Source organism: Paralichthys olivaceus, chromosome 23 (assembly GCF_024713975.1).
Source record: "Paralichthys olivaceus isolate ysfri-2021 chromosome 23, ASM2471397v2, whole genome shotgun sequence".
NCBI lineage: Eukaryota > Metazoa > Chordata > Actinopteri > Pleuronectiformes > Paralichthyidae > Paralichthys > Paralichthys olivaceus.
In genome coordinates this window covers 3489968-3611863 of record NC_091115.1, presented here as the reverse complement: position 1 = coordinate 3611863, position 121896 = coordinate 3489968, and the positions used below count along the sequence as shown (strand labels likewise).

The 121896-nt window shown below is 44.2% G+C and overlaps 2 protein-coding genes across 8 annotated transcripts; both read left to right on the top strand.

The window, feature by feature from the left end:
• Window positions 1-425: 425 nt before the first annotated feature.
• On the top strand, window positions 426-42774 carry ppp1r12a (protein phosphatase 1, regulatory subunit 12A). Of its 5 annotated transcripts, XM_069519454.1 has the most exons (27): window positions 426-871; window positions 17699-17829; window positions 20357-20475; window positions 24111-24270; window positions 25045-25189; window positions 25280-25354; window positions 25526-25620; window positions 25799-25956; window positions 26164-26285; window positions 28544-28768; window positions 29092-29183; window positions 29458-29571; window positions 30296-30448; window positions 30991-31155; window positions 31562-31723; window positions 32989-33079; window positions 33425-33604; window positions 33692-33845; window positions 35265-35386; window positions 35567-35632; window positions 37089-37105; window positions 37195-37312; window positions 37408-37512; window positions 37632-37679; window positions 38777-38827; window positions 39650-39898; window positions 40921-41102. In XM_069519454.1, the coding sequence occupies exons 1-26, from the start codon at window positions 635-637 to the stop codon at window positions 39785-39787; spliced, it is 3243 nt and encodes a 1080-aa protein (XP_069375555.1). In that variant the 5' UTR covers window positions 426-634; the 3' UTR covers window positions 39788-39898; window positions 40921-41102. The 5 variants fall into 5 exon arrangements, with proteins under 5 accessions (XP_069375555.1, XP_019961026.2, XP_069375556.1 ...); XM_020105467.2 differs by lacking the exon at window positions 39650-39898 and having other exon boundaries at window positions 40921-42774; XM_069519455.1 differs by lacking the exon at window positions 30296-30448.
• Window positions 42775-48407: 5633 nt separating this feature from the next.
• Window positions 48408-92308, top strand: pawr (PRKC, apoptosis, WT1, regulator). 3 transcript variants are annotated; one of them, XM_069519459.1, is made up of 7 exons: window positions 48408-48601; window positions 48829-49532; window positions 78149-78274; window positions 83435-83469; window positions 86859-86985; window positions 88339-88443; window positions 90632-92308. In XM_069519459.1, exons 2-7 carry the CDS (start codon window positions 48960-48962, stop codon window positions 90716-90718), a joined length of 1053 nt encoding a protein of 350 aa, XP_069375560.1. In that variant the 5' UTR covers window positions 48408-48601; window positions 48829-48959; the 3' UTR covers window positions 90719-92308. The 3 variants fall into 3 exon arrangements, with proteins under 3 accessions (XP_069375560.1, XP_069375558.1, XP_069375561.1); XM_069519457.1 differs by having other exon boundaries at window positions 48432-48601; window positions 48832-49532; XM_069519460.1 differs by having other exon boundaries at window positions 48553-48739; window positions 48832-49532.
• Window positions 92309-121896: the final 29588 nt, after the last annotated feature.

The following is a 121896-nucleotide window of genomic DNA, read 5'->3' as shown; positions in this document are numbered from 1 at the left end:
ATAACTGAATATATGTGCACATAGATGATGTTGACATTGGACGATAGAGAGATTTGACAGAACAACTTTAAAAAAAGTTGGTAAAACTATTATTATTATAATCATTACAATTGTTGCTGTAATTATCACGATGATTTTTGTTGTTGTTGTTGTGACTATTAATGTTATCATTGAACTGTGGGTGAACCATGACCCGCATGTGCCCTGCAGTCTGTACACAGTTTAAAAAAACAAGAGTGTATAAATAGAAAGTTTCCACTTCACATGGAACAGACTGAGGACGCACATGAGTTTACTGTCCGCTCTTGTGTACTCGGTAGTATTGTGTGTACTCTGTAGTATTGCGTGTACTCGGGGATTATCACACCGCTCACTTTCATAATCTGATGATGATGACGTTATACTGCAGCTCCTGAGCGCCACTTCTCGCGAGACTACGGAAACAACCAGACGTCCTCTCTCTCTCCCCCCGTCTGTGTGTCTCTGTGTCTCTCCCTCCCTCCCTCTCCCTCTCTCGCTCTCTCTCTCTCTCCCTCCAGCCCTCCCTTCCCACGCCCCAGTGCGCTGTGGGACAGTGCTGCTATAAAGTATATCCTCTCCCGGAGAAAGATAAGAAGCCCGAGACAGGAGGGGGATGAAGATGGCGGACGCCAAGCAGAAGAGGAGCGAGCAGCTGAAGCGGTGGCTGGGCTCGGAAACGGACCAGGAGCCGCCGGAGCTGAAGAAGAAGAAGACGAAGGTGAAGTTCGACGATGGCGCCGTGTTCCTGGCCGCCTGCTCCAGCGGCGACACCGAGGAGGTGCTGCGAATGCTCGACCGGGGCGCCGACATCAACTACGCCAACGTAGACGGTCTCACCGCCCTCCACCAGGTTTGTGTCGGCCTCTCGTAGGTGTTCCGACAGCCGCGACGCTAATGTCGGCTCGCCGCTAGCTCGCCCCGGGGAACACCTGTCAAATGGAAGCCGTTCTCATCCCGTTGTTTACCTACCGAGCTCAGCCGTCCCCCCCGTTCGACGCGGAGTCGGGCTGGACGCTCCAGCTTCCTGGCGGCGGGACGTTGGGAAACTGTGCTAACTGTGCATGCAGCTTTCGGAGCGATGTTCCCCGCAGGCAGCGGAGTTAAAAGCTACTTCCAGCAAGTCCACATCCCCAGGTCCACGGGTGCAGTCTAATTGCTGCACTTCAGCTTTGTAGCGTTGACATCGTGTATAACGCCGAAGTTAAACGACCCCTCTTGTGTTTGTTATGATTCTGTGGTGTTGTCGGATAAAAGTCATCCCATGTGCAGTGATCGAGTCGCTCCAGCGGCCGAACGTACGTGTTGTCATTGATTGAAACGCTGTCCAGGCTCAATGAGCCCCGCAACAATGGCTAATACCTGGCGAGCAGTTTTGTTGATAAACCCCGCACCGCGACCGTGGCTACTCTCTGGAGAGGAAGCGGAGGCTAGCTTAGCTTCACTCGGCTACGGCGTTATCGTCTCAAGGCCTTGGCCGCATACACATCACTTTCGCTCGGCTGTCACGGTGTTGACATCTGTGTTTTGGAGAAGTGGTTAAAGTGGAGTAAAGTGGCAACCGGGCGTAAATCGCACAGGCTCGATGCTGCACGAGCAAAAAATGTACTCTTAACGCTACGTTAGCAGGCTAGGCTAATTGTCGCTAGCTGTCTAGCTGGAGTTAATTCATTCGTGAGCTCGCAGGAGAGACGACGTCAGCCGACAACTTGTGGAGTCGTCTTTTCGCTCGTCGTGGTTTTTTTTTTTGGTGTCGTCGGACCGAACTAGAATCGAGGCGAAGGCTTTTGCTGGCTCGCCCGGTGTGTTAGCGACGCTAAGCTAACTGTTTGCCCGCTAACCACGGCTAGCTACGTTTACTAGTCTGTGTACTTTCAAAGCCAAATAATGAAAATGGCAGCCAGTGTTGACTGAGCTCAGACAGTCACTTCACACGCTGCCGTAATGTGCGAGGCTAATGTCTGAGTTACACGGTGGGTGAAACGTGACGTTAGCTCGATGGTGGAGCCACAGAGAGGAGAGTTGGATTCAGTGATGTCTTCTGCACCCACTGTAGATTAGTGATATCTGTCATTGTAATCTGTGAACATGTCACTGTAGTTTATTGACTTATCGATATCGTCTATAGCCTGACTCATTTTGTGTTGTGCTCCAGGTGTGACCTCACCTCTGTCAATCATTGTGAAAGATTAGAACACCGATGATCAGGATTCATTTTCTGATTCAAACTTCTTATGTTATTGCATCTGGTGACATTTCATTTCAACACCAGAGTGTGTCAACACTGTGTATAATCTGCACTGCTGTACGTCAAGCACAGTGTTTTCCTCATTAATGCAGTCTGAATGTTCATTTGTTAGGTCTTGACACTAAACTTTTAAAAGAGACATTTTCATTTGAATAGATTTGTACCCAGGACTTTGCAGATTTGTGTATGAACTTAAATCTCCTAGGATTTAATACTAACGGATTTCCAGTTCCAGTTATAACTTGTGGTAATTCATATTTTATCGTTCCCATTAGTTTGAATAGTGTTTCAATGCTTTTAGGGTGAACCGATTCTCAAATTAAACGTTTAGTGCAAGCATAGATCTCCGGTGATGTCACCTCATTACTCATGCCCTCATGTCTAGTCTTATGAGCCTGTCTTGTAGTATATTACACCACCTTGTTTCAAGGTATGTTTGCTGTCCAGGACCTACTCGCACTCCAGTAAAAGTTTTAAAAACAAGTTTTCGAGGAAAGGTAATACGCTTTGAATTCATTTTGATTTGTCCGTGGGTTTATTGGTTGTGTTGTTAAATCAGCCCTTCTTTTTGCAAAGTCGATTAAATCAGGAATTAGCATGCCCCTCTACCTCACCCCCACCAACGTGCAAGCTCATTGGGTGGAAACGTTGCCTTTTTTTGGGCTGATGTACAGGGACGAGCTAGAGTGAGGAAAGAATTTGCAGTGCTGCTCTCCAGACCTGACCATCTCTGGATGAGAGGCTGTTGTGAGTGTGTGTTGCAGATGAGCAGGTGATCCCTGGTTATGGGGTCTTTGTAAAAGAAGTTGAGGGATGCGATATAGATGTGTTTTAAAGTGCTTATCCTAGAATTGCATCACACTTTTACTTTGAGAAACTAACTTTTGAGCATGTGTTTCTTTATAGCATGATCAATGAGTCTAATCACAGGTAATTTTGACAGTTGAATTTGGTTTTGTTGTGACATGTGTTGTGTTGTTACATGAGGGCCCACTTCTCACTGGGTGCAGCGATATCACTCGCCATCGCTGGTGACCAGTGCAGGGTTATAAATACCTCCAGCACAAGTTCTCCTAACTGGGTTTCAGGAGATGATACTAAGTTTGGATATGACTCAGAGTCTGTAGCTCTGCTTTGTAGTGCGCTCCTGGCAGTCACACATTTAGGGGGTTTTGTGTCTCTGTGTGAGTCACAGACCTTCTGTCACTTTAAAGGATGAAATGTTACTGAAGGACCCGTAAACATGATCCCTGTTGTTGTCTCCGTCATAGCAAAGCCCACAGATTCCCTTGTGTGTATGAGCGTTGTTAGGCCTGAGGTTTGAAGAATTAACCAGTCGTGTTATGTGACATCTCTGGTTTTTTGTTACATGCTAGAACAGTAGTAAGACTTTAAGATATCTTTCGTAGTTTAAAAGCCACATTTAATTTTGTGATGTTATCGACCAGGACAGACGGGTTCACCCAAACACAGACTGCATGAGCTCAGCTGCACGGCAGCGAGGATGCACAAGTGCACAAAGGGTCCAGTCGAGTAGACAAGTGGAGATTCCAGATCCCATCAGGCTAAACTTGTCTCAGAGCGTGGCATTCCAAGTCCTGTCGTCCTAGCCCGTGCATTCTTCAGATGACAGTCGCTGGAAACCATGGCAAAGCGAGAGGAGAGCAGACATTCCTCAGCTGTCACCTAAACCCCTCCCCTCAAGTCATTCTCTCTCTGGCTTGCCTCTCCCTGCACTGTGCCAAAGCAAGGCCCAGCTGACTGTTGCCCACTGAGCTCCATCAAGGCAATTAGTGTGGAGGTAACCCGGGCTTGTCGCTTCACACAAGAAAATCTCCACGCTGACCTACACCTGAACTTTTTCCTTTAGTATTCAAGACCCTCACTGATCCCTAGGACCAAGGTGACAGGGCTCAGCTTAGCATGTCAGTGTTGGTTCTTACAATGCCTGTGCTCTGTTGACATTACACACCCTCATTATGGCCCTGAAGTCTATGAACATTATCTTGCACGGTCTCCATGACAACGACTCAGGGAAGGTTGCTAGTCACTTGTGTTGGTGGATTTGCATGTACTGAGTGGGAGTTGCATAACACACTGAGCAGAGAGAGGGAGCGAGAGAGTGAGTCTTTGGCAGCACTTGGCAGTTTGAAATGAGAATCAACTTCATGAGTCTTGTAATGGAACAATTACTGAGCATGTGGTGGAAGATGGCGAGGTGGCTGTGTTTCTCTTCATCCAGACCAGCATCAGTCATATTAACACATTACATAATTGCTGTGGATCTCACTTCTGCCCTGACCATGAGACTCTCAGCGGTGCTTGTGACCGGCCTGTGAAAGGAGCAAAAAAGAAACTTCCCCATCTTCCTGACAGAGGCATCGCGGCATCCTCTTACAGACCCCAACCTCTCCGTCTTTCTGCCCGAGGGAGAAAGTCCCGACATCTCATGTAGAGAGGCCCCTTGGCTGAGACAGGCGAAACATGTGTGCATCACATTGCATTACACAGCCTCGCTGTAACGCTCACCTGTTCTGCTTGTCTACACAATAGAGAGATAGGTACAGACTGAGCAAGCCATGAATACGAATGTTGCAACGATTCTTGAGATGTAGTTATAAAACCCTTTACATTAACCATAAACTTTATTATGAATTATTATAAATATAATAAACATTTAATATCTGTACGTGTCCCCAAATGTAAACGCTGATACCGATATATCTCTGAAAGGCTCATATGCAGCAGATCTCTGTCAGCAGAGGACATTTGTTCCATTGTTGTATCATTTACAATAGAATTGTGAGTATAAAAAAAGTATTTGTGTACTCTGAATGGCCTGTTCTTTAGACATGGCTGTATTGGCTGCAAGGGCTGATATGTGTGACTATTGTAGTACAGTTCATGGTACAAGGGTAGTTTGGTGTACAGCCAGTATGTCCATTTCTTTTGTGGAATTGATGCTCTTAACTGCTGCTTCTATGATGCAACCAGCTGAAGAGTTGTCAGTGGGGAGACGGGTAGATAGGCTTCACAGTTGACATGGCGATGGTAACCTGCATTTAAAAAGACACAAAATTATGTTAACTCCAGTATTTAGTCTGTAACACGACCTTGGTGCCCATACTCTCTTTCAATATATGTGGGTTTCGTAAGCGGTCTGTTTTCACATCACTTTTCTAGCAAATGGCTACACATAGCTTCCCGGCTCCTTTGTTACAGTTTAAGGTTGTCTTACTGTAGCAGCTAGTCATTCATGCATTTCTAACATTTTGCAGAATACATTAAGGTGCAATTTAATAATTCATAGACTGGAATCTAGACTGTCTAGATTTTATTGTTCTTTGTCTAGCTTGACTAGTGCCAATTCTCCGTGAAAGTGGTTAGTTATTATTGTGCTTTTATATTATACTGTGGCTAAAATTTAGAATTACTGCTTGCTGCATGAGTTATGATTTTGTACTGTGGCCAGTGACATATCTTTGTTTGATATTTAGAAACCCGACCACATTCTGACATTAATCATAGCTTAATTTGCTTGTATTCTTATTTATCTTTCTGTTGCCATTACTCACAATGTTGATGAAGGATCAGCGTTGCAGTCCTGATGGTGCAGTAGTGGAAAAACTGCATCTTGATAGTATTAACCACATGACACAGAACAGGCCCTGCTGAAGGAAACTGTAACCCATCATCACATACAGTATCATCTGTTTGAGTTCCAACGGATGATCAGAGCAACTTTATGAAGACGAGAATGGATCAGCATGGATTAAAGTCAGCCTAACCTTCACACATCAGCAGAAAGGCGTATCACCGCTTTTCCATTAAAAAAAATCAATCAGCTGATTTGTGTGGGGTGGCTGACCAGTGCTGAAGCTGTTAATATGTGTTAAACTTTACATTACAAGCACGGGTAGGTGTCATGTCCCCTTTTGAGGGTAGTAGCCTCTTACGTAGACTTATAGATCATCATACGCGTTGCTGAATTCTATTCTGCAGTGAATCACCGTAACGCTTTTGTAACCTTGGCGCGCTCGAGTGTTAATTTTAGAGTCAGAGCCCTAGAACATGTATATTTCACCTGCGTATAATTGGCATGTCTCTCCTTGTCAAGCTGGCCTCACTCACTGCTTCATTCAGCCTCCCTATCAACCCCATAATCAACAGCAGGAAGTCCTTGTGGTGTTTGCGCGCCAATGCTTTGCAACATGCCAAGTCATCTGCTGATTGTGACACGTCGGTGTTGTTTCCCTGAGCTGTGTTTGAAGAAACCATGAAAATAGAGAGACATGGACTAAATGGGTTGGAAGAAAGAGAACATTTACAAAAGTGTATCTGCCTGGTAAAATTGGTTTCCGATTGAAATCATATTTACAGTGTTATCTGAGATGGTATTGAACCATAAACTGATCAAGAAAAATGAGTATGAAACATTCACAGCAGCTGAATATATCATGTCCGGACTCATGGATACTTTTAAATCAAATTTGTCCTCAGGGAAAGAGGGTGCATGTTTCTATCTCGGCGTTCCTTGTGAATTCATACATTAAATTTGATGCTTTAAAGAAAATATTTCTGTACAGATTCCCTCTGATTCCAGGCTGGATGGATTCTTTGAACCCCACCTCTATTTATGACATTACTGTGATAACGCATTGATGAAATGCCACAGGCATCCCCACCAGAGGACGTGGAACAGCAAGGAGGGTTCACTGAACTATTTCAGATGAGCGTTGCTGCAGGTTGGAACTGGTTCACGTGGGGTCGTAAGGAGAATTCCTCAGTAGAGTAAACCTGCTGCCACGTACATGAGTGTGCTGGCTAAATGGCAGAGCTACAAACACGGACTTGACCTTGCTCAAAAAGCCCATTTCATGTGGCAAACAAACTTTTTTCATGAGTCTTGAGTTTTTGAATATTTCCCCTTGAATTAGTAAAATGAGAAGTTGGTTTTAAACCAGAGGCCTTCGTGTGTAATCGCCTCCTTTTATGTGTTTTGATGATGTCAGCTTGTGCTCCCTTGCATCAGGTTGTAGCTATGTCTCTGCTTCAGAAGCTAAGAATATATAACTTTAGATAAACTGGTGAACCGTCCTGCCGTGTGTCGTAACAGAATAGTGATCATCACTGGCTTTTTTTTCCTCTGCCTTCACTCTTCCGAGCTGTGCATAGTGTTGAGCTGCTGTGAAATGTTTGTGGGATGACTTCAGCTTGTTTTGTTTTTTTTCTTCTTCTTCTTCCACCCTGTAGTGCATAGTGTCTTTTACATAAGCCAGGTCTTCTTGAAGCCGTCCCACTGTTGTTTGCTTGGCGGCAGTCACATGCTTCACCCTTAGTGTTTTTTATGAGCTGTTTTTGAACTGAAACCACCTGGACGAGCAGAGACTGTGGATTCCACATTGTCTTACAGAGACAGCGAGTACAATTAAAGCTGAGGGTGAGGTTGCATTCTTTCCATTTACCCTCAAAATGGCTTCATCAAATCAAAATCAAATTTTTATTTAGCCCATATTCACAAATTACAATTGGTCTCATAGTGCTTAACAAGGTGTGACATCCTCATTAACCCTCAACAACAATTGGGCCGTTACACAATTTCCAGTTTTATTCTCAAGTTAAGAGGTGGAGAATATGATTTTCTTACATCTGGGGGAAGTTGTTCCTCCTGGCCCACAAATACAAGCTGATAAAAGCTATTATCAGCCGATCTGATAATAAGCTAATACATTTATTGTTCTTCCTTTACAATTGATTAGCATTGCTTTTTGTTTTCTTCTGATCCATGAGTGGCCATGAGACTAAATTAGCCTGTTTCACTGTGATGCTAACCCATTAGTGTTCTTGTGAGTAAGTGGCTGCAAATAATACTCCACCTGCAGATAAATAACTGTGTCAGTAAAAGGGTCTGGACCATGACAGTCTGAGTACTTTGGCTCGCTGTTAAAATGGACTGCATGAGAAAGTATGTTCTGTGTCTTAGCCAGGAGCTGTTCATGTTTTAAATAAACAGATTAAATATTGTTGCATGCCAAATGTCCCTCATTGGACTGTAAAAGGGATTCATCTAATGATTAGTGAAGCAAGATAATTAGTCCTGCACTGATGTCAGTGTTTATACTAAATATTCTCAACAAATGTTAAATTTAAGCATCAAATAATAGACTAAACTAGAGATGGTGCTCAAAGAAAATGCTATTATTCATGAAAAAAGGTTGAAAAAATCGTACAATTATAGCAATAAGATTAATTGCAAAATAAGACACAACGTCACTTAGTCATCCCAGTGTCCTCAGAGACAATATTCCATGTTTTATGGAGCATGAAAGTCAGGTCACTGAGTCCAATCAAGCTGATATGTCAGGAGACTGTTGAATGAATAATTAATGAACCACAACAACTACTGTATAGACAACAAGATAATGTCCTCGAAATTTACAGGCACAGATTGTTTCATTGTTATTTTACATGCATACATACACATATAAAAAGAAATGATCACATGCAAAACTATTCCATCTAGAAATTGACATGAAAAAAAATCTTAAATTATTCTGGTTTTCATTAAATGATTTCACTATCAATTTAAATGAACTAATAATGTACAAAGTTGGTGCACGTTGTTTATTCATCCTTCAGGCACTGGCTTCATGTGACTTAATTTTAAGCAGTTGATATTGTTCACGTGCAGGACACCTTTGTCTTACTCAGCTTGTTTGTAAGGACAGTATTAAAAGGTTACCCATGAACTTCAAGCCAAACGTTGATATTGTTGCTCGTCTTTCCTTTACCGAGGTGGATCTGGTAGGAGGGATCAGGGTGTTGGAGATTTCAGGCCAAAGAGGAACAGGAAGTGGCTGTTTATTTTTCTCATTTCCTCTTTGAGGCTCCACTAGTGAGCCTGCTTCTTCCACTCCCTCTGCTGTTATCACTAATGTAAGCCTGACATAGACACATGTACACACGTAAGCAAATATGTACAGTTATCTGCACTGGCTCACCAAGCGAAAACACATGCATTCTTGTTTTTTACAGGAGGCCTGTTGAAGTTGTTCCTCCTATAGAGATGACTGGTCTATATTGCATCACTATATAATTTAAAGTATTTCTGGATAAAGCTTTACTTGTAGTTGAAAGTCTTGATGTAGATTTAAAAATTCTGTTTACGTTTTTTGCAGAATAGATGGAAACTGCAATTTTCTAAACCTAATGTTCACAGGTTTATTTTTCTGTACACAGAGTCTGTTTTGGTGTTTGCGTGACAGCGTCATAGTGTGATTTTACTGAGTGTTACTCTGGTAACGATCCATATTTGTGCTTGTAATGGCTTTAAATTGGTGGAATGGCTGCAGGGCAGAGCCTGGCATCCACACTATCCATTTAACCTCGTGGGTTCGGAGCCTGTTGCTATGAACAGTGACATAATGCCAGTACACTGGAAAGAGAGGAGGGGGCTGTACTGTGGACCGGGCTCAATGCCTCTTTAGTTGACTGTCAGTGACTGCTGCTGACTGAGCTATCTTCTGTCCTCTGTATAGTAGCCTCCACATAAGGCTTCTATTATATGGAAATATCAACAGAGGTTGTATTCTGCCATCTCTCCATGGCTATCTGACCTCTCTTGCCCCCCCCAGTTGGTGCCTCCCTCTCGCCTTTGGACCCCTCACATGGAAACAAACTTGGCTCTCCAGTGGAGCTATTGTTTTGGCTGCTGAGCGAAAAGCCCAAGTGAAACATACAGTTACAATCTCGCCGGCATTTTTCCCCCCTCTTCCTCAATCCTGGTCTTCTTTTTCCATGGGAATCCCAAGGCCTTATATGGTCGTCCTCAGTAGCAGCAGAGGCTACAGTACTGAAGGCAAAGTGTGTGTGTGTGTGTGTGTGTGTATGTGTGTGTATGTATGTGTGTCTGTGTGTGTGTGTTCTGGTTACAGCTCCCAACAGGGCTCATCTAGTGGAGGGACCCAGCTGGTCGCCCTGCAGCGTTCTAACCCTCCCCCTCGTACCCTCTGGCCTCCTGAACCCTGCCAATAGCACAGAAGCGGTGCGCTCTTTGTCTCAGGCGTAAACACAAACACACTCACACAAAAATGTACAACACCTTACAGAATGGACCTTCTCACACATAGTCCTCCTTTCAAGTACAGTTTTACTAATCATCTTGTAAGTACTCCATTTTCTCGTTTACTGCATTTTTAAATTTTATTTTCACTTTTTCACCTCATCTCTCTCTGCGTCTGGGCGAATCTGTCTAAGAACCACACACACGCAAACACAGATACATAACACACTTACATGCAGGCGGTAAGAAGGAATTCCTTTTGTGGAAGTTGCTGCGCGCCTCTGAGCCGATGACGTAGCCCCGTGAGGAGTGGCCAGAGCGCTGATGCCTGAAGCCCCAAGGCTAGGAGTATTACTTATCTGGGAATTTCTCCACTGGTATGCTAGTCCAGGGCCTCACTGCTCACTGGTTAGGTGGTTGCAGAGAGAAGTTGTACTACTGGAGGGGGAGGGAGAAAAGTAAGGCAAAAGAGAGGGCCAGTTCTGAGCGGCTACGTCGTCCATACTGTTCCTTTACATGAGAGAAAACTGGTCTTTCCCTGTGAGGCAAAATAAATAACACGTCCTGTGTTATGAAGCTTTATTTTGAATGCCTTAAGTTAAGCACCAGTGGATATACCTAGAGAGAAGAGAACTCCTGATGAGAGAAACCACATGCCACTATACAAAGATAATGTGTCTGCTTTCCGTCATTCAGCCGCCTCGCCACAGAAATTAAAACAGAGTCACTCCTCCTACATCACACCTCACTGCAGACGTCTCACTGAAAGCACAAGATGATCGTGAGGGATGGAAAAAATTATCAGTTCGTTTTAATGGCTGTGTTTAACAGAGAAACTGGGAGTGATATCACCGCTCTTCTCTAAACACCATGTTTTTGTAAAGGGGTGCACAGTGTCTTGTTGGTGCTTTGATCGGAGCCAAAGTCCTGATCACAATCGAAGTGAGAGTGAGTCAAGCCTTGAGCGGGTTGGGGAGATTTGAACAGCTGTTCCAAAGCAAAACAGTTCCTCTCTTCACTGTGATAATCTCTGAGTTTGTTGCTGTTGTAGTTTTACATCTAGTGACTGAAGCATAATCCCCACACACCTCTTCATTAGAAAGTTTGGTTGTCTTAATGGAAACTGTTGTCGGCGAGGTCTGTGGATTATCAAGAGGAATCTGGACTTTGTTTCTGAAAAGACGTGTCGCTGTTGAGTTGAGAATATTACTCAATACTTTGGGTCTGCTCAGAAGAAATTCCTTCTGCCGCAGTTGGCAAATAAAGACTAAACCTAAACTATGTGCATACCTAGATGCTTCATAGGGTTAAATGTGCCAAGATAAGATGTTGAGAAAAGGGTTGATAACAATACAGATTGAGAGGGGCAACAATGAATAAGAATTTATAGAGTTATAGATATATTTGATAAAGTAGGCAAATTGGAAAATGTGTGTATTAAAGTATATAATTCCAGGATGTAGCTGCTGTGCCCATCGGGATGATTGTCGGCCATCAGTGTCCATCAGTGCAAAGCTCTATCACTTATCTTTCAGTTCTAAAGGAGCATGCAGAGACTCATTTGCAGAGATGGCATGAGATCATTGTTGGCTCGTATTGTGCTAAATGTTTATGTCTGCTGTGGATCATGTAGAAAACTGTGTTTGAAGCGTTGGCACATATTGAACATGTCACACCTAACAGATACTGTGCCTCTAATACAGGAGACACAAGCTTGCTGTCATTCACTGTGTGTATGCAGTAAGGCCATCATTTGAATGTAGAATAGCTGTAACCTTGCCAGCTACCTGTGTCACTGGGTTCTTGGCAGTGAAAAGTTCCAGCAGTAGTTTCCTGCACAGTGCTTGAGTTGGCCATCTGAGGGTGATACTAAAGGAAGTCAAGGAGGGGAGGGGTCTTCAAGTGTCTCCTTGATGTGGAGTACTTCTAAATTAAGCTTGGAGCTCCTCTGCATGATGGCCCACTAGATAATACACCTACTCTTGGTAGACACACAGTAGCTCCTCCTCAGTGAAGATTGCTTTATAAAGTGTTTCCTCTGGGTTTTCAGACGCGTTTCTGTAATTGTCTTTATTTATAGGTTGACTTGAATTGATGGCAGTTTGTGCAAGAGGTTGTCTAAGAAAATGGCTACCTGTGGCTGCAAATAATTTCTGTCACCTAGTCATATCCTGTTCCTGCAATGATTTAAAGTCTGTTCTGCAGATGTGATGAAAACAAAGTGCTCTACAGTCTGAATATATCCCCCTAACTTCTTCTTGTGTTTTGAATGACAATATTAAATAATTAGGATGTAGTATTAGTGGTCCCATTGTGTCTTTCAGCCATAAAAGGTCATGAGAATCGCTGCAATAACAGCAAAAGTCCTGAATGCAAGATGATAAAAAAAATAAAGATGGCATCTTGAGATGCCCCTTTCAAGATGACTTTTCTGATGTCATCTCCCAGTGGTTTACTTTTTGCGCTGCCTTCAGGGACTGTCCGAGAAACCCCTGTGTGCTTTAAAATTAAGTCTTTTCTCTGTTTATTTATGTTTCTTTCAAAGGCCCGACAAGGCCTGAACCCATGTTCTCTTTTTGGCTTTGTTGTCATGGTGACTGACTGGCCTCTTTTCTTATGTGCACGTCATGGGCGCATATTTGGACTGCTCCGAGAATGGCTTATCGCATCGTCTTTGCCGGGCTTGAAGTCCTCCTTATTATTTCAGGATTAGACCGATGCATATGATGGACTCTGTATTCTTTCTATTTTAATCTGTGGATTTATCAATTATATGGCCAGTTTTTTAGTCTTTTTGCATCGTGTTTCCTTCAGGTGCACCGCATTGACTTTGGCTGACCGAGGTGACAGGGTTTTTTTTCCTGCTCTTTCATAAAGTGCCACCTGCATCGCGAGAGTCCACCAGTTAACACAGAGGACACATGTTGTCATTTAGAGCGAATGGTCTAATATTTGGACATGGTAGGAGCAGCAATGTGTTGTAAAACAAGATGCACAGCTCACATTATAAATTAAGTTCTGCCAAAGCACTACAGAGATTACATGTGAATCATCTCATGTAAAATTTATTTTAATTCCCAGAGTTTGTTCCCTTTTAATCTCAGTGGAATACTGACACTTTTCACTTCCCACGATGAAAATATTTAATACTTTTTGTCAGAGTGGACCTTTGACTACCACCGACCTTTATTTGATTAATTTCCAATCAGAGATTCATACTTTTACTGGTTTTCTTGCTGATCACATTACGCAAAACCTAATGGATAAATAGTTGTTTTTATAATCTAGGTGCACAATGGACATCAAACTCTATTGACCAATCAAATAGAGCACCCTGTGTCCATTGATTACATTAGTACTTGATTTTATTTCTGTAAAGCCAACTTCCCAGAAGCCTCAGTTTCCATTAGTGAGTACATTTGATCTAAATCTGCAGCTAGGCCACATCCTGTTGTCCTGACCAGCAAACTGTTTGTCTGTGGGTATTACTCTCCATATCCCTCCTGTTGTGGCAGTCCTTGCATCGGTTATCTGTAAAATACCAGTGTGAATTTAAAATTCTACTATTTGTTTATATAGACTTGGCTGATCTTCTTTAGACCTACAGATTTTTAATGCTCACATGTAGTTCAAACTGAGTCTGTGTCATTATTCTGTCAATGTCCATTATTCATATATTTTGTGATGCAAGGTGAATTATAAATCAAGAAAGGTTATTTTTTAAATTTCTGTAATGCAGATTGATAACCATGACCAGGACCTGCCCTGTGTGTGTGTGTATGTGAGAGTGTATTGCCTGCAGTTCAACCTACAATGCAAAACATACTGCAAACCACATGTCTGTAAATTATAACATAGTTGGAATGCTGCTTAGTTACTCTTTTACCCACCTGCAACATACAGGTCATGGGTCACACACCTCGCGTGAGTAGCCTATATGGCATAGCTTGGTTTCATACTGTTGCACACGTGTTATCATGTTATCATATATGTTGGGCACGTTTGTGTTGCACTGATTTCCATCTCTTACCAAACGAGCAGTGGCTAAATGATGATTAAGTCGTCTTTGGTTGTCGCTGTCCAATCGATCGGTGCTGAAAAGCAAATGCACCGATGAATCATATTCGAGAACTAGACCAAAAACTGTGTGTGCTGTTGTGAACCCTGATTATTTAATAACATGTTATCCCCTCCTGTTTATTCATCTGGAAGCTGCAAGCGGAGGCGTCTGACACCACCGCTCTGTTCAGCCCGTCTTATTGCTTATCAAACATCACCTATACATACATAATCATTGGTTGTTTATGGCCGCTTGGAAAATTTACTGCTTAGACATTTCGCCCATCCCTATTGTGTGGTGCCATCCATATTTTTGCCTCGATGTTTGACAAGGCCCTCCTTTCTTCTCCCCTTCTCAGACACACTTGACAAACAGGTTTGAATGGCAACTTCTCTGCTTGAGCGTGAGTCACTACATATCTGAGCGTCTCTGTGAGCACATCTCAGGTCCTATAAGTCATTTGGGTGCTGATTGTGATGTGTTAGACAGGATTAAGCCCACAATGTTTCCTTATATAACTTCAATTAACATCTCTCCCTTCCATGCACTGTCTGACTCACTCGCTCTGCCTGCTGCTGGCAGATATCAGATATGCTGTCTTGTTAGATTTGTATGAGCCATGGCGGTAAATGCTTCTCTATCCATTATTTTCTATTGGCCAATAAGTGATCCAACCCATGTTCTCAGAAGAGAACATCAAGGTTGCTATGATAACCTCTCCTGACTCTTCTTCTTTCTCCTGTCTCTCTGGCCACTGCACTCTCCATACTCTTGATTCAGCCTCTGACTCTGGCACCTGTCAGCCACAAACAATTACAGCCATTAAGAGATTACCTGTGTTGGGCTCCAGTAGCTGCTGGGAGGAGCCAGTGGAGGAAGGCTGGTGACGGATCTGAGGAGGGAGGTCACATCCCAGCACTGCGTCACCTTGAGGGGCTTTTGAGGAGATAATAAGTGTTTAGGGGGAGGATTTAGATGAGCGGCGGAACACTCCAGCTTTGTTACAAATAAGAAAACTATCAGGGCAGTTTGTAAAAAGGTCTCTGACGCCATGTAGATCCCAAAGAACAGCAAAAGCCAACTGATTTGGTGCTACATGTTTTTTCATACCACCTACATCTTCGGTTTCAGTTTATACTCTTATTACGAGACCTGACCGTCGACACACAAACACGTTATGTGGCTAAATGTGAAGTCAATAAAGTGCATTTGTGATTTGAAAAATTTGATCATTACTCCACATATATATTTAATTTCAACTGACTAATCATTTAAATCGGCTCCAGTTTCTTCATATGTTTTTAATGCACATCAGCCGATAGCTGCTTTGCCATGGTGATGTTAGCTTGTGGTCTTTCGCACAGCTTGCTTCCACTCATTTCCTTTGTTGTTATGTCGACTGCATTATAATGACTCTCTGGAGGATTTGAACAGCAACATGGGAACTCATAAATGTGTGTGAAAAACAAGCATCTGTTCTCAAAGGTAGTGTTGAAGGGATTTCTGTTAATATATTGATTAGAAATGTGAGCTGCCTGGTACATCTGAATAAATCTGGCTTCACCAAGTCTGTTAATTATCTTGATTTTTAACGGCATTTATTTCAGGCCTATCGTTGTTGTTATTGCCAAATTCCGAATTGGGGGATCACAAGCAACATAGCCACATTACTTTCACATGAAGATGGCGTCCAACTAATAGTGAGGGTGACCTTTTAATGAGAGCAGCAGAGTGCTGCACTTTTTACATAACGTTGGCTTTTCAAAAACGTGAACAGGTGAACCCTGTCTATTAAAAAAAAAAAAAAAAATCCATGTGCACCTGAAGAACCCCCTGTCAGACATAACCAGATCACATAACATCTCACACACACACAGACCATCAGATAAGCCCGGTGAGGCGCTCTTCATCTCTGACCATGTACGGCGTTGTAAACGGCCCAAATTTGGACAAGGATTCCAGCCAGATAGTCGTGTGCCCCGAACGTGAGGCCGCTGTGTAATCATGTGTATCTGTTTCCCTTGTCAACGCTTTTGTTGTCATAGCAACCCAAAAAGAGAGAGAGAGAGCGAGGCAGTCGAGGCACGGTGTGCAGAGATGTGGGCAATTGGTAGGAGTCAAGTCTGGTTTAATAATTGGTCACTGGAAGTTGTCGTGGTCATCTCTATCAGTCACTGTAATGACCGTCCTTCAGTGGATGTGTGATCTCACAGATTGTGTTTAAGATGCTAAATGTGCTGTTTTCCACTTGTGAACTTATACTTAGCCAGACATGCATCCTATGTGAAATTTGAGAAATCCCACAAATATACTAAAATGTATTTATTGTTCAGATTTTTTTTAACAGAAAGAAAATACTACCAAATCATAATAAGCAACATTTTACTGCTTAAATGCTTTGTTAACGTTCTGCAGCACTATTAAACACCCACCTAAATTCTGCTTCATACTTCCCTAAAAGCAAAATCACAACCTCTACCACTTCATGAGTTAGAGTATCCTAAATCAGATCTCTCCCACTTGAGGTTTCTGTTTATTTTTGTGTGTGTGTGTCACTTTTTTATTGTCACTGCCTCATCACTCCTACACACTTTGGTTTTAGAATTGTAAGAACGTTTAAAGAAACACGATTACAGTGCATTTTCCTAACATGCAGGTATGTTTCCTCCCACACTCAATATCATCCCTGTAGCCCCATGTCCATAACCAACAGACTGACTTTAGATCTGTAGCATGACACCCACTCTAGCAAAGTCCTTCGTCAGTAGCATTGATTCAATAGGACAAACTCTGGGTGCTAAGTGAGCTGGCACGAAAAACAGTTTCACTCTCTTGTTCGACCACAGACGTGATTTTAATCGGGTGATTCGTTAGTGTAAAGAGTGACTGTACCGAGTGTGTGTGCATTTGTGGTTTGATTCATCACACTAGAGAATATATTTGGCTGATGTACAAAACTGACTTTTCAAGTAAAAGCAGTGTTTGTAACTGGGTATAACTTGTCTTGCCTTTTTCATAGAGCGACATATATGCACTCGATGCCTCCATCAGCAGTACTACACTATGTGGTATTTCAGGCACCCCTGCTATGTGCGCCGGCTGCCAAAATTCCCCAGTAATTCTGGTCGCATGTGGCAATGTAGTATCAGATGCGGTGCAATTCTCTTCCTGTGCTATTTGTAACCATGGCATAGCCCATCGCACTCTCATATGTGCTTTGACACAAATATGCACATAGGGTGGGTCATGCTTTTTGCTTTTTTGCTTCTTTACAGTGGTCTTACTCCTCTTCCCTCTCCCTGTCTCTCAGGCATGCATAGATGACAACGTAGACATGGTGACATTCCTGGTGGAGCATGGAGCCAGCATCAACCAGCCCGACAACGAGGGCTGGATCCCCCTCCACGCTGCAGCGTCCTGCGGATACCTAGACATAGCAGAGTAAGTAGAGTAAGAAGACGATTTCTGCAACCTTACATCCTGTTCAGTATCTACGATGTGTTTAACCGCAGCACTCCTCAATAAACCTTTGTATCTGCGACCATTGGAAGTTCTCTTGCCTTCCTTTAGTTGGCTGCATTTGTGATTTATTTTTCATTTTTATTGTAATGAGATAACATTACTCTGATCACCCTTGTAATAAATATGACTCATACAGATATATCAGATGATATATATTTAAAAAAAAGTTGGCAATGATTCCTTAGATGTCGTTATCAAACCCCATGACACAGAAATGTAGTTGAGGCTTAATATTTGACTTTTAAACAAACATTGTCAGTTATCAAGGCAGATACTGCTTTGTCTGTGAATGACTCTTAACCATTTAGGATCTACCAGAAATACCCATGCTGTTCTTGGCGAGCTTGCCAGACTTAAGAGAAATCATTTTAATCATCAGTAGCACACAGTTCTCATCGCATTTGTGCACGAGCGGCAGCCCATCTGATAGCTCAGACACACATTGTTGGTGATGTAATCAAATATGGAGAGATCAGGGTCAGCCACTGTATCTGGAATCGAGCTCTACAGTTGCACTCTAGTATTTTCTTGCCCTTAGTCCTTTTCAGGTAAGGAGGCTGTTCATAGGGCACAGAACACAACGCAGAGATGTTATCAGAGGATATATAAACAGGCCTGAAGGGGGTGAAGGAGTTCGGTTGTGCTCATTGTTCAGCATATTGGGAGTGTGCTGTGACCTGCTTTACCTCTGTGTTGCGTTACAGGAACCTGGGTGCAGATCTCTCCCCTCTATTGGTGTTTGCCTAAAATGTTACAAGTGTAACTGGCTGGAGAAAGATAAACATGCTCATGTTCAGAATTTTCTCCCAGATACATTTCTTCTGGTAGTTAAATTGTAATTTGATAGCTAGTATTGAACTAGAATGACACTTACTAGAACGCTAACCTCTGCCAAGGCCCAACAGGCCCTTACATTCAAGCTGAACCAAATTGCACACTATCATCATCATTTCCTTAATTATGCCTGATTGATTTCATGAAGACCTGTGAATTAGTCCCTGGGAAGTCTGTAATCTGAAACCGCTCCAATAATTATCTGATCCTTCCCCTGACCCATATCTCATTGTTCTACCAAGTTTTGTTGAAATACATTTGTTTTCGCGTAATCCTGCTAACTATCAAACAAACAGATAAAAACATAACCTCCTTGGCAGAGGTAAGAGATTAAACATCAGCTACTTCATTTAAACACGTCTTTCAGAAGTGTTAACTTTTCAGATTCCACCGGTCTGCGTTCAGTCGGCCTCATGAACACAGCATCAGCGCTGGGCTAGTATTACAGAAGACAAGAAGTTTGTTGTTGTCACACAGAGAATGAAAAGGTCAAGTGGCTGGTCTGGTATGAGTGACTAATGGAGACACCATGTCACAGAGAAACCCAGCAACCTGATGTGGGTGGTGAGCCCTCGGCCGTCCCATTTTAGTCCCAGCATCCTCATTCACACAGTAATGGGAACAGTGAGACGGGACTGTATTTGTGTGCCCCCCGGTGTCACCACAGCCAGCGAATAGTAGGGTTTGGTTAGAAAGCCCACAGTGGGATTCCAGACCACAAAGTCATCTAACCCAGTAAAGCAGACCCGTAATGGGCAAAATAGAAAGTCCAATCAAGAATCTGAAACACATCTGCAGCCCGTCACTTGCCATTTGGAAGGGAAGTCATGAGGACCGAGCACGTTTCAAGTGGTGTGTCGGCTTAATGAGAAGGATGTGAGTCTCACCACAGCTTTAATTAGAAGTAGCTGGAGTAAAGATGGTGTATGGTTAAAAAGGTCTTGAATCAATGCTTTAAAGTGTTCAATCACTGAGGAGCCGTGGAAACTGTCTGCAGCGATGCTCATTTTGGTTGTTTATAGAGGTTTTTATGGTTTAACTAATGATCTTTCATTCTTTCAGATGACACGCCTGTAAAGGGCCATGCAGACAAATGTTCAGAGCTGTGATCTCTTTTTAAAATTGAATCAACTATTAAAAGATAAAGCTCTGTGTTTAAATTCCTAGATATCTTACCCTTTTAAGAATCTCTAAAAACAGATTCTACATGTCAATATGCAGAATCTGTTGACGAAGAACAAAATTCATAGAAACTTAAACAGCAATGTACAAGGCGACAGCAATTATTAAAACATTTTGTCATTGTAATTAATGTAATCAACATAATCTGTAAATAATAGTTATTTGGCCTGAAGACATTCCTAAAAGGTAACTGGTTAAACAGGAGCTGCAGAATGTGTCATTGTGTCAATATTGGCAGTGGATCAAGAGCAACGTTGTGAAGCTCCTGTTCGTCAACTGTTTCCTCATCAGATAAAGGAAGTGACACATTGCATGTTTCCCCTTTTAACTATGTCAAAAACATGTAGCCTAAAACCTTCAGGACAATGGTAACGCTTTGATTTCTGCCTTTCTCTAGTTTAAATGTTTTTTTTGTTGTTATTTATTGCAGGTATCTGATTAGCCAGGGTGCCAACGTAGGAGTTGTGAATAGTGAGGGCGAGACACCTCTGGACATCGCTGAAGAGGAGGCGATGGAGGAGCTCCTGCAGAATGAGATCAACCGACAAGGTGCAGTACTGACACAGACATTTTGACCTCTGAACTCCAGTCTACACTATATCACCCTGAAATGCAGCATAATAGTCCTTGTTCACAGCAGCCATTCTGAAATGAAGTCACTGGTTAACTTATGGTTCTTATCTATTTAGGTACAGAGCTTTGATTCATGTGTTAACCTATTATTTCATGTCAAAATGGCTGCTGTGAAAAAGTTCTTTAGTCTCAGGTGAATTGCTAACACAGAAAATCTAGTCAGGGTGAACAGATTGAAATAATATGAAAGACGCAAGGTTTTTGGTTGATGCCAGTATTTGTAAGCTTCAGTTGAATATTTGTACAAGTGTTTTTATGTAATCCCTGTTAATCTCATCATATCCAGAAACATCCTGACCTCATAAGCATGTTACAAACAGCAAGGTTGGTCGGAGCCCTCTGTGTGTTTCATGCATGTATGAGTAGGTTGTCAAATAGGATCCGAATTCTCATTGAGTGTCATTCACCTGCTGTTTTCCACTTGCGCGCTTGAAGAACGTGCGTTACATAACATAGAGAAGGGATCCAGCTGTGTTGTGAGCACTCGTGATGATTCCTAAACTGAAAAGTCGGGCCTTTCTATTTTTGGCCAGGGCATTCTTTAGATGATGAAGGGCCCTCCCCCTCTGGTGAGAGGCCAAGCACAGACCTGTTTAATGGCCCCGGGCCAGAGAGATGCTCCTCGGCTCATATTCACCAAGAAAGAGTTTGCTGGCCTGTGCATCACTGTGGCACATATCACCATTTCCTTAATTCAGAAATCATACATAGCTTCGGTCATTGACATATTTTGACCTTGTCCACAGGGTCAGAAAATGCTGCGCCACCATCTAATAAGTAATGTCTTTAACTGCATTGTATCCTGAGCAACCTTTAGAAAATATCTTGTTTGTAAACCTTCACGTCTCTTCGACAGTCCCAGTAAACTCCAGGTCTTTGAAAGCACATGAAATCTAGTGATAATTACACCCAGTGAGCTGTTTACATGTTATGCTCCTTGGCAGTGTTATATAACAGCGGAGAGACTCGTTTTGTGCCCACACCGAATTTCAAGCATCTCCTCCAGCGGCACCTGTCAGCTTTGATTTGCTGATGCGTGATGGATGGATGCGTTGCCTGGTTCAGAGCATCCAACCGCTGCCTCAACTTAGATCCATCACTGCCAGATGCAAATCGAAACGTGTATCGTCATTTAACATGCTCATAGACTTCACAAAGCCATACTGCTGAGTTTGTAGGTATTTTGTTTTCAAGTGTGAGACTCACTGCTTTTGGAGACTGAATTTGGCCCGAGGACGGCTGCAGACAATCCACAGCTCAGTTCTATATGCTGGAGTTAGCAGGAGGCAGCATTATGCAACAAGCTGTTGTGTAACGCTCCTGTATGTTTGTAATGTGATTTTCTCCCCTCAAAGAGACACCAGTCATGGGGTTAAACCTGTTACCAAGTGGCCGTGGTTTGCCCTTGGCAGAAACAACCTCTAGATCTGCTCCTTGACCCTGATTGGGTCAAGTGACTGGCCGGCCCTGCCGCCCTCCTCTCCTTCTCCTTCAGCTGCTGCATGAATGCTCCGCTCTGTGCTTGTAATTGACTGAAGGTGGACAAATGTTTCTAACTCGCACATTGTCCCTGTTAGCTTGGGATGGGGGTTATCTGGATTGGATTTATTTTACTAATGTTTATATTTGATTTATTTTCATCTATTTTAAGGCCCTTTTCTGCATTTACTTTATTTTCTGCTGAAGACCCAGTGCTTTGGTCGGCTTCATTTCCATAGATATTTAATTTATCCTTTGCCAGACACACTGTGGGTATATTGTCTGTAGGGTGAAGCAGAAGGCAGGTCCTTGTTTGGTCTATTGGATTTTCTCTTGATCTTAATGCTCAGGCAGAAGATGTGCTGTTCTCCTGTAAAAAGTCAACTTTGACCCACTGCCAACTCTTCCACTCGGCTCTTGTTCTGTAGTCCTACTTAAAGGCCATTAGGCTCCCTGCTTTTTATAGACACACTGTAGGCTACGTCCCAAGAGATCACGGGACGTTGCCCTATGTGGCCAGCTCCTATTCCCTATATTAACTGCACTGCCCTAATGACGTTTACGACGTTTTTCTACCACAGTGATGCAGTTTTTCTAACTTGTGACATAGAAACGTAATTGAAGCTTGATATTTTACAGTTTAACCTCAAACTTTATTTAAAAAAATAGGACACAAATGCAATTCTATATATAGAAATTGAATGAATTAATATAATAATAATAATGATAATAATATATTTTAGATAAAATAGAAATACACATCTTTTCTGCATAGTTGATTCTGTAAAGCATAGATTTAACTAGTTCCTGCTTTGGTGACCAGGCAGCCACAGTGAGACGTACGTCCAGTCACTGCTCAAGAGTCACTGAGAAAAGTAACTTGAAATCCAGTCAAACATAAACTCAGACACTGAGTCATCTTATTCCCATTTGGTTTCACTTTCTTAGACTCAAACTCACAAATCCTCTTAATGAGCAACATGCCTGGTCTCAAACAAGCCAGAATACTATTGTGTCCTGGCTCAGTGGAAGCCTGTGTTGCACGTGTTAGAAAGTAGATGGATTTTATGTTTTTTTTACGATGACATTTAAGGCTCATGAGCCAATGAGACAAAACCAAATGATCAGGTGTCTCAGTCACTCGTTACTAACAGATTTAATCCTTGTGCTCAACTTGTTACTTAAGTTGGAATTCTCCTTTGCCTGCGCTTTTTCTCGAGCCAGCCTCACTGACGCAGATATCCTCTTTCTTTAGTTAAAAAACTCGGATGGGAATCTCTCTCATCAAACTTTTTAAGGTGTCAGGAGAATTATGATGTATTCTCAAGAGTAGAACAAAAAAAAAAAACCATAAGGTCAGCTGAAGTTTTGGCTTCTACCCCGGTGCAACTCTCTTCACTGTTTATGTAGCTCTACACAGTTAACGCTCAGCTGACCGGTCGACTCGTGCACCAGTGCACTTCAGACCGTCTCGTGTACCAACCAGGTGTCAGCGAGAAGGCTCAGGCATGACTTCACCGCTGCCTTGCATGCTGTATATAGCTCAGACATATTGACCCACTAAACAGGCTCAGGCCTGTACATTTGCAGCCATTATTTCATTGTCAAATATTAGTCTAAAACCGTATGCCAGAGAAGATCAAGAGCTTTACAACAGCCGCTAGTGTTTAGAGATGTCGGCAGAATAATGTCACATCTACTTCTCCTCTGTCCATCCAATAAATAGCATCAAGGCCCAGCTTAATAAAACCACAGAGGTGAATGAGTTGCGTCTTATGTAATAACCAGAACCCAGAGGCTCGTCATAGCTGTCATTACTGACGCATTACCGTAGCAGGACTTAAATGTGTGATGATTTATCTCATGACTATGTGTTGAAGTATTTTCACCTCTCTATTGCGGTCCATAGTCTCTGACTAATGCCATGTATTCCAAACATTCACATGCCTCACTGTGGACGTTAGACAAATAAATATCTTGCTGTTATTGTTGTTGTTCGTCTACTGTCGGCTCGGCATTACAGCCAGGATGCTTGGATGTCATTTTTAACTCTCTTCCTCTGGTCCCATTAGGGTTGGATATTGAGGCGGCCCGGAAAGAGGAGGAGCGGATCATGCTAAAGGACGCCCGGCAGTGGCTCAACAGTGGCCAAATTCAGGACATCCGGCACGCCAAGTCTGGAGGAACGGCACTTCATGTAGCTGCTGCGAAGGGATACGTCGAGGTTTTAAAGTAAGCAGTGGTTCTGATTTCACAGGTAGCAAACATGAGTGTTTTCTTACCCCCCCCCCCCCCACCTGTTGAAGCAAAACTGCACGGATGACACATTTATAGGTTGTTACATAAAGCCCGGCCTGTAAGTCACATTATACAAATACTGTTTATAGTCAGTACAGCTGTGAGGCCTAGCGTTAGGAATTTCTTCGCTATCCTGGTCTCTGCATCTCCTCAGTCCAACATTGGCTCGTTAGTACAGTTTCACTGCTTGAGGATGGAAGCTGCAGCCACCTGTCCATCTGGTCTGGGAAGTCAGCCAGCACACTCTTCTGCCATAGATAACTCTGAGATATGAAGATGTGTAGTGGCTACCACACACAAGACAGGGATCTTAAGGTTTTCCCCATCAAAGGGTTTAACGATTGCCAACCTCACTGAGTTATGTTTAGAGTTAGGAGGGTTTTTGCTGGGTTTTAAAAAAATAGTCACTAAGCAGAGCACTTGAATTGTAAGTATTTATGGGAATCTGACATTCCCCTATATCTCTACCGTACTTGACATATGTCTTAAATTTCATTCATTATTCTAAATTTTAACTTGTTGAAACCTGCAAAAAACCCTGGGTAGCCTGTATCTGATAATCTATAAATGTGACCCGAGGTAACGATACTGACGCACATCTAAAATCCTGCATCCTGGCAGCACCTTGAAAGATGAGCGAAGAGAATTTGCTAAATCTAACAAAAACTATTTTTGTTTTGCCTTCCCTCTCCCTCCTTCACTGTGGAGGCTTTTAATCCAAACAGGGTATGATGTAAATATTAAGGACTATGACGGCTGGACTCCTCTACATGCAGCTGCACACTGGGGCAAAGAGGAGGCTTGTAGGATACTGGTGGAGAATCTATGTGACATGGACCTCATTAATAAAATGGTGAGAAATTTGAATCAAACTCTCATGAGAACTCTCACAATAAAGGCTGAGCGAAACATGTTTTAGAAAAGTTTTATTTCTTTCCCTCAGGGCCAGACACCTTTTGATGTAGCCGACGAAGATGTTCTGGGATATTTAGAAGAACTACAAAAGAAACAAAATCAAGTGAGTCAGTGTGGCCGGTCAGTTTGTACAGATTCTTATCAACCCAAAGATACTTATCAGCAGTTTAATAAGTGGAAGCATTTTACTGACCTCTGTAAAATTATCGTGAAAGCCTGAGAAAACAGATTGTGTCCGTTGTTTTCTCACTGATTTTTGTTTTCTTTGTTCCAGCTGATGAGCGAGAAGAAAGATGTTAAGATCAAATCTCCTTTGATTGAAATGACAACCACTGGGGATAACAACCAATCACTGAAACCACTCAAGAGGTAAAGAGCTTGATGGGGAAAAAGTAATCAATGTGTTCAACTAAAGGATTATTAACCAGGGTCACAGGTGCCTGAGGGGCAACAGGCAAAACAGTTTTTTTTTCATGGGTACAGGCGTGGGTACATCACCGATGCTGAACTTATTTTCTAAACTTGGTTTAAAATCTTTGTGTTGCAGCAGAGAAACGCTGCTTCTGGAGCCAGAAAAGAGCGCCCCACGCATCGAGACCTTAGAACCGGAGAAGGTGGATGAAGAGGTGGAGGGGAAGAAGGACGAATCAAGCTGCTCCAGTGAGGAAGAGGAGGAGGAAGATTCCGAGTCGGAGACAGAAGCAGGTATTGTGTGTGTCTTATTTTAGACTTGCTGCGTGGTTTCACCAAATCAGGTCCAAACTATTTGCTAGTTGTCAGTCATAGAATTTGGCTCATGTCAAAAATGAGCAAACTGTGCATTTCTAGCAGTTAAACATCAATACACACAATCTTAATTTTCTAGAATTCTTTTATTGATCCTCCCGCCCTTTTTCTCTCTGACTCCTGAAGACAAGAGCAAGCCTTCAGCATCGGTGAGCAACAGCACAACGCCAATCCCAGCCAGCATCACCGTGTCATCTCCGACAAGCCCGACCAACCAGGTGACAACCCCCACTTCACCGGTGAAGAAGGTACGACCTGGTGGTGTTTGTCATCCTACCCTTCACAGATGCACAGCTGCCTCAGTACTGGCATTACTACAAAAACAGCCCAACCCAGATTTAAATCAAATTAGCCAACACTTGGATGGTTTTAAAAGGACTTGGAGGTAAATAAGTGCTGATGTAATCATGTCACCGCTCTAAGTAGGGACTGCACCTCCTCTGTTACATGAAGCCTCCACTACTGAGGAGGGTCGGGGCCTCGTTACGTACGTAAATCAACAAAATTCACAGTCTATTTGAGTTTTCTCCCCTTTGAACACAAACCTAATTTCACAGCCGGATGAAGATCCTGGAGGGGCTGCATAGAAAAGTTTGCAGTTCATACTCCAGGCCATCGAACAATCATTTTTAGGTAGTAATTTGTTCTTCGTGTTGCGGTACAGTGAGCACACAGATAATAAGTGAATGTCACAGAGAGAAGTTGTCGCTGGTGTTTGACAAACATGGTAGCACGTTGGGGATTAGTGACCAGTTCTTGATGTTAACAGTATAAGACTGTTAGGGCACCAGGAGGCTTCAGTGTTCTGTACAGAGTCATACATTGGTTGATAGGAACAAAGGTAGATTTCTCCTCTTTTGAGTCTGCTTCCCTCTGCTGGAGAAATCCAGCAAAGCATATAAACTGAGTGACACTGGTAAATTTCAATAAGGCTACTTCCCTCACTTTCTGGTGTTTTGCACGGCTGCAGAAAATGTAGGATAATTTGAAAACTCATAATATGAATTCATTAATAATTTAAAGTGTTGTTTGAAAACAACCTCCTTGTAAATGTCTTGGCTTCTGAAGGAGTGAATAACATGAAATAAAAAAACATTTCATAGTTTAAAAAATTGGCTTTGATTTTAAATCATTGCCTTTTTCCCCAAAAGCTCAAACAAAGCCGTCAAACTCGATGAACCTAGTAGATAAGACGCACAGATCTCATCCGGTTCTAAAGGGAGAAGCGTGTCGCACCCTCTCTGAAAGCTGTATAAACGCACATGTTGCATCCGGTCTAAATTTGTTAAATAGGAGAGTCTATTTTACAGTCTTCTATCTTTTTCTGAGCTCACACTCTGTAGTCGGTATCTCAAGACTTTATATCCGTTTCTTTTTTCTGCTTCTTTTCTGGAAATGACCTTTTTGTTTCCAGTCCTTCTCTGAAGTCTAGTGCTCACACATCACAATGTCTTCTGTCTAACAAGAATGAGCGAAACATTAACAATGTCCAGTTTTGACACTACCAGATGTTTGTTCGATCTGACCCTGACTCAAAACAGTAATGGTAGTCCCCCCCCCCCCCCTGGTTTGGCAGTAAGCATTGTGCAGTGTGACTAGGCCTTAAAAAAAAAAATCTTTCCTTGCCATAAAGTGTGTTTTCTTTTGCTTCTGTCTTATTCTGGCTTTTTTCTTTGTCTCATCCTGTCATCCTCCCTGCCCTCCCTCCCTCCCTCTCTCTGCATCTCTTCTCATGCCGGGCTCTTGTTGGTTGGCTTTAGTCTGATTATATTACTCCCCTCATGCCTGTGGCGGAGCCAGGCTGTCCTGCATTGTGGCGTCAAGGCTTGCGCAAAACTGGCATTTCTCTAGTGCCCAAAAAACCTATGGTGAGGCATTGGTGTGCACCAGAGTTGTTCTCTCATCCTACACACACCTGTGCACTGACAACGTACTTACCACCCTCCTAACCGCCCCTCGGCCTGATCCAGTTTATGAACAAGCGAATCTCGCTATCGCCGACGTCTCACTCATCATCCCAACATTGTGTTTTCACTTGTAACGCACCGTCCTAATCGTGCTTTCACATTGTGTCTGTGGCTCTGTGTTTAATAAAGTGGTTTGTCATTGTCTGATGCGTATTTAAAATGAAATTTGTGGACAGACCTTATGTGAAAACTATAAATTGGAACAAGAAGCCTTTACCATCCTTTGTTTAAGATTCAGTTATCGTCTTTTGAGGATAGCATGTGCTCAGGAGTACTTGTATAGTGCAGCTGTGGGTTTAGTCAGGTGTATTTTTTAATCTGGATGTGATTGTTCATAACTGGCATGTCCTTCCCTTAAAAATGTCTCCTCATTAAAACCTAAAAATTGCAGCCTTTTTAAAATCCAAACAGGTTTTTTTTACTACTGTTTTGACCTAATCAGCTTTTGTGTTAATCACTAAAAATAAAAATTTTAACACCTTCGTAATTGTAAATGGGTACGTCAATTTACTCAACCACTGCCCCGTTCTCCCTTTCAGGTCACTCAGCCTGCTGGAAAGATCTCAGCTAAAGTGGAAGAGGAGAGGAAGGACGAGTCTCCGGCTTCTTGGCGTTTGGGCTTGAGGAAGACCGGCAGTTACGGGGCACTAGCGGAGATCACGGCCACCAAGGAGGCTCAGAGGGAGAAGGACACAACCGGGGTGATGCGCTCGGCCTCGAGCCCTCGTCTCACCTCATCTCTGGACAACAAGGACAAAGAGAAGGTCAACAGTCGCTCACACAACCACAAATCAGAGGGTGTTGGGTATCAAGGACGTATTACACAAAAACATTGTGCTCATTTAAAGTTGAAATTCAGGCACTATCCTTTTAATCTCCTTTTACTGAGTACTTAGCCACAACATGTTTGTGAAAAGAAAGAATGAATTTTTTAATGAAATGCTGAGCTTTTCTCAGAGCTCATATAAAACTGAAATGGCAGCTGAGATTGTTTTCAGTATCATATGAAGTAAATCAATTCTTTTGGTGAGATCTCCTCTGTAAACAGTCACACAAACACAGGTCCTGTCTCATCCTGTGCCCACAGGAAAAGGACAAAGTAACACGGCTTGCCTACGTGGCCCCGACCATCCCCAGGAGACTGGCCAGTACTTCAGACATCGACGAGAAGGAAAACAGGTGAGACCCTGGGGCCAAGTGGATCTGTGATGACATGCATTTAGCATGAGCGGCTCCTGCTGCCCACTGCTGTGTATTGCAGGGAAAAGGCCAAAATGCTCTGCATGGTGTGTGCAGCCTGAGGCAACTGCTTCTAGTTATGTTGAACAATTCATTAGAAGAGATAGAGACGTTATAAATGGGTCTAAAGGGGAAAGAGAAGACGCACATATCCAGTATATTTATCAGTATCTGTTTGTGGAACCCTGGGGTACTATTGTAGCTTATTCCCCAGGGACTCGACTGCCCTGATTCGTAGCGGCTCCTACACCCGACAACGCTGGGATGACGACCTAAAGAACAGCGAAGGGAGCGCCTCCACCAACCGATCCTCCAGCTACCAGCGCAGGTTAGCCTCCGCTGCCAAACTTCCATCCGTTATCTCGTCATCAGATCTCTGCCTCATCTGATCTGATGTGTCGATCCACTAAAACCGCTGAGTAGAAAAAAGTGATAGTCATGTATTAATCATCTACAGTACATTTTTATTTCTTGCATTATGTCATTAGAGGTCTGTTTGTACTTGCTACATGCACAGCAGCCGCAGCAGCTACTGAAGAAGCCGTGCAAATCAGCCCAGCACCTTGTTTCTGTCACTGCCACCACGTTTGTTGCATGACTGTACCTGTCCTGTCAGGTTGCTGTGTCATAGAGTTTAAAGGCATTTTTTAGGCATTTTAACAATCTGACTCCAAGGTACATCAAAATTCCCTGTAGTGTTCATGGCACAACACCTAGACGTGGACTAATGCTGCATTCATGTCATGTTGAAAAATCATGGATATGAGCCACGTAATTAAATTAAGAGTTTAAAAGCTATTTCTCCAAGTTCCTGGACTCTGATGTTATCAGTCGAGATAACATTGAAATAAAAATAATCTACAATATAAGGCATCGTTAAGGTCCTTCTAATCAATCTACACTTCCCTGCTAGTCCCACATGACATGAATGCACCAATAGTGTGTCAAAGCTAGTCTTCAATATGTATGTTTCTTGTATCTGTGGGTGTGTGTGTGTGTGCGCCTCCACCGCTAACATGCCTCTCTCGCCCACCCACCTGCCACTCCGCCAGCACTTCCCATACGCTAGCGCTAGGGCGGAGCGGCAGCACGCGGGACGTGCCAGCCAAGTCTTCGTCCACCTCCAGCTTGGACCCTAACACCTGTAATACTAAACCCTGGCAGCCACCCTCCTCCCACTACCAGTCTTACAGCATTTACCGCAGGTACTCCAGCCGCACCGGGACACCACCGTCTCTCCACACTCACCTGTCCTCTCTGTCTGTGTGTCTCTGCTCTGCTGAAGTGCCCATCCTTTTGTTTTTGTGCATCTGGATTGATCAAATGAATCCTGTGGTAATACATATTCAGACGTAGCCTCAGGATGAAAATGTGGTCTTAAGTCTGCAAAACCTGAATACAGATGTAAGGACAGTTTGATCTTTACAGCAATGACATTCCCCCTTGAAATCAATTGACAGTAACGTTAGAATAACCCATTTCTCCTGCAATAACCTTAGGCTTTGATTTGAAATGCAGTTTTTACGAGTTTTATCTTGATATTTTTACCGCCAATTAGTGTAGAAGTTTTTTGCAAGACAATCCAAAACAAATAAAAAAGGCCAAAAGACTGATTAATTATTTTAGCTCTCGCCATCAGTGCTAGCAGCATCCAAAGTTATGTCCGTGATCAACATGGTATCCGTTCACAAAGAGCTACTCGAACCGAGCTTTGTCTCACTACTAAAATGTTTTTTAAATCCTCCAGTGGCTCTTTTAGCAGAAGACACGAGGACTTGAGCTCCTCGACTACATCCTCCTCCACGACCACCACCACCTCCTCATCTGTTACCTCGCCCACGGGCCATCGCGGCTTATTCCCCAGCCTGGGCTCCTACTCCACACGCACTGGCTCCACCAGTCTCACCAGCAGGTACACGAACAATGAACAATAAAAAACTGCAACTGGTACTATCAATTAAGATACAGCTGCAAAATCAGAACCAGTAGAGCCCCGACCAATATGGATTTTCAGGGTTCATATTGGCAAACGGAAATGCTGAACTAGATAGTAAAAGGTTTAGCACCTTTTAAGTTTAACAAGCCTGCTACAATTCTTTGACAGCATAATTCACTATTAATACTCCTGTAAATTGTTGCTCTTGCAAAGTATTTCTCAAGGTGATTAAAAGGTATTTCTATAGAATTACACTTACATTGTTACAAGCATTCGCACAATTTTACTTGAAAACACTAGAGTCACAAATTAAATTTCATAACAGTGGTTGAAATCTGTCAGATGAAGTAAGTTTCTGTAAAAGATGCTGGTGTGTGAACAGGTACTGGTCAGAGGAGAGTGCAGAGAGGGAGAAGGAGAAGGAGTCGGCTGCAGTCATCCCCACTATTAACACTGGCTCTACTACGACCGCCACGTCTACCACTACAGCCATATCTACCACTACCACCACCGCTGGCACTGTCACTGGCCCAGAAAGACGCAGGTAACGCACATTTTCCCCGGTATGCTAATGTTCTTTATATATAGATATTTCCATTTATGTTGATTTGTCATATCTCTTCCATCTTTTTTTGCTGAAAAACTATTTAATTTAATTGTTTCTCTCACAATATTTGAAATGATTATGGACTCACACTTTATTATTAAGATAAAGCAAAGCGAGAATCTCTGCTGGATCATCATTAAATTTATGTTTTTGATAATAAACCTGTTAAATTAGTATATGAAATTGACAATAACCTAATATGATGAGTTTAATGCATAGAAGTTTTAGTTTTTTGTGTCGTTCCTTATGTGTATTGCCGATGCCATTTTTAAGTGTTTTTTTTTTTTTTTACTTACTATAGTTTTTTACTATTATTTACTCGAGCTCAGATAATAAATATGCATCACCCTAAAAAGCCACCATCACTCAAACAGTAATCAGGATGAGTTCCTTCTGTTTTTTCCCTCCCCACACTGTGTTCAAAGCAGCTCTCTCTCTCTCTCTCTCTCTCTCTCACACACATACACTCAAACACAGTGTTTGCCCGTGTCTGTCTGTGGGAGAGTGGGTCACAGAAAGCATGCGTTTGTGTGTGCGTGAGTTGGAGTGGGGTCGAGTTTGTGTCTTCCTGTTGCACTGCTGAAAGAAGCCACCTGTCATGGTGGGAGTGGAGCTGTTTGACAGCCCGCTCTGCTCCGGCGACTTCTCCTTATAAGGAAGCTGCACATTTTTTCTTCAAGGCCAAGGCTCCGCAATGAATTATGAAGTTCATTGTTCTGTATGGCCAACAGAGACGACATGATTCAGACTGAGCAAAAGAGTTGGAATTTTTATTTTTTCAAAACACATCACAGAAAAGCCTCCTGCCTGACACAAGTAACCTGGAGCTGAACAGTGTATCTGAAGCTGCTGAATACAACAGTCTAAAATCCTCATTCTGCTGCATTAACGAGGGAGGAGATTGTGTTTTTCTAGAGCAGTCATCCCTCTCATCACAAGCCACCTTAAGCTGCCACATGACCATACATTGATGATAATTACCAAACATAAGCCACATTTCCCCCAGAATTAGGAACAAGGACCAAAGTCTAAATCGAGTTCCTTGAATAAAGTTCCAGGGACTAAAACTTGTGGGTACTTTTGGTTAAAACGTGGCTGTATTTATTAAAAGAGATGTTTCCCTATCCCAACAGTCATTGCTAGAGCTTAATATTTTGCACTTGTGTTTAAATAATTAACCGTGTGTGTTTTTTGTGTGTCAGGTCCTACCTGACGCCAGTGCGAGACGAGGAGTCAGAGTCTCAGAGGAAAGCTCGCTCCAGACAGGCCCGACAGTCGAGAAGGTCCACTCAGGTTAGTTTCCCTTTTTCATCTTTAATATGTTGATGCCTTATTTACCTCATGCACCAAGAAGTCACTCTGTTACCTGGCTCTGGCTTAAATTATGATTTTATAGTCCTGGACTGTTTAAGTAAAAGTTGTTGAGCTGGTTGAGACTGTTCTCTCTATGTACTTTGGCACCTCTTAACCTCGTTTCACAAGCTGACAGGATTTCAGCTCAGCTAATACAACAGAAAAATTCGACATCACAAAGTCTCAGTGTTGACTCTTAACTGCAGAGACTGTGGATATAACATTTTTAAAAATCATCCAAGCAACACATTCCAAACCTAAACCTTGTACTTTTTTCTCTTCCAGGGTGTGACTCTGACCGACCTGCAAGAGGCTGAGAAAACAATCGGCCGGAGTCGTACCCCAAAGACCCGTGAGGAGGAGAGGGAGGAGAGAGAGAAGCAGGACAAGGAGAAGCAAGAAGAGAAGAAGGAGACTGAGACCAAGGAGGATGATTACAGGTCAAAGTACCGCAGCTATGAAGAGGTACATTTCTCCTTTTGTCATCACAGTAATTCACACCTTGAATATTTGACTCTTACCTTCTTTCCCTCTGTCCTCTCTCCCTTCCAGCGTTACCGGCCTTCATCCTCCTCCTCGGCCATATCCACAGTCAGCACTGCCTCCACCCCATCCTACTCTAGTAGCTCCAGTGCCCTTAACAGGCCCAACAGTCTGACAGGGATCACCTCCTCCTATAGCTGCTCCTCCAGAGATACAGAAAAAGGTCAGTGAAAGAAGGAGTAATTTATAACTGCTCAGTTGTTCTGTCTGCAGTAGGTCATAGATAAGTGAACCTCGATAAACCTCGTCTAAGAAGTTACAAAGACCAGTGGCTCTTTCAACATTAATCTCTCCAATCTACTTCTTCCTCTGTCTGGAAAATGTCCTATAAATCGAGCCAGGACGTTTTCTGGAGTTTGCCATAGTTTGAACCACAGTGCTTTCAAGAAAAGTTCCTGAAAATGTCCTGAGCAACTTAGTCATTTGCCTTTTTCACATACACCCCCCTCTAGATATTTTCAGGAAAATGTCTGGAGTTCAGTGCAGGTGAAGTAAAAATCCATCTTTAGCTCCCTTTACCATCACTACCCTGAAACCGATGCATCTAATATGAAGTTATACAGGATTAGCATGTGGCTGTGTCGTGGCTCTTCCACCTGGTATCCGTCGCCACAGGTCCACATTCACGCTGGCAAGACGCCCGACGCTTATTATGAGCTCTCAGACAGAAAGGGATTGTGTTGCCTTTTAAATTAAGTAGCTCATCTCCTAATGAATAAATCCATGAAACATCCCTGGGAAAATAGACGGCAGCTTTAGTCTGTTCGACTGAAGGAAACACTGAGCGCTTTGTTCTCCCCTGACCAAAGCCTTTTTTTTTTCTCTTTTCTTTCTCTGAACTTCAGCCAAGTCCAGTTGTTGTCCTGGCGGTGCTTTGTGCAGCCTCAGTTAACCTGGACCTTCCCATCTTCCAGTTCAAATTTATTATTGGAATTAGTTCATGGACGTCTTCGCTGTTGATGTCAAAATAATAAGGGGCAAGAATGTTCAGGGCGCAGATAATTTAGAGATGTACAAAAGGAACATTTCCACCGCTTTCACTCACATGCACATCAGACTGCTGAAAGGTTAATTTTGCTGCTTTAACTTTATTATCATGCACTAGTGCAGTGTCAGTTCTAAACCTGTCAAAACCTGGCTGGTTTTGCAGTTTTCTTTCTGAAAAAGTAAAAGTGACCTGCAGTAATTGAGCCAAGGGAAATAATGACCTCCTGCTGGACTCAGCTGCCGCACAAACTATTCATCGGTTTATTCAAAGTCCTGTAAATCTCAGCTCAGTATCCGATCGGAGCTACTGTAGAATCATTGGACCTGGGAGTGAATGCAGTTAGATCTTCTCACATTGCAGATGAAAACCAGATGTTATTGTGTTGTTTGACCTGTTAATAGGCAGCTTTACGTTGATAAGTCCGAGCCGTCACTGCTACAGAGAACTGCCTGTGTATCCAAAGCTGATTAAAGTTTGACTCTTGTCCCAATCTCACCAAATGTTTTGGCCCTTATCAATACACATGCCAAGTGTGAAGCAGATAACATTATTGGTTCTTGGAATTTATATGTTGTCTTTCCTGTCGATGCACAGAAGCAGACAAAAGGGAAGAGGAGAAGGAGGGAGAGGACAAGTCTCAGCCCCGCTCCATACGGGATCGCAGGCGGCCCCGCGAAAAGAGACGCTCCACTGGGGTCTCCTTCTGGACCCAGGATGTAAGAGACTCACACACAGTGATAGAAGTTTTGTTTGGTATTCATTGCGTTACTCTTCATGAGGTACAGCAGCTCATAACATTTGCTTAACCCCGACTCTTCCTCTTTGATCATTTGGATTTCAAGAGCTGAAAACTTTCTTTAACCCACGTGTCTGTTTTTTTTTTTTTTTAATTTCAGGGTGATGATAATGACCCTGACCAGCAGTCCGACTCAGAGGAGGGCAGCACCAAGGGAGAGCCACAGGTAACTCAACACACACTCAAAGACGGGGCAGAAAGTACATGAATCAGACTGAAGTAGGAGCCTGACCGGAAAATCTAACTTTTCTTGTCCGTTTGATCCTTCGTTTATTTTCTATTCCGCTCCTTCCTCGTGTCTTCTCTCATGTGGTCGAGGCCGAGCAGGTCCACCAGTCTTTGATATTTCCCTCTCTGCCCTGTGCAGCTATGATTTTCTCCCCCTCCCTCTTACATCTCTCTCTCTCTCACAAAGTGCGGCCTTTAAATTTTTATAGTTTCCTTCTTCCGGCGATTGTCTGGTTTACCGGGGTGAACTTGCAGACCAGAAGTAGTCCCTAGCCAGAGATCATTAGGTTTTCAAAACATGCAGACACACAGGGAGGAGGAAGTCTGGGACAAGTCTGGGCTCACTGAGATGGGGGAGCGTTTTTAATATGAAACGTGGAGATTAGATTTGTGTATTGACATGAACATAATATTGAAATAATAACCAGTTAAATGAAGTCTTGTTGTCCTTGGATGGACGAGCATGGGACAGAATGCACAATACTGTGTGGACATATTGCTGTACCCGACTGAAGGGGTGTGTCAGGCAGACATTAGACCACCAGACGTCTCTTACAGTCAGACAGTTTAGAGGGTGGCACTGCAACAGAGTACTGAATAGGAAACAAGCGATTACTGTATCTTGCTTAAAGATGTAAAAGCTTTCCAGAAAAGCTTTGAGCGGCTTCCTGTCTCGTCCAGCAAGTAAAAAAATAAAAAATACTCCGAGCAGACTGGGCTTTATCCAGAGCACAGAAAATGTCTCCTTTACATTCTTAATGTCGCCTGAAATGTTGGTTTGTTGAATATTGTTGGACACAAGAGAGATTAAAGACATGGATTAAAACAGATTAGAAGATTTTCATTGTGTTTAATACATCTCCAGTCCGTCTGTGGAAATGACCAAGATGGATGTTGATCTGATCTTTGTCCTGCGAGGCTCTCTGGACTGCTCCACTCAGATTGTAGCGTTGTGTTTCCTCTGCAACCGCCGTCCGCCTCAGGAAGCCGATTGCAATTTCAAAATAGCTGGAAGCCCGGGCCCCTCCGACCTGACCTCCCTATCTGATGTCTGGCCCAGGTTCTCAGGGCCGACGTGGCGACCGCTGCACAGGCACAGCGGGCGCAGAGACGCCTCAAGGCACGGCAGCTGTTGGAGGATCAGCGTTTGTGTGTCTGCATGTAGAGCAGCTTGTTGCAGGTGTGGGAGTGAAGGTCAGGTGCTGAGAGTTTGAAGTGGGCAGTCTTTGTTTGTGTGAGTTCTACATTAATGTGATTCACAGTTTGACTTTGTCCTCCAGTCCACGCTCCACACTGAATAGATGTTTTTTATTCCAGATTTAGCAGCTTCGTTTTATTTATTTTTTATTTTCCATGGACATTAACTCTCACTTTGGTTTGTTGTTTCCCTACAGAGTGACAGATTGTCCAGGTATGTTTCACCCCCTTCATATTATGTTCCCTAATCATCAGTTCTGTGTTTCTGTGTTGGTCATAAACAAGTGTTGTTACTTGTTTCAGGAATGAGAGCACTTCATCCTTAGATCGCAACGACACTCTTTTTAGCCGCAGCTACGGCGAGAGTCGAAGGCCGTACTCGAGCCGACTGGACAGAGACGACACCACTGACTATAAAAAGGTTGGAAATTGTTGAAATCCTTTTTTCCCGGCTCTAATTATGATTTCATGTGATTGTTACACTCGTTGACGGTCTGTTCGTGTCTCCGTCTGCAGCTCTACGAGCAGATCTTAGCTGAGAACGAGAAGTTGAAGGCCCAGTTACGTGACACAGACCTGGAGCTGGCAGACTTGAAGCTACAACTAGAGAAGGCCACACAGGTGAGATGAAGTCACGCTGCCTCGGCTGATCAGTCAGAACGATGACTGTGTGCAACTTGGTGCAGATCCAAACAAAAAGGTTTCTTATTCATGTATGTGTGTGTGTTTTCTCATTGCAGAGGCAGGAACGCTATGCTGACCGATCACAGCTTGAGATGGAGAAAAGGGTAATGACAGAACTACTTTAAACTCCCAAATGTCCTTCTTTGTTTATTAACACTATGAAATTTACAGAAAATAAAATGAATATAACTTCTGTCTTTCTCAAGTTTGTCTCAAACTTAAAGTAGAAGTGAGAATTTGCTTGGATTAATAAAAAAAAAATAAAAATAAGTAACACTGCGCCAATGGGTTTATGTCTGAAGGTAACAAGCAGGCCCCAATTTCATCTGGGTGGTGGTATGATCTTACCCTGAGTTTTTAAGTATCAGTCTTCTCTTTGCTGCTGGCTGTTGTCTCACACGTGCCCTGGTAGCCGGGGTCAAAGGGACCTCCCTCCGTCCTCGCCGCCCAGAACACGCCACCTTCTCTCTCTCTCACCTGTTTCTTTGAACCTCAGAGGCAGCGTGTGGTCACCACTTCTCAAGACTGCTTAGTTTGTGTGTTTGTGTGGAATTTGTGCAGGAAGTAGAACATTTTTCACGTTGGTAAATTTGTATTGAAAGAACCTGTGCATGTTGTGTCCATGCTTTTTGTTCTTTTTTTTGTTTGTGTCACTCATCGGTCATCATGCTGGCGTCTTCAGCTGCAGTTGTGTAACTTTTACATCACAACCCTCTGGATTTAAGAACTTCATCCACTGTTTTAAAGCTAACGCTGCAAACAAACGCCACATTTGACATCATCACTCATGTGTCATCTGCCTTTTGTAAAACAGGAATGTTCTTTTTTTTATTTAAAACCAAAAAAAAAAAAGACATTCTGACGTCCCCGTCGATGAGTCATTTCATCAACTTATCATCAACACAACCTCTAAACATCCATCCCCATGGTTTTTTTTTTTTTTTTTTGACTCATTTACAAATCATACGTGTACACGATGTGCACGTCACTGAATCTGTTAGTCTGAACTGGCTGTTGCTCGCAGACGCCTCACAAGTGTGTGCTATCGCTATCTCCTCACCCCCCCCCACACACACCTCTTTATTTAACGCAGTGTGTAGAGCCTGCACTCATGATTGTGTGTGTGTGTGTGTGTGTGTGTTTTACTTTTGGTTGTGATGTTGTGAGTTTGAGTGTTGACCTGCTGTTCTTCGCCCCACAGGAAAGAAGAGCTCTAGAAAGGAAGATTTCTGAGATGGAGGAGGAACTTAAGGTACCGCCACACACACACACACACACACACACACACACACACACACACACACACACACACACACACACACTGTTTGGTTTCTGCAGCGAAAAGATGTCAGGAAACAGTTTTGACTCCTTACTTAAATTCATGGCAGCAAAACAAGTAACCATCAATTACAAACTCCTAAATCAACTATAATAGACGCAACATGACCAGTACAACTGAGCGGTCTTCATAAAGAACGTGTATCTAACTCTGAGTATGTAAATGTCTTGTCCTTGGATGCACTATAACCTCCTGTCAAGTATAATTTTCTTCAGAGACACAGAAAAAACACACTCCGTGCGTTCTTGCTGCTAAATGTGCATCTCTTAATCTGTGCGGGGCTCGTCTCAGGTCAGATGCTGTAATCTGTGTGGGCACATCATTTAAGCTCTTCATCGGAGACGCCCAATTAAATGTTCCTTTTCTGGAAAACTGATTTAAGGAGTGTTCCTCCATGGCTCTGATAACCAAGTGTGTTTATTTTTAGGTGGTAGGCAGCTGGCTGATCTTATCACTGTCATTTTCTATCTGCAGACATGGTGCAGAGCCGAGAAGCTCTTCATCATTCCTTCGGTTTCCAAAATCTGTCCCCATTTTCTAACAATCTTCCTCTTCTGTTCCCCCTTTCTCCTCCTCTTCTCTATTAATTTACTTTGTCCCGTCTTTCGTTAATCCCTTGTCTTTAATTTGTCTCCTGTACACCACCTCTCCCCCCCCGTCACTCTCACTCTCTCCTTCCATCCTTCTCTTTGTTCTCCTGTGTTGTGGTTGTTACTCCCTCCCTCCCTCCTGCAGAACCTCCCCCAGGTAAAGCAGGTTCAGGCCCTGCGGCAGATTAAGGAGCGGCTGCAGGCTGAAAACCGGGCCCTGGCCCGCGTGGTGGCAAAGCTCTCGCAGTCCGCCTGCAGCCAGCTGCCCAGCGTCGACCTCTAAGCCACGTCCACCACCTTCTCCTCCTCCCTTCTCCTTCCTCCTCACCTTTTCTCCTTCCCAACCCCATTCTTCTCATGCTCCATTTGCGCTCTGCCCCGCACCCATAGACAGGCAGGTGCCCAGCCGCCCAACCACCACTGGTTTTGTAAACTCCCCTTTCCACTCCCTCTGCCTCCCCAGAGCTTTTTGGTTTTCAGATTGGGGAGCGTGTCTTTTGTTTTTTGTTTTTTTTGGGTTGCGTCCGGACACTCTCCTTTTACAGCACATGACTGTCAGGTGTTTTTAAAAACATCAAAAACGGATAAATCACGAGCGGAGAAGAAGCTCAGGTGAGTATCGTTTGGCCGACAAGCGTCTAAATTTACTCCAAATGTAGAGAATTCAAACACGTCTTCATGTGCAGTGAAGGAAAGTGTCCTCTCTGTAGTTTTCTAGATGTGACGCTTCCTTCAGAGGGAGCTCCGTCCTTCAGTTTGGCTTGTTCTGGCTTCTTTGCATGAAGTTGCATCGTTTTTTTTGGCCCAAATCTTCAGAGACTGAAGCTTTTTCTTTTACCGCATCTGTACTCCTCAAATTTCTAATGATTTCTATCGATTATATTTTAGACGGTTGCATGGAGCATAAAGTTTTGATACTGAGGAACACGATGGGATATTTAAAAGAGAAAAAAAAAAAGCAGACGATGGATATTTATCAAGAGACAATGAACGTTTATTAACAGACTGAAATTTGCTGCTGCTCGGCTCAGTGGGAAACTTTAAAATAATCAGCTTCTGTATAGATACATTTTAATTGTGCTGTGTATTTCTGAGCAGCCTCCGAGGTTCTGCATGGCTTTCTCAGGAACTTTGGCCTGCGGTGTGACGCCCCTTTTACTTTTCTCTCTGGAACGATTGAGAAAAAAAAAGACATAAGGAACAAAAAAAAAAAAAACATGCGAGATGCTGTGTGACTCCAAACATTTGCTTCTACACAAGCTGCAATTAACAGTTTGTCAAACCGGCTCGACCGGTTTAACGACACGTGTGTCTGTCGAGACTCGTCTAAGCCTCGTTCTCTCTCTCTCTCTCTCTCTCTCTCTCTCTGTCTCTCTCTGTCTCTTCCTCTCCCTGTTTCCTTTTCTTCCCTTTCAGATGCTTCCGGACTTGAAAGCAGACAACCAGCGACTAAAGGACGAGAACGGAGCGCTCATTCGAGTCATTAGCAAGCTTTCCAAGTAGAACAGATCCTACACCCCCCCGCCCCGTCTTCTGCACCCCCTATAGTCCCCCATGGCAGTGACTAATGGAATTGCACATTTAGATATTAATTGCAACAGACATCAGAGACGAGACTCCTATTTTTTTTTTCTTTTTTCTTTTTCTCCTCCCAACTGTTTATCTCCCTTTTGCTCCTTCACCACCACCACCACCATCGCAGCATCCATCCATCCATCCATCTATCCATCCATCCACCTCCTCGGCTGTTCATCCACCTGAGCGTGCGGCTGCTGTCCTGATAGAACCACCGGGTTTACAGAGCAAAAGGAAGACGGGTTGCGTGAGCAGCATGTAAACGCATCGTGTGGGCGGGGAAGCCTGAAAACTATTTAACCAATAAAGCCTTAGATGTACATAAAGAGAAAAAGAAAAAACACTCGATCTCTTCTCTCCTCTCTCGGCTATCACTGAAGAACAGATATTATCCAACACCTGATTTTATTTGTGCCACAATCTTTATTTCATGTAATGTTTTTTGTTTCCTCTTCCTGTGTAAGTGTTGTGTGCTGTGCAGTTTCCTTCTTCACCCCCTCAAAGTGCCACTTCTGCTCCACATCATCCTCGTGGCTCCTCTTCCTCCTGTTTTTTCTTCTTCTTCCTCCTCCTCCTCCTCCCTTCACACACAGATCACCGACACACACACACCTTCCCCTGATTTTTTTTTTTTCTTTGTACCTCTGTGTGTCTTCCTCCAAGAGGGAAAAAATTTTGAATTCTCGCTTTAGCGAACGAGGCGGACCTGGTGGAATTTAAGCTTTCACTGTATGTGCAATATGCATTTCTTTTTTTTATTTTTATTTTTAATGCTTTAATGATGAGTCCATCACAAGTAGGATTTTTCACTCTTCCACCGCTTCCATCGCTCACCCTCCTCCCCCCCGTTTTTTTTTTTTTTTTTTTTTTAAGTTTGTAGTGTAGTCGGTTTATACTCTGTATTTCTCACTTTTGTTTTAGCAGGTACTGAGTGATGCTGTATATACCTGTATGTATTTGTTTGAGACCAGCACATGGCATGCATTTATGGTTCCCGTCTGTTACTATTAAAAAGTCTACAAATTCCAGAGGACAAACAGTTGTGTTTTAATTATTTTTTCTTTTTTATAGCCTGGAGTCATTGGATACAGTGCAGTAGAGCGGCAGTGTTCAGTGCTTCTTCATTTTCCAGTTTAAAAATAAGTGTTCACAAAATTGTGAGATTAAAGAAAAAAATAATCGCTTCACTACATTTCACTTTCATTGTATTCAGTAACTTGGAAGAGTGCTGTTAATTTTGTTTCCGAGGTTTCTTTTTTTTTTTTTTTTTTTTTTTAAGCTGTAGTATTATAGCCAAGGTGTTGTCACTAAAAAAAGAAAAAGAGAATATCTTAGGTATCGCTAACCCAATCCTTTTTACAATGTCTACATGCACTGTCAATGCCATGTGAGGGTTCTTGATGTCAGGTTCAAGCAAAATCGCCACCATCAAATATTCCATGCATCTGAAAACATTTTATGCATTTCAGTGGCCTTTTAAGGATATTTTAGTAAAATAAGTAAAAAAGAAAAAGTCACTGCAGATGGACTGATGACCATCTACTCTGGTTAAGACTTTTTAGTTTTTTCTTTTTCTTTATTTTTTTTTTTCCCATCATCTTGTAAAATAGGTGTGTGGCTTAATACATGCAAGCTGTGCTGTGACTACCAACCACTGAAGAGTTCATTAAAAATAAACTTGTACATTGTAAAGTTCCAGCGTCTCGTTATTTTTCTCCTTCCTGTGTGACGTATCTGCCGTTGCTTTGTTCTGATGAAAGTGGTTCATCTGTTTCTTATTTACTCCAGTTCACCCAAATGTAAGAAGACTGCTGCCTGCCCAGGCAGATGATTTGGTTTTGAAATTAAATCTAACATTTATTCTGTTTACTCTTATCTGCTCAAGAGAAGTACGCTTAACATAGTTAATGATAAATAAACAGCTGTATTCACACCAAACTGTAAACGCTCATTAATACTTTTTAAAAGTGAAGATTATTATTTGAAACTGTTGCTAACTGCCTCTGTCCCTAAAGAAACGTTTAAATATAAATAATAGAATTTTTGCTCAGCATTTTTTTGTTTGTGTGAGAAACAAACTTTAATTGAATTTTCTGCTCTGAATATTACAGATTAAGTTAATTGTACTCAGTTGATTATAAAAAAATAAGTTACAATAATTAATCCTACTGTCACATTAGGTTAGACTTGTTTGAATGAGTGTTTGTTGTAAACTTATAACCAGTTGTGTTTGACTCTATGAGCTCAGATTTATATATTTACAAATCTATAATATGTTTATAATGTGGCCTGAGCATGGGTAGCTATTCTTCATCATACCAGTAGGTGGTGCTCATCTTCGCAGACTCCCAGTCTGGTCACCATCATTCTACTGTGTTAAACACAAATATTCATAATAGAATATTAGACTGAGAAGAAGAAGACATGTAGAGGTTCTGTGTGAGTCTTCATTCATTCTGTTTATCAGCTGCACTGAGTTTCTCCCTCTCTTGACTCTCAGCCTCTGAACCTCTCCACTTGCAGGAGTCTCCTGACATGAAGACTGAAGTTGTGCTTCCTCCCTCCTCCTCCTCGCTCTCCTGCTCCTCCTCTCTTTACTCTAATCCCTGACGGACTCACAGCAGATAAACTGCAGCCAAGAGTTAGATAACACAAGATCATAAAGAGCCGGGAAAAACATTTTGCAGCGAACTTCCACCAGCTCGACTCCGGCAGATTCCTCCTTCACGTGATTTATACCACAGTGAGAGTCGAGCTCGTTTCTCTGCACGCCCTTGTTTTGGCCTGAAGATCCAACTGGGTGTGACTTTCTCTGTTGGTCTAAGAAGATGAGCTCTGTTCATGGAGATAAAGCTGCAGGGATAAACTCTGAAAATCTGCTCTAATTGCCCAGAGTCATGCAAAAGTGTCAGTCTGCTGTGTTGTTCAGTGACTCAGCAGGTCTGGTCTTCGTCTTACTCGAGCGTCTCCGGCAGAACGTCTTCATCAGGACGCCGGATCATCAGGGGGAGAAGACGCTGGAGACAGATTCCTGCATGACCCCCGTGTACTTACAGCTGAAAGTAACAAATGGGTTGAATTACTTTTCATTTCTCAAAGTTAGTTTCTGTGAGAAGACTCAGCTCTTCATCATTGTTTCCCTTCTGATGTCTAACCTGCCGTTTGATTTCACATTTGAAGACCTTCTCTTCCAATCTGTGTGAACGAGGAGTGATTTTCAACTTCGGAGAACCTTGAACCACGATATTCACCTGCTCGTGTCTGTGTGAGCGAAGGTTTACACAAAGAAAGTCGGGTTGAGCCTGAAACCAGAAGAGTGGAGGCCGTGATGGCGGCAGATTCATGGAATGAGATGTACAACAATCCCATATAGCTATAATACTCAGGTGTCTTCATAGTTCAGTGAAGAATAAAAGAAAAAAAACACTGATTCAGCTTTGAAATCTCTCGATCAGTTTTAATTCTCGGCAGGAGAAACCTTGAAACACGTCACGACTGTGTCTGTGGCTCCAGCAGCTCCACCACTGGATGACATGCTGTGCTTCTCTGGGTTGGAAATCATCCATAAAGAAGGAATTAGATCTGCTGTCGCTCACACTCATCCTCTCGACTCATTTCATTTCCACCGAGGCCCCAATCTCCGTCTCTTCTGTGCCGTAAAGTGCAGCAACCAAAACAAACCTCCGAGACTTAGACACACTGGATGAGCTAAACCCCTGCGAGCGGCAGCAGGGGTTCCTCCACGATGACAAATGGAGGCGTCTGCGATGAAGTGACGGCTCGGGTCTGTCGCTGAGACAAAGAGGAACACGCTCCCAGAGGAAAATGCGATTCAACGCAGAGCGTGGATTTGCTGTGGATGCATCAGTAGAGGAGGATTTAGAGACGTCTGTCGCTCTGTGGTATCAACAGCTTCATTCAGAGGAGACGGCCTTCATGTTCGGCCGAGCTCCTCTCAGACAGTTTCCTGAGAGTGCAAATGTCCGAGTCAGTTGCTTCGAACATTTTCCAGAACGGCTGCTGCCAGCTTCTTTGTGAAATGTCCAGAAATGATCGAGCAAACCACTGACAAGTTTAAATCGACTCAAGAGCAGTTTCTTTCTCTGGGCCATTAGAACTCTTCATTCATAAAAGTGTTTATTACTCTGGTGTTTTCTGGTTTGTGTCTTTTGTTGAATTAGTTTTTATATAAATGAATTTGCAAAGATGTATTGTTGTCTGTTTTCTAATGACGATAAAGGTTTTTCTATTCTGTTCTATAGTCGAGTGTGTTTCCCTGCTACTGTGTCGACCGTGTGTTGATTCTGTGGTAAACATTACCCCCCCCCCCTCACAGACGGCTGCTCTGTGAAACAAGAATCTGTCTCGACAAGTCACGAAGTCTTGAATTGAGTCTCAGAGACACAATCACTGATCTAAATGTCAACAGTGTCACCCCACCCTGAACATTCAGGTTCTAAAGCTGCCATCGCTCATTTCTTTGAATACAGGGACACACTCAAGACGACGAGTGAATCTGAAACTCAGATTCTACCCATTGATTCAAATGTAAGTGGGATTTATTGTCTTTCTTAAGAAAAGAGTGAGAAAACATCCTCCATTAAGTTGCTTTCGTTGCCGTTTCATGAGTTAAACCAAGAACCTCAGGAGATTCTTTAACTAAGTCCCCCACCATCACCTGCTCATCATCGGTGGACGGCGTCCTGCGGAGGACAGTGTGTCACACAGGGGACGTAAACGCTGCTGCTGGCTGTGCAGAAAATATTTTCACATCATCTGCAACACTTGTTTCAAAAGCAGCTTTGTCAACCCCTGATAATTTCCTGACGACCTCACAGGGAACTGACACTCGCTCTTTCTCAGTCTCATAGGAAATGAGTCGCCTGAAACTCTCTGTTGTCCCTCAGTTCAACTTCCTGCCCCCCGAAGACCACGTCGCTGGACGGGTCGAATCCAGGATCATCAGAGGAAAGAGTGGATCATCAGGGGAAGTGAAGAAGACACTGTTCGTTATCTCCGTCCTCCATATCGAGCCTTTGAGCAGAGTGACTCTAATACCCCTCAAAGTCTGATTGACAGTTTTGCCTGTATAGACTGTAGAAAAAGACGACTCCACTTCCTCCCGTTGAACAGAAATGAAGCCAAAACATCCTGGATACTGGACACGGACGTCCCCTTACATCCCCTGTGGGACAATAAAGTCTATTTGATTTGATTCCATTTGATTTGGAGCCAGAATCTGAACAGTCGTGATCCCGGTGAAAACCAAACTTATCAGAAACACGACTTTGACAGTTTGGTCCATGTCCCATCTGCTTACACGGAGGAGACGGGGTTTATGACGTGCACTCCAGCCAGCCACCAGAGGGCGATCATGTCGTCCACATTTGCCGTTCTCGGACAAATCCGACATCTGGGCAGCTCACAGGAGAAACCTGAGTTGAATACCGACTCCTGGATGAACGGCTTCCTGGGGGAGTGAGTTTATAAAGACCTGAGCAGCTTCTGACTGAAACATCCAATAAATAAAAACCTGTGAATGCATGAGAGGCTGTAAACACTGTGACGTGATGTGTTCAATATTCAATTCTGGTTTCTGTAAAGCTCCTTTCAATGTCTAGAAACTTATCATGGATTATAAATCAGCTTTTATGTTCACTCATTACAAATATATATTTTCAGAGAGGCTGCAGGAATCTAAAACATTCTGAGTGAGTCTAGACGCACTTGTTTTGGGAGTTTACATCCCCGGAGTGTTTGATGGGATTTATATTCACCAGCTGCTCTGTAGCGTTTGTGTTGGCAGGACAGCGACAGGCTCATGCCCCTTAATTCTTTCTTTTCTGAGTCTCTGTTCTCAAACAGCAGACAGAAATATGCTAAAAATGCAGCACTGTGACCTGAGCCCGCAGATCAGAGTTTATTTTTAGGACAGGCGTCTAACTCCCCTTCTGCTCCACCCAAACTTTTCTCATTATCTGCAGCGGGACTGGCACAAGCAGAGATAATGGCCGAATGCCTGCTCGCCTCGTCACTAATGGGACTTTGGAATTTCAGCTCTAACATGGTCACGTAACATTAATATGTTTTGACATTTATGTACCGATGATAAACCTCAGTCCGCGTGAACACGACTCCAACACGAGGCTCAATCCTCCGGCACTCTGAGGTCACGCTGACATCAGTTAATCAACCTGAAAGTATTTACCTGCAATTCAACTTCTTAACTTTTAGATGTGTAAGTCTCTCCACCAGTGAATGCCTAGTGGCTGGAGACATTATGTTTTCACAAAGTTCAGCTGGACTCAAAGATGAAGTGATTAGATTCCAGAGGTCAAAGGTCAAAGGTATTCGCCAACAGTACTTTTCTGCCACGAAATAAACAAATAACCAGGTGATCTGAGGAACTGATCTGAAATCAGACCTTTTTTAAAATGTCTGTACCACCGGATGTGTAGTTTCAAAAGGCCCCGGACTGTGAAAGTCTCTCACCACTGGAAAATAAAAATAAACCTGTCAGCGTTCTTATATTTTCCTCGACTGGAATCAAATGCATCCATCGGCACAAAGAGACGAGCGAGGAGGATCTCGTCTGGAGCAGGTTGGCTGAGTCATGCAGACGCCTGAGGGAGTTGGTCTGTGGGATCTGCGTGGGAGAGTTGAACCGACAACCCAAACGCTCTCCATCTGAAATGCTGCGCTGCCACTGTGTGATTATTAAAGGACTGTTCATATAGAGCCACACACACACACACACACACACACACACACACACACACACTTCTCATTCTCAGTGTAAAACCAGGTGTCGGTTTGGAACCTTTTATTCCAAGGGTGTGAAAACGAAAATGAAAATGACGTATTTCCACATGAACTTCCTTTATGAGAAAGATCACTGTCATGTTCTGTATTTCTAAAGGACACTGTGGTTATTATACACCTCTGTTTATTTTTGTTTGGTGTTTTTATGTCTGTAATATGATAATACTTTCATCTAATATGTTCATTCGTGTCACATTCTCGTCATATATATATATATTTGCCTTTCATTTTAAAGCACACTGAGTCTCGGCTGGTCATAAGAAATGTGATTTATAAATAAATAGATTGTTTTACTGTGTACTTTGTGGTGTTTCACTGTAAAAACACAACGAATGGTGAAGATAGAAATGACGGAAAAACCACTGAATATCAGAAAACGATATTAAAAACTAAAAGTATGATCCCAGTTGAATTACTGGCTGAATATTCGAGCCAGGAAATACTTTTAAAAAAGAAACCACGAGTGGCCCGAGAGAAGCTGCTGACCCACATTTAAAGGACCATTACGCAGACTTCATGTTCGGGGCCTGAGCTTCGGCTTCACTCGGAGCTGCTCGGGTGTTGTCGGCTGTGTAGCAGAGGGCAGTGCAGTCAGTCAGTCAGTGGGAGCGCGGCGGCGGCTCCCTCAGCTCCGGAGACGAGCACGCACGCACACCTGGTCCGACCGAGGAGGAGAGTTCAGCTCCTGACGTCCGCACAGGTGAGTTCGCCCGGATCCAAACTTCTGACAACTTCTGAAAACTTTTCTCGGCGCAGGAAAATGCGTCAGAGGAGGAGCAGAGCCGCAACTTTTACGCATGTGAGCGGCAGACATAGGGAAAGTGGTCGTTTTTAATTGGTGCGTAAAGTTGAGACGAAAGTGCGAAGGGGGTTGTTGGGAAAGTGGTGTTTGTTTTTCGGCTGACTTTGTTTCCTTGTACCTGTCAGCAGCTCCCGGGTTAATCGCTGGAGGAATGCGGAGCCACTAGGACGAGAGCGCAGAGCTGAAAGTTCACATCAACTCACATTCACTTTTTATTTGCACCAACTTGGCGAGCCAGCCTCTCCAAAAAGGGATCATGGCCACCGGCGGATTTAAGCCGAACGCCACCACGGACTTTCTGGAGGAGTGGAAGGCGAAGAGGGAGAAAATGAGGGCCAAGATGCTGGGGGACATTGCGGCAGCGAGCGGGGCTCCTCTGGGCTCCGGCAACCCGAACAGCACCGGGAACAACAGCCGCCTCGTCGCTGCGCCGGGCACCGAGCTCACCAACAACGGCAACCCGGTACGAAGCGCCTCCTCCGGGAACTGCCTCCCCTCCTCCCACTCGGTGGCTCGGTCCTCCTCCGGCTCGGCTCTGAAGAGACCCGAGGAGGAGGAGGAGGCGCACCACCCCGCTCACCCTGCAGCCTCCCCGGCGAGCAACCTGAAGAAGGCCCCGCCTCAGCCGGACAAGGCTCCGTGCGCCTCCCCGGACTCCAGCCTGGTGATGGCGTGCAACGACAGCGACAAGGAGAGTCCGTCACCCGGGAAGGGGAAGGAGAAGAAGAGCAGCGGACCCAGCGCCAGGAAAGGGAAGGGGCAGATAGAGAAGAGGAAGCTGAGGGAGAAGAGGAGATCCACAGGTGTTGTCAGCATGCCATCCAATGAGGTGAGTCCATGTTTACAGGTGAAACACGTTCTCAGAGGTCAGAGCAGATTCTCCTGAGACTCTAAGTGAGACTGTGGAGGCCTGAGCAGCTTCTGGAGGAGGCTGTCAAAGTTAGACCAGTGAAAAAGAAAGTTCCTGAGCTGGTTCTGGATGTTTGAGGCCAAGGCTGATTCTGAAATTTCAATTTTGATCCTGATTTATGAGCATAAACATCTTAAAAACCCTTAAATGACACGAATAAACTGAGTCACGAAAGCAGCAAATCCTCTCGTTTGAGAACCTGAACTTAAGAATGTTAAAGTAAAATGATCCGACTCACTCACATATCAAAATTAGGGCACGTCCAAAAACAATATCAAGTTAGAAATGTTCTTATCAGCCGATCTCTAACATGAGACTCATGAGAATGACTTAGCAAGAATCTCAAATAACCTCAAATACTCGACATGTAATGTTGACCATATTAAAAACATGAAATGAGTTATCAGTAGTGAAACTAGAGACGACATGTGCTGCTTCTCTGTTGACGTGTGAGTCTGCTGCTTTGTTTTCAGCAGACGTGCACAGATGTGACAGATTTCAGTCAGAATCGAATCCAGAGCCACGTTAGTGTGAATCCTCCAGACTTCTATGATCAAATCTCCAGCCTGGATACGAACACCACAGTCTGGCTTTATTCTTGGTTTCTTCCATCTTGTTCTCCTCGATCAGTTTCCTGCTAAACACCAAACTGTGAGAATCCAGAGGTTCGCTCAGTGGTGAAGAGTCTCTGAGTTTGTTATTGTTGTGTTTGTGCGTTTGCTGCTGTAATCTCACTGTTTCTGCTCCTTGTGTAACTTTATATCTAAGTTGTTCTTCAGCTGTCTCGCTTGTTTAGCATCTTGGGAAAAACACATTAACTGTGTGTGTGTGTGTGTGTGTCTGTGTGTGTCTGTGTGTGTGTGTGTGGAGCCATAAATAATTCAAATAAAACAAATAGCACTTGTTTTGTAAAAGTCTCAGTGTTCCTCTCATACATGTGTCCGCTCTGATCGAGCGCCAGTAAAAGAAAAAAGCAGCAGAGATGTTGAGGAGAGAAGCTAAAGACCGAGGGGGGTAGTGTGTGTGTGTGTGTGTGTGTGTGTGTGTGTGTGTGTGTGTGTGTGTGTGTGTGTGTGTGTGTGTGTGTGTGTGTGTGTGTGTGTGTGTGTGTGTGTGTGTGTGTGTGTGGTCATTGTTAGTGAATTTAAATCATGTCAGACTCTTGCCTAATTCCTGTGGTTCACACACACACACAGGAACTCTGACACACAACAGCCAGCCAACACACACACACACACACACACAGTCGAGTCTCCGTGACTTCAGAGGACATTACATTGACTCACACTGATTTCTTCTTGATTTACTTTGAGTTACTCTCCTCGCCCTTCCCTCAACCTAACTCCAAACTAAACCTCATCCGAACCTCAACATGTCTTCACCTTGACAGTGAACGATTCACCTCAAGGGGACTTGTTTCTGTCCCCATAAGGAAGACAAATCCCCACTGCATGATTGTAAACAGATTTCGGTCCCCACATTATCTGTAATAATACTTTTCATTGTGTGCAGCCAAACTTTAACCACAATGCACCAGTCACCAGGAGCTCAGAACTGATGTTTTACTGTCTGTGGCCCGACATGTTTTTATGATCACAGTGACGATGGTGTGAAGTCTGTAGAATCGGTCCCGTCCTTCTCGATAACCACCCAGAGCTCGGCGCCCCCGGGGGGGGGGGGGGGGGGGCAGCACCCCTGAGGGTTTGACCAGTTTGTCAGTTGGCGCTCCACATCCTGTCATTAGGTGCTGAGTTGTTTGAGATGGACACAAGCCAGGCTGTAATGCAACGGGGCTCCGGGGGCTGTGCCAGATAGATGGAGCCATAGGCGGCTGATCATTATGCAGTAAAGTGGGTGAACACGGCGATGTTGAAGGAGGAGGAGGAGGAGCAGGAGAAGGAGGAGCAGGAGGAGGACGGTGTTGATTTGATCCCAACTGGAGAGATGGTCTGTGTTGTATCTGACAAACACTCCAGTCTCAGTTTTGTGTTTGTGCCTTTTAAATATTTCAACAACTGCGATAAGCTCTTCACCTGGTTTTTAAGAATCTGAATCTGCTTGAGATTCATTAATTATATTCTCGGAGGAGAATGAAGCTTTGCTGGATCGTCTGGGCGTCATGATGGAGGTCAGCGAGGTCAAACAGTTCTTCTCTAATGTTCATTTCCTTTGTTTGGCAGCTTCATGAGATGTAATTAGTCCCTGACTCTCTACTACAAACTTTTATTTTGGCATTTATATATATTTCTGTATATTCTAAGGATATTTCCCTTTTATTTCTTTTGTTTTAAATATTTCACACTTCAGTTAAATCAAGTATTTTGCTCCCAGTTCATCTGATGATCATTTTTATGTTGAATCTGAATATTGAGCCAATAACGTGTCAGAACATAGTGAAAGATGCTCATTACTTTCCAAAGCCGGTTTTATTTTCCAATACTTTGTGCCCAGCACCCCCCGAGCCGAGTGAAACCTCCAGACATAAATAATTCAAAGTGTCCTCATGGGTTATTGTGATATTTTCATAATAAAGGTGTTTTTCCAAAGGACTTTGACCTTTGCCCTTTAGCAACAATAAACGTAAATCACACTGAGGCTCTGGACGAGGGGCCACATGACCTGGTTGGCCCCTGGGCCCCGTTGTGTTGCAATGACAAAATACATTTGATTTACAAAGATGTGAAGTGGAAAAACAATTGAAAGCAGGACATGTTTCGGAGTTTTGCCTTTTTAAATGATATATATTGACATTTATGTGTTTTTCGGAGGATTTAAAGTTCCTAAACCATTTTTCCTCACAGATATAATTTACTATGAAAACAGTTTTTGCAGAAAAAGCCACGTTCTCTGACACGTGTGACCTGTTCCTGACGATGTTTTATTGTTTTGACACTTAAACATTTAACTCAGGCCGACAGTAAATAACAGCTCATATGATCTGATGCAGCTTAGACAACTGAAGCTTCATCTGGAGAGAGTCGAGAAACATAAGAACGTCAACGACTATAAGATAAATATTCCTTTTTCTCTCTCCGCCTGTTGCACGTATATAAAAGAGCGGGGGATGCAAATGAAGCCTCGCTCACACAGCCTCTCTTTGTGCTGAATGCGAGTGGTCAGGTGTGAATAGAGATGCCTGGGATTATCTCCCCGCTCGCTCCGTGCAGAATAATAGCTGCTGAGCGGGATTTCAGAGCATCTGGGGAACCCAATCTTCTGCCTGTTGAGGTTAGAATGGCCCGATAACAGCTCCGCGCTTTACTGGAAGAAAAGACACTTTTTCCACGGCATCGATCAATACGACCCTCAGGAAGGTGTCTCCTTTCTCTGCCCCCGCCTGCCGCCTCAGACTGGAAGGCATTGTTGCTGACGCTGACCTCTGACCTGCTCCCGACGTGCTTATGCAACGCAGGAATGTGGAAACGACAGAGCGAGTGGGTTGAGCATCTCTGTGAAGTTCGATTCCCCTCCTCTGATAATGTGCGATGTGAGCGTTTTTTCCGTTAGTCGCGCCGTGTGATTGTGCTTCATGTCGCTCATTGTGCAGGCTTTTTCTTTTTCTTTTTCTTTTTTTAACGTCCTGTGTGAGTTATGAGGCTGCGGTCAGACGCTCCTGCCAGGGAGTGTGAACCTTTGTTTCATGTGGATGACTGGATCTGCCCCAGAGAGGCTGCCGCTGCTGCTGCCGGACAGGGTGGAGTCCACCGGCCCCGCTGCAACAATCTGTCTGCAGCGTCACCGCGGAGGTCAACAGGTCCAACATGCGATACTGTGCCGAGCGCTCGGGCAGTTAACACTCTGATGACAGGAGGACGGGGCAGACAACAGGGGCCTTGTTTAAACCTGAGCCTGTGACTCTAGGTGGTTTTTAATATGTTTTATACAAACACACCTTAATGTCTTAAACAACAGTAAATCACTTCTACTTCAAACTTTGTCTTTTTGCTAAAATGTAGTGAAAATCCCAGAGATACAAAATACATCTGCAGAAATATGTATAAAATTAGACACCGGAAGAATTATGTATTGGATTAAGTTCAGAGTTGAAAGGAGAAATTGAATTCACATTTTCAGGTTTTCCTTAAAGAGCTGGGAACCTTCTGCTTCATATCAAACCATGATTTTTTTTTTTATGAACCTCTTCAATCCAAAGATCCTGCAGCGGTTTGTTTATTGCATGCTCTCAATTTACAGCTGCACTAAAGAATGTTAATTTGCATTGGGTGGAGCGTGTTTCACTTGCTGCAGAAACCTTCTCCAAACAAGGCCACATCATCACAGTAAATACCACAGGGATTTTATCATGGACTTAGCAAGGCGCTATTTAGGCTGAGTATTGTGTTCCCTTCTCTTCTCTTGTTGTTTGGACAACAGGAAAACTAAACTCTTTTAATTATTACACGTGTTCTTCCAAGTGAAGCTTCCCAAAGCCAGAAGCGGCGGCAGCGTTGCCAAGAACATTTTGTATGTTTGACTTTTTGGAATGAGCCCTGGATTGTTTACGAGGGTCTCCGTCACTGGAAAACTTTCAAAGGGGTGAAAAATCGCCTCAGACGAGCTGTTCTGTGAGATTCAGGAGGAGGAGGAGGAAAGAGGAAGTGTTGCTCGTCTGCCTCTGCGATGAAGTGGTTACCAGCCGCGCTTGTTTCCACTCAGCACCTCGTAAAATACACCGCACCTTCGTAATGTGCCGCGGCTCGTGGTTTTGTGCAGTTTGTAGTGTTGTTACGTAAACTTCAGTTCCTATTAAAGTGACCCCAGGCTAGGTGAACATTCGTTATGGTGATAGATGGCATCAGATCACCTGATGAGAGTCTCTAACCTCACTAACACCACCACCTTTGTGCCATGGATTCATGTATAAAGTGACAAATTCATACATTTTTGATTTTAGATTGTTTCCAGCGGTGGTCACGGTAATCAAAACGTTTACACAACAGCAACGGCGCTTTGTAAATCAAGCAACAACCACAGTTAACCTGGAGGAAGATTCAAATTGTGCTGCTGTTGATTAGAAAAGTTGAATAATAGTAACAGTATATCTAAAACACCGGAAAAAGATTTTACAAGCTGATTTTACAAGCTGGTTCAGCATTGGTTCCTGTACTTTCACAAAGTTCTACCTCCGAGCAGGGACCTTTTGGAGGGTGCAAATAATTTCCTTGAGCTAATTTTAGACTTTGGTGGACGTTAACAGAATTCCTGCAAAGATTCCTCGTTCTTGGGGAAAGTTCCTGCGGTGGAAACACGGCTGTATGTTTATTTCTCTACCTTCACCTTCACCAGATAAGTTATTCTGATGTTTGTCTTGGTGTGACGATGGTGTTTAAAGAAGAGTTTCTCTTCTGTGGCTTCACCTGTTTGATATTTACTGTGGGATTCTGCTGTTGCTTGCACACGAGGCTCAAAGTCTGTTTTATCTGGGTCGCTGCTCTTCAGTTATGTCTCCTCAGGACCAGACTGTTGATTATTACCGACTTCACCCACAAGAATGCACCGTCGTGCAAAACCTGCAGTGTCTCCGAGCAGCGACACTGAACGAGCACATGTTCCAGAATAAGACGTTTCCCTGCAGGTTCTCGACAGTTTGTCACAACTGAGGGAAACTTTGTTAACTTGAGGACGGACGACCAGTAGTGTTTGCAAAGGGAGGAGCCTCTGAAAGTTCCCTGCTGCTTGAATGGCTTCAGTGACCCTGTCACCTGGCTAATCTTTAACTCCTGTGTGTGTGTGTGTGTGTGTGTGTGTGTGTGTGTGTGTGTGTGTGTGTGTGCACATCCAGCCAGTACAAGTTTGGCGTCAGTCGCCTGTCGTTGTGTTGGTGTCAGCTAGAAATTCAGAAATGAGGTCACGCGCTGAGCAGGAGTGATCGATTCTGTGGAATCCGCAGCAGTCGAGACGTGCTGAGGCCTGGACGATTAAACCGGTTCAACCCGGTGCGCAACATTACCCGTGTAAATATTTAACCGAATCCACTTTGACTGTTTTCTCCACAGGTGCCAAGCAATGTGAATCAACTCGTCCCCGTCTGACTCTGGATTCAGGCCAATTTCCCTCCTGAAAATTCAAGTTCATTAACACATTTTTTACTGTCATGATTCTTCCTCCTCGTTATTCCCCTCCTCGTTACCAGCGTTCACACCGGGAGCATCAGCACGATCCAGTGGTGCTGACATGCAGTTTGTATAAAAACGAGTTTGGGATTTTAATCCTGATTAACGGAGGCATGCAGAGATCGGTTTCATGCTCTGCTTTTTGGGAAATACGTCTCCCTCTGTTGTGTGAACATTCTCCACACAGCTGCCGGGCGTCTCGCTCGTTCGACAGCTCGCAGACGCACACAAACACGCTCAGCAGGGAGCGTGTTAGGTAAGAGAGCCACAGATTAGAGGAGCGGGTGAGTGCGTGCGGTGATTTTGTGCGACTGTAACGCGTAACCTATTTTTTGGACATTCCTGTGTGTTTGCTGACGACTGCGGGGAATTTGTGAGTCAGCCCTAATCAGGCCACTCTGCATGATTAGGCATTTGGGAGCCCGACTATTTGTATTCATTAAAGTAGAATTACTTGGAGTCCCCTCTCTCCCTGTTCCCACTCTATTTTAGATTCTGTTCACATTCCACATGTGTGTGTGTGTCTGCAGTGTTTAGAGAATTCAAGAAATAAGTAAAGCGGCTGTCAGACATGCACTGAACAGATATTTTTACTCAACTCTAAAATGTCTGTGTGAGTCCATGTGAGAACACGGCAGGAAAACGTTCCAGATATTTTCCTGAACATCTACTGCTGTGTTCTCTTGATGTGTGAGAGGCAAACGTCTCAAATCTTCCCCTGATACATGAAAAGTTGAATTTATCTCCAACAAAACTTTTCTACAAACAAGATTCAAGCTGTTTCTAAAACATGAACATTTGGAAAATATCTGGAAAATTGGGTCCAGACATTTCTGGATTTTTTTCCTTTCCCCTTTTGGAAAACGCAGCAGGAGATTGTCCGAGTCAGACTCGTTCGCAACAACAGGAAAATGTCGGGAACGTTGAGGTGAGGGGCGGAGCCTGGGTCGAGCAGCGGAGATGACGTGTTTTTGTTTACAGCACAACAGAACCAGCGTCGGCCCTTATCAACAACAGCTCTTTCCAATCTGATGACTCCTCTCTCTCAGATATCTGTGTTATCCCAGATTCTGGCAGCTGTTACATCATCAACACGCCCACTCGCTCGCTTTCATCCTCACTTGCAGCCGCTCTGGAAAAACACTCTGGAGCTCGGTGCGTGTCTGAAAGCAGCTCAAGTGAAAACCTAACAATCCGTCCCGAGTCTGATTTAAAACATTTTGATGAATCAAGTTAGTTTGATAGAAATCCGAGCAGCTCAGTCTGAGTTGCGGCTCCAGGGTTCTCGTTTGATGCCGTTTCAGTCACAGCTCTGCTCACTGTGCCGTTTTATTGCATGAGGGACAATAAGCCCCAGTGATGTTTGTCTGAGTGAATGCACATCGACAGACGGATTCTGTCTCACAGGTTTTCACGCACTGCTTCTGTGTGTTATGTCACCGCGGCTCCTGATAAGCGGCGCAGTTATCAGACGAGCTGGGTTCACACGATGTGTTCCGAGCCGCACGTGACGAGCGACGCACAAAACGTAATTTCCTCACGGGTTCAGTTCAGAGGGAAAGAAGCCGAGGACTCAGACGGAGGAATGTCGGCTTCACAGGATGATGAATCTGAGTCCTGCCGATGTTTTGTTTGGCAGTTTGACTTCTCATGTCTCACCGCAGAGAGGACAAACTTCATTTAGGAAAAAAAATGGTGCTGTTGAATGAAAACAAACAGGATTTATTAGAACAAGATATCGGAGGTTTTATGTGGTAATTTAGGCTGAAATGAAAATATTTCCAACACCAGCGGCTTGGTTTGATTTTTAAACTCGCCCCCGAAGGTTTGATCGACGTGGAGGATCCCCCCCCCCCACAGCACAGAGGCCACATGAAGTCGTACATCAAAAGGACACAGTATTGAAACGCGGCTCAGTGAAACAGCCCAGGAATGCACTTGATCCCCTGAAATCGAATAAATATGTGGCTCTAAACTGCTGAGCCTTGATCTTTAAGCTTTTCTTCCAACAAAAGAGGATCTACCTGTTCTCCCTCCATCTCCAGAGTCCCTCTGTCTGCTCATGCACCAGCTCACGTGTGCGTGTTGTGTTGTCTTAACCACTTGTACACACAACGCTGCAGGCGAGTGATCTTACTCTGCACCACCCACAGAGTCCGGGTTTCTCGTCCCAGCTCTCCTCTTGCTGGACTTGAAATTACTTTTGAGATTCGTGTTTTTATTTATCTCTCGACGGGGCTTTCAAATTGTAAGAGCAGAAGCAGAACACGTGTCTGAAATGTTAAACCTAGAGGCTGAGGAACATGTGTGTGTGTGTGCGTGATGGAGAGCGTGTGACCCAGCGTGACTTCATTCACGTTAACACACGAACACGTAGAATCGATGCGGTTCTTTAGCAACGTGCAAACAAACGAGAAGCAGAGGTGACACAGTGACGGTCGCACCCTGTGGACGCTCGTGCAGCTCAGTGCACACAGCGTCAGGACAATGGTGTTGTTCATTGCTATGACTCTGTACGTCAGCTCAGTAATTAACTGTGATCGACAGGTAGCTGAGATTTAAGGGCGTCAGAGGAGGTTTACGTCCATGTTGGGTCGACTGTGTTTGGATTCCCAAACCTTTCTAGACCAAAACATATCTCCTCTCATTGTAGAATTGATGCTGTAGTTTTTTTTTTTTGTTTTTTTTTTGTTACCTGCTGCTGTTTGGCCGCAAATCTGTGACCGATTGAAAGTGCGGAGGCGTTTCATGTTCAAAGAAAGAGAAGCTGAGCGGTAATTCTTAGCAGCGCGGCGTCCTGCAGCCGTTTCTCCTCGGCGTATTAACCTTTGCCTGTGGCGCTGACGGCCTCTTAAAAGATTCATGGCCAGTGAAAGTTCTGGGTTCAGCGTGACAGATTGGATTTTCGTTGATCGTATGCTTTGCCATGTGGTGAATCCCCCATTTTCTGTGTGTATGTTTCATCCCCCTCATGGTATTTGGCCTTTTGACGCGTTTAGTTTATTTTCCTTTTCGTCCTTTTGTTCTCTCCTCCTCCAGTTGTCGTAAAAATCCTGTCGTCCTCAAACAGCTCATTAGTAGATCAGTCCTCCGGCCTGCACACAAATGCATCACAGCGGTTTCTTTGCGTCCACAGATTTCTACCTGCGAGCTCATAAGTAAACATGAGGAGAATCTGTGTGTGTGGCCTCTGTGCCCTCTCCTGTCTTTCTCTGCTTTCTTTTCCTCCATCCACCTCTTTTCACCGTCGGTCCTGTAGCCAGGCGTTGGAGCTGTCCAGGTCCGCGATGGATGGGCCGGCGTCACCAGCTCCGTCTGTCCACAGGGCCGGATTTATCTTCCCCGTGTCAACCTGAAAGGTCACGCAATCAAGTGCAAACAGTCGTCAGTCCGCCATTATCTAGAGGACAGAGCGAGAGTGTTGCACGGCCTCCTGGGAATTCTTCTGAGAACATAACTGGATGTTTCTGCCCTGCGACAACTTAATGACTCTCACAGTGGACAACCCACACGACCGCTCTATTACGTTTGACTTTTAAATAACAGTGAGCTAATACTTCACTTTAAAAACATTTGATTATTTGGTTAAAGCATCAAACACGTTTTCAGTTGCTTTGCATTTTTACAGCTGCTTCTTTTTTTTCTGCCGTGTAAAGTTTCTGTTGTGTGAATTCTTCTGGTGCAGCATTAGATGATGTCACGTTGTGGATAAATATTAGATGACGAACGCACTCGATCCTTATTCATGTCCCCACAAATGACAGAAAGTGGTTGTACTTGAAATTGGATCTCTGCTGACAGGAAGCGAGCGCCCATCCGATGAAGATGGCGCCACAAGTGAGAAATTGAATTTCTTATTTGCGGAGCGGGAGCAATATTTACATACTGTCAACCCGTTTTTCATTTCCAAACTTATGTTCCCGCGTCACATCCCGTGTTCGTCTTCAGTCGGGTGTAAAAAAGTGGAACCAAGCAGAAATCTCTTCCCAGCCTGAGCTGCTGGAGTTCAGACTGAGCTCGGCTTGACTCACGGTTTAGTTTGGTGTCCGACACAATGGCCTCTGCACACAATGGTCCTGCCTCTGTCCGCTGCTGCTGGAATGCAAAACATGCTTTAACAGTTTCCGATACTTTACATGTGAGCGTCGTGTTACAGGATGAGTTGCACTCAGCAACAGAACGCTGACGCACAAACAAACACTGAAGCACTGGGCTGTTACATCAGCGAGTATGACAGAGATGTTATCGTTAGGTTATTTTTATTTAGTTGTTTAGTTGCTTTTTCACTTTAGTTAAATTGGTGTCACTTACTTATTCAAACAGGAAGTGTCGATGTGAGCGGTCTGGACCTCGAGCTCCTCGGGGACCTTTTGGCACATTCATGCACATTAGCGTCATTATTGTGGCGCTGCGGTCTCGCATGCTGACTCACAGGCTTGCCCTCCGTTCCGTTCTCTCCATCCCTCTCGGAGGAGAAGACGAGGATGCAGAGTAATGCCGCATCTTCATCACCCGTCCACCCTCCTCCCCTTCGCTCGGGGTTTGATAAGAGGCCTGTTGTTGTTGTGTCCGCCCTCCATGATGATTGTGAAGGGAGTGAACGCAGCGGTTGGTTGTGTATCTGCTGCCACGAACACCTGAGTGAATCACTTCTGCCTCAGGCGGAGAGCGATTTGTAACCGGGGGATCGATTTGACCGGTTACATAACGTTACAGTGCAGGAGGCTTGTAGCTACTCGTCCGTCAGACGGATGATTTTTGGATTTCGTGCAGGAGTGTGAGTCAGCAGCTGTGTTTATTTAACGTCTGGGTTATTATTTCCAGCAGAAACGTTGATGGACGTGTCTCAGTGTCTCAGAGCTCGTCCATGACCTGCTCTGTGCTTTCCATTAATCTGCTCCTGTTTTCCAGCAGGATTCCTCATTTGCATGAGAAGCTCTCTCTCTCTCTCTCTCTCTCTCTCTCTCTCTCTCTCTCTCTCTCTCTCTCTCTCTCTCTCTCTCTCTGTCGCTCTTTCTTTTCGAGCGTCCACCTCTCTCCTCAGGTGACGCTTCAGCGAACAGATGAAGAGCTTTACTCTTTAAAGATTCAGAGGCTACAATCATCAGTGTGGTTAGTTCTTAAGTTGCAGGCACTGTTACCAGATATCTCTCTGTGTCGCTACAGAGTTCTTTCCTTTCACTTTTCAAACTACTGACTGTAGATTAAAGTAAAAAGTTCTCTCAGAATCTGTTTTTGTAATTAAGTTTAGGCTCGAAGAGTTTGGGCCTCGGGAGACGCCTGAGTCCACATTCTTCTGCTCTGCACTCTTTGTCTTCACCCCCCCCCCCCCCCCCTGCCTGATGAGCAGTTGGTCTTCTTCCAAGGATATCCATTATCGAAATACTGAACTAATTCCCCCACTCAATCTCTTGCTCTCCCTCCTCCTCCTCTCACCAAATCCAACCCTGTTCTGTTTTTTTCTCTCTGCTGAGCAAGATAAGCCTCGGCAGGGCACAGGGTCGTGGAACGCTGCGTATTGACGGCAGCCATTTCTGTCCAGCGCCGCCGAGAATCCAGTTCATTTGTTCAGACCCATGGTATAATTTACCCAGAGTCTCACGAGGAGCCGGCGTTCTCATGAATAACAAACAGAGCTTTGCTCGGGGAAGAGAGTTCACGCCGACTCTCTCGCTCTCTGCTTTCCCACCTTGGACCTCCAGCCTGCTGCTGAAAGACCCACAGAGTCTATTACCAAACTCTGGGGGGATTTTCTCTGCGAGCTAGAAATGGAGGCAGTGGGATGAATCCACCTGCTCCAGTCGAGCAACGAGCACGACATCTGTTGCGTTGTCACGGTCGCTCTCTCGTCGTGACTTCTCCGGACAATATCCTGCCGTATCCTCACCTGGGCTCACTTTATACGTGATGCCGTTTTTTTTTACGTGGGCGTTGGCAGGAAACACCCCGGAGAATGTCATCTGACCTTTGTTTTCACTGTCATGAGAACATGAGAGATCTCTAACCTGCTGCATTGTGTAGCTCTGCCCTCGCTCGTTGTCCACGCGGTCAGTCAGACCTCGCAGTTTGCACACATGCACGCCTTCGCCGCCCGTTCACTTCCTATCTGTGTGACTCCGACCTCACCTGTCATCATGCAAATACTGTTGTGGGAGAGTGACGTTCACAAACTGAATCTGTGGGGAACGCTGCACACACCTTCGTTCAAAAGACTAATATCCTCGTGCTGCCGTCATCACACACCTGTCTGAAGTCCATTTGTCGTCCACGTCCTCTTTGTGTTCAGTTAATCAGGTTAAAGGTGTCAGGGCCTCAATAGCCTCGGGCAAACGAGGTAGACTTTTCTAATCTGACATCCCCCCCGAGCTTTTTTTCGAGGGAAACTGGCGAATAACCAGACAGGCGAGGAGAGAGGGGGGGGGGGGGGCAGCGATAACCATCCACATTCTCTCTTATTTGTATGTAAATACGAGGATGCAGCGATGCATTGAATCAGATGGAGAGAGCGAGAAGGAAATGGAAGAGGGGACAGTTTTTTTTTTTTTTTTTTTATTAGTCCAGGTCCGTGCACTGACTTTGTGCCGCTGCACCGGCCCGGGTGGAGCGGTGAGGAATGCACTAATCATGTGACGCCCTCGCCAGCTGCCTTTTGTGTGCGTTTGGAAACCGAAACAAAAAAAGAAATCCGCCGTTTCAACAGATCCTCTCCGCCTGTGTAACTCACAGTGACGTTGAGGGAGAGAGAAAGCAGGCGGAGCGGGAAGTGGTTTTTGTTCTGGTCTTCCAGGAAGAGCCGGACAAAAGCTGCACACTGGTGGTGGTTACAGGTTCCTAGGCCCGTTTGTTTCTGTAGAGCGGCTGAAGAAAACACCCGATGAGAACACAGATTTCATTGATTCTATTCTTTTCCCTGAATGTGACAGAGTTTTCTTTTATCAAAGTCCATGAATTTTCCCTGGGGAATTGGTGATAATGTCGAACACATCTTGCAATGTTAAAGGAAGTGGTTGAAAATAAATAATGGTCCTGCATCCGCCCCCTGATGATGACCAGCACTACCACGTAAAGGGTTTGTGGGTTTGGTCCACGTCCCATTCGTCCACCAAATTTCGTGGAAATCGGTTCTGAGGTTTTTGTGTAATCCTGCTGTGAAGCAAACAAAGCATCAAACTTTCTTGAGCCTCGGCTAAACTTCGCTGCAGCTCTTCTGATGCAACTCTGACACCAGTCTTTTACAAAACTATATCTTTTGCTCGTGCTCCGACGGTTCGGCCTGAAGCTCGGTTCGTTTTCCATCAGTCTCGTGTTTTTCCAGTTTTGCAGTGTGTCCCTCTGATTATTTTCCGTTTGGATTGACGGTGAAAAGCAGACGGCAGAGTTCTGAGGCAGTTTGTGAACCTCTTGCTCGGGGCGCAGTCGTCTAATTGAATTATTTCTTTTTGTGCAGGAAGTTAATTATATTTTCTTTTGTGTATTATTTTTTTAACGAGGAAGTGAGTCACTGAGCCACTGATGAATTTTACATATTCAGTCTTATCAGTGCGTCTGGCTGCACTTATTTTCCAACATGTTGTTGAAGTGTCGGGGGGGTTGTTGTGCAGGCAGCGTTAGATGGAATCAGACATTAATCCACATCTGAACTCTGTGTGACAGCAAAAGATTATGATTGAATAGAAAGTGATTTTCTCCTTCATCAGCACCTGATTTGCTTCTCATTGTCGTTCGTCTCTTCTTCTCTCAACTTACAAAAGTTCTGCTTTTCTCTCGAAAATGTGTCGCGTCGCTCCGATCAGTTCCTCTGAGGCCGACGAACGGCGATCGATCAGTTTCCCGTTGAGCTGATGCATTTCATCTCGTTATCGATGAAGCCTGGACGATTCCAACAGTTTAATGGGAACACCTCTGGATTCATTTTAAGCAAAGCTCCTGGGTTTAGAAAATTCTGGGTATTTTTCCTGGAAAAGTCTGAAAAATCAAAGCTCCACAAACGTCTGAGCTGAAACTAAATCTCCAGCTGTGAATCATAACATTACTGTTGATATTACTTATCTACAACTGCCAGTACTACTGTGATACAGATGGTTGTCATAAAAAACCTGCGCATGCATCCTCATGTGAAGGTTGACCTGGAAAGTTGAGTTCTTGGACAAAGTCAATAAACTTTATCAAAGAATTAGATTAAAGTCGAATATGGTTTAAAAAAAGAAAATGACTCTTATATATGATTTAGTTTTTCATGAACAGGTGTGAATGATGTCTCTCTTTTGCTGTTCACATGGGTGTCGTCCACATGTAGAACAGCGTGTTCCTACAGGATGTGTGTGTGTGACTGTGTGTGTTTAATGGGGAAATAAAACCAACATATGGTGTCTTTTGTATTCAGAACAAACAAACTTCAGTGACTCAAACACCACAGACGGATCAAATGACTTGTGATGATACAGAGATTAACTTCATTACTCAGCTGCCTCACTAAAGTACTGACTTTGAAGTACTGACTTTAATTTCAGGTGAACGTGGTTTGCACGATAAGCTCGGTATCAAATTAAGAGGAATTGCTGGATGTTAAACCACATAACAATAAATACATCAAGAATACAAAGTTCTGCATCTTGTCAGATTGAATCTACGGAAGCAGCAAAAACTCACTTTAAAAAGAATGAGACTTAAAATGTGTCTTCACAATTAAAACCTCACAAACAGTTTCTTCCTTCAGCAGAAGCAGTTCGGCAGCAAACAATGTTGGAAATGGTTAAAAAGTTTCATTACAAGAGTCGAATTATCAGAAATAATCCGTCTGTTTCCGGGAGAATCAGTTAACAGCCTCAGGTGGACTGTCATTAGTGGACAGAGGAGGATTACCAGGTATTTAACAGGATTTATACGATGCTCAAATGTTAAATATTTGTCTTTCCTCCTGCAGAGCTCACACCTTTAGCTAATCTGTTTTTTACGGCCTCTGTAAACACACAGAGCCAATAGCTGACGAGCAGTTACGCAACGCCGAATACAAGTATTTAAAACAAAATGAAGTACGAGACAAAGCAAACAACCCCAGTGTTACCTATTAAACTTTCATCCAGCATCGAGAACGTCAGTACAAACTCCAAACATGACATCACTTCAGAAAACATGGTGAACGCTGTCAGGCCAACTTCCTGCTGGGTTTGGCTGCCGTGCAGAGCGTCCTGCAGTAAAAAGGCACACATGCAGTGGGTTTATGTAACAGCGGTTATTGACTCTACGTGACTGATCTAATTATAGTTTTTACTTTTGCTCTATAATCATCTCCGAGGACATTGTGCTCCATTAGTCGTCAATAGAAACCGACCTGCTGATGTTTCGATGGATTGAAAATGAAAAGAAAGTGTGTGGGGGCGGCAGGGTAGTGAGTTATGTGTAGAGATGTTTTCACCTGTGTTTACTGACCGAAGTGGAAGTGGAAGGAAACAATCAGGGTGATGGAAGAACCAGATTAATCTCAGCTTAATGCCACAAGATACGGCGTTTGTTTGTTTGACGTTTTCGAGAGTCAGTCCTGTTATTGATGAACACGTGAACATAAAGTCCTGTGTGATTACGAGCGCTGCAGCATGTGAACGTTATCACAGCACTTTATTCCGAACCGGTCAGTCGGCGTCTTCATTAGAAAATCATTCATCTGAAATTCCTGCAGCACATAATTATTATTATTATTATTATTATTATAATTCCCACGTTAATGATTGATTTGCTTGTTTTGGTTCCAGTCCTGTTGAGATAAGTCGTCGGCTTGAACCAACCCTCGAGGCCCGTTTCAGCTCCTTCGGTCCAAATTCCACTTCGTCCGCAGGGAAATCCATTTAACCGCTGTTTTATGGTCGAAATTGCAGCAATGATTGCTCCGGAAAGTTTGCCTGGAGGAGAGCAGATGGGCACTCGCAGTTTCCTCGGCGTTGTTCTTGCCCTTGAGGGATGTGGAGAGAGCGGGCATGTGCAAATTCACCCCTGAATGGAAAAACAGGCCCCTGCCCCAAAAAGATAAGGGCCAGTTCTGACCCCGTTAACGCCGGGAAGGATGTAATCGGCATGAAGGGAGGGAGAGAGAGAGAGAGAGAGAGAGAGAGAGAGAGAGAGAAAGAGGGGGGTGCTGGCATGCAGCAGCAGCAGTAAGAGGCAAACCTTTGTTACCTCCAGTGGAAATTACATAACATAATCACAGGCTCCACACACACACTCACACACACACAGGGAAGCTTCTCCTCCGTTATCAAACCTCCCCCACTCGTCGAGGAGCCTCCGGGAACGCTGTGCCACATGTGGATTTTAGGCAGGAGGTCTTCTCTGCGTCTTCATACTCGACTCTTTACGAAGGTGTTACTTTGGAGTGACCTTTGACCTTCTCCCTTCAGGACCCATTCATTTTTTTTGAGCAGATTCATGTAGTTGAATGTGAAATTCTTTGGTGTCCTCTGTTTAGAGCCATGTTTTAAGATAAGTAAATCAAGGTTATGTCTGAATTTCATTCTTTGACTACAGGGTGATCATACGTGGGGTTGTTCGGCCTTGGTGGAGGGATACGTTCTACTGAGTGACATCGTTTTTTCCCTGAATTCCTTCATGTGGAAGATTTATCCCCCGAACTTCAAACCACACATTAGTTTAGAAGGACTTTATAATCTGCACCACACACAAGAGCCTCTTTCCCTTAAAGCCGCTAAACCTCAGAAGTAGAGGCGTCCCTCCTCAAGGACACACAGACATATAACAGATGTTTTATGTATGGAGTGGAAAGAGATGGCTGGACTGAAATGTCAGCTTTGAGAAGACAATATATGGATAGGAGAAGACGAAGAGCAGGTTCTGCGAAATAGAACGAGATGTCACAACAGGATTAAATAGATAATAGAAGACAAAGCTTGATACAACATCAGTTCCTTTGTAAACCACAGAGACGAATAAAGCAGCACATACTTTATTCATATGTGGTTTTCTGTTTAGACAGATTTTCACGGACCTCCTGTGCTCTGCCGCAGGGCGGTTTTCATCACCCCTGCCTCACAGCGGAGCATCAAAACACAGGCAACAGGAGAATAAGAGCAGAGAACACGTTTGTTTTTGTGCTTATATGTGGAGTTGGTTAAATGCCAGTGTTGGCACAGCCTCCTCTGTCTGTCCTCAGCCTGAGGGTCCGGCACACTGAGCAGGACCAGCGCACGAGCAGCGTGGAACTCTCTTTCTTCACTCCGTCTTTGTTTTTCATGTTTTCATGCGTGTGTGTGTGTTGAAGTGAGATAAGACTGTACCTGCTGGTGAAGTGAGACTGATGTCCAAGTGGGTTTATTGTGAGGTCGCAGATAAAATGTCTTCTACAGCTCCGACCATATGGATCTTTGGCTGATGCTGATCCAGATATTAGAGAGGAAAACTTTTGTGAATCTGATTTGACATCAAATAAAACATAAATACACATTGTTCATTCTGTAAAATTCAAAGCTTTCATATCAGCAAACATAAACGTTGATACTGAAGTTTGTAAAAAGCTCGTTTTGATCTTTCTGGCTCTAATCTCTTCTCTTCTTGGACACTGGTTCTGCTCAGGGACCTGCAGCCCGTCTCGTCTTATTATCACCTCTGTTTGTGTCTCTTATCCTTTTATTGTCCAACTACACACTTTATCTCCAATGGGAAATCCAGTCGGCGTTGGCCGGAGCGGTCAGTGGCCACACAGGTTTGATGCTTCCAGCAGAAGTCGTTTCCATGTTCGGCCGCTGCACAGGAGGGAAGAGAGCTTATTTTCCTAAGTGTCTGCTGCTCTTCTCTGCCGACTCTGGAGAGAATGTGGTGGAACTCGCCAAAGTAAACCCACAGGAACTTGATGAGCGTCCCACCGCCGTGACTCTGGGGATCAACTCACACTTGATTGAAATTCCTTCGATATTGGAACCGTGCTCGCCGCTAACTGCTCAGCCTTCTAACGCAACGATAACTCTCTCGTCCGCGAGCACAGACGCACTCATCGCTACTGTGGCGTCATCTTGGCTCACGTTGAAAACTTCTGCATGTTTCTCATTTGTAAGTTTTCTCCCGTAGGTGATTACTCTTCACTCAGACGTACAGTCGCAGCCCCGCGGCTCCGAGCGCCGGTTATTGAGCTGTCACAGCTTATTCTGCTGCTTCAGTATAAGACATGAACTCAGGGAACTCAGCGTCACTCAGCCTTCTGATGTGAAGGAGGTTTTCTTTATCGGATAATGGAAGAAAAAAAAAAAAACAGATAACATTTGTAGATTGTTTCTGGAGAAACCTGAATCTGATTTAAACAGTAAATCCATGTCGGGTCGCTCAGGACGGACGTTGACACCAGGTCTGAACGGGACCTAACTGTCTTGGTTTAAAAAGCGAAGATATAACAGATTTTAAATGGAACCATGTGGTTGTGTTGTGTGTTGTCAGAGTGACGTTATGGACTCACAACACGTGTGTAGCTCCCAAACATGGAGGCTTCCCCCTCTCACATCTCATTTCACCACTCAGGCCTTTCGCCCTGTCGGGGTCGATGCTGCTTATTCAGATCATAAATCATTTTCCCGGTGCATCCCTCTCTTTCATCTCCCTCAACAGGAGTCGTCATGAATAGAGATGAGAAGGGGCTGAGTGGTATTTGGAGGAGAACAGTGTGGCGGCTTTGAATAGAAGTGTTTTTCACTCATTGTTTTTCTTTCTGTGTCAATCATAAGTACAGTGGTCCCACAGGCCCGCTCCAGCTGTGCGGTGCGGCGGTGTGTGGTAGCCAGACGGGACTGGATCGGCTGTTTGTTTAGACGGAACTGTGAATTCCACATATGGTTCCGTGCACGCAGGTAGTCATGCAACATGAGGCACGGATGGGAACTAAAGACCTGGGGTTTAGAACCACCGCCTTCACTTTTCATTCCACATTTTTCATTTGTCGTTTAATATCAAGCTAATTCAGGCAGTGGCACCTTTTGGATTTAATGTGTGACATGAGACGTGTGGAGGGAAACACTCACCTGCTGCAGTGGTGCAGTGAAGCCACAGAGAATAAAGATGGACGACACGTCTACACAACAATGAAGCTATGCAGACACTCATGCAGTTTTAATTTTTCTATTCAAAAACTGAAATCCATCAGAATTGAGTCAAAACCTAACGAGGACAAATACAACAACAGCGGTTTATTCTCCATAAAGCGACTAATCCCGTTGATGAATTCGATTTTTAAGAGACAGCTGTTGCTCAGCGAGACGCTTTGTTTAAGATAATTGAATTGTGACCCTCTGAACCCGGAGGACATGCTTCTAACCAGAGGTATTTTGTTTTGTTTCTACGAGACATTATCTCCTTGATTAGGCTCAGAAATTCACGTCCAACAACCCCGAGCCTTTAAAATGACAAAGAGGAGGAAATCTTTGCTTTCAGAGTCATTCATGACTGAATCACGGCTCTGAGCAGCTTCTCATACCCACACAGGGTTTTCATGTGGTTTGTGATTAAACACTGAATTTGTTTAAGCTTCTGTTTGGACTGTGACAACATTCTCCTCTTGGACATGAGAAATATGACATTTAATAAGTTTAATGTTTATTAGAATTAATGAATTTGTAACAACTCTTCATTAAAATGTCTTGAAACAACTCGACCTATGTTATAAATGTTGTTTACCTGTGAACTTACCTTATTCAAAATGTTTCCAACAGCAAGGTAACAGGACGTTGCTGAAAACAATCTAAACTCCCACTGTGACGTGAGGTGTTTGATTTCCCTGCATGACGGCAGCAGTTCTGTTTGTCACGTGACACAAACACACAACCTCTCGCTGCCAGGTGTGTTGTTCAGGTGCAGGTCGGGGGACAAGCTCGATAAAGCACTGCCATCAGGTGCCCTCAGGCTGCTACTGCTCTCCAGCTGCCCAACACACACTCACACACACACACACACACACACACGTTTAAAAAAAGAAATAAGCAGCACTGATGCATTGAGCCGTTACAAAGACTTGGCTTAGTTGCATTCTGATAAACTAGAGAGAGCTTTTATAAAATCTGCAGCAGGATTCAATATCCCTGTTTGGAAAACAAATGCAGAAAATCGGGAAGTGATTATTCTGCCTGTTTGAAAATCACTGCATCACGACATTGACGTGCAAAAGAGCAACTTGAAGTTAAGTGGCTGGAATTTGTCTGAAACGGTTCGTTTTGTTTTGATTTGTTTGTTCTTTGACTCACTTATTGAATCTGTTTTCTATAAAGCTGGAACAGAGAGAGAGAAACATTGGACGCTGGAAGGTTTGGTGTAATCACTCAGGACCGTTGTGGCCTCTGGTTTAAAGAGATGGATTGTGATGGTTTGAAGATCATGATTGCGGACGCTGAATTGCAGGAGATACGTTTTTTTAATTTTCTTCCAGAGCAGAGGTGTCATGGAGCCGCCTGACAACGTGTGAAAGTCGTTTGCACTTAGGTTCTGCAGCCTCCTGGATGCTTTGGTCCTGGCTCTGCTCCTTCTCAACGTGTCTGTGGTTCTCTTGATAGGTCTGTGAAACCTGAATAGTCCCAGAGTTGTCGGGGCTCTGAATGAGCGTGAGCCGCAGGCCAAGAAAACCGAGTGTCGGAGGCCAAAAAACACGACGGCCGCGAGGACTGAAAGCTGCACTCTGACCGCCTCGTTCACGTTAGATAAACAGAGTCAACAGAGAAGCAGGACGGATTTCTGCTCCTCAAGTATCTGAGCTTCACACTGGCCCGAATATCTCCTCTCTTTTGTGAGGTGTCCATTGTGAGGAGGGTCTGCTGACACAGAGCGCCGGGCTCGTTCCTCCTCTGAGTCCAGGCCGTGCCAGGTCGAAAGGTTGACGGCGGCCGACGCGTTCAGGAGGCTTTGTGGGGTAAAACAGGAAAACACGGCCTGGGATACCAGATGTTAAACAGACCATTTGGCATCCCATCATGCTCTGGGCTCGGGCAGCGATCGGCCGCACACGTGAGGAGATACCAGACATTCCAAGGAGGAAGTGGAGGCTGTCGTCCACAGCTCGGGGTCAGAGGTCGCAGCGTGGCCTGCTGATAAAATGCCCCAGAGATAAGCTGTTATTAACTCTGTGTTTGTTCCTCTCCGTCCATGCCACAGCGTCGTGGTTCTCTGCACATACAGTCAGAAATGAGCTGAACGGCTGATTTTGAAATGATAACCGAGGCTCAGTTATCAGTTTTCTCACAGACGGATCCATTAAATCCATTTTCATATTAATCTCTTGTTTCGTTTCCTGTTGCTAGAAGATGCCGAACGCCTCATTTTACAGAAGGTGACGTCGTCTGCGGATGAGCAGTCAGATGTGAAGAAGTTGATAAAGTTGTTTAAAGAAAAATATCATACATTTAAAGTCGTTTTTCCCAAAAAGTAAATTTTCAGTTAGAGTTTTTTCTTCTTTTTTGATAATGAGCCAATAAAAGTAAACCTCCTGTTTCGAAGGACTGAGAGATTTAAGTAAATGCTCCAGAAAAAGTAGAGACTTGAAGCTTGTGACCTTGAAGTTTTACTGTCTGTTTGTCAAGATATCATTAATCTGGACAGCTTGTGGAAAAGAAACAGAGGAGGAGAAGCAGCAGGATGTTGAATGCTCCCTCTTTGCCCTTTTGTCTTTTCCTCCTCTGTGTGATTTTTAGCTGCTTCTGTGGTTTTTCTAAATCCTTCCGAGTTTTCAGGCGATGGGAACGTAAGATAGAAAACAACAGGGTGACTCCACTCAGCGGTTTTCGTTCTGCCACGAGTGCTGCGAGAAACATGTGTACGGTAAAAGTGTTGGAACGCCACCCTGGTGTTGCAGCCTGGTAGCGCGGGTGGCTCTGGGCTTTGTGCCGCGCTCTGCAAAAAAACACATCAGGACAGGAAGGAACAAGAAGTACGCATGCCAGCACTGGGGCGAAAACAAGATTATGGGTTAGACAAAACACAGGACCACTTCCCCCCGCAGCCTCCGTGGAGCACGCAGCAGGCGCCCCGTTATTACTGCAGGAACACGATTCATTAATGGGACGCGGGACTCTGGAGAGGCTGCTGGGATAAACGCTCTAGCAGCCATCACCGCCACCAGCCCGCTGTCTCTACCGGGTTTGAGTTACAGCCGTGCTGGTCTGTGGTCGGGACGCACAGATGTTACAGCCATCGAACGTCTCACACGAAAAGCCTGAAGCTGCGGCTCTGACGGAGGGTGGAAGCGGTTATCACTCAATGAGGATTAGCATCAGTACGTCAGAATAACAATCAAAGTCATCAAACTTCTTCTACCTGCTGATCAAACTTTAGTGAATGTTTTTAGTTTATTGATTTTCATTTAGATCTGTGTAATAAGCAGATCGAGCTGGATAATCCATCACCGTGTTGTTTGAGTCAGAACTGAGATATCCACTCATTCCCCACTACAGAAGAAAAACATCCATTTTGGAAAAAGACATTTGACATCTGATGCAAAGTGAATTAGATGTTTTATGACTCTTTAATATTTTGATTCAGAGTTTCCTTTATGCAGCCGGACACTAACTATGACCGCCGCTGCTTCAGGATTAGTGCAGACGCACGTTAGGCCTGGTTGCCCTGCACCGTGAGTATCCTCTGTCAGAGTGTCGTTATCAGTATTGAAATCTTAACAATGCAAAAACAGAAGTTGTTTTTTAAAAGTTGTTGATAAAGCTGCTCCTCGTTCTCCGGCAGCAACAGATCACTGTCAGTTTGTACCATCTCCTGCTCCGTCTCCGGAGAAAACAAACATCTGACTTTACTAATGGGGCTGTAAATACAAACCGGTCAGTTGTTTACGAGGACGAGACTTGAGCAAATACACAAAGATAAAGAGAAACAGGAGGGTTCGGTCTATTTCCTGGAATGACCATGTTTACACCTGGAGGAAACTGAAAAACGCAAAACAGACACTGGTCGCATATCACGAAACGTGCTCGACTCTTTACAAACCGACTTCATTTAGATTTTTATTGTGTATTTTTTTTTATCCTCAGTCGTCTCATGAGCTTAACTGAGATTCAGGTGCTGGAAGATTTTCGATAAAAACTCTAGAGACATAAACTCACACGAGGTGAGACGTCTCACACTAGTGGTTGCGTTGTTTGGCTTTTGCACTTGTGTCGTGTTTCTAGGAATCAGGTTCTCCTTTCCTACAAACACGGAGAAGACGCTGACAAGGACGTCGAATTTAAAAGACAACGAGATTCGAGAGCACTTTTATGCAGAGTGAATCCTCCTGCAGCTCTGTACTGAGCTGTCCTCTCAATCCTGGACACACAAACACATAAATACACAAATACACAGCCAGACACAGACTCTCTTTACAAAACCGCTGCTCCTCTCCAACCCACTGTGGAGGCTAGAGACCAGAGAACAAGTTTGGCAAACTTCAAAATACGCAGAGAGCTGTTTCCCAGACGTATCTCGGCTCATGCGGACAGTCGGAGATCTGCGCTCGGCCCTGCTGAGCCCGTCTGCTCCATCTGAGACGTCCAGAGGAATGTTGCTGATGCTGCCGTCTCTGGGTCAACAATCACAGCCAGTCCCCTGCTGTTTGTTTGCTGAAAGACTGGACCCGCTCCTCCATGTAAAGCCAACTCATTCTGAGACCTGGCTGGGTGAAGATGAGAGTTTAACAGACTGTAAGTTCAAGACTTTCACTTGATAAACAGTGAATCGTAAAGAACCCAGAGCTTTGCGGCCAATATAAGCTTTGATTCTTGAGAATGTCTTGTCCGAGCTTTGACTCTGTCCCCAAACAACTCACCAAACCAACCACGTCCGGCTATTTAAGACCAGGCCTTCAGATCCTGATAAATCTGAGCTGTAATGGTGATAAATCTTAAACTTCAACAGCTTTAGTGTTTGCTATTTATTTTAATGACTTCCCTGTTTCCCTTAACCCTCTGAAAACAGATTTAAAGCCCGGCAGCTCCTAACAGGCCGCAGGAGACTGTTGTTTTCATGATCCTGTTTTAAAACTGGAAAATAAAAAGGAAGTCAAGACCTTGACCTTCATCAATTTGTGATGATGGCTGTTTGTTACGTAAGGTGAAAAATGTTCATATCTCAAAGACTATTTACACTAAAACGTATATACTCGTTCAAATAAGTGTTAGGATATATTTTGTTCATGTTTCTATGTTTAGAAAATCTTTTGGATCAGTGTTTGTGTTTATTTAGCAAAAGTGACAGAAAACAAACACAACATTTTTGCCTCCAGGATATTTTCCTCCTTTCACACATTTTTTAAACTGAATTGACGTCTCACTCCTGCTGAGAGTTGCCGCACCTCTGTTGACCCTGACCCTGACTCTGACTCTGACTCTGACCCTGACCGCAGTGTCGTGTCACACCTGACCGTGCGTCTGTCTGTTCTGAGGTGGCATCACTGCCCTTTTCTCTAATGGATCATCTCTAATGGCGTCACTGTGCTGCAGCGAGTGGCAGGTGATTATCACACGTGAGTCATTGAGCTGCTCTGTGAGCGAGACCTTCAGGCCGAGCTGCCCTCTGCTTGTTTGGAGATAAATCAGAGCACTAAGTGGACTGGGCCCTGGCACGATGACCAGGCAGCTTGTACTGTATGTTCATGTGATGAGGAGGAGTTTAGGAGTTTGGAATTTAAATTTTTTCTAGGAAATTCATTTTCACCCTGGTCCCTGCGATGGAAACTCTCGTAGCTCTGTCACTGGTTCCTGGGGAAAGTTCCTGCAATGGAAACTCCTCTTAAATCTTCAAGGAGTTAGTGAAACTGTCAGATAATAATCCTTTTGATTGACGGCTGGACGCTGAGCGGTAATCTTAATGCATTTGTTTGCATCGCTGCACCAGTGGCAGCTTCAGTGCGTCTTATTTAATCACATTCAACCTCTGGATTACTGCAAAGTCCACCTTCATTGCTACCAAACTAATGTTCACCTCTTATGTAACTTTGATTAAGTGTCTTTGTGAAATATTCCTTTACATTAAAAAGATCTGCAAGGATCTTCGGAACGTTTACTGCTGAACGTTGGGACGACGCCAAGGTTTTGGCAGCATTCACGTTTGAACCTCTGGGTCGTTATTATATTTATGTGCTGCAGGTTTACTTCTGCCACAGAATCACTCAGCCTCACTCTGACAGTAACTTTAAAGACGAGAGCAGGGAGATGAAATTTCGAGCTCAAGAATCAGATGCACTCAGCTTCTCGCAGAGCGTCGGCAGAAATGACTGGGAGCCAGTTTTCCAGACATTCCAATCGACTGCAGCTCCAGATGTCGCTCGTTCCATTCAGAGTGACGGACATGGGTACTGACGCTGGAGCACATGAGGATACGTGTTTGACATGTTTCACATTGAGTAAACACTCTCATGAGGCCCCGACACTCTCTGTGGCTGTAAACAGGAAGCAGAGAGGATTCTGGGAAAACTGGCTGCTTCTTCTCAGCTCACTCTTTTTTAGTTTTTATTCTCTTGAATCAACATGATGGTATAGAATGAGTTTGACGCCTCACTGACTCAGTATAAGTTAAATGATTTTGCTTTAAAGTTTTGCACGTGTCATCATCACAGAAATGAATGTTGATGCAGTTATGTGAGAAATCAGGAGTTTGTTATTTTCCAGGATTACTAATCACATAATTGAACATTATTGAACTTTTTAGTTTATTATTAATTAACCTGAAAGTCGCGGCAGCTGCTTATCAATGTCACTAATTTCTTTTTATGATATCTCATTGGTTTTTCACCGTCTCCCTCAGGACAGCGTTGACTCTGTTTACCTCGGTCCTCCGCTTTCCTAATTCCAAGGAAATGTTCTCGTTCCCCTCGTGCATTTCTTTTTTTAATCTCACAGTCTTCCATCATACATTCTCTTATCTGCTGCATCTGAGCAGCATAAGCAAAGCAGAAGTAAGATTGAGAGTAGGAGTGTGCAGGTTAATTCTTGAAACCTCCTGGGCCTGCTTCATCGAGTTTGTTGAGAGCATATCATTAATTTGATTCAGATGTTTTTATCTTAAATATCTTTCATGTCAATATTGATAATGATAATCTCTATATTTGTATCGCAGTTCTCCGGATGAAGTTCCAAAATGCCGCACAAATAAAAAACCACAAGTAAAGACACATCAAAATAAATCTCAGTCAAACTAAACCTGTAATTTACACTAATAAAACCATGTGAGGTCCGAATATGGAAATAATTCAGCTATCACATATCAAATATCCAGCAGTTCAGCTCAACTCTCATTGAATAACTTCTGGTGAATGATATTAAACAATAGTTTTGCTTCTGGGCTCATTTTTGTGATGAAACATGAACCACACTGCTCATAACAAACTAAGTCAAACCATCAGTCCGTTTGTTGCACATTCATCAATCTGCACGTTTGATTCCGAGGTCCGAGGTAATACAGTGGCCAAGGAACTTAGAGTTTGGTGATGTCAGGAGCAGAAACGACCCTTATATGGCTGCACATGCATCTCCCTTCATTTGGAAGAGAATAAAACACTCAGCAGTTTGGAATACTACAGCGAAATGTGCCGCGTCTCAATCCAAAATAAACCTTCAGATTCCCAATTCCACATTTCGGGAGAGTTTGTGCATAGCAGAGAGGTTAGTCACTGCTCAGTCCACAGACTGACTTCTGTTTTATGTCGTTTTTAACTCAGAACGTATTGTTTCGTCCAAATCCTGAGATGGTGCCATGTGAAGCCGGCACTCACACTCTGCTGCAGGGAGACATTGAAAGTAGAACATAATGCAAACAGTGCAAAACCACAAACCGCTCTGACATAAGCTGTTTGCCGACATGCACAGACTTTAATTCAATTTCTTAACTATTTCTTTTGGCCGACTCTCAAGTCATTTTAATTTTATTGTTGCTTTCTGCAGGGGAAGATGATATTTATGTCTTAAGTGACACAGTATGACTTCAGCTCGCTTTACTGCAGCGGTGAAAAATGGTGTCAGTGCTGCATACATGTGTTGAGTCCAGCTGGCGTGTGTCTGTTTTCATAACTGCCCATTGTTGTTATCTTCTATTCTATTCTCTAAAAACCCCAACTTGACATTTTACTGGCATACAGCCATTCCAGAAAATGTCCCCTAAAGAGTCCCCTAAACACGCTGGATTTATTTTTCAAGATCCATGAACGTTTCGCAGAGAAATCGTTTGAAATGTATTTTGTTTTTCCACCAAGTTTCATGGTAATGTGTGGAATCATTTTTTGCACAATCTTGCAAAAAGACAAACAAACACAGATGACAACATCAGCTCCTTGGCGGAGACAATAGTGGTGACTTTTTTCTGCACATGCATGTCAGAGATGAAGGCAGAGCCGCTGTGAGGAGGAGGAGAGAACTAAACATTCAGCTCAGCGAGAGTTGGTGTTTTCCCTCAGGACGACTGATAAAGCATTTGGCAGGAAAGGCTTTAGAAACAACTGCATTCCTTCTTAACCTTGCCGAGCTATTTTTACCAATAAAGGGCCTGTTGAGTGGGTAACTTTTGTTCGCCCTGTCGCATGAAACAGGAAAGACTGGTTTGCATTGTGTCCCTCTGGGAGTTTGGCCCCGGTCTCTGTCTCTCGTCACGATCCAACCATCCATCCTAATGTCCAGCTCTGTTTACGCCATGCATCTTCGCCGCTCTCGACAGCTGAACCCGCTAACTCTGCCGCTCTGTTTGCTCTAAAGTAATGCAAATAGGAAGCTGGGACAGAGCACATATTTCATGATGAAGTGAAGAAGCCAGAAGCTGGAGGTGTTCCCAGGCAAAGTCCGAGATCAATCCAGAAATAATGAAAGAAATCTCCCTGCTCCTCGTCCGTCAAAGGGATGTTTGCGCTCCGTTTGTTTGCTCGTGTCTTTTGTGTTTTCAAGGGACATTCCTCTGGTCAGAAAAATCCCCTCTGACCGTCCTCAGGAGGTGAAAGGCCTCGGAGCAGGCGTCATCCTGTGTCCTGAGTGGACTCTGGGTAGTGTTTGAGTTGTGTTTGAGCTGCAGCTCCTCTGGGATTCCTGGAAGTGGATGTGATCACGTCTTGAGAGGATTAAGAGCAGACGAGGCAGAGGTCGACCTCACTGTGATGGTGGGAATGACCTCGCTTGTCACCAGGCATCTGTCACCAGTGAAAGTTATTTGGGGTTTTCTTCAGGGATTCCGAGACAGTATCAGGGAGACGATTTCCAATACGATAAATTAACTGATATATTTGGAAAGATGTCGTTATCAAACCCTTATGACAAAGAAATGAGGCGTGATATTTATTAAGAACTATTAATAAAACTAAGTGTCAGTTTTCAAATTTGGCGAAACTGACCTCAGGTTGTTTCTCCTGTGTATATAAACATATTATTCTCGCTCTCTAACCAGAGGCTGATCTCATGAGTTTTCTTCCAACTCTTTTTCTCTCAGAGTCTGGATGAGCTGGACGACGACGACGCAGGGGAGAAGGACAGGAAGGAGGAGGAGGAGCTGGTTCAGGCCAACACGTTCCAGAATGAGTCCATGGCTGCTGACCCCGCCACCGGCCACTTACTGGTGAGATGTGACATGAAGCAGGAGAGAGATACACACACTGAACTCTTCACTCAGACCAAGCAAATATAATAGTTTTCCAGGCTGAAGTGTCTGTCTGTCATCGGGCTGATGCATCCATGCTGCCAAACGGAGGCAGTGTTGCTCAGGGAGACACCAGGAGGTTTCAGGAGCTGAGTGTGAGAAGCTGATTCAGATGTGTCTTTGCATTTCATCATCACTGTGAAATCCGTTAAAACCAAAAAGAAATGTCCTAAAATGTCTACTCTATATTTCAACAAGCCAAAGAAACAGAGACCCTGTTTCTAATGAGGCTAAACTTAAACCTAGAAGGTGTTTTCAGATAATTAGTCACAGTTAAAATTTAAATTAAATATGAGATTAACAAACGTTTACAAGCTGATCCAGCTCCTCGCCTCCTCAGACATCAGGAGCTGCTCCATTCAAGCTTCAGGTTTCAGCCGGACGCTTAAATCACACCTCCAGTAGCCGGAACCAATCCTGTGCAAGATTCACATCGTCACATTACAAAGAAACGGTTTGATCGGAGATAAACTTCCTGTTTAGCCAAATGTTGGTGTAGACGACGAGATGCATCACAGAACCCATACTTGCTGTGTGCTACGTGAGCATGTTCCTGGAGTAGTCCACTAGAGGGCACAGATTTCACATCGTATAGAAATGACATTCTGTAAATTAGAAAACATGGCGACACAGATGCACATGTGTAGTTTAAAGTATATCTCCAGCTGCACAGAGGGAGAGGGGGCGGAGTCTACGGCCATAACAAGTGACATCACCTTGAGTTTGCTTTTTAACTGCTTGATTAAGGATCATTTCGATTTTCAGAATTAGTTGCAGCCCTAAAACATGACAAAACAAAGTGAAGAGCTCCGTTCATCAGCGTCTGGATCTGTTCTGTGAATAACGTCTGCTTCGCAACGACATGAACCAGACACCGGTGATTACCGCAAAGTGACTCTTACAAGTTTGGCAAGTCGCTCAGTGTTTATGTAATAAAAAGTGAAGCCGCGCAGAGATCGGCTTCTCGTCCAGGAGAGTTTCTGAAGAACAGAGGCGATAAATTAATTGTTGGAAATGAAACCAAACCGGAATCGACCCACTCAGAATTTCAGCCCTCATTATTTTTGAAGAGCAGTTCATATCGCGTCTGTAATTTCAAACCCTGATCGAGTCGCACACAGCGATTTTCAATAAGACTCTGAGAACATCGAGGGAATGAAAAGCATCCAACTGTGTGACAACGACTGAAACCTCCACCCTGTGTGTGTTTCTCTAAGAAAATAATCCGGCTGATATGAAAATTGAGTGAAACAGAATAAATCAGATTTGCTGCGTTGCTGACGGTTCCTGTGGATGTAGCCGAGAGCCGCGTTCCAGACGGATCGGCTGTTCTGCATCAGGAGGCTTATTCTGTTTCGAGGCTGCGGCTGCTTACTCAGAACGAATGCTTGTGTACGAAGTATGTACACAAACGCCGCACTAACAGGAAGATTGTGACAGCACCTGCTGAGATCTGCCCCGCAGAAATAAAACGCTTAAAAGCAAAGGATTTGATTATTTACACAAAGACGTCTACGCATAAACAAACAACGAGGACTTCAGCAGAATGATCTCTCAGCAGCTTGGCCTCAGATCTGTCTGTGCAGAGATCATTTGAAACAGAATACGTTCACTCGTCTCTGCCGATTCTATTGTTACAACACGAGGCCTAACTCGGACCAGATGCACAAAACCATTAGACGTCTCTGTGTCTCTGACGTCCATGTTGCTGCTGGGGGTCCTGTGCCAGCTCCGCTCCTGAGGAGGCAGACGAGAGCGGCTCAGTTCCAGTGTGGTCAGAGGATTTACTACAGAGCCGTCATCTGTGAAGACAGAGCATCCCAAAAATGTGCTCCTCGTCTCAGGCCCCATTTATCACAGGGGGGGGGGTAATTGCCATGTCGGGGACGATGTGATGTAGAGCGTCCTGTCCGGCCTCTCAGCTGTTATCAAGACACAGCATGTGGGTGAAAAAAGTTTTAAAGACAGAGCTTGGTTCTGCTTGTTTTCAGAGCTGCATGTCCCCAGGTCTCAGAGGCGTTCACAACCAAGACGAGCTGTAACTCGTGTGTTCGATGCCGAGGACATGATGGAAACTCCAGAGAGGACGACGCTTTTCATCAGATGTTTTAAATTCTGCAACGTCTTTCCTGGGATACATGTAACTAGTTTGATTCACGGTCTTTATGCATATTTGTGGCAGTACACACATAACTGACATGTGTGGCCCGGTCGGAGTACATGTGCGCCTGGTTTATCAAGCCTCGCCTGCCTCGTGTGTGCGAGTCCGACATGGAAACCTGCTTCACTGATCCAGCAGCCAGAAGCCTACGGAACATTCCTCGCCATCATCTGCTTTTAATGTGGCGCCGTGTCCGCAGCAGAGCGTTCCATCTCACTTTGTGTTTCTCTCCTCCTCACCTGTAAGACTCGTTCTGCCGACGGCCTCCATCTCACACTTTATAATGAGACTCATTTGCATTTTTAATTAGCACCTCTGAGTCCAAAAAGAGCGGCGCTGGTGCAGAGCGTCTCGTCTGAGCAGCAGCAAAACGTTAACCGCACGTCACACGACATTTCTAACCAGGAGGTAGCAGGAAACTGGATTTCATTTTGTCGCGTTCACACATCCTCATTATTATTTATCAAACTAATCAAAACACTAAGGTTTTTCTTTGACGGGCAGAAATCCACCTGTGATTAACACGTGTGCAGAAGGTGCGTCAGTCACAAAAACACCAATTTAATTCTCTGCAGTTAATGTTGTTTTCGGCTCCGGTCCTTCGTGTGTTTCAGTTTGTCGTCTTGTTTCCTCAGCCGGGAGTAAAGGCTCAGGCAGCTCGGGGAGGTTAGCGTCTTAATTAAAACGCTGTGTGAGAGAAATGCAGAACATCTCCTCTGTAACAACTGAGCAGGTAAAACGTGTCGTCTGTGTTCATCAGAAGAGATCACTGAGGCTTCCTCGTGTTTAAGTCACAGGGTCAGTGTGTGTGATGACCTGTGGGGACATTTGATCTGTCAGAGTCTTATCGTGACGTGGTTGTGGAGACGTGCTCTCAGCAAACAGCAGGTTTTAGTTTGTATTTGCTGATTTGAGGATAAAGCTCCTCTGCTGGAGCGTCACCGTCTGTTCTCTTTTGTTTTTCCTCTTCATATCATAACGTCTAAATGATGACTGGCACAGATTCACACATCTGCTCACCATGCTGACCTTCTCTTATATTGTGGTCGTGACTCAGATTTCAACCCTTTTCACCTCAGAAAACTCATCGACCCACTTTACTGACCTTCGTCTTCCTGCCAAAAGCCGTAGAATATGAAACTATGATGAAGCAGATAATTAGTTTTCAGGTGCATATTGGAAACCAGCAGCAGACTGGTTTTCTGGGTCTCAATTTATACTGGACTTTGAAAGCAATACACACATTTACATTTAGACAGCATTTTTTATTTCTACACTCTGATCTGAATTGACTCTGGCTGTTTTTGAGGAACCTGGCTTTGAAAACTATATGAACCATATCTCAACTAAAAAGTTTTCTTTCTTCCTCATTTCTTCACTGGTCTGGGTCTGTCTTATCTAACTGTTTACTTTGGGACGGAGCTAAGCCTCCAACGTTGACAGATTTGATTTTTTATTTATTTCCTTGTCGTTGTGATGCCAGCGTCTAAAACCAGATATAAAGAAGCAATTTGGGAAAACTGTGACGGATGCTTTTCTCTATTTTGTGACATTTTATTGACTAATCGGTTTAGTCTGAATATAATATTACTCTGCAATGAAAGTTAATCTTATTTTCAGACTTACAAGTGAGACACTGACCTAATGAACTTGTCTTGGTCCTTAGAGGAGACGTATTCTGCTCATATTCAGATTCATCATACACATATAACAGACTGTCGGCTGCTGCAGCTCCTCTTTTCAGCCTCTGTCTGAAACACTTGGTTTTAGCTCCTGTCTCTTTAAGGACCACCTCAAAAAAACGATATGAAACGCCAGAGAAAAGAAAATGCTAAGACGCGTCTGCACAGGAGGACAGGATAGAGGACGTCTCTGATGACGATTTGGTGGTTTGAGGTTTTTGTTTCAGCGTAGATTTGAAGTACAAGGAACTTGTTAGATAGCGCCATCTATTGGCCTTAGACTAGATTACTAATTCAGGAAATGAGTTTGAATTTAAATTAAACAATATGTTGTAAAATGACAGTTTCTAAAATTTGTCAAATTGCTTTTAAACCCAAGTGTTGCTTCAACCTGCTGCTGCAGCAAATCTGATCTCTTACTGCGCTCCGTCTTAGTAAATCTATCGGGGGCCTGAGCCGGGGAACAGATGAGGGTCAGGATTTCATCCACAGGTAATGAACGACATGTCACCGAGACAGAGACCGTGGTGCATGCTAAGAGTCGGCCGCTGGTTGTTTCCCTCCGTCTGCTTTAAGCCGAGCTCTGACTGATAGATTGCAGCCGACCCAAGGCTCCTCAATCAAAGCCGGGACCCTTCACTGCACAAGACCTGAGGAAAGAGCGGATTCGTATTCATCTCACAGCGTCTCTGACACACACCTCCTTGTTTTCGGGGGAAGCGCTATTTTACCGACGGTGATGGCGTCACTGCTCTATACATCTAAACAACCTTTAGATCACACAATAATGGGAAAAGAAGATAAACATGCTCATCCGTGTTGCAAAACAAGATTTCTCATCTGGGGGCTATAGGGCTCCTGCAGAACTATTAAATGCAGCAAAGCATCTCGTCGATATATCAGCTCAGCGGCTGCGATTCACAGGAGTTCAGAAGCGACCTAGAGGCTTTCATTAAATGCTGCTCCTGATAAATGTCTCTTATCCTGTAGATGGAATTTTGTGTTTTTCCTCTTTGGTGAACCAACACAACCCAAGGCACAAGAGCACAACAGATGACACCTAAAACCTCCCTGCGATGTTTTTGAGAGATGAAATTGAAGACTTGGCAGCTTCACTCGGCACATTTCAAATCTCTCAAAGCACCAGGGATGTAGTTTAGACTCTAAAGTTATTGTTTTCTGTCTGAAGGCATTCCTCTTCATTCCTTTTTCTCTCTCTTCTGTTTGTTTTTCCAGGACAGCCCGAGATGCGGAAGCAGCCGGCACAAGAGGTGAGACCCGTTGTATTATCCTGCCACCGAGAGTGGAGCTTATCTGCTGCAGCATCACGAGTAATATGTCAAGAGGAGGAACAGAGGCGGGAATGAGAAACCGCAGTTTGAGTCATTAACTACAAGAGGAGATTTCTCCTGAACCGGTCCGAGGGCCTGCTGCGTCACTGTTGATTATTTTCCCCTCAGCGCCGCTCCTTTCATGCCTCTGTGGCTGAGGAGGGACGACGGTTGATGACTGTTTTGAAAAGTGGTTGACAGGACACCATCTGCACCCTGAACACGTCGTTGAGGCTATCGCTTCGCTGCAGAGAGCGGTGAAAGCAAATCGTTTGCTTTGAGGGGTTTAAAGTCTAAGATTCGAGTGTGTTCAGTTGGGTCAGGATTGGTTTGGTGTATTTAAAGTGTGAAAGAGGCAGGAGGACGTCATTTCATCGACTAAACTAACAAAGTTGACCGGAATAAGCAGGTTTTTCAAGCGAGGGTAAAAAAAACCTCCTTTCCCATTGTAAGCCAGGAACTTTGCATTTCAGTTTTTTTTCCAGGTTATTCACATTCAATTTAGTTTTCTTTAAAGTCAAACGTTTTATCCAGAATCAGAGTGATTGTAAATTTAATCTGGAATCATCACCAGTGAAGCGATGACTCTATAAAACACGTACAGCAATAAGTTGATGACACAGTCCTGCAAATACGGGCTCGTGACCTTAGGGTAGAGAAAAATTGGAGCTACAGGGAAACTTGTATTCAATTTATTATGAGGGAGAGAAACACCAGTGTGGTTCTTTTATCTTGTAATTTAAACCACAGTTAAACGTTGGTCTGAATGTGAATTCATGACACTCTCTTAAAGATGATGCTTTTTCCCGTTTGCACATTTGATTTTACATGATTATAAAGTAAATTGTTTCATTTATTGGATTAACTCTGGATCAACACAGCCTGCATCACCACAGGTCCTCTGAGCCTCTGTGTGCGTCCTGCATGTTTTTTATTTTGCGTTATTTGCAACCAAATCAAGAAGTTGGGGCCAACGCCAGCAGCCGAGTTCACCAGCTGACACTCAATCTGGCCGCCTAATTATGGCGGCCGCTCTCATCAGCTGGCCTGGCTGCACTTGGACGCTTCGCCGCTCTCCAGCGGATTATAACCCACCAGGTGGGCTGGCTGCACAAGGTGGCTGAAAGAGCAACTTTATACAAGTGTCCAGCTGATTTTATCTTCTGTCAACTCTTTTCAATCCACAAATCCAGGATTCATGATGTTCTGTCGTATATATGAAAGTGGCACCAGTGTTAGCGGCGTTCAGCTTTTTGTCTTAAAGCGTTGAGTGTATTTTAAGTCTCAGCCTCCGACCCCTCAGTTTGTCAGATTCTAATTGCTGCACTCGTCAGTCATTATGATGAACCGCCCACTCGCTACTGACGTTTAAAGGGCAGAGCAGATTAAGTTTATCAACGTTTCCTGTTTGCTTGGAAAGAAAGAAGATATCACTAGGAGCAGCTCTGAAATATGTGAAGGTCAGAAACCCCGTCTCCTTCATGTAAGTTGATGGGACATGGACCAAACCAATAAGTCAAAGTACACGTCAAATACATACAAAACACACATTGGTCAGGTTCTATTCAAAACCAAAGCACAGCCGAGCCAGCTCTACCTTTTTTTTTTACAAAGCTTGAACTCTCAGCAGCCAGTGAGATTAAAAATAAATGACTGGAATTAATCAGCTGCACCAGAAAGACCTCCGCCAAAACATCATGCAAACTCTGGACTGTTTTCTTTCCATTCGGAGGAGTAGCACATGTCGGAGCGAGGCAGGGTGCTGGTTCACAGAGTTCTGTGTGTTTGGACTTATTCCACATTCACACTTGAGTTTGTGCGAGACGTAGTTATACCTGTGGCTGCTGCTCTCATTGGCTCTCCTTCTGTGCGTTCGCCCTCCCACCTGCTGAGGCCCCTAAGAGCGTGTGATTGGCTCAGACTCTCTCTCCCCCAGACCTCAGTCTGCAGGGCGCTAATGGGCCGCGGCGTGAAATTTAGTACTGAGGCCACAGATGTTTGGGCTCGAGTCCCATCACATGCTGAGCTCCTGTGAGTGTGTGTTGTTTGCATTCATCCGTGGGTGCAACAATAGAGATATCTCTCGAAACAAGTGCTTTTTTTTGCATGTTGTGATGAAGGGATGCATTCAGCATCATGTTTTTCTAACATATTCATGTTTGTGTGCATGCACAAGCATTTTGTGTGTGTCTGTATGTGGAGAGCCACGCTGAGAGAGACAAATGAAATGCACTTCATCTTGGTGTATGCAAGCTCAGAGCGTTTTCAAAGGCTTCCTGATCAGAAGCCATGTCCGCTGCTGCGTTTGTCTCAATGAGGACGAGCAAAAATAAGAGGCTGGTTCTGTAAATGTCAAGAAACAGAAAAATACTGCTTCCCCATGTGTGTGTTTGAGAAACGGCACCATGACCCTGACCTATAAATGGAGAATTGAGTTTAATTTATGATTTAAATCCTGTGATAACGTCATAGAGATCATGTCTGTAGCTTGTCTTCATACTGTTTGAAATCACATATCATAAACATCATATTTGTCAGATCCTGAAAAGAGTGCAGACGGTACAAAGGAGTTCTATCTGTCCTTTGTGTTTCCAGCAGCTTTCCTGTTTCAGCTGCAGGAAAACGCTGACAGCCTCCTTCAGACTACTCTGCCTCCTCAACAGTTTGATTCCCATGCAAGAACATTCTGTGGGAGTACAGGGTGGGGGGTGTGTGTACAGAGCCAGCCACTCATTCCAAGCTTCGGCGTTAATAATTATTGAAATAAGATCAGAAAGAAAATAAATTGCACATGAATATTCCTTCCCAGCAGCAGCCTCAGAATCCATATGTGCAGCGAGGAAGTGAACCAGAGATGAAGTTAATGTTCCGCTCGGGCTCAGACAAAAACCTTTGCAACCTTTTTTTCCACACATGTCACCGCTGCCATTCTGGAGCCCATTTGAAGTAACGTGTGGCGTAAATTGTTTTTCTTTATCAGCGTTTTTTTGCAGCGTAGTTGCAAACCACTCCCGACCCTTTCCTCCATTAGTGGAATAAAAGGACGGGGGGGGTGTTAATAATGCATGGCTAATTGAAAGGGCAAGCACACAGAAGATATTCCCACCTGTTCTTTTGATGATGGATGTGTCCTCCCATTGAATTTTAATAACGCGGCTATGATTCATAACTTCAAACGGAGCGAATGCTGCGCCGAGCACTTTGAATAGTGGAAATTGGACATAACTGTCACTCCAAACTTTTTCTTTCTCGTGATGAATTTGAAATGTAAAAAGAAAAATAAAGTTTGTCGTGGTTGTACAAGGTTTATTTGTGTTTGTGTGTAACAGCTCTGCAGGACCAGGGTCTGAGGAGGAGGTGGGCGGGAACAGCCGACAACGACACAACCGTCACGGCAGAGAAGGAGGAGCTGCAGCCGGGGGAAGTCTGGAGAAAAGGATGGAGGAGCTGGAGAGGGTGCGTTCACTGACCCGGTCCTTTAATGGCACGACTATCATAACGCATGATTGTTGTTCCCACGTAAAGGTTAACATAGAGTTAATTAAAACCTAAAACACAGGTGAGTAAATCTAACATCTGCTTTAAGACGTGAGGATACTTGTCGGTTTTATCGCCTCCTGCTGTGAAAAGGTCACAGAGGCTGTTGTTCGTGAGGGTGCAACAATATTTGGAGCGAGACTGGAAAACATTTTACAGATGATGTCTCACTCTGACTAATTCACCACTAATTCCTGCTACTTCCTTGAATTAGCTTCATACCCGCTACAACATGAGGAGCTAATTACATAGTGAGTCGAAGAGTCAGTTTAATTTCGGTTTCTCACTACCTCTTTCTTTTTATTGTGTTTTTAGAATTAATAGTTTCAGTAAACAGGTTTATTCGCTGCTCAAGTAGAGCTCCGACCTACACCCTGGAAATAGGACGTGAATTCTGGAGTATATGTGTAGCGTAGTGTATGTAGTATTAGTAGTAGTGCAGTGTATGTATAGTATATATGTCAGAAAGTGTAAATCTTAATCTCTGTTCCCCTCAATATATCTAAAGCTAAATTGACCTGAGCAGTAGAAGTGTAAAATCACTGACTCCTGCAGCACTCTGAGGTTTACAAGCTTCCATTTCAAAGTTTTTCGGTCTCTGTCAGCAGCTTTTTGTTCAGATGGATTTCCACACCCTCCTTTCTTTGAGTGGCAGCTCGGGGTCTGATCTTCTGAAATTCTCCTCAGTGTTGTTGAAGCGATGACATTTTACGGTGCAGATATGTCTTTTCCTTCGCTCAGCGCTCCTATCAGACTCTCAACCCTCCGACTGCTGCCACGGCAGAAACTCTGCCCCGAATCAAATGTCACTCAGGGTGGATTTCCAAAAAGCTTTTTAAAGTCAGTAAGTGCTGCTGTGACCTCAGAGACTTCAGAGAGAGGTGCTGCTCTGGGTCAAATGAGCAGAAACACATTTCAAATGGTGTTTCTGCTCATTGTTTATTTCACTTTTATACAGGGAGAGGTGAGTGTGACTCAGGTCAGGTACATCTCTGATAATCCAGTCCATCATTCTAGATCCTTACAAAAGAAACAAGCTGGGGGTCATTGGATTGAGGGCGAGGTGAAGAAATATGAGGGAAAAACCTGAGGCGACCCAAACTGGGCTTTCATTAAAACCCTTAAAGAAACAACACACACAGAAAACAGACCAACAAACATTATGGTTCTGGTCGAATACAAATTCTGTGCCTTGTTTTTCATTTTTCATTTTCAATTAACTGTTGTCCTCCATGTGAACACGTTGGTAATCTTGAGTGTGTGTGGTTGTAGGAGCTGGCCAGAGAGCGTCAGGAGACCGCCCGGCTGCTGAAGGCCCACCAGGACAAAGACGACCTCATCGGGAAGCTGAAGGAGGAAATCGACTTGCTGAACAGAGTGAGTGCAGCCCGCTCTCATGTCTGATGTTCTGAGCGACACTTTGTGTTTTTTTCACGCGTTGGCGGCTCGAGGGGGCTGTAAATCATCATCTGGCATTTTAGTGGAGTCGTGTATAATAGCTATGTGTTTCACTACAGTGATTTTTTTCCCCTGCAGTCCATTAGGGTTTGGACGTCAACAAACCTGTTTTCGGGTTTACACACGAGTTACAAGTTAATCATATATATTTGGCTCACAGGCACAGTCGGAGCAATTTGCATTTTATACACGGTACAAAAACTCACCAGTGGTTCGGTGACATTTGAGCCTGAAAAGTTGTCGGGCAGTGCAGATGGTGGCAGTTATGTCTTATTGATTTACCACCTGAGCTCAAGTTTGCTGCCTGCTGGATAAGAACATGATTGTGTGTCTCAAGAAAATTGAGAAAGATTATTTTTGAGTTTTTGCCCCACGTAAATTGAAGGGTATTTTCACTCACATTGGGCAAACACTTCAAAAAACTGCAGTCCTGATATAATCCTCGTCTAATGGGGTTTGTAAGAATAGTTTTATAGAATAAAACCAAACGAAGAAATCAATAAGAAATAAATTGTGCAGTGGCTGAAAGAACCACAAACATCCTCCTCAGTTTTTCTCAGCCGGGTTGTGTGTCTCGCTCTACGTTCTGTTTTCCCCCTCGAAGAAGTTTGGTCTGTGTTCATCCTTCAAATTTCAAAAAGCCTCCAATTAAAAGTCTCAAAGTGAATTTTAACATCATACTCACTGTGTCCTTTCACATTCAGTCGAGCCACGGGCCAAAATGAAATGATCGCTGAATTACAACCCTGCCGTCTCCAGCCGGTCGGTCTGCCTCTGCTGCAAGAGAAAGATTTTCTGTCAGCTTCGTTCAGAGGAGCGGCTTCATTTCACAGTCGGGTTTCTTCCCAAAAAACAGTGATTTGAGGTTCACTGCACATGAGCTGATTCAGTTTGTTGATTATCGACTGATCTTTATTGTGAATCGATCCACACTGAGGCTAAATTCTTCTTCTGCGATCTGATAAGGGGCGGCAAGCAGGTTCTGAGTTTAAACCTCACATCCTTCTCCCCGTGTGTAGTTGTGTTTTCTGGGTCAGAGGTAGAATATACCTCTGAAGGGAAAAGCAGCGGGTGGAGACGGATCTTAAAGACTCTGTTATTCTGTTAAATATTCAGAGAAAATAGATCTCACCTGTCCTCTGCAGAGTCCAGTCGGATCTAAACGAGAGATCACACGTGTACATTTTCAGAAACAAGTGGAATAGATGTTGTTATTATCTGGACACTCCAAAAACCATAAGCAAACACAAAGAGTCCAACATTCCAGGAGGCACCTTGCAGATAACATCTCATGGAAGCTGCTTCATGTAAGGACGGTGGACGTGTCGATAGCCATCAGAAATGTCCCCGAGAGGCTCCTGCAAGGGCTGATGGGAAGGCAGGAGATAACAGCTGATCCAGTGTAGCGTCTCGGTGGAGAACGATAGAAGCCTCGGCCACTGTAGAAGTTTATTTGTGGGAGGAAGAGAAGATAAAGCATCAGCCTCTTGATATTTGAAGACAGAGATGAGATCTCTAAAAAACAGAAACTGAGCCAAACAACTAAAGCGATTGTAAATGTAATGATACAGAAAGTTGTAGATTTTCCATTTTCAAATGTTAAATCTGTGTCAACTGATTCGCTTTGGAAATAAATGATTGCTTTTACTCGTTAGCTTTTGTTTTCCAGAAGAACATATCCACAGAATTCTGTGTGTGTGTGTTGATAGACATTTTTAGAGAAATAAGCCAGAATCCATTTTGTACATAAATCCTGCAGTTTGATGTTAAAAGTGTTTTTTTTATCACTTCCTAGCAAAGATGACATTTCTCTGTAGAAACCTGTGACCTCCTCAGTTTGACTTTCCTCCCTGTGCTCTGGGTTTCACACCCAACATTCATACGACCAGTGATGAAGCTGAGAATGAGGAGGCGGGCAGGGCAGGAATGGAAAGTGTTAGTGTCTAATTTGTTGCTATTAAAGCAGCTAGAGGAGCTGTCAGCGAGAAACGTTCGCTTCAACTCGGTGTAATATTCCACCACGTGACCAGGCAGAGGTAGAGGAGTGCAGTGCATGCAGGTAAATCTGTGATAACCACCGAGATGTGTGTGTTTCTCCCTCCTGCAGGACCTGGACGACATTGAAGATGAGAATGAGCAGCTCAAACAGGAGAACAAGACTCTGCTGAAGGTGGTGGGTCAGCTGACCAGGTAGAACGGCTCTGCCCGGACCCGACACTTTATCAAAACACCAGCCTCCCCCCTGATGATGAGCGGAGCCTCCCTTTTCTCCTCCCACCTCCTGCCCCGGGTCAAGTCCTTCATTGTGGCATTTTTATCTGTTTGATTCTGTCTCTACTTCTGTGTTAGAGGTGAAACTGTAAAGTCCTCGCAGCCTTAAATGCATCGTCGTCGTTGTGAAAGCTGAGTGAAGCGGGGGGGCTGACGTGCTCCTATCCCGACAAGATATATACATATTTAATGTAAATGTATTGTATATAGGCCATTTAGATCTGTTCATTGTTTTGATTTTTGATAAGGTCTTAAAAAGCAAAAGTGAATGAATGTATGTGCAAGAACAAGCGCACACTAAGTCTTGTAAAACTTTTTTAGAGGCTAAAAAGAAAGTCTCGTATTTTAGACATTTCCACGTCTTTGCACGCAGCAGATCTCCAGTGTTGTGCTGTCTCTGGGACTATGGATGATTCTTAAGGTCAGGCATAAGAAAAAATAAGGAGGAGACGATTTTATTTCAATTATTCTGCACTTTTTAAGACTATAAAATTACTAACGCTAAAACAAAACACCTTGTGTATATGAATTGGTGAAACCACACGGGCTCACTCAAAGAAATCTGCCAAGGAGGTTATATATTTCCTCAGATTTAATTCCTTTATTCTAAACATTCAGACTTTATTCACTCAGTAAAAAAAATCTTCCTCATTTTTTGAGCCTGTCCCTAATCCTCTTCTATAGTTGGACATTTGGACCAAACTCAACATAATTACTGCTTCAGTACCATCAGCCAAAGTGGGCTTAGCGCCTTGCAATGCATGTGAGACTTTTGTTTTTATCAATTCTTTTAATATAAAACTAAAATCTGGTTATCCGGTGCCAGATTTACCTTTTTCCAACAATTATTTCTTGGTACATTTCACATTACACATCCCACTGGAGCCTCCACAAACCCCAATGAAGAAAATCTACGTTTTAATTATTTCCAGTCGGCACAAGCAAGAATTTATATAAATTTATATCCTTTATGCTTTTTTAATGTTAGCGTCTGAGTATTATAAGTGTCTGCGATGAGATGTTTTAGGGTGAAACCCTCGTCTAGTATAAACTGTATGTGGATTCTCTTTTTTTTTTAAATTTGCTCTTGTTTACAAGTTATGGTCTTTTGCAATATGTGGTAGTGAGTTAGCTGCTCTCTTTTATGGCATCTGCGATGTGTGGAGTGAGCTACAGTGCATCTTCGTATGATAACCAAATGAACTAAAGGATATTTGAAGTGCATCTCTTTCGTTTACTCAAGGGAACAGGTTCGGCTGGTTGAGGCATTTTATTTTCTGTACTTAGATCATGTTTATTCCAGCGAGGAGCCGCTCGCTGAGCTCCTGCACTGTGGCAAATCATCGATAGACGATCAATAGACGACTCTGCTTCCACATGCGCTCACGTTTTTTGCGGGTGAAGTTTAAACCCGTCGCAGACAGAACATCACAGACCCATCTCTCCTTCCATTACATTATGCATGTACAGAAGATTAAGTCATTTAATAAAAGTTTGATTATCTCTCTCCTCACTCGACTCGCTTGTGTTCATTAAGACTAATTTGATGTGATGATACTGTGCCACTGAGTTGGTAATGTAATGTGACAGCGGCGGGTGTCTACTTCCTACACACACACATACACATACTCATGATGATTCAACATGCCAATCACCAGACTGACTGCAACTGGGGCATGAATCCTCCGTTCAGCCTGCAGAACCTCTCGCATACGACTGAAATGCATTAATTCCCTTCACCTCGTGAGGTGAGAAGCATCAGTGTAAGAACCCCATCAGGACTAATGTCGACTAAATTTCCAGATAATGGCTTTGTTCAGTTGATCGAAAGTGCTGCAGGCTTCCTCCGTAATCCCGATTAGCATTTTTATGGGAGTTTGTAGGGTTTCACATTTGAAATATAGACACAGAGAGCTGCCTCCGAGCTGCATGTGAACATGGTTTGGCTGCAACAAATCAGTGTCTCAGCTAATGCAGTGAAGATGCCTTTAATTTAAAGGACCTATATTTACCTCTGAATGTTTAATTGAAAAACAAAGTCAACGTTTAATGCATAGTTCTGGAGTTAAGATGAGAATATATCTAAATATATTTGTAGTAGAATCTTTTACTGCTGTAGCACAGCTCATAATGACGTTGATCTGGTTTGTTTCTACGTCCACCTGTGAATACATATAACCTCTAAATCCTGATAGTCAGGGGAGAGATGAGAAGCAGGTCTTATCTTGTTCTTGAAGAAAACTGCCCATATTTCATTATCGGTTGGTTTCATGCTCTTGCTTCTCTGGACAATCTCCTCCATCTCCAGGGTCCCCGGTGCGAGGAGGCACTCATCCGCACCGGGGACAGCAGGGGTCAAGGTGCCAGAGAGAGCGAGAACGAATGGATAGAATGATACTGGACACGTTTGTGCAATTTCCTCTGCCTCATTTTCTCAACCACCAGTGTGAAGATGACCTGTGAACCTTTTAAACCTCAATATCTCAAAATAGAGCGATACCTGAAGGTGACACCTGAAAGTTAGTATTCAAGTTGAGTCGTACTTTACTTCCTGCACAATCTATCAAGTTGGTCAGACTTCTCCATCATTCGCTTTTTGAAAGTCACACAGACGATCATTCTCTGAAAACCAGCTTCACAGAATAACACGACTTCAGAAGCCTCGCATGCGCTTCCTTCAACACCTGCGCCACATGTGGAGCTGCCCTTTGTTGAAATGTCCTGTAAAAGTCAATGGGATACCAACAGCTCACAAACAGGGAGGGATCAACTAATGACAGTCCAGAGGCATGACATTTACAAAATGGCATGATTCAACTCGTTTGGTACGAAGTCGAGAGAAGAGCAAACATTTTATTCTTTTCTTTTCCATCACAACAGATTCAGAGAGTTTCTGCACCAAGAAGCAAGATAATGATACAGCATGTTCAAATTATTGTTTTCAAGTGACCGAAAATCTAAATAAATGATAATTGTTACACCAGTACAAGTAAAATTACAATGTTATGCAAATAATGCTGTATTAATGGACAGGAATTAAGAGATTAAAAGGATATTGTCCATTTCCAAACCTTTAGTGCATCTTTTATATGCTTTTTGACAAATGATTATAGCTTTGACCAGCAGCTCTTACATTTACAAAGTAATTCAGAACATTTTCGACCCATTTTTATCAACGCAACTGTCACTGCTAAAATGATTTCTGTCTACCCTCCACCCCTCATAACCCATTATCCTAAAAAAAGATCTATTTGAGGCAGCACTACAAACCCATATTCTGCTCTGCCCTTTGGACGGCTGCTGTGTTTGACGTCTACGACTTTGTTTCGTCTTCTTTCAATGTTGTTGAGCGGATTTCTGCCCACTTGAATTAAATGATGTTGTTTAATAATTTCAGGGTGGAATTAATAAGAACTCTCAGAGTGATCAAGGCAAAAATATTTTGAATGTAATTATCCTGAAAGACATGATTGGACGTCAATATTCATGAGGACGCTCCGCAGGCTGGAGAACAAACACAGTAGTGCAGCAGACAGGAGGAGCAGGGGGCCTTGACTTTTCTCTGTATTTAGAATTAACTAATTAAAAATGTTTTCTCCCTGAGAATTTTAAATGTCACCTGAAACCAAACATTAACAAGCTAAACCTGCTATTCATGGGAAATAAGGAAACCAAATGAAATCAAAAACCAAATGCTACAGAAATGTTAACCTAAACATAACCTTAAACCAAACCTTAACTCAATCTTACCCTAACCTAACCTTAACCTCACCTTGAAGCAAGTACTTTTAAGTTGATCTCCGTTATGAGGACTGGCTCTTTGTCCAAATCTGTAAGACATGTCCTCATAATTTGACCGTGAAAACAGCTTTAGGTCCCCACAACATGAGTAATACGTGGAGCACGCACACAGAATGCATATAAAACCATCCCATTGTGCACAAAATGTCAGTGTATTGACTGCCAGAGAGAGATGACTAAGACTTACTATAAATGTGATGACAGAGTGCCGCTCTACATTTACCACCCACAGACTCTTAATGGCTGCTGGAAACACTATCGACGCCTGATCCTGAATGCACTGGTGTCATTTATTTGAACTGCACGACGAAAATAACAAGCTCCAGAGTTACCTCCACCGTGCCCCACTTCCCGTTCTCCTCCAGTTGATGGCAGTATTCCCAGCCTGGAAGCCATCACTGTGGCACCAACAGGCAGCTCAGCCCATCATGTGATGTATGTGTGTGTGTGTGTGTGTGTGTTACTGGCTTATGTGTTCAGTGATCCTCGGTGACTTGCTCTCCTGGTGGAACACCCATGTAATATCTGAGATAGGCAGAGGTTAGTGGGAATCCTGAAATCCAAATCCAGGAAGATGGAAGGTGTCGTTTCATATTCCACCTGTGGTTTGTTGACACTTCTCTCAGTGGAGCTCCTTCCTTTTCACAAAAAATAACTCAAATACTGTTACATAACATCCTCATGTATGTAAATACTGATGGATTAATGGCAGAACATGAAAACCTTTATGATCCTGGAAGTGCTATTATTATAATGTCTTACACGACAGGTCTTGTTTATGATAGATTTGTCATTGACTATAATAATCAGGCTGCACACCAAACACAATGCAGTCAACTCAGATAAATTCTTGCTGTTTCCATCATTTCTCCTCCCATTTGCTCATCCATTTTAATCAGCCCAAACCTCCAGAGAGGGAGCATGTGAATTTGAATGTTGTTGATGACTCACAAAGTCCATGCCAAGCAGAATAGGAGGCAGCTCTGGGGAGCATCAGCAACCTCTGAAGGTCACTCCACGCTGTTACCATGACAGCACTGGCCTCGCTCGCAGAAGTTGTTGCCCGTTGTGTTGCTGCTGTTGCATAGCACAATTTAAGAGAGGACCTGCCTTGGGATACATGCGAGCACAACAACTCCTGCTTGTCATGCACGCACACACACACACAAACATGTGCAGCCTCCCTTCCTTCTCCTCATCAGCACTACCTATCAGCAGGGGAGCGGCAGAGGTGCATGTTCAGCCCTGAGCTGAGTCTCATTCTGAGCTTTCCCCTGGGACGGACACATAAACACGTACAAGCATCGTTGAGCAGGTTGTCAGAGAGTTGAAAAAGTCTTCCTGGTGAATCCAGGGTGTGTGGAAGAGGTCGGAGCTTCACCTCTCCGTGTGCTACACTGCAGGATGTAAACAGAGTGTGAATACTCTGTGCAGATGGTTCAGACAGACACATAATCATCCATCTGTCATCTAAGCTTACTCTGAAAAATGGCGGTCAACAGCTTAAAGCGGCCGTCTGCCTCCTCTTTATCCTTCCATTCATCTGTCGGCCATCACCACCCACAGCTACCTGCCCTATCTACGGACTACGTGCAGCACACAGGTGGCTGCTTGCTATATGGGAGTGCAGAGTTCATCCATATATGCATGACCATTCCCAAGGCAGATCACCAGGGAGGTAATTTCATAGGAAGCTCTCACAAGGCAATTATCCCTGTTAGGTTTCACTCTGCTCCGGCATAGGGTGCACTGTCCTGGAGGGCTCGGACCTGGGATTCCTTGAAGCTTCCCCTCAAGACTCACTGCTGTAATAAAAGTCATGATGAAGAGACTTTACGCTATAGCTACATCTCACCTGCATGATTGATAACTGAAAAGAAAAAAACTAAATTCAAATATGTATGAAAACTAGAATGACACAGTGGAGCAACAGTCCCCTTGTTATGAAATCACATTGAATTAACTGGCCCACACTCATTGATATCAGTCCTGTAAATATGCCAGATTTAAAAAAAATCAAGACCCATGAATAATTCTTCGCCCCCGATCTAGATCGAGGTTCTTTCTTGATCCATACCACATCCGTCCATCAAGTTTTTCCCCTGACTGGTTTTTGCATAATCCTGCAAACAACAAACAAAGAGACAAACCCAGATGAAAACATAAGTGAGAGCACACGATTGTTCAAGAGTTTTTTGATAAAGACAGGACACACACTTTATCATATTTTAAGGCTGAGTCCTCACATGTCGTCCTCTCTCTCCCCTCCTCTCCCATTCCTGTCTCTTTCAACTGTCACTGTCAAAAATAAAATAAAAAAGATTTGATGAAAACAATCTGACCAGAAAATCCATTTAGTAGCTTCCAGTTGCATTACATCATCTTCTCTGCCGTGAGACGCCGGCCTTTTGTGGTCTTCATTTTACCCCATTAACCGTCTGCGTGAGGTTTCAAAACATAACAATTTCGGCAAATGAGGGTTCTGGTTATCGCCTGCTGGAAATGTCTCACGTCACAGAAACTGCATCTTGTTTTATGGGTTGTAAACTTTTGCCTTGTGCTTTTACTCTTTTTAAAAAAACGCTTGTCAACTTCTCCTGAACAAAAACACCAAATAAACAAAAAGCTGTGTGTGTTTGAGTCCAGTACTTTGTCCAGATCCTCTTCCCTGTTTTTTTTTCCCTCCTGTTTCTGTGTTTCTGAGCTTCAGTGGAGCGTTACGACACTGACATTCAGACACGCTATGCTGAGAGGGCCACCCAGAGCATCGTGGGCAGGTGACACATGGCTGAAAAGGTCGTTCTCCACGTGGTGCTACCCATGATCCCACACTAGCAGGAATCATCCACCGGGTGCATGAAGGTATAGATCCATAAAGGAGAAAACACTCTATGGTACCTGCTTACTATGGAGTGGCCTTCGTGGAAACCATGTGAACATCGACCTTTAACTCAAAGAAAAGCAAGACAGTCGGCTCAGTGCGTCCCCCATATGTCATTATCCTTCCATTATCTATCTTATTGTGTAACAGCCTGCACATTAAGATGGCTTTTCTCAGACAAGAAGTCACCTTGACAGGCTTTTCATGTGTTCTGAATAACCTGGAAATCTGGCTGTCACATCGGATGTTAAAGCCACTGCCAGTCCACAAGAGATCTCTGTAACTCTGGCATCCATCACCATGAAAAAGGTCATCTTGACTCTGGCATATGGAGAGAGAGAGGCAGAGAGTGGGAGCAGGAAGAGACTGGAACAGCATATTTTGTGGTCTAGTTTACATAATGGCCGCCTGTGAGGGGGGTATTGCAGGAAACATTGTGAAACAGCAGTGTTGATGGTCCTGAAACTCCTCTCCAAAGCCATTAGCGATTAGATAAAGAGTGTAGATCGCCTTGTAATGATGCTCTCTCGAATGTTCTCTCGCTTTATCTCCTGCTTCAGCCAGATGAAAGACAGCCAGAGAGCATCACAAGGCCTTTGTTGTGGACATTATTTTACCCTCGCAGGCAGCGCACAGCTTCTCCACCACCTGCAATTGCACCTGCCTGCTTTGATCACTGGTTATTGGAAAGAAATATGGACTTGAATAATGTTCGTGCTGGAATAGAGTGAAGCCGGATGGTTCAGGCCCTTGTGAAGTTTGACCGAGTCTCAAATTCACCCAGTCATCATAAACATGGCACTGATGTTTTATTTTGTTTGACAGGTGGGTTTTCGTTTGTCATACATATGAGCACAAACTCCAGGACACATCTCAGATTTATTGTTTTATAAAGGTTGAATCATTTCACTAGAGTCAGATTGTTGAATCTGTGATTTAGTAGGCTTTGTATTTGACCCTTCCTGTTCTTCAGGTGTAGTTTTATTGTTAAACATTAGCTTATAATAATTACTACTACTACTAATAATAAAAACAAATACTACCACAACTACTACCACTACTACTACTACTAATAAAAACAAATACTACCACAACTACTACCACTACGACGACTACTACTACTACTAATGAAAACAAATACTACCACAACTACTACCACTACTTCTATAACTACTAATAAAAACAAATACTACCACTACTACTACTACACCTACTATAACTAATAATAATAAAAACAAATACTACCACTACTACTACTAATAAAAACAAATACTACCACAACTACTACTACACCTACTATAACTAATAATAATAAAAACAAATACTACCACTACTACTACTAATAAAAACAAATACTACCACAACTACTACCACTACTACTATAACTAATAATAAAAACAAATACTACCACTACTACACCTACTATAACTAATAATAATAAAAACAAATACTACCACTACTATAACTAATAATAATAAAAACAAATACTACCACTACTATAACTAATAATAAAAACAAATACTACCACAACTACTACAACTACTACCACTACTACTATAACTAATAATAAAAACAAATACTACCACTACTACTACTAATAAAAACAAATACTACCACATATACTACAACTACTACCACTACTACTATAACTAATAATAAAAACAAATACTACCACTACTACTACTAATAAAAACAAATACTACCACATATACTACAACTACTACCACTACTACTATAACTAATAATAAAAAAAAACAAATACTACCACAACTACTAATACTACTAAAAATAAAAACAAATACTACCACATATACTACAACTACTACGACTACTACTATAATTAATAATAAAAAAACAAATACTACCACAACTACTAATACTACTAAAAATAAAAACAAATACTACCACATATACTACAACTACTACGACTACTACTATAATTAATAATAAAAAAACAAATACTACCACAACTACTAATACTACTAAAAATAAAAACAAATACTACCACAACTACTACCACTACTACAATTACTACTACTGCTAACAATACAATTATCAACAATAATAAAACGAACAATTAGATCAAACACTTTATTTGCCCACCCTTATAGAAACACCGGAGCGTAAATCAAACGCACCCCTCTGCTGAGTCATGACAGTCAACTTATGAACAGTGTTAGCTTTACTTCCTGTAGCAGGTTTAATTCATTTAATTTAACTATTTATTCTTATTTCATGTTGTTTCACATTTATATGTTAATTGGTCTCGACGTGACGCAGCAGGAAAACTTTGGCGAGGAACCGTATTTCCTCCGAGCCTCTGGCGCTAACGGTTAGCTTCACTGCTAGCCCCACTTGTCAGCTACGAGCTAACGATGCTAACAGCTAGAGGCTCACGGTCAACGACGCACCCTGAAGTCAGGAGCTGGAGTTCCCCATGTTCTGCTGCTGTTCTTCCCGAAGATGATTCACATCAACAAGGTGAGAACACAAATATCTGTTTGTGCTAACAGTGTAATAAGTGAACAGGAGGTTGTTGGTACATGGTTTTTTACCTGTGAAGAAGTTGTGATGACTTTCTGACAGTAGCTGTGTTTGTGTGTCAATGACTCAGCTGATGTTTGGTATTAACATGTGGGGAAATAGTGATGCTGAGTTTTCAGGGTTGTTAGCAGCTTTCTGTTGTTATCCACCAATTTTCAGATGAACACTTCTACAACATTTCATAAGAAAAATGTCCCATTTTCACTCACCACAGACCCTTTTAACAAATCGTAGTAAATAGTCAACTTCAGATGAGAATAAAAAGTTGAGAGTATAAAAGGTAAATAAATACATTTAATTAAAAACGCATATCAAATTTTTGACACAGCTCACTGGTGAATTGGGTAAGGGCTGAAATTAGGGTTAGGGTTAGGGTTGCAATTAGGGTTAGGGTTGCAGCCAAGGTTAGGGTTAGGGTTGGGGATGAAACCCCATTGGAGATCCAGATTTTCTTGAATAACTTTTTTTCTGAAGGTCATAGAGACTTGGAAGTTGGTTCCATCTGAACTAATGTGGGGATGCCCGATCCATTGGTACCATCCCCGAGCTTCTACGACCTCCGGCAGAGGTCAAACCACCGAATCTCAACCAAAAGGTACACGATATTTTTGAATAACTTTTTTTCTGAAAGTCGTAGTGAGTCGGGCATTTCACACATGATAAAGGGGAGACAGCCATGCACCCACGCCAAATTTCAGCCCGTTTCGAGCAAGCAGCGCAGAGTTATTCACCCTAAGGTGAAATGGGTAAGGGCTGAAATTAGGGTTAGGGTTAGGGTTGCAATTAGGGTTAGGGTTGCAGCCAGGGTTAGGGTTAGGGTTGGGGATAAAACCCCATTGGAGATGCAGATTTTCTTGAATAACTTTTTTTCTGAAGGTCATAGAGACTTGGAAGTTGGTTCCATCTGAACTAATGTGGGGATGCCCGATCCATTGGTACCATCCCCGAGCTTCTATGACCTCCGGAAGGGGTCAAACCACCGAGTCTCAACCAAAAGGTACACGATATTTTTGAATAACTTTTTTTCTGAAAGTCGTAGAGAGTCGGGCATTTCACACATGATAAAGGGGAGACAGCCACGCACCCACGCCAAATTTCAGCCCGTTTCGAGCAAGCAGCGCAGAGTTATTTACCCTAAGGTGAATAGGGTAAGGGCTGAAATTAGGGTTAGGGTTAGGGTTGCAATTAGGGTTAGGGTTGCAGCCAGGGTTAGGGTTAGGGTTGGGGATAAAACCCCATTGGAGATGCAGATTTTCTTGAATAACTTTTTTTCTGAAGGTCATAGAGACTTGGAAGTTGGTTCCATCTGAACTAATGTGGGGATGCCCGATCCATTGGTACCATCCCCGAGCTTCTACGACCTCCGGAAGAGGTCAAACCACCGAGTCTCAACCAAAAGGTACACGATATTTTTGAATAACTTTTTTTCTGAAAGTCGTAGAGAGTCAGGCATTTCACACATGATAAAGGGGAGACAGCCACGCACCCACGCCAAATTTCAGCCCGTTTCGAGCAAGCAGCGCAGAGTTATTCACCCTAAGGTGAATAGGGTAAGGGCTGAAATTAGGGTTAGGGTTAGGGTTGCAATTAGGGTTAGGGTTGCAGCCAGGGTTAGGGTTAGGGTTGGGGATAAAACCCCATTGGAGATGCAGATTTTCTTGAATAATTTTTTTTCTGAAGGTCATAGAGACTTGGAAGTTGGTTCCATCTGAACTAATGTGGGGATGCCCGATACATTGGTACCATCCCCGAGCTTCTACGACCTCCGGCAGAGGTCAAACCACCGAATCTCAACCAAAAGGTACACGATATTTTTGAATAACTTTTTTTCTGAAAGTCGTAGAGAGTCGGGCATTTCACACATGATAAAGGGGAGACAGCCACGCACCCACGCCAAGTTTCAGCCCGTTTCGAGCAAGCAGCGCAGAGTTATTCACCCTAAGGTGAAATGGGTAAGGGCTGAAATTAGGGTTGCAATTAGGGTTAGGGTTGCAGCCAGGGTTAGGGTTAGGGTTGGGGATAAAACCCCATTGGAGATGCAGATTTTCTTGAATAACTTTTTTTCTGAAGGTCATAGAGACTTGGAAGTTGGTTCCATCTGAACTAATGTGGGGATGCCCGATACATTGGTACCATCCCCGAGCTTCTACGACCTCCGGCAGAGGTCAAACCACCGAATCTCAACCAAAAGGTACACGATATTTTTGAATAACTTTTTTTCTGAAAGTCGTAGAGAGTTGGGCATTTCACACATGATAAAGGGGAGACAGCCACGCACCCACGCCAAGTTTCAGCCCGTTTCGAGCAAGCAGCGCAGAGTTATTCACCCTAAGGTGAAATGGGTAAGGGCTGAAATTAGGGTTAGGGTTAGGGTTGCAGCCAGGGTTAGGGTTAGGGTTGGGGATAAAACCCCATTGGAGATGCAGATTTTCTTGAATAACTTTTTTTCTGAAGGTCATAGAGACTTGGAAGTTGCTTCCATCTGAACTAATGTGGGGATGCCCGATCCATTGGTACCATCCCCGAGCTTCTACGACCTCCGGAAGAGGTCAAACCACCGAGTCTCAACCAAAAGGTACACGATATTTTTGAATAACTTTTTTTCTGAAAGTCGTAGAGAGTCGGGCATTTCACACATGATAAAGGGGACACAGCCACGCACCCACGCCAAATTTCAGCTTGTTTCGAGCAAGCAGCGCAGAGTTATTCACCCTAAGGTGAAATGGGTAAGGGCTGAAATTAGGGTTAGGGTTAGGGTTAGGGTTGCAATTAGGGTTAGGGTTAGGGTTGGGGTTGAAACCCCATTGGAGATCCAGATTTTCTTGAATAACTTTTTTTCTGAAGGTCATAGAGACTTGGAAGTTGCTTCCATCTGAACTAATGTGGGGATGCCCGATCCATTGGTACCATCCCCGAGCTTCTACGACCTCCGGAAGGGGTCAAACCACCGAGTCTCAACCAAAAGGTACACGATATTTTTGAATAACTTTTTTTCTGAAAGTCGTAGAGAGTTGGGCATTTCACACATGATAAAGGGGAGACAGCCACGCACCCACGCCCAGTTTCAGCCCGTTTCGAGCAAGCAGCGCAGAGTTATTCACCCTAAGGTGAATAGGGTAAGGGCTGAAATTAGGGTTAGGGTTAGGGTTGCAATTAGGGTTAGGGTTGCAGCCAGGGTTAGGGTTAGGGTTGGGGATAAAACCCCATTGGAGATGCAGATTTTCTTGAATAACTTTTTTTCTGAAGGTCATAGAGACTTGGAAGTTGGTTCCATCTGAACTAATGTGGGGATGCCCGATACATTGGTACCATCCCCGAGCTTCTACGACCTCCGGCAGAGGTCAAACCACCGAATCTCAACCAAAAGGTACACGATATTTTTGAATAACTTTTTTTCTGAAAGTCGTAGAGAGTTGGGCATTTCACACATGATAAAGGGGAGACAGCCACGCACCCACGCCAAGTTTCAGCCCGTTTCGAGCAAGCAGCGCAGAGTTATTCACCCTAAGGTGAATAGGGTAAGGGCTGAAATTAGGGTTAGGGTTAGGGTTAGGGTTGCAATTAGGGTTAGGGTTGCAGCCAGGGTTAGGGTTAGGGTTGGGGATAAAACCCCATTGGAGATGCAGATTTTCTTGAATAACTTTTTTTCTGAAGGTCATAGAGACTTGGAAGTTGCTTCCATCTGAACTAATGTGGGGATGCCCGATCCATTGGTACCATCCCCGAGCTTCTACGACCTCCGGAAGGGGTCAAACCACCGAATCTCAACCAAAAGGTACACGATATTTTTGAATAACTTTTTTTCTGAAAGTCGTAGAGAGTTGGGCATTTCACACATGATAAAGGGGAGACAGCCACGCACCCACGCCAAGTTTCAGCCCGTTTCGAGCAAGCAGCGCAGAGTTATTCACCCTAAGGTGAATAGGGTAAGGGCTGAAATTAGGGTTAGGGTTAGGGTTAGGGTTGCAATTAGGGTTAGGGTTGCAGCCAGGGTTAGGGTTAGGGTTGGGGATAAAACCCCATTGGAGATGCAGATTTTCTTGAATAACTTTTTTTCTGAAGGTCATAGAGACTTGGAAGTTGGTTCCATCTGAACTAATGTGGGGATGCCCGATACATTGGTACCATCCCCGAGCTTCTACGACCTCCGGCAGAGGTCAAACCACCGAATCTCAACCAAAAGGTACACGATATTTTTGAATAACTTTTTTTCTGAAAGTCGTAGAGAGTTGGGCATTTCACACATGATAAAGGGGAGACAGCCACGCACCCACGCCAAGTTTCAGCCCGTTTCGAGCAAGCAGCGCAGAGTTATTCACCCTAAGGTGAAATGGGTAAGGGCTGAAATTAGGGTTAGGGTTAGGGTTAGGGTTGCAGCCAGGGTTAGGGTTAGGGTTGGGGTTGAAACCCCATTGGAGATCCAGATTTTCTTGAATAACTTTTTTTCTGAAGGTCATAGAGACTTGGAAGTTGCTTCCATCTGAACTAATGTGGGGATGCCCGATCCATTGGTACCATCCCCGAGCTTCTACGACCTGCGGAAGGGGTCAAACCACCGAGTCTCAACCAAAAGGTACACGATATTTTTGAATAACTTTTTTTCTGAAAGTCGTAGAGAGTCGGGCATTTCACACATGATAAAGGGGAGACAGCCACGCACCCACGCCAAATTTCAGCCCGTTTCGAGCAAGCAGCGCAGAGTTATTCACCCTAAGGTGAATAGGGTAAGGGCTGAAATTAGGGTTAGGGTTAGGGTTGCAATTAGGGTTAGGGTTGCAGCCAGGGTTAGGGTTAGGGTTGGGGATAAAACCCCATTGGAGATGCAGATTTTCTTGAATAACTTTTTTTCTGAAGGTCATAGAGACTTGGAAGTTGCTTCCATCTGAACTAATGTGGGGATGCCCGATCCATTGGTACCATCCCCGAGCTTCTACGACCTCCGGAAGAGGTCAAACCACCGAGTCTCAACCAAAAGGTACACGATATTTTTGAATAACTTTTTTTCTGAAAGTCGTAGAGAGTCGGGCATTTCACACATGATAAAGGGGACACAGCCACGCACCCACGCCAAATTTCAGCTTGTTTCGAGCAAGCAGCGCAGAGTTATTCACCCTAAGGTGAAATGGGTAAGGGCTGAAATTAGGGTTAGGGTTAGGGTTAGGGTTGCAATTAGGGTTAGGGTTAGGGTTGGGGTTGAAACCCCATTGGAGATCCAGATTTTCTTGAATAACTTTTTTTCTGAAGGTCATAGAGACTTGGAAGTTGCTTCCATCTGAACTAATGTGGGGATGCCCGATCCATTGGTACCATCCCCGAGCTTCTACGACCTCCGGAAGGGGTCAAACCACCGAGTCTCAACCAAAAGGTACACGATATTTTTGAATAACTTTTTTTCTGAAAGTCGTAGAGAGTTGGGCATTTCACACATGATAAAGGGGAGACAGCCACGCACCCACGCCCAGTTTCAGCCCGTTTCGAGCAAGCAGCGCAGAGTTATTCACCCTAAGGTGAATAGGGTAAGGGCTGAAATTAGGGTTAGGGTTAGGGTTAGGGTTGCAATTAGGGTTAGGGTTGCAGCCAGGGTTAGGGTTAGGGTTGGGGATAAAACCCCATTGGAGATGCAGATTTTCTTGAATAACTTTTTTTCTGAAGGTCATAGAGACTTGGAAGTTGCTTCCATCTGAACTAATGTGGGGATGCCCGATCCATTGGTACCATCCCCGAGCTTCTACGACCTGCGGAAGGGGTCAAACCACCGAGTCTCAACCAAAAGGTACACGATATTTTTGAATAACTTTTTTTCTGAAAGTCGTAGAGAGTCGGGCATTTCACACATGATAAAGGGGAGACAGCCACGCACCCACGCCAAATTTCAGCCCGTTTCGAGCAAGCAGCGCAGAGTTATTCACCCTAAGGTGAATAGGGTAAGGGCTGAAATTAGGGTTAGGGTTAGGGTTGCAATTAGGGTTAGGGTTGCAGCCAGGGTTAGGGTTAGGGTTGGGGATAAAACCCCATTGGAGATGCAGATTTTCTTGAATAACTTTTTTTCTGAAGGTCATAGAGACTTGGAAGTTGCTTCCATCTGAACTAATGTGGGGATGCCCGATCCATTGGTACCATCCCCGAGCTTCTACGACCTCCGGAAGAGGTCAAACCACCGAGTCTCAACCAAAAGGTACACGATATTTTTGAATAACTTTTTTTCTGAAAGTCGTAGAGAGTCGGGCATTTCACACATGATAAAGGGGACACAGCCACGCACCCACGCCAAATTTCAGCTTGTTTCGAGCAAGCAGCGCAGAGTTATTCACCCTAAGGTGAAATGGGTAAGGGCTGAAATTAGGGTTAGGGTTAGGGTTAGGGTTGCAATTAGGGTTAGGGTTAGGGTTGGGGTTGAAACCCCATTGGAGATCCAGATTTTCTTGAATAACTTTTTTTCTGAAGGTCATAGAGACTTGGAAGTTGCTTCCATCTGAACTAATGTGGGGATGCCCGATCCATTGGTACCATCCCCGAGCTTCTACGACCTCCGGAAGGGGTCAAACCACCGAGTCTCAACCAAAAGGTACACGATATTTTTGAATAACTTTTTTTCTGAAAGTCGTAGAGAGTTGGGCATTTCACACATGATAAAGGGGAGACAGCCACGCACCCACGCCCAGTTTCAGCCCGTTTCGAGCAAGCAGCGCAGAGTTATTCACCCTAAGGTGAATAGGGTAAGGGCTGAAATTAGGGTTAGGGTTAGGGTTAGGGTTGCAATTAGGGTTAGGGTTGCAGCCAGGGTTAGGGTTAGGGTTGGGGATAAAACCCCATTGGAGATGCAGATTTTCTTGAATAACTTTTTTTCTGAAGGTCATAGAGACTTGGAAGTTGGTTCCATCTGAACTAATGTGGGGATGCCCGATACATTGGTACCATCCCCGAGCTTCTACGACCTCCGGCAGAGGTCAAACCACCGAATCTCAACCAAAAGGTACACGATATTTTTGAATAACTTTTTTTCTGAAAGTCGTAGAGAGTTGGGCATTTCACACATGATAAAGGGGAGACAGCCACGCACCCACGCCAAGTTTCAGCCCGTTTCGAGCAAGCAGCGCAGAGTTATTCACCCTAAGGTGAATAGGGTAAGGGCTGAAATTAGGGTTAGGGTTAGGGTTAGGGTTGCAATTAGGGTTAGGGTTGCAGCCAGGGTTAGGGTTAGGGTTGGGGATAAAACCCCATTGGAGATGCAGATTTTCTTGAATAACTTTTTTTCTGAAGGTCATAGAGACTTGGAAGTTGCTTCCATCTGAACTAATGTGGGGATGCCCGATCCATTGGTACCATCCCCGAGCTTCTACGACCTCCGGAAGGGGTCAAACCACCGAATCTCAACCAAAAGGTACACGATATTTTTGAATAACTTTTTTTCTGAAAGTCGTAGAGAGTTGGGCATTTCACACATGATAAAGGGGAGACAGCCACGCACCCACGCCAAGTTTCAGCCCGTTTCGAGCAAGCAGCGCAGAGTTATTCACCCTAAGGTGAATAGGGTAAGGGCTGAAATTAGGGTTAGGGTTAGGGTTAGGGTTGCAATTAGGGTTAGGGTTGCAGCCAGGGTTAGGGTTAGGGTTGGGGATAAAACCCCATTGGAGATGCAGATTTTCTTGAATAACTTTTTTTCTGAAGGTCATAGAGACTTGGAAGTTGGTTCCATCTGAACTAATGTGGGGATGCCCGATACATTGGTACCATCCCCGAGCTTCTACGACCTCCGGCAGAGGTCAAACCACCGAATCTCAACCAAAAGGTACACGATATTTTTGAATAACTTTTTTTCTGAAAGTCGTAGAGAGTTGGGCATTTCACACATGATAAAGGGGAGACAGCCACGCACCCACGCCAAGTTTCAGCCCGTTTCGAGCAAGCAGCGCAGAGTTATTCACCCTAAGGTGAAATGGGTAAGGGCTGAAATTAGGGTTAGGGTTAGGGTTGCAGCCAGGGTTAGGGTTAGGGTTGGGGTTGAAACCCCATTGGAGATCCAGATTTTCTTGAATAACTTTTTTTCTGAAGGTCATAGAGACTTGGAAGTTGCTTCCATCTGAACTAATGTGGGGATGCCCGATCCATTGGTACCATCCCCGAGCTTCTACGACCTGCGGAAGGGGTCAAACCACCGAGTCTCAACCAAAAGGTACACGATATTTTTGAATAACTTTTTTTCTGAAAGTCGTAGAGAGTCGGGCATTTCACACATGATAAAGGGGAGACAGCCACGCACCCACGCCAAATTTCAGCCCGTTTCGAGCAAGCAGCGCAGAGTTATTCACCCTAAGGTGAATAGGGTAAGGGCTGAAATTAGGGTTAGGGTTAGGGTTGCAATTAGGGTTAGGGTTGCAGCCAGGGTTAGGGTTAGGGTTGGGGATAAAACCCCATTGGAGATGCAGATTTTCTTGAATAACTTTTTTTCTGAAGGTCATAGAGAGTCGGGCATTTCACACATGATAAAGGGGAGACAGCCACGCACCCACGCCAAATTTCAGCCCGTTTCGAGCAAGCAGCGCAGAGTTATTCACCCTAAGGTGAATAGGGTAAGGGCTGAAATTAGGGTTAGGGTTAGGGTTGCAATTAGGGTTAGGGTTGCAGCCAGGGTTAGGGTTAGGGTTGGGGATAAAACCCCATTGGAGATGCAGATTTTCTTGAATAACTTTTTTTCTGAAGGTCATAGAGACTTGGAAGTTGGTTCCATCTGAACTAATGTGGGGATGCCCGATACATTGGTACCATCCCCGAGCTTCTACAACCTCCGGCAGAGGTCAAACCACCGAATCTCAACCAAAAGGTACACGATATTTTTGAATAACTTTTTTTCTGAAAGTCGTAGAGAGTTGGGCATTTCACACATGATAAAGGGGAGACAGCCACGCACCCACGCCAAATTTCAGCCCGTTTCGAGCAAGCAGCGCAGAGTTATTCACCCTAAGGTGAAATGGGTAAGGGCTGAAATTAGGGTTAGGGTTAGGGTTAGGGTTGCAATTAGGGTTAGGGTTAGGGTTGGGGTTGAAACCCCATTGGAGATCCAGATTTTCTTGAATAACTTTTTTTCTGAAGGTCATAGAGACTTGGAAGTTGCTTCCATCTGAACTAATGTGGGGATGCCCGATCCATTGGTACCATCCCCGAGCTTCTACGACCTCCGGAAGGGGTCAAACCACCGAATCTCAACCAAAAGGTACACGATATTTTTGAATAACTTTTTTTCTGAAAGTCGTAGAGAGTCGGGCATTTCACACATGATAAAGGGGAGACAGCCACGCACCCACGCCAAATTTCAGCCCGTTTCGAGCAAGCAGCGCAGAGTTATTCACCCTAAGGTGAATAGGGTAAGGGCTGAAATTAGGGTTAGGGTTAGGGTTGCAATTAGGGTTAGGGTTGCAGCCAGGGTTAGGGTTAGGGTTGGGGATAAAACCCCATTGGAGATGCAGATTTTCTTGAATAACTTTTTTTCTGAAGGTCATAGAGACTTGGAAGTTGGTTCCATCTGAACTAATGTGGGGATGCCCGATACATTGGTACCATCCCCGAGCTTCTACGACCTCCGGCAGAGGTCAAACCACCGAATCTCAACCAAAAGGTACACGATATTTTTGAATAACTTTTTTTCTGAAAGTCGTAGAGAGTTGGGCATTTCACACATGATAAAGGGGAGACAGCCACGCACCCACGCCAAATTTCAGCCCGTTTCGAGCAAGCAGCGCAGAGTTATTCACCCTAAGGTGAAATGGGTAAGGGCTGAAATTAGGGTTAGGGTTAGGGTTAGGGTTGCAATTAGGGTTAGGGTTAGGGTTGGGGTTGAAACCCCATTGGAGATCCAGATTTTCTTGAATAACTTTTTTTCTGAAGGTCATAGAGACTTGGAAGTTGCTTCCATCTGAACTAATGTGGGGATGCCCGATCCATTGGTACCATCCCCGAGCTTCTACGACCTCCGGAAGGGGTCAAACCACCGAATCTCAACCAAAAGGTACACGATATTTTTGAATAACTTTTTTTCTGAAAGTCGTAGAGAGTTGGGCATTTCACACATGATAAAGGGGAGACAGCCACGCACCCACGCCAAGTTTCAGCCCGTTTCGAGCAAGCAGCGCAGAGTTATTCACCCTAAGGTGAATAGGGTAAGGGCTGAAATTAGGGTTAGGGTTAGGGTTAGGGTTGCAATTAGGGTTAGGGTTGCAGCCAGGGTTAGGGTTAGGGTTGGGGATAAAACCCCATTGGAGATGCAGATTTTCTTGAATAACTTTTTTTCTGAAGGTCATAGAGACTTGGAAGTTGGTTCCATCTGAACTAATGTGGGGATGCCCGATACATTGGTACCATCCCCGAGCTTCTACGACCTCCGGCAGAGGTCAAACCACCGAATCTCAACCAAAAGGTACACGATATTTTTGAATAACTTTTTTTCTGAAAGTCGTAGAGAGTTGGGCATTTCACACATGATAAAGGGGAGACAGCCACGCACCCACGCCAAGTTTCAGCCCGTTTCGAGCAAGCAGCGCAGAGTTATTCACCCTAAGGTGAAATGGGTAAGGGCTGAAATTAGGGTTAGGGTTAGGGTTAGGGTTGCAGCCAGGGTTAGGGTTAGGGTTGGGGTTGAAACCCCATTGGAGATCCAGATTTTCTTGAATAACTTTTTTTCTGAAGGTCATAGAGACTTGGAAGTTGCTTCCATCTGAACTAATGTGGGGATGCCCGATCCATTGGTACCATCCCCGAGCTTCTACGACCTGCGGAAGGGGTCAAACCACCGAGTCTCAACCAAAAGGTACACGATATTTTTGAATAACTTTTTTTCTGAAAGTCGTAGAGAGTCGGGCATTTCACACATGATAAAGGGGAGACAGCCACGCACCCACGCCAAATTTCAGCCCGTTTCGAGCAAGCAGCGCAGAGTTATTCACCCTAAGGTGAATAGGGTAAGGGCTGAAATTAGGGTTAGGGTTAGGGTTGCAATTAGGGTTAGGGTTGCAGCCAGGGTTAGGGTTAGGGTTGGGGATGAAACCCCATTGGAGACCCCGGTTTTCTTGAATAACTTTTTTTCTGAAGGTCATAGAGACTTGGAAGTTGCTTCCATCTGAACTAATGTGGGGATGCCCGATCCATTGGTACCATCCCCGAGCTTCTACGACCTCCGGAAGAGGTCAAACCACCGAGTCTCAACCAAAAGGTACACGATATTTTTGAATAACTTTTTTTCTGAAAGTCGTAGAGAGTCGGGCATTTCACACATGATAAAGGGGAGACAGCCACGCACCCACGCCAAGTTTCAGCCCGTTTCGAGCAAGAAGCGCAGAGTTATTCACCCTAAGGTGAAATGGGTAAGGGCTGAAATTAGGGTTAGGGTTAGGGTTGCAATTAGGGTTAGGGTTGCAGCCAGGGTTAGGGTTAGGGTTGGGGATAAAACCCCATTGGAGATGCAGATTTTCTTGAATAACTTTTTTTCTGAAGGTCATAGAGACTTGGAAGTTGGTTCCATCTGAACTAATGTGGGGATGCCCGATCCATTGGTACCATCCCCGAGCTTCTACGACCTCCGGCAGAGGTCAAACCACCGAATCTCAACCAAAAGGTACACGATATTTTTGAATAACTTTTTTTCTGAAAGTCGTAGAGAGTTGGGCATTTCACACATGATAAAGGGGAGACAGCCACGCACCCACGCCAAATTTCAGCCCGTTTCGAGCAAGCAGCGCAGAGTTATTCACCCTAAGGTGAATAGGGTAAGGGCTGAAATTAGGGTTAGGGTTAGGGTTAGGGTTGCAATTAGGGTTAGGGTTGCAGCCAGGGTTAGGGTTAGGGTTGGGGATAAAACCCCATTGGAGATGCAGATTTTCTTGAATAACTTTTTTTCTGAAGGTCATAGAGACTTGGAAGTTGGTTCCATCTGAACTAATGTGGGGATGCCCGATCCATTGGTACCATCCCCGAGCTTCTACGACCTCCGGCAGAGGTCAAACCACCGAATCTCAACCAAAAGGTACACGATATTTTTGAATAACTTTTTTTCTGAAAGTCGTAGAGAGTCGGGCATTTCACACATGATAAAGGGGAGACAGCCACGCACCCACGCCAAGTTTCAGCCCGTTTCGAGCAAGCAGCGCAGAGTTATTCACCCTAAGGTGAAATGGGTAAGGGCTGAAATTAGGGTTAGGGTTAGGGTTGCAATTAGGGTTAGGGTTGCAGCCAGGGTTAGGGTTAGGGTTGGGGATAAAACCCCATTGGAGATGCAGATTTTCTTGAATAACTTTTTTTCTGAAGGTCATAGAGACTTGGAAGTTGGTTCCATCTGAACTAATGTGGGGATGCCCGATCCATTGGTACCATCCCCGAGCTTCTACGACCTCCGGCAGAGGTCAAACCACCGAATCTCAACCAAAAGGTACACGATATTTTTGAATAACTTTTTTTCTGAAAGTCGTAGAGAGTCGGGCATTTCACACATGATAAAGGGGAGACAGCCACGCACCCACGCCAAGTTTCAGCCCGTTTCGAGCAAGCAGCGCAGAGTTATTCACCCTAAGGTGAATAGGGTAAGGGCTGAAATTAGGGTTAGGGTTAGGGTTAGGGTTGCAATTAGGGTTAGGGTTGCAGCCAGGGTTAGGGTTAGGGTTGGGGATAAAACCCCATTGGAGATGCAGATTTTCTTGAATAACTTTTTTTCTGAAGGTCATAGAGACTTGGAAGTTGGTTCCATCTGAACTAATGTGGGGATGCCCGATCCATTGGTACCATCCCCGAGCTTCTACGACCTCCGGCAGAGGTCAAACCACCGAATCTCAACCAAAAGGTACACGATATTTTTGAATAACTTTTTTTCTGAAAGTCGTAGAGAGTCGGGCATTTCACACATGATAAAGGGGAGACAGCCACGCACCCACGCCAAGTTTCAGCCCGTTTCGAGCAAGCAGCGCAGAGTTATTCACCCTAAGGTGAAATGGGTAAGGGCTGAAATTAGGGTTAGGGTTAGGGTTAGGGTTGCAATTAGGGTTAGGGTTGCAGCCAGGGTTAGGGTTAGGGTTGGGGATAAAACCCCATTGGAGATGCAGATTTTCTTGAATAACTTTTTTTCTGAAGGTCTTAGAGACTTGGAAGTTGGTTCCATCTGAACTAATGTGGGGATGCCCGATCCATTGGTACCATCCCCGAGCTTCTACGACCTCCGGCAGAGGTCAAACCACCGAGTCTCAACCAAAAGGTACACGATATTTTTGAATAACTTTTTTTCTGAAAGTCGTAGAGAGTTGGGCATTTCACACATGATAAAGGGGAGACAGCCACGCACCCACGCCAAGTTTCAGCCCGTTTCGAGCAAGCAGCGCAGAGTTATTCACCCTAAGGTGAAATGGGTAAGGGCTGAAATTAGGGTTAGGGTTAGGGTTAGGGTTGCAATTAGGGTTAGGGTTGCAGCCAGGGTTAGGGTTAGGGTTGGGGATAAAACCCCATTGGAGATGCAGATTTTCTTGAATAACTTTTTTTCTGAAGGTCTTAGAGACTTGGAAGTTGGTTCCATCTGAACTAATGTGGGGATGCCCGATCCATTGGTACCATCCCCGAGCTTCTACGACCTCCGGCAGAGGTCAAACCACCGAATCTCAACCAAAAGGTACACGATATTTTTGAATAACTTTTTTTCTGAAAGTCGTAGAGAGTTGGGCATTTCACACATGATAAAGGGGAGACAGCCACGCACCCACGCCAAGTTTCAGCCCGTTTCGAGCAAGCAGCGCAGAGTTATTCACCCTAAGGTGAAATGGGTAAGGGCTGAAATTAGGGTTAGGGTTAGGGTTAGGGTTGCAATTAGGGTTAGGGTTGCAGCCAGGGTTAGGGTTAGGGTTGGGGTTGAAACCCCATTGGAGATCCAGATTTTCTTGAATCACTTTTTTTCTGAAGGTCATAGAGACTTGGAAGTTGGTTCCATCTGAACTAATGTGGGGATGCCCGATCCATTGGTACCATCCCCGAGCTTCTACGACCTCCGGCAGAGGTCAAACCACCGAATCTCAACCAAAAGGTACACGATATTTTTGAATAACTTTTTTTCTGGAAGTCGTAGAGAGTCGGGCATTTCACACATGATAAAGGGGAGACAGCCACGCACCCACGCCAAATTTCAGCCCGTTTCGAGCAAGCAGCGCAGAGTTATTCACCCTAAGGTGAATAGGGTAAGGGCTGAAATTAGGGTTAGGGTTAGGGTTAGGGTTGCAATTAGGGTTAGGGTTGCAGCCAGGGTTAGGGTTAGGGTTGGGGATAAAACCCCATTGGAGATGCAGATTTTCTTGAATAACTTTTTTTCTGAAGGTCATAGAGACTTGGAAGTTGGTTCCATCTGAACTAATGTGGGGATGCCCGGTCCATTGGTACCATCCCTGAGCTTCTACGACCTCCGGCAGAGGTCAAACCACCGAATCTCAACCAAAAGGTACACGATATTTTTGAATAACTTTTTTTCTGGAAGTCGTAGAGAGTCGGGCATTTCACACATGATAAAGGGGAGACAGCCACGCACCCACGCCAAATTTCAGCCCGTTTCGAGCAAGCAGCGCAGAGTTATTCACCCTAAGGTGAATAGGGTAAGGGCTGAAATTAGGGTTAGGGTTAGGGTTAGGGTTGCAATTAGGGTTAGGGTTGCAGCCAGGGTTAGGGTTAGGGTTGGGGATAAAACCCCATTGGAGATCCAGATTTTCTTGAATAACTTTTTTTCTGAAGGTCATAGAGACTTGGAAGTTGGTTCCATCTGAACTAATGTGGGGATGCCCGATCCATTGGTACCATCCCCGAGCTTCTACGACCTCCGGCAGAGGTCAAACCACCGAGTCTCAACCAAAAGGTACACGATATTTTTGAATAACTTTTTTTCTGAAAGTCGTAGAGAGTCGGGCATTTCACACATGATAAAGGGGAGACAGCCACGCACCCACGCCAAATTTCAGCCCGTTTCGAGCAAGCAGCGCAGAGTTATTCACCCTAAGGTGAATAGGGTAAGGGCTGAAATTAGGGTTAGGGTTAGGGTTGCAATTAGGGTTAGGGTTGCAGCCAGGGTTAGGGTTAGGGTTGGGGATAAAACCCCATTGGAGATGCAGATTTTCTTGAATAACTTTTTTTCTGAAGGTCATAGAGACTTGGAAGTTGGTTCCATCTGAACTAATGTGGGGATGCCCGGTCCATTGGTACCATCCCTGAGCTTCTACGACCTCCGGCAGAGGTCAAACCACCGAATCTCAACCAAAAGGTACACGATATTTTTGAATAACTTTTTTTCTGAAAGTCGTAGAGAGTTGGGCATTTCACACATGATAAAGGGGAGACAGCCACGCACCCACGCCAAGTTTCAGCCCGTTTCGAGCAAGAAGCGCAGAGTTATTCACCCTAAGGTGAAATGGGTAAGGGCTGAAATTAGGGTTAGGGTTAGGGTTAGGGTTGCAATTAGGGTTAGGGTTGCAGCCAGGGTTAGGGTTAGGGTTGGGGATAAAACCCCATTGGAGATGCAGATTTTCTTGAAAAACTTTTTTTCTGAAGGTCATAGAGACTTGGAAGTTGGTTCCATTTGAACTAATGTGGGGATGCCCGATCCATTGGTACCATCCCCGAGCTTCTACGACCTCCGGCAGAGGTCAAACCACCGAATCTCAACCAAAAGGTACACGATATTTTTGAATAACTTTTTTTCTGAAAGTCGTAGAGAGTCGGGCATTTCACACATGATAAAGGGGAGACAGCCACGCACCCACGCCAAGTTTCAGCCCGTTTCGAGCAAGCAGCGCAGAGTTATTCACCCTAAGGTGAAATGGGTAAGGGCTGAAATTAGGGTTAGGGTTAGGGTTGCAATTAGGGTTAGGGTTGCAGCCAGGGTTAGGGTTAGGGTTGGGGATAAAACCCCATTGGAGATGCAGATTTTCTTGAATCACTTTTTTTCTGAAGGTCATAGAGACTTGGAAGTTGGTTCCATCTGAACTAATGTGGGGATGCCCGATCCATTGGTACCATCCTTGAGCTTCTACGACCTCCGGCAGAGGTCAAACCACCGAATCTCAACCAAAAGGTACACGATATTTTTGAATAACTTTTTTTCTGAAAGTCGTAGAGAGTTGGGCATTTCACACATGATAAAGGGGAGACAGCCACGCACCCACGCCAAGTTTCAGCCCGTTTCGAGCAAGCAGCGCAGAGTTATTCACCCTAAGGTGAAATGGGTAAGGGCTGAAATTAGGGTTAGGGTTAGGGTTGCAATTAGGGTTAGGGTTGCAGCCAGGGTTAGGGTTAGGGTTGGGGATAAAACCCCATTGGAGATGCAGATTTTCTTGAATAACTTTTTTTCTGAAGGTCATAGAGACTTGGAAGTTGGTTCCATCTGAACTAATGTGGGGATGCCCGATCCATTGGTACCATCCCCGAGCTTCTACGACCTCCGGCAGAGGTCAAACCACCGAGTCTCAACCAAAAGGTACACGATATTTTTGAATAACTTTTTTTCTGAAAGTCGTAGAGAGTCGGGCATTTCACACATGATAAAGGGGAGACAGCCACGCACCCACGCCAAATTTCAGCCCGTTTCGAGCAAGCAGCGCAGAGTTATTCACCCTAAGGTGAATAGGGTAAGGGCTGAAATTAGGGTTAGGGTTAGGGTTAGGGTTGCAATTAGGGTTAGGGTTGCAGCCAGGGTTAGGGTTAGGGTTGGGGATAAAACCCCATTGGAGATGCAGATTTTCTTGAATAACTTTTTTTCTGAAGGTCATAGAGACTTGGAAGTTGGTTCCATCTGAACTAATGTGGGGATGCCCGATCCATTGGTACCATCCCCGAGCTTCTACGACCTCCGGCAGAGGTCAAACCACCGAGTCTCAACCAAAAGGTACACGATATTTTTGAATAACTTTTTTTCTGAAAGTCGTAGAGAGTCGGGCATTTCACACATGATAAAGGGGAGACAGCCACGCACCCACGCCAAGTTTCAGCCCGTTTCGAGCAAGCAGCGCAGAGTTATTCACCCTAAGGTGAAATGGGTAAGGGCTGAAATTAGGGTTAGGGTTAGGGTTAGGGTTGCAATTAGGGTTAGGGTTGCAGCCAGGGTTAGGGTTAGGGTTGGGGATAAAACCCCATTGGAGATGCAGATTTTCTTGAATCACTTTTTTTCTGAAGGTCATAGAGACTTGGAAGTTGGTTCCATCTGAACTAATGTGGGGATGCCCGATCCATTGGTACCATCCTTGAGCTTCTACGACCTCCGGCAGAGGTCAAACCACCGAATCTCAACCAAAAGGTACACGATATTTTTGAATAACTTTTTTTCTGAAAGTCGTAGAGAGTTGGGCATTTCACACATGATAAAGGGGAGACAGCCACGCACCCACGCCAAGTTTCAGCCCGTTTCGAGCAAGCAGCGCAGAGTTATTCACCCTAAGGTGAAATGGGTAAGGGCTGAAATTAGGGTTAGGGTTAGGGTTGCAATTAGGGTTAGGGTTGCAGCCAGGGTTAGGGTTAGGGTTGGGGATAAAACCCCATTGGAGATGCAGATTTTCTTGAATAACTTTTTTTCTGAAGGTCATAGAGACTTGGAAGTTGGTTCCATCTGAACTAATGTGGGGATGCCCGATCCATTGGTACCATCCCCGAGCTTCTACGACCTCCGGCAGAGGTCAAACCACCGAGTCTCAACCAAAAGGTACACGATATTTTTGAATAACTTTTTTTCTGAAAGTCGTAGAGAGTCGGGCATTTCACACATGATAAAGGGGAGACAGCCACGCACCCACGCCAAATTTCAGCCCGTTTCGAGCAAGCAGCGCAGAGTTATTCACCCTAAGGTGAATAGGGTAAGGGCTGAAATTAGGGTTAGGGTTAGGGTTAGGGTTGCAATTAGGGTTAGGGTTGCAGCCAGGGTTAGGGTTAGGGTTGGGGATAAAACCCCATTGGAGATGCAGATTTTCTTGAATAACTTTTTTTCTGAAGGTCATAGAGACTTGGAAGTTGGTTCCATCTGAACTAATGTGGGGATGCCCGATCCATTGGTACCATCCCCGAGCTTCTACGACCTCCGGCAGAGGTCAAACCACCGAGTCTCAACCAAAAGGTACACGATATTTTTGAATAACTTTTTTTCTGAAAGTCGTAGAGAGTCGGGCATTTCACACATGATAAAGGGGAGACAGCCACGCACCCACGCCAAGTTTCAGCCCGTTTCGAGCAAGCAGCGCAGAGTTATTCACCCTAAGGTGAAATGGGTAAGGGCTGAAATTAGGGTTAGGGTTAGGGTTGCAATTAGGGTTAGGGTTGCAGCCAGGGTTAGGGTTAGGGTTGGGGATAAAACCCCATTGGAGATGCAGATTTTCTTGAATAACTTTTTTTCTGAAGGTCATAGAGACTTGGAAGTTGGTTCCATCTGAACTAATGTGGGGATGCCCGATCCATTGGTACCATCCCCGAGCTTCTACGACCTCCGGCAGAGGTCAAACCACCGAATCTCAACCAAAAGGTACACGATATTTTTGAATAACTTTTTTTCTGAAAGTCGTAGAGAGTTGGGCATTTCACACATGATAAAGGGGAGACAGCCACGCACCCACGCCAAGTTTCAGCCCGTTTCGAGCAAGAAGCGCAGAGTTATTCACCCTAAGGTGAATAGGGTAAGGGCTGAAATTAGGGTTAGGGTTAGGGTTAGGGTTGCAATTAGGGTTAGGGTTGCAGCCAGGGTTAGGGTTAGGGTTGGGGATAAAACCCCATTGGAGATGCAGATTTTCTTGAATAACTTTTTTTCTGAAGGTCATAGAGACTTGGAAGTTGGTTCCATCTGAACTAATGTGGGGATGCCCGATCCATTGGTACCATCCCCGAGCTTCTACGACCTCCGGCAGAGGTCAAACCACCGAGTCTCAACCAAAAGGTACACGATATTTTTGAATAACTTTTTTTCTGAAAGTCGTAGAGAGTCGGGCATTTCACACATGATAAAGGGGAGACAGCCACGCACCCACGCCAAATTTCAGCCCGTTTCGAGCAAGCAGCGCAGAGTTATTCACCCTAAGGTGAATAGGGTAAGGGCTGAAATTAGGGTTAGGGTTAGGGTTAGGGTTGCAATTAGGGTTAGGGTTGCAGCCAGGGTTAGGGTTAGGGTTGGGGATAAAACCCCATTGGAGATGCAGATTTTCTTGAATAACTTTTTTTCTGAAGGTCATAGAGACTTGGAAGTTGGTTCCATCTGAACTAATGTGGGGATGCCCGATCCATTGGTACCATCCCCGAGCTTCTACGACCTCCGGCAGAGGTCAAACCACCGAATCTCAACCAAAAGGTACACGATATTTTTGAATAACTTTTTTTCTGAAAGTCGTAGAGAGTCGGGCATTTCACACATGATAAAGGGGAGACAGCCACGCACCCACGCCAAGTTTCAGCCCGTTTCGAGCAAGCAGCGCAGAGTTATTCACCCTAAGGTGAATAGGGTAAGGGCTGAAATTAGGGTTAGGGTTAGGGTTAGGGTTGCAATTAGGGTTAGGGTTGCAGCCAGGGTTAGGGTTAGGGTTGGGGATAAAACCCCATTGGAGATGCAGATTTTCTTGAATAACTTTTTTTCTGAAGGTCATAGAGACTTGGAAGTTGGTTCCATCTGAACTAATGTGGGGATGCCCGATCCATTGGTACCATCCCCGAGCTTCTACGACCTCCGGCAGAGGTCAAACCACCGAGTCTCAACCAAAAGGTACACGATATTTTTGAATAACTTTTTTTCTGAAAGTCGTAGAGAGTCGGGCATTTCACACATGATAAAGGGGAGACAGCCACGCACCCACGCCAAATTTCAGCCCGTTTCGAGCAAGCAGCGCAGAGTTATTCACCCTAAGGTGAATAGGGTAAGGGCTGAAATTAGGGTTAGGGTTAGGGTTAGGGTTGCAATTAGGGTTAGGGTTGCAGCCAGGGTTAGGGTTAGGGTTGGGGATAAAACCCCATTGGAGATGCAGATTTTCTTGAATAACTTTTTTTCTGAAGGTCATAGAGACTTGGAAGTTGGTTCCATCTGAACTAATGTGGGGATGCCCGATCCATTGGTACCATCCCCGAGCTTCTACGACCTCCGGCAGAGGTCAAACCACCGAGTCTCAACCAAAAGGTACACGATATTTTTGAATAACTTTTTTTCTGAAAGTCGTAGAGAGTCGGGCATTTCACACATGATAAAGGGGAGACAGCCACGCACCCACGCCAAGTTTCAGCCCGTTTCGAGCAAGCAGCGCAGAGTTATTCACCCTAAGGTGAAATGGGTAAGGGCTGAAATTAGGGTTAGGGTTAGGGTTAGGGTTGCAATTAGGGTTAGGGTTGCAGCCAGGGTTAGGGTTAGGGTTGGGGATAAAACCCCATTGGAGATGCAGATTTTCTTGAATCACTTTTTTTCTGAAGGTCATAGAGACTTGGAAGTTGGTTCCATCTGAACTAATGTGGGGATGCCCGATCCATTGGTACCATCCTTGAGCTTCTACGACCTCCGGCAGAGGTCAAACCACCGAATCTCAACCAAAAGGTACACGATATTTTTGAATAACTTTTTTTCTGAAAGTCGTAGAGAGTTGGGCATTTCACACATGATAAAGGGGAGACAGCCACGCACCCACGCCAAGTTTCAGCCCGTTTCGAGCAAGCAGCGCAGAGTTATTCACCCTAAGGTGAAATGGGTAAGGGCTGAAATTAGGGTTAGGGTTAGGGTTGCAATTAGGGTTAGGGTTGCAGCCAGGGTTAGGGTTAGGGTTGGGGATAAAACCCCATTGGAGATGCAGATTTTCTTGAATAACTTTTTTTCTGAAGGTCATAGAGACTTGGAAGTTGGTTCCATCTGAACTAATGTGGGGATGCCCGATCCATTGGTACCATCCCCGAGCTTCTACGACCTCCGGCAGAGGTCAAACCACCGAGTCTCAACCAAAAGGTACACGATATTTTTGAATAACTTTTTTTCTGAAAGTCGTAGAGAGTCGGGCATTTCACACATGATAAAGGGGAGACAGCCACGCACCCACGCCAAATTTCAGCCCGTTTCGAGCAAGCAGCGCAGAGTTATTCACCCTAAGGTGAATAGGGTAAGGGCTGAAATTAGGGTTAGGGTTAGGGTTAGGGTTGCAATTAGGGTTAGGGTTGCAGCCAGGGTTAGGGTTAGGGTTGGGGATAAAACCCCATTGGAGATGCAGATTTTCTTGAATAACTTTTTTTCTGAAGGTCATAGAGACTTGGAAGTTGGTTCCATCTGAACTAATGTGGGGATGCCCGATCCATTGGTACCATCCCCGAGCTTCTACGACCTCCGGCAGAGGTCAAACCACCGAGTCTCAACCAAAAGGTACACGATATTTTTGAATAACTTTTTTTCTGAAAGTCGTAGAGAGTCGGGCATTTCACACATGATAAAGGGGAGACAGCCACGCACCCACGCCAAGTTTCAGCCCGTTTCGAGCAAGCAGCGCAGAGTTATTCACCCTAAGGTGAAATGGGTAAGGGCTGAAATTAGGGTTAGGGTTAGGGTTGCAATTAGGGTTAGGGTTGCAGCCAGGGTTAGGGTTAGGGTTGGGGATAAAACCCCATTGGAGATGCAGATTTTCTTGAATAACTTTTTTTCTGAAGGTCATAGAGACTTGGAAGTTGGTTCCATCTGAACTAATGTGGGGATGCCCGATCCATTGGTACCATCCCCGAGCTTCTACGACCTCCGGCAGAGGTCAAACCACCGAATCTCAACCAAAAGGTACACGATATTTTTGAATAACTTTTTTTCTGAAAGTCGTAGAGAGTTGGGCATTTCACACATGATAAAGGGGAGACAGCCACGCACCCACGCCAAGTTTCAGCCCGTTTCGAGCAAG

Bases quoted from the DNA above. Each gene is read 5' to 3' on its own strand.
- ppp1r12a (XM_069519454.1), top strand. From the start codon at position 635: ATGAAGATGGCGGACGCCAAGCAGAAGAGGAGCGAGCAGCTGAAGCGG. The intron at 872-17,698 runs GTTTGTGTCGGC...CCTGTCTCTCAG, and splicing joins GTCTCACCGCCCTCCACCAG to GCATGCATAGATGACAACGT. The intron at 31,156-31,561 runs GTACACGAACAA...GTGTGTGAACAG, and splicing joins TCCACCAGTCTCACCAGCAG to GTACTGGTCAGAGGAGAGTG.
- pawr (XM_069519459.1), top strand. From the start codon at position 48,960: ATGGCCACCGGCGGATTTAAGCCGAACGCCACCACGGACTTTCTGGAG. The intron at 78,275-83,434 runs GTGAGATGTGAC...TTGTTTTTCCAG, and splicing joins CCGCCACCGGCCACTTACTG to GACAGCCCGAGATGCGGAAG. The intron at 86,986-88,338 runs GTGCGTTCACTG...GTGTGGTTGTAG, and splicing joins GGATGGAGGAGCTGGAGAGG to GAGCTGGCCAGAGAGCGTCA.